The 141,840-nt window shown below is 38.5% G+C and overlaps 1 protein-coding gene across 1 annotated transcript; it reads left to right on the top strand.

Moving 5' to 3' along the window:
* The first annotated feature begins 68,316 nt into the window (after positions 1-68,316).
* On the top strand, positions 68,317-120,206 carry LOC104976614 (putative uncharacterized protein ENSP00000383407). Its single transcript, XM_059887295.1, has 6 exons — positions 68,317-68,415; positions 74,328-74,459; positions 96,902-96,939; positions 99,806-99,843; positions 106,308-106,394; positions 114,535-120,206. Exons 1-6 carry the CDS (start codon positions 68,392-68,394, stop codon positions 114,621-114,623), a joined length of 408 nt encoding a protein of 135 aa, XP_059743278.1. The 5' UTR covers positions 68,317-68,391; the 3' UTR covers positions 114,624-120,206.
* Positions 120,207-141,840: the final 21,634 nt, after the last annotated feature.

Genomic DNA, 141,840 nt, shown 5'->3' on the forward strand with positions numbered 1-141,840 from the left:
CACTCCGTATAAATTTGAAAATGCTAATATAAGGACCTTTTCCCCCATGGAAATCCAAGTGTTAACTACTTTTCACTGTATTACCAATTATGACTGGCATAAGCCTTTGGAATAATAGTCTAATTTTCTTTTTTTGCAAATCAGCATTCGATAACCTGTTCAAGTTCTCACAGTGAATTAATAGCAGAATTAGTACTATAATCTTGCCCTCTGAATCTTAGGCCAAGAGCTTTTAACTTTAACACTTTGCCTGGGAAATTATCTGCTGCTTGTTTTAAATCCCCAAACTCTTGACCTATGTATCAAGTTCAGGATGAAGCCACAGATGAAAGGATGCCTATCTGATCAATTCTGCCAATATTTACTGTCAAATTAAGCAGGAACTAATCACAATTATCTATTTATACTGGGAAAACTTGCTTTAGATTGGGCTTCCTCCAGGTTTTTCAGATGGTAAAGAATCTGCTTGCAATGTGGGAGACCTGGGTTCAATCCCTGGGTTGGGAAGATCCCCTGGAGAAGGGAATGGCAACCCATTCCAGTATTCTTGCCTGGAGAATTCCATGGACAGAGGAGCCTGACAGGCTCCAGTCCATGGGGTCACAAGGAGTCAGACACGACTGAGAGGTTAACACTTCCTACACTGTATCTGACCCAGGGAATGTGTGATTTCAGAACTCCAGTCCCTTTTCTATTTTCTGCTAATGATTTCTCACAGGATGTTGACTCTGTCTTGTATTTTAAAGAACTGTAATTCTTCCTGCGTGCAGCTGCATCTTAGTTGGGAAAGAATCTCTCTTCTTTCTGATCACCATTATAATCCCTTCCAATCTCTCTAGATGCTACCAGGGATTGTTTTCATGGTTCAGTTGCTAAGTCATGCCTGACTCTTTGCAACCCCAAGGACTGCAACATACTAGGATTCTCGGCTACAGGGATATATATATATATATATATATATATATTTTTTTTTTTTTTTTTTTTTCTTTTCAATCTTTCTATTATTCTCAGTCACAATCCTGGCCAACAAGGGAATTGAATTTCTGGACTCTTCTTCAAGGCTCTGTGATTTGGAGATTTACCTTCTATCAAGTTTCACCATTAAAAGTTGAAGTGTACACAAAAGTAACATTTTTGTTGTTGCTGTTAAGACTCAGTTTTCCAGGCATTTCCCCAGTGCTGATCCGATAGACCTGGCATGGGACCAGGATGACACATTTTGTAAAGCTACCAAGATGGTGTGATCACTCACCTAGAGCCAGACACCCTGAAATGTGAAGTCAAGTGGGCCTTAGGAAGCATCACTATGAACAAAGCTGGTGGAGGTGATGGCATTCCAGTTGAGCTATTGCAAATCCTAAAACAGATGATGCTGTTAAAGTGCTGTACTCAATATGCCAGCAAATTTGGAAAATTCAGCAGTGGCCACAGGACTGGAAAATGTCAGTTTTCATTCCAATCCCAAAGAAAGGCAATGCAAAAGAATGCTCAAACTACCGCACAATTGCACTCATCTCACATGCTAGCAAAGTAATGCTCAAAATTCTCCAAGCCAGGCTTCAACAGTATGTGAACTTCTAGATGTTCAAGCTGGATTTAGAAAAGGCATAGGAACCAGAGATCAAATTGCCAACATCTGTTGGATCATCAAGAAAGCAAGAGGTTCCAGAAAAACATCACTTCTGCTTTATTGACTATGCCAAAGCTTTTGACTATGTGGATCACAACAAACTATGGAAAATTCTCCAAGAGATGGGAATACCAGACCACCTGACCTGCCTCCCGAGAAATCTGTATGCAGGTCAGGAAGCAACAGTTAGAACTGGACGTGAAACAACAGACCTATTCCAAATTGGAAAAGGAGTAGGTCAAGGCTGTATATTGTCACTGTGCATATTTTCACTTATATGCAGAGTACATCATGAGAAACGCTGGGCTGGAAGAAGCACAAGCTGGAATCAAGATTGCTGGGAGAAATATCAATAACCTCAGATATGCAGATGACACCACCCTTATGGCAGAAAGTGAAGAAGAACTAAAGAGCTTCTTGATGAAAGTGAAAGAGGAGAATGAAAAAATTGGCTTAAAACTCAACATTCAGAAAAGTAAGATCATGGCATCCAGTCCCATCACTTCATGGCAAATAGATAGGGAAACAATGGAAACAGAGAGAGACTTTATTTTGGGGGGCTCCAAAATCACTTCAGATAGTGACTGCAGCTGTGAAATTAAAAGACACTTGGTTCTTGGAAGAAAAGCTATGACCAAACTAGACAGCATATTAAAAAGCAGAGGTATTATTTTACCAGCAAAGGACCATCTTGTCAAAGCTATGGATTTTCCAGTAGTCATATATGGATGTGAGAGTTGGACTATAAAGAAAGCTAAGTGCCAAAAAAATCAATGCTTCTGAGCTGTGATGTTGGAGAAGACTCTTGAGAGTCCCTTGGACTGCTAGGAGATCCAACCAGTCCATCCTAAAGGAAATCAGTCCTGAATATTCATTGGAAGGACTGATGTTGAAGCTGAAACTCTAATACTTTGGCCACCTGATGTGAAGAACTGACTCATTGGAAAATACCCTGATGCTGGAAAAGATTGAAGGCAGGAGGAGAAGGGGACGACAGAGGATGAGTTGGTTGGATGGCATCACCAACACAATGGTCATGAGTTTGAACAGGCTCAGGGAGTTGGTGATGGACAGGGAAGCCTGGCATGCTGCAGTCCATGGGGTTGCAGAGAGTTGGACACAACTGAGCAACTGAACTGAACTGAACTGAACTGATCTGAAGCCCTCCAGGTGATTCTGACAAAGGTAGTCAAAGATTTACTCCTTAGGAAACTCTGCCTTTTAGGTGCTCCCCAGTAGATGGTTCCAAGATGGATCAGCAGATAGCTCACACAAATGGGGAAGTCTGAGTCACCATCAAGTGAACCAGATATTTGGACCTCCTATCATTTCACTTTATACCAAGTCTCAGTGTAGAAAGGATGAAGTGTGTACACACACGGAAGTTTGACAGTTCGATCTGTAATGAGGAATTAAGATTTGCATGGTTTTCCAATTCCCAATATATTTAAACTAGAAGTAAAGAAAAAATGACTTGAGAAAAGGAAGTCTTTGAAATAATAAAAAATGACTTTCCTAGTTGTCTTTCATGTTGATTTTCATGTCTATTTCTTATATGTTATTTTATTAGTCTATAATTCTAATCAACTTCTAGAGTTTCAATTAAAATTGAGTGAAAATAAATACTCATTTCAATGAAAACCTAAAGAACAATAGTTTTTTAAGTATTTACTTTTAATGTAAATAATATAGATTTTTTTAATCTTTAGTAATTTAATACACTTCCACTATGCTTTATTTAGCTTAGTTAAGTCAATACTTTTTCACTTTGAATCTAATAAGTACTTGAAGTCTTTAAGTCCTCAGATGACACTATGATAATAATAATATCAATAAGTATTGAATTTTTGTATGAAACACCTGACCTATCTGGTAGATACATGGAAAAAAAGAAATCATAAGCATAAGCTATGCATTGTTGTTGTCTAGTTACTAAGTCGTGTCCGATTCTTTTACAATTCTGGGTACTGTAGCACTCCAGGGTCCTCTGCCCATGGGATTTTCCCAGGCAAGAATGTTGGAATGGGTTGCCATTTCCTTCTCCAGGGTATCTTCCTGACCCAGGGATCAAACCTGCACATCCTGCTTGGCAGGTAGACTCTCTACTTGGTACAAGTGAAGTGATAGAAATTATAAATATCTGGCTCACTTCTGTAGAACACTTCTCTACACTGAGCCACCAGGGAAGCCCAAAGTTATGGATATTCTTCAGCTATTCAAAAGGTGTCAGCCTTTCAAAAGGTATCACACACTTGGTAAAGCTAAATATTCTTATTATTTATCTGAAAAATGAAAATGATTGTTAATGAACCAACAAATCTAAATATTGAACATGATGATGATGAGTTCCGCTCAGTCGTGTCCAACTCTTTGTGACCCCACAGACTGTAGCATACCAGGCTCCTCCATCCATGGGATTCTCCAGGCAAGAATACTGGAGTGGGTTGCCATTTCCTTCTCCAGGGGATCTTCCTGACCCAGGGATCAAACCCAGGCAGAAGCTTTAACCGCTGAGCCACCAGGGAAGCCCAAATATTGAACATATGAAACCAGAAAATAAAGTAAGGTGGTAGATTAAGTCACTCATTTTAAACCTCCCTTTATAGGTGCTTCCCAAGTGGCTCAGTGGTAAAGAATCTCCCTACCAAAGCAGGAGATACAGGGGTTGGGAAGATCTCGATGGGCATGAGTATGAGCAAGCTCCGGGAGTTGGTGATGGGCAGGGAAGCCTGGAGCGCAGCAGTCAATGGGGTGGCAAAGTAGGACACAACTGGACGACTGGACTGAACTGAATACTGTATCTAAGTGCCTCCTACAGGCCGTGGTAGTAACTGCTGCTGTATATATAGTCCCTGGACAACAGTTAGTCAGGGCCTCTCAGCATTTCTCATAGAAAGCTCCTTGAGGACAGGTATTCCTTTTCTAGTATAGTATTGAGCACCTCATCAGAGACCGTCCATAAATATTCAGGAAATAACGAGAAAATATAAAGGGGAGTCAACTATGGCATCCCCCAGGGGGTGCTAAAGGCCCAAGTCTTGTTTACTTATGACTTCAACCAGAGTAAAATTGCTCTGTGTAGTTTCCATTTAAGTAAATTTATTTATTTAAGACATTTATTGAGAGTTTTGGGTTTCCATAGAATTGCAAAGGTAACTAAGACTTGCTCCCTCTCTTGAGGTATTTTACAAGCTGGTGTAGTGACTAATGTAGCAGAAAATTACATCAAGATTATCTACTCAGGGAAAATCCCTGGCCTTCTAGCTGCAGTAAATTAGATGCTGCTGCAGTGGCCACAACATTTACTTCAAGGCTATTTGCACTGTCACCACAGACTATCCCAGATCGTTTGCAACCATACCCGGAATTCTCTCCTCCTTAGGCATTCTACCACAAAGCTTGGGATAATTCCCTACTCCAGAATATCTAGAGTTGGGGAAAACATTCAACACCTTTCTACAAGCAACTTTCTATTCTCCCTAGATGCAGGTTCAGGATTGGCCAGACCTGATTGAAATAAAAGCACTGTTCCTTTTAATCCTTTAAGACAGGTTATATATCATTTGATGGTCGGGAGCTGCACTGGAAAGAATGGCCACATGTATTTGGCTATATGCCCAGAAATTTGGGCACTATCAGAGATGCCTGTTGCAATAATGACCCCTTCCTGGCCATAGATTCTAATCTCAAGTGTCTGTAACATAATCTGAACATAGATCAAAAGACTTCTGGGTGAAGTTTTCATAGGGTAATTTTCTTTTCCCGGCAATGATCAAAACTTTCCAATTGTACCTAACTAGAGAATATGATTTTTGAGTGATCAAGGTTTAAGTAAGTTTTAAGATTATTACTAACAAAACACATATCACCTGTGACCTAAACTGAGTTGAGACCTATAATTCTTTCAGGTAAGAAACGAGTTTGCAAACTTCTTTTAACTGCTAGGAACTTTACAACAAAATTTTTTAATATTAAATTTGGAATTAGATGGGTAGAGTAGTAATTCTTAGTAGGAACTGCTTGGCTAACTCCATGTCTCACAGAAAATTTATACCCTAATATTAGCTTTTGGCTAATGTTTATTCTATGAGTGAGATATAAGTTCTGTTTTTATAAGGGCCCATACTGAGTGGTAGAAACGGCCATGGGAGGGTCCAATTCTTATTGACCCCTTGCATATTTTATGTAAGCTGAAATATAACTTGAGATAAAGTGATAAAATATTAGGAGAGAGTTTAATGTATAATGTTACCTTCTGCAAGAAATAGGATATTTACCCTGTTTTTATAATCATGCAAAGAACCAACAAGACAGGTGTTTCTAAATGATGTTTAGTTCAACAAAGAATGTGTTCCTTTAATAGTGAGAGCCATATTTTTGTCTTACGCTGGCTCACTACACATTTAAAATTGACAGACATTGGAGCACTTCAAATTTATATCTTCATTTCAGCCATTCATTTAGTAGGTCAAATCATCATTATATTTCACCAGTATGGTGGATTTTAATTCATTTAACGTTTTAATCTTTCATCAGTTTTTCATTTAAGAGGATTTCACAGCATATATGGGATTTGTATAAATTTGTGTGCAGTAAATTTATTCTTTTAACAGTTTTATTCTTTCATCAGAAATTCATTTAAATGGATTCCACTATATATCACTTCTACTTCCAGTGCAGCTTTAGGTCAGGCTGTAATTGATGCAAAAGCAATGAGGTATTAAAAGAGATAGGAAATATCTGAAATTGGAAAGAGTTCAAGAAGTGGCCCATTGTAAGGGCATTACGCTCCTCAGATAAAGTGGGGAGGGAGAATAATACAGCATTTTGATCTGAAGCCTTGCATGCTTTATAATTTCAATTCTCAACAAAGTCAAAAAGATCTATTTTATCTAAGCCTGTGTCTTTAAAGCAAAATTAACTGCTCCAGTGCTCTAAAACAGCCCCCATATGGCCATGTGGATGTGTGTGCTTGTCTTTACCATCCATTTGAATTAATGGCACAGCTTCTTTCAGTGAACATTCTATCTCTTCCCTCCCCTCTGCCGACATTCATTAAATGACATCCAAGTGATAAACATTAATATAATAAATACAGTAGCTATGAAAATAACCCAGGGAAGAGGGGCATTCTATCATGTTTTCATATAGAAGTAGATGAAAATCACCAGTAGTGCATTATAGTTGGTGACAGAAAACTGCAGTATGAGAGATGCCTTTACCCAAGAACAGAGGTGCTAGTGTTCGCTTTGTGTGTTTCAGGAAAGTAGAAGGTGACCTTGAGAAAAGTCCTCCTTGCTCTCCAGATCTCTGCAAAGGGAGTGACTGCTTTTATGATGCCTATTGTAAGAGGGCATTGGTGTCGATTGGTGAGTACTAGAGAAGATGCTAGAGAAATGATATTGGTGAAAATCAACATTTGCTTGAATTTGCTAATGTCTCTTTAAGAAGACCATGCCCCAGGAAGAAATGTTCTCACCAAACTCACACACACATAATGGTAGTTTTGAGAGATAGTGTATGTATTTACTAACCCTATTGGGATAATTCTTTCACATATATATGTGTGTGTGTGTTAAGTTGCTCAGTCGTGTCTGACTATTTGGGATCCCATAGACTGTAGCCCGCCAGGCTCCTTTGTCCATGTAATTCTCCAGGCAAGAATACTGGAGTGGGTAGCCTATCCCTTCTCCAAGGGATCTTCCTGACCCAGAGATCAAACCCAGGTCTTGTTCATTAAAGGGAGATTCTTTACCATCTGAGCTACCAGTATCAAATCACACTGTATACCTTAAACTTATACAATGTTATATGTCAATCATATCTCAGTAAAGCTGGGGTGTGTAGAAAAAATGAAAGAAGGAAGAAAGGAAGGAAAGGAAGGAAAAAAGAAAACAAGGAAGAAAGAGGAGAGAGGGATATATCTTGCGATATTGTTGTTTTCAATATCCTCCTTTATGAGACTGACATCTACTTCTGTCTTCTGGTTTATTGACTCTGTGAATTGTCACATCAAATGCCCAATTAATGTTTATAAAACTGAATTGAACTGTACTGAATTGAAAGAAGAAAATTTTAAATACTGGGAAAGATGATCCAACTCCATCATCCTCTCTCTCTCCCATCCCCCCACAAACTCATAGCATAATCCAGAGTTAGAAATATGGAATCAGTTTAGCTTATCACACTGTTCATAGTGCATATCTGTTTACTGCATCTGGTTAGGGAGAGAATATAACTGAGAGAAAAAAGATTGCTCTCAGACTAAGCATCTAAATTAGTTATTTCTAATGAGATTGATGATTGGTCATGAAAGATTGCAGGAGGACTGTGGGAGGGTCATACTTCCACTTTAATGTCATGTCAAGCTTTCTTGTGCCTCCTCTTATAAGATTATGGAAGGCTCAGTCCTGATCCATTTATAGATCTATGGCAGTTTTCATATAGGAGTTTATGAGTGAGTTGGGGGCAATCCCTGGATTTCTCTGTAGGTTCAATGTATCTGTCATAAGTTCTAGATCCCATAGGGCATCCTAGAATGGGCTCAAATATAGAAAGTCTAGAATATTTCCACTTATGCCTAGAGAAAAGCTTCATTTTTCTACAGTGGTCTAGGGGAGAAAAGGAGAAGGTAAGGGACACATTTATTTTTCTCTCCAAGATTTCCAGCACTTTAGTTGATTGCATGCAAGAAAGTTCAGTCAACAGTTTTTGCAGGTCCATTTGGGTGAAGCTTCTTGTCCTCCAAAGGATATCTTATGTGAAGTGAAATTGCTCAGTCATATCCAACTCTGCAATCCCATGAACTGTAGCCTACCAGGCTCCTCCGTCCATGGAATTTTCCAGGCAAGAGTACTGGAGTGGGTCGCCATTTTCTTCTCCAGGGGATCTTCCTGACCCAGGGATCAAACCCAGGTCTCCCGCATTGCAGGCAGATGGTTTACTGTCTGAGCCACCAGAGAAGCCCATCTTATGTACCAGGAAGTTTATTACAGTAATGTGAAAGCCTCTTGCATGTGTGCATGTGGTGCTAAGTTGCTTCAGTCCTGTCCAACTCTTTGCCACCCTATGGACTGTACCCTGCCAGACTCCTCTGTCCATGGGATTCTCCAGGCAAGAACACTGAAGTGGGTTGCCACGCCTTCCTCCAGGGGAACCTTTCCAACCCAGGGATCCAACCCATGTCTCTTAGGTCTCCTGCCTTGGCAGGCGGGCTCTTTACCACTAGCGCCACCTGGGGAGCCTGAAAGCATCTTCCTGAAGGCTAATTTTATCTGGATGTAACTTATCAACCTTGCTGTCAAACTACAAGTGGAAAGGTGAATTTCACTGTGTGGACAATTTTATAGCCTTTCAAATGATAATTTCCTGAATTTTTATGCAGGCATATATTGATGGAAATGAACAGATATTGAAAAGAGTAGAGCCACAAGCCACACCACAGAACTGAGGATGAAAATTATCTTCCTGCTTGTCTCTCCTCTCTTACTATTTTTGTAATGCATCAAAGCTCTCTTTCAAATGCAAAATACGAAGCTGAGCTCTTAATTTATCTAACTGATCTTGCATACGTGTTTCCTTTAGCTTTGGCTGCTCTTTGGACCAGCAACCTCCTGCCAGCAATTTCTTATCAGTATGTTCATCTAGATGATTTTCTAGTTATTACTCTTCTGTTCAATATTGGTAAGATCTGGACTTAATACTTGAGTAATTTGGTTCAGGAAGAACTAAAAGTCTGCAAATCTGTAATCATCAATCAGTTACACAAGGTCTGAGCCCCACAGTATATTAGACTATGTGAGCACTGTTGAGTATGTTAATAAACACATAAAGAACTCTCTCTAAATCTTTATTTTAAACTCATGTCTGCATGGAATATCTTTTCTCATCCCTTTACTTTCAACCTGCCTAGGTTGTTTCAGAAGTGAATTTCTTATAGACAATATATATTTGGGTCACGCTTTTCTCTCTGCTCCGCCAACTCTTTCTTCTAATTGCTGTACTTAGATCAATTATATTACAGATAATTTTTGATATGATAGGGCTTAAGTCTTCCATGGAGAAGGAAATGGCAACCCACTCCAGTGTTCTTGCCTGGAGAATCCCAGGGCCAGGGGAACCTGGTGGGCTGCGGTCTATGGGGTCGCACAGAGTTGGACACGACTGAAGCAACTTAGCAGCAGCAGCAGCAGCAAGTCTTCCATGTTACTTGTTTGCTGTTTTTGTTTCTCTCTGTTTTCCATCTCTCTCTCTTTTCTTGCCTTCTGTGAGTTACTTGACCATTTTTTTAGGATACCACTTTGACTTTTAATGACTTTGAATATATGTCTTTATATTGTTTTCTTAGTGGTCATTCTAGATGTTATAATATACATATGTAAGCTATTAACAGTGTACTAGTCTTCAAGTTTTACTACTTCCAGTGAGGTATAGAAATATTGTTTTCATTTCAGTCTCTTAATCCTCCAACTTTGACTCTATATATTGAATATAGGGTCTTTGCTTTAGTGATCAAACGTTATTTTTAAAAATTATGCTGAGGAAAATAGTCTTACCGTATTTTTGCCCTTTGCTTTTTTTATCTTTCTCTTCTGGAATTCCTAATCTCATCTCGTCATTTTCATTCTATTTAGAAATCTCTTCAGCCATTTTTTAAAGGTACTTCTGCTCATTAATAAATTCTCTTAAATCTCCTCTGTCTGAAAATGACTTTATTTTCTCTTCATACTGAAAGGACATAGTTGAGGTTAACAGTTCTTTTCTTTAAGTGATTGAAAAATGTCATTTAACTTCTTCCCAGCCTCTATGGTTTCAGATGAGAAAAATATCTGTAGTCTCCTCATAAATAATATGTTGTTTGGCTACTTTTTCTGTGTTTGCTTTCAAAGTTTTGTCAAAAATAAATAAAACCTTAATTTTAATATATCTTGGTATAGACCTTTTTGAGTTTATTCTTTTTATATTTGAAATTTGCTCAGCTTCTTGAATCTATAGTTTATTTCTTCCACCAAATTTAGGAGGATTTTAATCATTATTTCTTCAAATATTTCTTCAGATCTATTCGCTTTCTCCTCTTCTTCTGGGACTCTGATGACATAAATATTTGATCTTTTATTATTGTCCCACAATTTTATGAGGATTTATATGTGTGTGTATGTATGTAGTCTGTTTTGTCTGTTGTTCAAATTAGCTTATTCTGTTCTCAAGTTTACTGAATTTTTCCTTTGTCGTACTCATTCTGCTATTGAGCCCCTCCATTGAATTTTTAATTTGTTATTGTATTTTTCATTTCCACAATTTCCATTTGGTCTTTTAAATTTTTGATGAAATTTTACTTCTTTCCTGCTGTTTCGAAGGCATTCATAATTGCTTATAAAGCATTTTTATGATGACTATGGTAAAATCCTTATCAGATAATTCCAGTATCCTATTTATCTTAGTGTTGTCATCTGATGTCTTTTCTCATTCAAGTTGTGATTTTTCTGTTTTTTGTTATGGCAAATGATTTTCAAATGTCTCCTGGAAATTTTCATTGTTATTTTGAGATATTCTGGGTCCTAATGAAGTTTTCTGCTTTATCAGTCATCCTTATCATGTCTGCTGCCATCTGTGGTTTTCTTTATCTTATGTCTTATTCTCAGGTTTATCATGTAGCACAAGACCTACATTTTGTGGGCTATAGTTGCACTGCCAATTTAGTTTTCTGAGTGTTTTTAGTCTATTTAATCTCTTTGGTTTGCTTAGTGCCATTTGGTATCCTCATGATTCTTTTTGATACCAGCTACCATATCAACCACCCAGAGTCTTTAGGGGAGAGAAGGGAGATTCTTGCTCACGGGATTGAGAAATTTCCATGTGTCTCCTATTGTCGGCAGGAATCCCACTCAATCCTTGCTTGAAAAGACTGCCTTGTGACTTTGAGCTTGGGGATAGGGGAGAGTCTTAGCCATAGGGGCAGAGAACAATTCTCCAGGTGAATTGTTTCTGGTGGTACACTTTTTCAATCTGGAGAAGGAATCAACGTACCTGAACCATGTTCATCTCTTAGGTTAGGGATCAGCAGAAGCTAGATCTGGTTTACCTTCTGCTGGAACAGGAAGGGGCAGGAGGATGTGAGAAGATCCAGGCCTCTGTGTTGTCTATTCATCCCTGGGGTCTCTAGCTAGCCTATCTTCTCTTTCCCTTTCAGGGTTCCCTGTTGGATTATTTTCAGAGTTTTAACCTGTATTTAGTAAGAGAGGAAGAAAGAATGATGTCTTACATCATCTTGTTTCCCTTTTGCATTTTTAAGTGAATATATATTTTGAGGACTTCCCTGGGGGCTCAACAGTAAAGAACATGCCCGAAAATGCAGGAGACACAGGCTCAATCCCAGGTTGGGAAGATTCCCTGGAGGAAGAAATGGTAACCCACTCCAGTATTCTTGCCTGGGAAATCCCACAGACATAGGACTCTAGTGGGCTACAGTCCATGGGGTTGCAAAAGAGTCAGACATGACTTAGGGACAACAACAACGTTTTTTGAAAATATATTTTGATAAGTAAGATGTAATCTTCTATGTTGTCATTATAAATCCCTGGGCTTTTACATACTTTTGTGTGATTGTTGTTCAGTCGTGTCCAACTCTTTGAGACCCCATGGACTGGGGCCCACCAAGTTCCTCTATCCATGGAATTCTCCTGGCAAGAACACTGGAGTAGTTTGCCAAATCTTTCTCCAGGGGATCTTCCTGATCCAGGGACCAAACCCAGGTCTCCCATACTGCAGGCAGACTGTTTACCGTTTGAACCTAGGGCTCTTTATGTACTTAGGAACTTTATTAAATATGAAGAATAAATTTATTAGGAAAAAATAAGAAGAAAACCAAAAATGTGTAGTGATTTTCTTTTGGTTGATAAAATTATGAGTCATTCTTACTTTCTTCTCTATTATTTTTTGTATTTTCTACTTTCTTAAATCTATGAATGATATTATTTATTAAGAAACTTATTGATCAAAGAAGAAAAAAGATGCATGAGAACAAGACATGTAATAAGCATGGCTAGACTATAAATCACTAAATAATAGTAGAAATAATAGTATCAACATTTTTTATTTCTAGGAACTGGATTCATGGCTTTCTATGCATCAATACATACTGGATAAAATCATCATAATTCTCATTAACAGTTCAAAAAGATAATAGACCTCTAAAATCGCAATGAAGGTAGTCTTAGAGGGCAGTGGGGAAGGGTGGTTATTTTAATAAATGGTGCTGGGTCAGTTGACTATCCTTCCATAGGAAAATGCACATGTCTCAACTCATATCTCTCACTACACATAAAAGTCAACTCTAAATGAACTACAGATCTGCATGTAAAAGGGAAAACGATAAATCTTTTGGAAGAAGCATTGGAAAATATCTTCATTTTCCTAAAATAGGGAAATATTTCCTAAATATGGCTTCAGAATCAATAACCATAAAAGAAAAATTATTAAACTCTTAAGAATGTCCATCAAACAATACTATTTAGAGAATATCAATCTGTAGATTGGGAGAATATACTTGTGAATCAATAAGAAAAATACAGAAAACCCAAACAAAAAAATAAGCAGGTATCCAGAAAAGAGGATGTCAAAATGACCAATAAATGTATGGTAAAATATTAAGCTTTTTAGTTTTTAGAAAAATGCAAATTAAAATCACAATTAATACAACTGCATGCTCACCAGAATAGCTAAAGTAAAAAACGCAGTATCAAATATTGGTGTGAATATAGAATTAATAAACTCTCGTATATTGCTGGAGGAAGTGTCCATTCATACAACAAATTTGGAAAATATTTGACTATTCTTATTAAAGTTGAATATCGATATATCCTATCCCAACAGTTTTAATCTCATTTATATATTCAAGAGAAATATTTACATATATTCACTGCAAGATATATAAAAAATTTTATTACCACTCTACACAAATAACTTCAAACTGGAAACTAACCAAATATCCATCAATTGTAGAATTAATAAATACACTATAGTTAATCAGACAGTGGAATCCAATACTACAGTGTGAATGAGTAAACTACAATTATAACCACAGTATGGATGTCCTGCATAAATATGGCGTTAAGTGTAAGAAGCCGTACACAAAAATGTATACACTCTCTGATTACATTCAGTAATGTTTGCAAACAGATCAAACTTATCTATAGTGTCAGAAGTCTGGATAGTGATCCTTTGAAGGAGAAAGTACCTAGAAGAGGAAACAAAAGTGGTTGCTCTGAGATGTTATTAATGTTCCATTTATTGACTTAGATTCTGGTTATATAAGTGTACTTAAAAATGTGAAAATCAATTGAGCTTACATTTACATTTTGTGTTCTTTTTTGTATATGTTATTTAATAAAAGTATGACTATATTTTCACATATAATAGAATTTTAATAAAGATAAAACCAAATAAAACACCTGTATGTTAGATAGGATCTGTAATCAATTTTAGTTTTTTATGAAATTCTTGCTTCACGAAGCCACAGAAACAGAGGGGACAATAATGAAGAGGTAGAAACTGGTAACAGATGCTCTTCACTCTCTTAGCCACTACCCTAGGGTGAGACAATCAATGACTTAGGAAACATATCTTATGCTTCTTCTCCTTTACTTTGAATGGTCTCAAAATAAAATCTATCTTGTCTAATATTAGTATAGCTACTCTGACTTTCTTTTACTTGCTGTTCACCTTGTACATCTTTTTCCGTCTTTTCATTTTGGTCTGTTTTTGTCTTTGAACCTAAAGTATACCTCTTGTAGACAGCTGTGCTGTGCATTGTGCGTGCATGCTTAGTTGCTTAGTCATGTCTGACTCTGTGCAACCCCATGGACTGTGGCCCACCAGGCACCTCTGTCCATGAGGATTCTCCGGGCAAGAATACTGCCCTCCTCTGGGGAATCTTCCCAACCCAGGGATTGAACCCAGGTCTCTCACATTGCAAGTGGATTCTCTACTGTCTGAGCCACCAGGGAAGTTCAAGAATATTGGAGTGGGCAGCCTATCCATTCTCCAGGGGATCTTCCCAACCTAGGAATTGAACTGTGGCCTCCTGCATTGCAGGCAGATTTTTTATCAGCTGAGCTACCAGGGAAATCTGTTACGCATTGTAACAAGCTACTAAAGGTTAGAGGCATGAGAATCAACATTGGCATTTGTGGGAATTGTTCTAAGAACACTTTGCCATTTTAATCCAGTTTAATATCTTTATGGTTATTAACAAAAAGGGGAATATATAAAGAACTTCACTCCACAGCCTTCCTATCCCTTTTTATGAGTTTTTAAAATGAGCTTTTATGAGCTTTTTTTTCTTTATTGTTTTACATGGATCAAAGTTACTGTCTAGTATGCTTTAATTTCAGTCTGAAGTATTCCCTGTGGTATTTCTTCCAGCAGTAGTAACTTATCTCAGCTTTTACTTATCTGGGAATGTCTTATTTTTAAAATTATTTGTAACTGGAGGATAATTGCTTTACATGACATACATCAACATGGATCAGTCATAGGTATACATATGTCACCTCCATCTTGAGCCTCCCTCCCACCCCTCAGTTCAGTTGAGTTCAGTTCAGTCACTCAGTCGTGTCCGACTCTTTGCGACCCCATGAATCGCAGAACGCCAGGCCTCCCTGTCCATCACCAACTCCTGGAGTTCACTCAAACTCATGTCCATCGAGTTGGTGATGCCATCCAGCCATCTCATCCTCTATCGTCCCCTTCTCCTCCTGCCCCCCAATCCCTCCCAGCATCAGAGTCTTTTCCAATGAGTCAACTCTTCGCATGAGGTGGCCAAAATACTGGAGTTTCAGCTTTAGCATCATTCTTTCCAAAGAAATCCCAGGGCTGATCTCCTTTAGAATGGACTGGTTGGATCTCCTTGCACTCCAAGGGACTCTCAAGAGTCTTCTCCAACACCACAGTTCAAAAACATCAATTCTTCGGCGCTCAGCCTTCTTCACAGTCCAACTCTCACATCCATACATGACCACAGGAAAAACCATAGCCTTGACTAGACAGACCTTTGTTGGCAAAGTAATGTCTCTGCTTTTCAATATGCTATCTAGGTTGGTCATAACTTTCCTTCCAAAGAGTAAGCATCTTTTAATTTCATGGCTGCAGTCACCATCTGCAGTGATTTTGGAGCCCCCCAAAATAAAGTCTGACACTGTTTCCACTGTTTCCCCATCTATTTCCCATGAAGTGATGGGACCGGATACCATGATCTTTGTTTTCTGAATGTTGAGCTTTAAGCCAAATTTTTCACTCTCCACTTTCACTTTCATCAAGAAGCTTTTTAGTTCCTCTTCACTTTCTGCCATAGGGTGGTGTCATCTGCATATCTGAGGTTATTGATATTTCTCCCGGAAATCTTGTGTTTCTTCCAGTCCAGCATTTCTCATGATGTACTCAGCATATAAGTTAAATAATCAGGGTGACAATATACAGCCTTGACACTCCATCCCATACCTCTAGGTTGGTACAGAGCGCTGGGTTGAGCTCCCTGCATCATACAGAAAGTGGGAATGTCTTATTTTTAAAGGGTAGTTTTGTTGGATATAGAATTCTTGGTTGATAGTATTTTTCTTTTGCACTTTGAATATGTCAATTCATAGCTTTCTGGCCTTAATGGCTTCTGACAAGAAGTTAGCTGCTAATTTAATGAAGATCTCTTATATACATTGAGTTATTTCTTTCTTGTTGCTTCAAAAATCTTTTTGGCTTTCAACAATTTGATTATTCTATATCTTGATGTGTATGTCTAATACTGTCAATGATACTTGTGTTGACTTTACTGATTTTACTGGGGAAATTAAGCCTGTTACCAACAGTCCCAATTCTTTTAATAAGTCTCTCAAATATTAACCTTGTATTCTATTTGACCTATATACATATGTACATTTGAATCTTTCCTAAATGACATCTAACCACAATGGACTGACCACAACTCTTGCCCCTGAATGAAGGTCAATCCCTCTGATTTTTCACCTATCACCTGAGTTACCCTCTTCATAGGGTTAGGACTGATTTTATCTGTTCTTTTTTTTATAATAAGATGTTCTCCAAAGTGTTCTCTGATGGTGATTTAGTCGCTAAGTCATGTCAAACTCTTGTGACCCCATGGACTGTAACATACCTGGTGTCTCAATAGGCTATAATTACATTGTGGAATAGGTGACAATGTACCACAGTAGCAAAGAGATGTGAACTAGGAAGAAGGACAGGGCCATCTGCTTTTGTTCTTCACTGACTGTTCTTCCTTCCCTCTCTTCTTACCGATGACAAAGTTCCTAGAGTCCATATTTTGGTGAACTATCTTTCAAAATAGCTGTATCAAGTGATACATTCAACTTTAACTCTCTCATTTGTAAAAAGATTGAACATAGTAAGATAGGGACATAAGACTTTGAGCTTATCTGGGCATCAAGAGTTGCTATTGGTCTGGAAGAGTGTATGTGTGTTATATGTATTTATACTACAGTAGGTCATCTAATCAGAGAAGGCAATGGCACCCCACTCCAATACTCTTGCCTGGAAAATTCCATGGATGGAGGAGCCTGGTAGGCTGCAGTCCATGGGGTCGCTAGAAGTCGGACACGACTGAGTGACTTCACTTTGACTTTTCACTTTCATGCATTGGAGAAGGAAATGGAAACCCACTCCAGTGTTCTTGCCTGGAGAATCCCAGGGACAGGGGAGCCTGGTGGGCTGCCGTCTATGGGGGCACACAGAGTCAGACACGACTGAAGGGACTTAGCAGCAGCAGCAGCAGGTCATCTAATATGACTGCATATGTCTTCTTACCTTCCTGTGGTTAGTGAAATGTTTTGTTGCCAAAACTATTATCTTGAAACAGTGCTAGTTCATAAGCTTGACACATAAACTAGAGATATTTTAGGTACTATCATAACTGGCTGGAAGGTCTACTCATGATTGCAATAGGTCATTGCAAAAATGACAGATCTGCCTTTATAACATTGGTGTTTGCCCTGAGATTCATGTAACATATAAAAATATAAGCAAAAACAAGCACTTCTTATAGCATCTTCTAATCCTTCATTGGATTGATATTATGGATTATCACATTGATAAAGATGTGGATAAACTGAAAATGAAAATGAAATTGAAAAGAGCAATAAAGGTGATTAAAGATGTGGAAACAGAACTTATGTGTAAATATTAAAGGAATAGGGCATATTTAGTTTAGAGATGAAGAACTCAAGGGGAGTCTTGAGCACTACTTTAAAATTTATTAAAGCTTTTAGGAGGAGCACACCTAACAGTTATGATTTTCTGTTCATGGAGGACAAAACGAGAAAATAGATTTAACTCCTTACTTTTTATTATTATTATTTTACTTTCTGATTAACCACCTAACTAGATATTAATGGAATTCATTTCCCATTACCTAAATCACTCCCTGGCAGTAATTTGGACCCTAAGGGTTGTACATTAATTTTTTTTTCAGAGCCCAGGGACACCATTTAGTACTCTTGAGCAGTGGCTCTATGTACTAAATATAAGGCGACCTGAAGCTGGCTCACTGATCATTTAGTTATAGATCAAAACCTGACTTTAAGAGATCATCTGGCCCAGGATCCTTGGGGGTATAATGCATCATAGACAACATAGGTGTTTTTTTTTTTTTTTCTCTTCTTGAAGCTTTCCAGGAATGCACATTCCATACCCTTTCTCATCAATGAGAAAGAGACACATACACATACTCTAGTTGACACATAAATTCATTACATACATTTACTGTTCATGAGAAAGCAGCATGTTAAATGCTGATGGTGAGAGAATGGAGAGTGGAAGGAGATGAAAAACAATAGAATCCATTATGTCTTTTAAAAAATGAGCACCTTAATAAATAATGAATGCAGAGGACATGATTTATGAAGGTATAAGTCAAATTTGTCCATTTTGAAGGAGATCAGCCCTGGGATTTCTTTGGAAGGAATGATGCTAAAGCTGAAACTCCAGTACTTTGGCCACCTCAAGCGAAGAGTTGACTCATTGGAAAAGACTCTGATGCTGGGAGGGATTGGGGGCAGGAGGAGAAGGGGACAACAGAGGGTGAGATGGCTGGATGGCATCACTGACTCGATGGACGTGAGTTTGAGTGAACTCCGGGAGTTGGTGATGGACAGGGAGGCCGGGCGTTCTGCAATTCATGGGGCCGCAAAGAGTCAGACATGACTGAGTGACTGAACTGAACTAAACTGAACTGAAGTCAAATTTGTAGTTCTTTTCACTGATCCCAATTTACCTAGAAACTTTAATTCATAATTAGTTAAAAATCACAGTTACAAGCTATGCCTACATTACATATCTTTTCAAACTGGCCAAAAGGGCAGATTAAAGTTTAAATAATGAAAATAACTAGGTTATCCTGATTAGAAGTAGAGCTTTAAAGAAACTTGGCAGATTCTCCTGAAGAGTTGAACCATGGTATCTGATTTTATTAAATCCTTAATACTTCTTTTTTTTCCAATAAGGTAAATGTGAAATTAATTTATGGTTCAAGAGGGAAATGAGCCCTAGTGAATTTTGATATCTTTAATCATACATCATTTTTTTTAATTAAAATGATACTTAGGATCGTTTGCACCATGATTTGAAAATTCACTATTCTGTACCGTCATTATTTCTTCTATTTATGATTGAATGTAGGTGGTATCTATAATTCCAAATTTCTGTTTTGGGAGTTTCACCTCCAGGCTGATCTGCCATCTCAGTATGTCAGAGAACTAGTTCCCAGCTTGCCACACTCCATTCCTTTCTGACAGTCAAGAAATTTGATTTTTATAATGAGGTGTAAATCCTAGAAAAGGGTTGTCTATAAAAGACTTCAACAGATATAAGAACAGGTGTATGAGTGTGCCAGTGGTGCTGTAGGCTAAAAAGGAATGTGAGAACTCAGGATACCATCAGAGACTGAGAGAACGTCGGTTTACGTGTGTATCTAATCTCCATGTTCAATATACAGTGACAGTGAAAATTAACAGTGGTATATTTCATGTTTGGATCAATATCTCCTATGATTGTCAATGACAGAGGCATGGCATAATATACATGATAATCTTTGACATCCTCCTGTGACTTTCCACAAAGCATGAAGAAGAAGGTAGGGGAATATTTCCCCTTCATACTGACCCACACTTGAGGATAATTATAGCATGACATCACTGTAAGGACCATAGACACACAAAACAGAAAAGGAGAGTTTGAAATTGTGGCAAAAAGAAAGTAAGCTTTATTGAAATGAAAAATTTGTCTTAACTGACGGAGAAGGGTTTCATTTTAGAATTTAAGTGTAGTATTGATACTCTTGGTATTTAGTCAGCTTCTTATTTTATTACTATCTTTGAACACTTTTTTTCATATTTATATCTCAGATGATTATTAGAAAGAAACTTAACAAATGGCATGTATCCCTATTTAGGGTTCTTGTTCTTCCTTCTTCCCTAGCCCTAGGGAATTGTTATAGGTATTACTGGTCTAGCCAAGGCTATGGTTTTTCCAGTAGTCATGTATGGATGTGAAAGTTGGACTATAAAGAAAGCTGAGCACAGAAGAATTGATGCTTTTGAACTGTGGTGTTGTAGAAGATTCTTGAGAGTCACTTGGACTTCAAGGAGATCCAACCAGTCCATCCTCAAGAAATCAGTCCTGAATGTTCATTGGAAGGACTGATGTTGAAGCTGAAGCTCCAATACTTTGGCTACCTGATGTGAAGAGCTGACTGATTGGAAAAGACCCTGATGCTGGGAAAGATTAACGGCGAGAGGAGAAGGGGACAAGAGAGGATGAGATGGTTGGATGGCATCACTAACTCAATGGACATGAGTTTGAGTAAACTCCAGGAGTTGGTAATGGACAGGGAGGCCTGGCATGTTGCAGTCCATGGGGTCACAAAGATTCGGACATGACTGAGCGACTGAATTGAACTGAACTGAATTACTGGATTAGCATCTATATGTCAGGGTAAACCTGAATGCTCTTATCTTTAATTTACCAATCAAGTAAATTGTCACATTTATTCATAAAATAAAAGTGGCATGATACATAATGTTACAGCTATATAATTTCAAAAACCAGATCAAATTTTGGTCCAAAATACATATTCAGATTTTTGTGAACAAAATATGAAACACTCACATGAAGTCATAAATTCTAGTTAAATAACCAGATGTTTTGCTTATGTGATACCAAACATCCAGTTGCATCATTTCAGAAATATCCAGCTAACTGATTAGGTATTTCTATACTGCATGCAGATATTTGGCAATATTTATTGATGTATTTGCTCATGAAGCAATCACACAGAGGTGTGCAATCCTTTGTCATCTGAGATGAGTTTGGGTAGTTAGAGGGACATAGGCCTTAGAAAATTATATGCATTTTCTTTTTCCATTATATGTCTTATATGTTTGCAATTATTCTTTAACCATGATCAAGTTTTAATATTAATATCTTATTAGTCAAGATTATGGTTGGGTGCAGGAAGTGGGTATGAATCATGAATATACAATGATCTTCTATCAGGCTTATATCACCCCTTGGACAAATTTCAAGTCCATTGGCTCAGATGCTGTATCAATAATTTGACTTTTAAAAAACAATTTGAGAAACTCTAATCTTGCTGACGAGGCTTATAATGATGATTCACAAGGAAGACCTATTTGTTTTTCTATATTTGCTTGTTTGCACATCATTCCTCCTGCTGGATTAGTGAGCAGAAGGAATTGTAAAACCACAGGGGAACAGTTTAAATGGGATAATGCAGACATTACAGAATGATTAACAGTGATTTCACAAAAGTGGAAGGTAAGCTGCTCACTTTTATGGAATGGAACAAATGTGTTTGGAATGATTAACAAAATAAGGCAACAACAACAAAAAAGGAAAAATGTAGCCACTCAATTCTATTTGGGTAACAGACCATATGAAATATAAACGCAAATTCTATCCCAATCCACGTACATTATTAAGTGTTAAACTTCAGTTAGACTGTGGCAGACAAGCCGCACAGAACATAAAAGCCACAGTGCTTAAATGTCAGCCATCCCACTCAGTTAAAAGGCAGTTTATATGGTGTGTGCTTTTCTTGAATTTTCTTATAAGCCAGCATAACACAGTGCTTGTCAATAGCATTTGAATAATGTCTAGACTCTCTTCCGCAGCTAGTAAGTCAATCAAAACACTGCAACCCTGAAAGCTTCCAATTATCTTATAAAATAAAGAAAATTCATTCACTCATTCATTTCACATATCTGTTGTTGTTCACCTGCTAAGTCATGTCCGACTCTTTGTGAACCTGTGGACTGCGGCACGGCGGGCTTCCCCGTCCTCACAGTCTCCCAGAGTTTGCTCAAACTTAGGTCCTTTGAGTCTGTGATGCTATCTAACCATCTCATCCTTTGTTGCCCCCTTTTCTTCCTGACCTGAATCTTTTCCAACACTAGGGTCTTTTCTAAAGAGTCAGCTCTTCACATCAGGTGGCCAAAGTATGTTTAACCTCTATTTTAGGGAGGGCACTATCTTTAGTGCTGAGAGAAATGCAGAAAAATAAATGTAAAATTTTGTCCTGCAGAAGGTGGGCAATGACATGTCTATTTAAAATAAGTTTGTTGCTATCCAGAGGTACTTGTTTTGTCTGTTGCTTAGACTAAGTTGGAACCAGCTTTAATTTCTAGAATGCTGCTCCTGCAACTTTCTGAAGCAACTTTCATTATCATCCAGCTGCCCTTTCTTCTTTGCCTCCTTGCCCCTGCTCAGGGGTGGATGGACCAAAGAACTTTGAAAATACTGTCTCTACATCTCCCTAGCACAGTACCTCACTCAGGTCAGCTTTGTTCCATCTTTACTGCATTCTGATCCATGGATCTGAAGAACACAGGAGAATACTCTGGAGCTTTGGTAATATGAGAAGGGTTCATTCCTAGGAGGGTTCAGGATTGTCTTTAAACCTTAAATCCTTGCTTAAAAAATGTAGTCCATAGACCAGTAGTATGGGCATCACTTGAAAGCTCTTACAAAAGCAGTATCTGAGGTTGCACTGAGATGTAATTAATCAGAATCTTCATTCATACAACTTGAGGTGTGAGCACTGATAAACTACCAAAAGATAAAGGAATTGAAAGAGCTCTCTTTTACATTCTTTTTTAATTTAATTTTTATTGGAATATATTTGATTTACAATGTGTTAGTTTCAAGTGTATAGCAAAGTGATTCAACTATACATATATACACATACTAATATAGTCATTTTCAGAATCTTAGATTATTACAGAGTATTGAGTAGGATTCCCTGTGCTATATGTTCTTAATTTGGGTTCAGATTAATTAGGGCACATTAATCAGAATATGGTTTCATGAAGTCTTATTTTCAAAACAATGCAGGCAATTTAGGATAAGGATTGTATCTCTCCAGAAATTATTATATGTATCTCGGATTATATTTGTTTCCTAAATGCCCAGACCAATGATGACATACACTAAATAGATTTATGTTTAATAAGTTTATGTGGCCTGCACAGCATCAAATACAGAGCTATCTCTATACACAGTATATACTATTGACTACATATAAATGCCTCCTTGCAGTCAATATGTAATATTTATTAAGCTCTACAACTATTCCCTTTGCCAGAAACTGGAACTAAATAATGAAAAGAGATTTTCCTTGCTTTTAGGGTGTTTATAGTCCAGTTTGTGGGCAGTTACAGAAATATGCTGTCATATAAAGATACATAAAGTATAATAGGAAGATAATCTAATATTTCTGGAACATACCAAGAATGGCTTTGCAGAAACAGTATTTGAATTGAAACTTGATGGATGAGTAAGTACTTAAAATCAAAAAAGTTGGAGAGCATTCTAGACAAAGGAATCCAGGTGTAAGATAATTATAAGATAAACTTCTGGTATTTATGCAGAAAGGGTGAGAAGGGACACAAGATTGCACAGAAAGACAGTGGCCTGGACAAGCAAACCCTTGCATGACTTACCATCAGGTCTGATTATAACTGAGCAGACAATGTGAGAGCCATTGAAAAATTTTGGAACAGAATGTGACATGATCAGATGTATATTTTAGAAAGTGTGGGAAGTGAAGAGGATGGCTTGCAATCAGAGTTACAGAAACTATTAGGAGAAAATAGCAGTAGTCTACTTTAGAAAAGATAAGAACATGGACTGTGACAATGAAAAGAGAGAGAGGAAAGGAAAAGAACTTCTCTCAGGCAGCAGAATGGTGAGGACTATAAAGTTGCCTGTATTTATTCAACTTTGACAAAGTCAAAGTGAATTGCTCTTGGCAGAAGTATTTTCAATGCTGGAATGAGTAATTCCTCATCATTTTCAGAAAGTAAAAAGAACTAATGGTCTTCTGAGGATCAAATTTATGTGTGGTCTAGGAATTCAGAGGATAATATCAAGAATTTCAGAATCAACACAAAATGGGGAGACCTAGAGTTGACTCATTGGAAAAGACCCTGATGCTGGGAGGGATTGGGGGCAGGAGGAGAAGGTGACGACAGAGGATGAAATGGCTGGATGGCATCACCGACTTGATGCACATGAGTTTGGGTGAACTCTGGGAATTGATGATGAACAGGGAGGCCTGGCGTGCTGCAATTCATGGGGTTGCAAAGAGTTGGACACCACTGAGCAATTGAACTGAGCTGAACTGAACTGTGGGTACTTTTTATGAAAATCTAGGCAGAGACATTATCTTGGCATGCACTGTCAAGACCAGTCCACAATAGTAGAACATTGGCTGTTATGCCTGATTTATTTCCTTTGCAAAAAATGCAAATATGAAAAAAATTTCCTCAAATGTAGGTAGGTTCCATTATTGCTTATATGATATGATTTAAGGAACAACTTCAAAAGCCTTGCCTGCCTGTTCCCTTACTTTCATCCCAAATTCTCATCATTGTAGAAGAAACAGGTATTTGGAGTAAGAAGTTGTCCATGTCAGGAGAAAACACTTAAAATATTCCCATGCTGTTGAGACACAGTAGAGGATCAGGAAATGTGAACACAGATTTCCTGTGGAATTACAGAACTGTACCTGAGTATCAGAGGTCATTACTCTGTATTTCCAGTTACAGTGTGATTTAAATAGAGGGCAGTGCACATCATGAGAAACGCTGCGCTGGATGAAACACAATCTGGAATCAAGATGGCCAGGAGAAATATCAATAACCTCAGATATGCAGATGACACCATCCTTATGACAGAAAGTGAAGAAGAAATAAAGAGCCTCTTGATGAAAGTGAAAGAGGAGAGTGAAAAAGTTGGCTTAAAGCTCAACATTCAGAAAACTAAGATCATGGCATCTGGTCCCATTACTTCATGGCAAATAGATGGGGAAACAGTAGAAACAGTGGCTGAGTTTATTTTTCTGGGCTTGAAAATCACTGCAGATGGTGACTGCAGCCATGAAATAAAAAGATGCTTACTCCTTGGAAGGAAAGTTATGACCAACCTAGACAGCATATTAAAAAGCAGAGACATTACTTTGCCAACAAAGATCTGTCTAGTCAAGGCCATGATTTTTCCAGTGGTCATGTATGGATGTGAGAGTTGGACTATAAAGAAAGCTGAGCACAGAATTGATGCTTCTAAACTGTGGTGTTGGAGAAGACTCTTGAGAGTCCGTTGGACTTCAAGGAAATCCAACCAGTCCATCCTAAAGGAGATCAGTCCTGGGTGTTCATTGGAAGGACTGATGTTGAAGCTGAAACTCCAATACATTGGCCACCTGATGCAAAGAGCTGACTCATTTGAAAAGACCCTGATTCTGGGAAAGATTGAGGGCAGGAGGAGAAGGGGACGACAGAGGATGAGATTGTTGGATGGCATCACCGACTCAATGGGCATGGGTTTGAGTAGACTCCGGGAGTTGGTGATGGACAGGGAGGTTTGGTATGCTGCAGACATGGGGTCGCAAGAAAGATGGCCTTTTCATTATAGGGGACTGGAATGCAAAAGTAGGAAGTCAAGAAACACCAGGGGTAACAGGCAAAATGGCCTTGGAATACAGAATGAAGCAGAACAAAGGCTAACAGAGTTTTTCCAAGAGAACGCACTGGTCATAGCAAACACCCTCTTCCAGCAACACAAGAGAAGATTCTCCACATGGACATCACCAGATGGTCAACATCGAAATCAGATTGATTATATTCTTTGCAGCCAAAGATGGAAAAGCTCTATACAGTCAGCAAAAACAAGACTGTGGCTCAGATCATGAACTCCTTATTGCCAAATTCAGGCTTAAATTGAAGAAAGTGGGAAAACCACTAGACCATTCAGGTATGACCTAAGTCAAATCCTTTATGATTATACAGTGGAAGTGAGAAATAGATTTAAGGGACTAGATCTGATCAATAGAATGCCTGATGAACTATGGACGGAGATTCGTGACATTGTACAGGAGACAGGGATCAAGACCATCCCCATGGAAAAGAAATGCAAAAAAGCAAAATGACTGTCTGGGGAGGCCTTACAAGCAGCTGTGAAAAGAAGAGAAGTGAAAAGCAAAGGAGAAAAGGAAAATATAAGCATCTGAATGCAGTTCCAAAGAATAGCAAGGAGAGATAAGAAAGCCTTCCTCAGCAATCAATGCAAAGAAATAGAAGAAAACAACAGAATGGTAAAGACTAGAGATTTCAAGAAAATTAGAGATACCAAGGGAACATTTCATGCAAAAATGGGCTTGATAAAGGACAGAAATGGTGTGGACCTAACAGAAGCACAAGATATTAAGAAGAGGTGGGAGGAATACACAGAACTGTACAAAAAAGAGCTTCACGACCCAGATCATCGCGATGCTGTGATCACTGACCTAGAGCCAGACATCCTGGAATGTGAAGTCAAGTGGGCCTTAGAAAGCATCACTAGGAACAAAGCTAGTGGAGGTGATGGAATTCTAGTTGAGCTATTTCAAATCCTGAAAGATGATGCTGTGAAAGTGCTGCACTCAATATACCAGCAAATTTGGAAAACTCAGTAGTGGCCACAGGACAAGAAAAAGTCAGATTTCATGCCAAAGAATACTCAAACTACCACACAATTGCACTCATCTCACACGCTAGTAAAGTAAGGCTCAAAATTCTCCAAGCCAGGCTTCAGCAATATGTGAACCATGAACTTCCAGATGTTCAAGATGGTTTTAGAAAAGACAGAGGAACCAGAGATCAAATTGCCAACATCTGCTGGATCATCAAACAAGCAAGAGAGTTCCAGAAAAACATCTATTTCTGCTTTCTTGACTATGCCAAAGCCTTTGACTGTGTGGATCACCAGAAACTGCGGAAAATTCTGAAAGAGATGGGAATACCAGACCACCTGACCTGCCTCTTGAGAAACCTATATGCAGGTCAGGAAGCAATAGTTAGAGCTGGACACGGAACAATAGACGGGTTCCAAATAGGAAAAGGAGTATGTCAAGGCTGTATATTGTCTCCCTGCTTATTTAACTTATATGCAGAGTACATCATGAGAAACGCTGGGCTGGAGGAAGCACAAGCTGGAATCAAGATTGCCTGGAGAAATATCAATAACCTCAGATATGCAGATGACACCACCCTTACGGCAGAAAGTGAAGAGGAACTAAAAAGCCTCTTGATGAAAGTGAAAGTGGAGAGTGAAAAAATTGGCTTAAATCTCAACATTCAGAAAATGAAGATCATGGCATCTGGTCCCATTACTTAATGGGAAATAGATAGGGAAACAGTGGAAACAGTGTCAGACTTTATTTTCTGGGCTCCAAAATCACTACAGATGGTGACTGCAGCCATGAAATTAAAAGATGCTTACTCCTTGGAAGGAAAGTTATGACCAACCTACATAACATAGTCAAAAGCAGAGACATTACTTTGCCAACAAAGGTCTGTCTAGTCAAGGCTATGGTTTTTCCAGTAGTCATATATGGATGTGAGAGTTGGACTGTGAAGAAAGCTGAGCACCGAAGAGTTGATGCTTTTGAACTGTGGTGTTGGAGAAGACTCTTGAGAGTCCCTTGGACTGCAAGGAGATCCAACCAGTCCATTCTAAAGATCAGTCCTGCGTGTTCTCTGGAAGGAATGATGCTAAAGCTGAAACTCCAGTACTTGGCCACATCATGTGAAGTGTTGACTCATTTGAAAAGACTCTGATGTTGGGAGGGATTGGGGGCAGGAGGAGAAGGGGACGACAGAGGATGAGATGGTTGGATGGCATCACTGACTCAATGGATGTGAATTTGAGTGAAGGCCAGGAGTTGGTGATGGACGGGGAGGCCTGGCGTGCTGCAGTTCATGGGGTTGCAATGAGTCGGACACGACTGAGCGACTGAACTGAACTGAACTGAGCAACTGAACTGAACTGAGTCAGACTATGGCTTAACGAGATCTAACTCAGATTTTCTCAAATATTAATGTCCTTTCAAATATCTGAGAATCTTATTAAAATGCAGACTCTGATTCAGTAAGTTTGAGATAGGATCTATCTCAACAAGAGATGTGTTTTCTGAAAGCTCCCAGTGATGTCATGTTGCAAACACTGGCTTAAAACAAAACGCCAGGAAGTGAGGAGTAAAGGTGACTGGAAGTTAAAAAATCAATTACCTCCCAGAACCCTGAAGGAATGAGACACAGGGTGGGTAATCTGGAATGTGGTGAGGGTCGTGTGGGTAGAAGGAGTTATTTGCCTTCATACTGCCTTCTCATAAAGGATACCTCTGAATACCACTCATTTATATTCCCTGGTGGCTCAGACATAAAGAATCTTCCTTCAATGCAGACTTGGGTTCCATCCCTGGGTTGGGAAGATCCCTGGGGAAGGGAACGTCTACCCACTCCAGTATTCTTGCATGGAGAATTCGTTGGGGTTGCAGAGTCAGACACGACTGAGTGACTAATATTTTCATATGGCAAAGAGAAGCTGGTTCCTTTGAGTGATGCTTTATTTCTATAAATATTGCTAACAAGTTATACAGAGCATCCTTGCCACCAAGCACTCACAGAAGTCTTCACTTTTCTGAGGGTAGGGTCTGAAAACAGATAACCTTGCTATCATTAGTTTATTAGAAAAATGCCTCAAGATTATTTAAAGAGGATCTGCAGCCAGACTGACAAATCCATAAACTGGAAGAAAATAAAAATAGAGAGAAACTATTTATAGAAGTAAGACAGAGAGCTGGGGGTGATTTAATAGAATTCTCACCTCAAATATTCTACACCACTTACTGCATATCTTCAGCTGAACTTGCTTTATTTTTTTGGAAAATCTAAATAATTGCTCACATTTTCCACTTCATATAGACATATCCTGATTGTAATTAGAAGAAGAAATGCATCTGGCGAATATAATCCGAAGCATAAAGCTGAAGTGAAGACATTAGATCTAGGTGACAGAACACTTAAAGGTGCAATTAAAAGATTGTCTCTGGCTATATTTATCATTGTCACTTCTAGCATAAAAAGTACTGGTTATTTTTAATGAAAGATTAGAATTTTCCTAAATGTTGACACTTTGAACAGCCACAATGCTAACAAATGGAAATTTTACCTGGCTTGAATTCAGCCTATAAAAAAACTCCTTTTCATTTTGCGTAACAGTCACTTGATCTGTATCAGCTTATTTAGTTATTTTATATTTTAAATAAATACAAAATATGTGACCAAGTAATATTACCAGGCTTTGAAAATTAGTCCCATGGCTGTTCGTGCTGTATAGCCATTCTCTGAACTTGTTGCAGATAGACAGTCATGGTATAAAAAGGATTAAAACTGTTTTTTGTATCCTCAACTTTATCAGGGATAACACATAAATCTCCATCATTTATACAGCATAGAGAGTTCTAAAGCATTAGTTTATCTGGCTTACACATTATAAAAGCTAGAAAGTATATATATTTTAAACCAATCACCTAATACAACCATAATGCAAAAAGTTGCATTGCAAGTTAGTACAGTTCCTGCTAAATGAATACAATAGAGCATGCTCCCAGAAAAGCTGGTGTCAATAAATAAATAACAATAAAAATAAATAACAATAAAATTTCATCCAAAGGGGTTAAAAATGTTTTGGGGGAAGCATATTGCTTTGCAAGAAAGGTGCTATCTTTGATGTGTAAATATTTTCATTTTTCTTCTTTGTATTGGATGAACTACATAAGGCATTGGCTTTTGCAAGAAAAAAGTTGTTAACAGATGCTTTAGTCATATAGATATAAATAAAACATTGATTACAATGTTCCTGGAGTTATTTCACCATCTCTTATCATTTGTCCAGAAGAACTGCTTTGAAAAGTCGAGCTCAAATGGGGCTTTCAGAGTTGGCCTCAGGCAGATTCAAGAAGGAAGGATTCCTGTTCAATAACTTGCAATGCTTCTCCATGTTTTCTCTCCTCTGTACTGTCTTTTTAGCCCTCACTGTATATCTAGGATAGGGAATCTATTTTTCTTTATTTCTTGTACAAAATCGGAAGTTTTGTGATGCAACAGGAAAAGTGATTTTGACATCCTTATAATAAGCTAGTTAACAGAATACATTTCCTAAAACCAAATAAATACCTAATAAATTTACTACATTTTTCAAATATAATTGATTATCATTTCTGGGCAATTGATTATAATTTATTTTTTATGTATTACTAGTAAATTATTTATTTATTTTTACAGCTTATAACACAACTTTTATTAGAAAAGTTATACATAACATAGCATCAACTATTTTCAAGAACAATATTAGTAATTTTATACTGCTAGTAAATTTATATTGCTAGAAAAACTGTAATTTTAAGGAAGTGTTTTTCAAAGTCTGGTTTAAATGTTTGCAATACAAACACAAAAGTTCAATGTACAAGATGAAAATAAGTCACTATAATTTGTAAAATACAGAACATGTGATAACAGAAAAATAAAATTAGGTAAGATGAATCTCAGTGATTGATGCAAAGAAATAGAGCAAAACAATAGAATAGGAAAGACTAGAGATCTCTTCAAGAAAATTAGAGATACCAAGGGAAATTTTCATGCAAAGGTGGGCACAATAAAGGACAGAAGCAGTGTGGACCTAACAGAAGCAGAAGATATTAAGAAAAGGTGGTAAAAATGCACAGAAGAACTATACAAAAAAGATATTAATGATACAGATAACCACGATGGTGTGATCATTCTCCTATAGCCAAACATCCTGGAATGTGAAGTCAAGTGGGCCTTAGGAAGCCTCACTATGAACAGAGCTAGTGGAGGTGATGGAATTCCAGTTGAGCTATTTCAAATCCTAAAAGCTGATGCTGTTAAAGTTCTGCACTCAATATGCCAGCAATTTTGGAAAATTCAACACTGGCCACAGGACTGGAAAAGGCCAGCTTTCATTCCAATCTCAAAGAAAGGCAATAACAAATAATGTTCAAACTACCACACAACTGCACTCATCTCACACGCTAGCAAGTTAATGCTCACAATTGTTCAAGCAGGGCTTCAAGAGTATGTGAACTGTGAAACTCCAGATGTTCAAGCTGGATTTAGAAAAAGCAGAGGAACCAGAGATCAAATTGCCAACATCCAGTGGATCACCAAAAAAGCAAGAGAGTTTCAGAAAAACGTTGCTTCTGCTTTATTGACTGTGCCAAAGCCTTTGACTGCGTGGATCACAACAAACTGGAAAATTCTTCAAGAGATGGGAATATCAGACCACCTGACCTGCCTCTTGAGAAACCTATATGCAGGTCAAGAAACAACAGGTAGAATTGGACCAGGAGCAGTGGACTGGTTCCTAGTTGGGAAAGGAGTAGGTCAAGGCTGTAGATTGTCACCCTGCTTATTTAACTTATATCCAGACTACATCATGCAAAATGCTGGCCTGGGGATGAAGCACAAGCTGGGATCAAGATTGCTGGGAGAAATATCAGTAATTTCAGATATGCAGATGACACTACCTTAATGGCAGAAAATGAAGAGGAACTCAAGAGCCTCTTGATGAAAGTGAAAGAGAAGAATGAAAAAGCTGGCTTAAAACTCAGCATTTAAAAAATGAAGATTATGGCATCTGGCCCCATCACTTCATGTCAAATAGATGGGGAAACAATGGAAAGTGTGGCAGACTTTAATTTCTTGGGCTCCAAAATCACTGCAGATGGTGACTGCGGCCATGAAATTAAAAGACACTTGCTCCTTGGAAGAAAATCTGTGACAAACCTATACGACATATTAAAAAGCAGAGACATTACTTTGACAACAAAAGTCCATATAGTCAAAGCTATAGTTTTTCCAGTAGTCATGTATGGATGTGAGAGTTGGACCATAAAGAAAGCTCGCCACCGAGAATTGATGCTTTTGAACTATGGTGTTGGACAAGACTCTTGAGAGTCCCTTGGACTGCAAGGAGGTCAAACCAGTCAATCCTAAAGGAAACCAACCCTGAATATTTGTTGGAAGGACTGATGCTAAACCTGAAGCTCCAATTCTTTGGCCACCTGATGCAAAGAACTGACTCATTAGAAAAGACCCTGATGCTGGGAAAGATTGAAGGCAGGAGAAGGGGATGATAGAGGATGAGATGGTTGGAGTCCATCACCGACTCAATGGACATGAGTTTGAGCAGACTCCAGGAGTTGGTGATGGACAGAAAAGCCTGGCGTCCATGGGGTCGCAAAGAGTCGGACACGACTGAATGACTGAATTAAACTGAACTGAAGATGAATCTTTCTCCACCTCTAGTTCTCTCTTTTTGTTTCTGTCTCTCTTTCCCTCCCTTCCTTCTTCCACTGTATTTGAAATCCTTAATGTATCAAAAAGATGAGAAACAAAAAGAAAACCAGATAAATACAAAAATAGTCAAAAGAAAGTTGAATTTTACAAGAAATATCCATTGAGGGAACTGACCAGTGATAGCAATGATTTTAGGTGACTGCATTTTGGATATGACTGTGGATTCTAAGAATTAGGTAAAAATCTTCTTGACTTTGAATCACTTGCCAGCTCATTTGATATGGAGATGTCTGATCCCAGCTGAATAAGCCTTGGAATAAGACCTTTGAATAAGCCTTGGGAATTGGGCTTTCATCAGCATTTTAAACAAGTCCCTCTGATATTTTTATATACATCATGGTCTGAAAACCTCTGCATGATTGGATTCTTGAATCAATTGGACTTGTGTGCTTGATAGTCACAGTATCTAAGGCTGATGGTCTTCTTTTTCTTGTGTTGTAGAAGTGCAAAAATGTCATGTTGCTTTAAAAAGTATCTGTTGAAGTTATTTGTCTTTGAAGAACTAGAAAGGTACAACTCAGCTCTCAACCAAGGGTTCTCAATTTCATGAATGTGTCCCTGTTTTGTGGTAGTCCTTAAATCAACTATCAAGTAATAAATTCTAAAACAAACAAACAAAAAAAACCCCCACCAATATGTTGACAAATGAGGCTAAGTTTATTTACCTACTAGACTGAAGTCTTCCCTGGTGGCTCAGATGGTAAAGAATCCACCTGCAATGCGGGAGACCAGCATTTGATCCCTGGGTTGGGAAGATCTCCTGGAAGAGGGCATGGCAACTCATTCCAGTATTTTTGCCTGGAGAATCCCAATGGACAGAGGAGGCTGGTGGGCTATAGTCCATGGGATCTCAAAGAGTCAGACATGACTGAGTGACTAAGCAGAGCACAGACTAAGGGAGAACAATACCATATTGGGTCTTTGAAGTGTCTTAAGAAGCCAAATGTTAGGACAGGATATTTACAGGGTTTGGAGTCTGAGTCTTAGGGTAGGTGATACATGGTGGGGAACTGTTTGGTCCCTGCTAACATTTATGACATAAAAGTTTAACTTTGGTGGACTTAAAAGGACAGGGCCTTGAAGTGAATCTTGCTAAGTTAATTGAAATTAAGTTAATTTTTTAAAAAACCTGTAAATATTGACCTTTTCTAGTGCAGTAGTCTAATAAACTTAGCTTTGCTTGATCAACACATTTTTCTGGTGATCTTTTGGGAAGCCAAAATTCAACACTACTAAACAATCAATAAATCATGTATTACTTTCTGGATATAATAGAATGCAATTAATTTCTGTTGCCTGAAATTAAAAATTACAAACTGTCTAATGTAGTATAATAAATGCTCATGGAATAAATTTCTGGAGGGCAAAAAAATGTCATATTGGGGGCTAACATTAAATAATGTAGAGTATAAGGAAATAGAATTACTACTTTGTGCCATCTCTTGTCTCTCAGTTTCTAGCATATTGTCTTAATAAAAGTGAATCTCTGATATTTATTTTTTGACAATGGTCATCGTGCTAATTTCATGAGGTCCATAACTTTTAAATAAAATCCTGCAGTTTACGTTATTTCAGTATCACCTATTTGAATCCTCTTTACATTTCAGTAGAAGACAGTCTATGATTCCTGAGTAACGTCTTTAGCATCTTGGTGCGGGTCTGCCCTTGGGAATTTGTTGCAGAGGCAACTCTTAACCAATAACTAATGAACATGGAGGGATTATTGGCCAGGGTGATTCCAAGTTTGTCAAGGTGTTGAATTTTAGTCATCCAATATGGTTACTGGCTTAATAACGCACTCTCACTGTTGCCTTCCCTCTATCTCTTCTCCATCCCCCTCTTGTATGAAGAATGTGTGCATGCATGCATTCTAAGTCACTTCAGTCATGTTTGATTCTGTGACCCCATGGATCATAACCCTCCAGGCTACTCTGTCCATGGGATTCTCCAGGCAAGAATACTAGAGTGGGTTGCCGTTTCCTCCTCCAGAGCATCTTCCCAACCCAGGGATCAAACCCGTGTCTCTTATGTCTCCTGCATGGGCAGGCAGGGTCTTTACCACTGATGCCAGCTGGGAAACCCTGTGTGAGAAAAGTTATGCACAAAAATGATGTTCCTCAAACATGTCTGAAAATGGCCATAATTTAGTTAAAATTTTTTGTTTGCAGGAAATAGAAATTGATTTTGCCCTGCAGTGTCTAACTAAGAGGGTCTACTGCTAGGTTATCAGTTTTGACTCCTCACATTGCCAACAGGTGGTGGTGGTGGTTTAGTCACTAAGTCATGTCCGACTCTTCACGACCCCATTGACTTTAGCCCGCCAAGCTCCTCTCTCCATGGGATTTTCCAGGTAAGAATATTGGAGTGGGTTGCCATTTCCTTCTCCAGGGGGTCTTCCCAACCCAGGGATCGAACCCAGGTCTCCTGCATTGCAGACAGATTCTTTACCATCTGAACAACAGAAGTACCTGTTAATCAAGCAAGCTAAGTTTGTGCATAATCCTTGCCTTAGGATCTGCTCCTGGAGAGAAGCCAAACGAGACATAGACTTCATAGGAAAGCATGTTATCTTCATCCTTTCATGGTAAAACAGTTGCTTGAATTTCAGAGACAACTTTTGGTAAAGAGTCAGTGAGAATGTTCACTCCCTGGCAAGATGATGTCCAATTTGTCTTTCTCTATTTAGTGCCCAGTACAATGCACATCACAGAGTAGGTAATCAATAAATGTCTACTGAATGAATCACCATGGTCTACATAGCCTGGTTGCAGAGTATGATAATTCCAGAAATCTGAAAATCTCAGGAGACTAGAGTTGAACTATTCTGAGGATGAGAAAGGCATGTATTGAAAAAGTGTTTTAGCCAGTCCGTACCACGTAACCAGGACTGATGCTCAGGCAACATGCATGTGGATGGCTGGCCCAGTTGTCCATGGTGGTTGTAAATCATTATTTTCCATTTTAAAGCTTCTTTTGTCAGTACTGATTGGTGCATGCCCATGTTCTCCTCCTTTTAAAATATTTTCACATTATCCATGCTCAAAACTATTTTGTCTAACTCCTTTATTTCATATGTGCTTGGATCTGGCTCCTGAGATCTGAAGAGAATGCTCTTATATTCTTGCATGTTTCTTTTCTTAATGTCTCTTCTCCCCAGCTCATTAGCATTTCAAAGAAAGACACTGTCTTGGCCAAAATCATTGCTTATTTCTAAAGTACATATACCTGATCATGCATCCATACAAATATTTGTCTTCTGCCTCAGGAATTATTTTTCTTATCATCACTGATTGCATTGGTCTAGTGCCAGTCTACTGCATGGCCGGTTAGACAGCATTAAATATTAATTTTGGTTGATACTATAGAACATTAGTTGTGATGGCCTGGACAGTTTTAAGTCAGTACTTAAAACCAATCAATCAGAAAATGATATTTTAGTAGCTACTATAGGTAAAGCACTATGAAAATGGCCAAGGAGATCTACCAAAATTTTGGCAATGATCTCTGCCTTCTAAATATGTAAGATTCCAATCCAAGTGTGAACACAGTACTTATGTAGTTCCACGCAAGTGAGTTAACCCTTGTGTCTCATTTACTCCTATGTAAAGTGAAGATAATAACTACTGTGCAGATTTGATGTAAACTTTCAAATACATTGCTGTGGTTTAGTTGCTAAGTTGTGTCCGACTCTTTGCAGCCCCATGGACTATAGCCCACCAGGCTCCTTTGTGCATGGAATTTTCCAGGCAAGGACACTGGAGTGCTGTTGGGGGCCAGAGTGAGGTACTCCGCCCGTGACAAAGGTCATGAGGAAGGAGGCTCGACATACGCAAAGGCGGGATCGAGCCTCAGGAGTCCCCCTGGAACTCCTCGAGCGTCTACCCCCATAACCAGAGCCTGCCTACTTTACTACTTTGTGCTCTTACCTACACCTCTGACTTTACGGGGGGCTGTCCCCCACCACCTCTTTTGGAGAAGGAGTTAGCCTAGAGCTCCAGTCAATAAAAACTCTTGGGTGTGATAAGACTGTTTTAACCTACAAACTCCTCTGAAGGTTCTCTAGCCTGCCTGACAGGCTTGTCCGGCCACATGTGATTGCTCACAGCCTCCCAACCGTGAGAGGCATGAGATGCTTTAAACCTTCTAAAAACAGGTTCCTTAGAAAAGTTAGAAAACTATTAGTATAAGTATAATGGGCTGATTAGAAATTGTATTGGTGAAGGGTTTTTCATTTGTTGAGCCAATGTTTGTTGCTAAGTCTCCACATCCCCTGCCCTTACACACATTAATGAATATATAGAAGGAATAAGTATTAACTTTTGATATTAATCACTTTAGACCTTAGGCTAAGTAAATTCTTTCCTTAACTAAAACCCACTACACCCTCACCCTGTAGGAATGTAACTTTATTTGGGTGGCGTCTGTTTTGAGAATAATCAGCCCTGGAGAAATAAGTGTCCTGATTGACTGACCACTGTCACAAGGAGAGGGTCGTGAATTGTCAGCAGGCCCCCTGGCCAGAAGATGATGTAACACCCCTAAGACCTCTGTATACATTTGTATGAAGCACCTGACTTTGATAAAAGTCAGGACTGCTGACCCCGCGTGACTTTTGTATAACATCTCAGTGTATAAAAACAGACTCTGGAAAATAAAGAATTGGGATCAGTTTCTCGAAATACTGGTCTCCCCATGTCTCTCTCTCTTTCACTCTGGCTGAGTCTCCATCTGGAGCGCGGAACCCACCATGCTTACTAATTATGCCTGGGCTTCTAAGATCCGACCGGGGAGGCCTCAGTGTCTCCTCTCCTTCGGGAGAATGGAAGGACGCCTGCAGCCTACGTAAGTGGTGCAAACTTCTTGTCTTGAAGTTTTATTGGTCTCCCGCGTAAACCAAGCTACTCAGCCTCTTTTCTCCACTGAATTTTCCTACTGAGCTATCCTTATTCTATTACTCTTTATATCTTTAATTAATATCTAATTGAAGCTATCGTATCCTGATCCTCGCCTATGCCGTCTCTCCTTCGAATACCCTGGATCAGCCGGGGCTGGTCCCTGGCAGAGTGCCATGCCATTTTCTTCTCCATGGGAACTTGCAGACCCAGGGATTGAACTCAGCTCTCCTGTGTTGCAGGTGGTCTCCTGCATTGCAGGTGGATTCCCTACCAACTGAACCACCAAGGAAGCTCAATAAATGACCCTTAACGCTTGGTGGTGGTTTAGTCACTAAGCTGTGTCTGACTCTTCTGACTCCATGGACTGTAGCTGACAAGGTTCCTCTGTCCCTAGAATTTTCACATAATAGACTCAAAAATGGCAAGTGTGATCATCACTGGTCTTATTGCAAAGTTCAGATGTCAAACACAAGTAACACTTTAGAATATCACCTGGTAGGTATCAAAAGGCAGGGTAATTTTCCACATGCACAGCATCTAAGCACTGTTAATTCAGGGGAGGCAGCCATTCTGAATTGGAGAAACCTAGGGAATCATGTTGGCGTTAAATGGAATTAGAATTAAGTCTTGAAAAAGGGGTAGATGTTGACCAAACCTACTCACAGTCTTAAGATTGGACTGTGCAAGGTGGGCCAGGGTGCTTGGGACAGGTGACCTAGCCACTCTATATTAGGCTTCCAGGTTCAATTAGGCTTCCAGGCTGGGGTCAAGGGCAAAATGAGCCTCTGACTCATGTCCTTCACTGTGAAGAGATAAGATTGAGGAAGTTATAATTAGGTTATAACCATAGTGTAATGAAAGTAAAAAAGAAGATTGTAATGGACTCAGTTGTTAGAGGAAATGAACAGGAAATGAACAGGAAATGAACAGGGTGGAGGCAGAGGCTGATGAGGTGAGCAAGCACACCATCTACTGAGTTGGCCAAAGAGTTGGTTCGTGTCTTTATACAGGATATGGAAAAATGTGAACTAACTTTTCAGCCAACCCAATACTTCCTGAGAATCAACATTTCTTTGTACTCATTCTTCCTGGAGTAAGCATGTTTAGGGTGATCAAAAAAATGATAAAATCACTTCTCTTCTTATTTTTTTTTTAATTTTAAAATAAGGTTTTACATCATACTGATTATACAAATGAAGAGTTATTTTCCAATTCTTTTGCCCATTTCATATTGAAGTTTCATTTTTTTCCTACCTTAATTGTAGTTATTAATACAACAGTATTATAAGTTATTCTTTCATGGATTAGAGAAAACGTGAGATATTTTCTGTTTTTTTGTTTGTCTTAAAATTGGCCATATTTTTAGGGAAAATACTCACAGAGTCCACTCCTTAAAAGAAAATTTTAGAAATGAGAGTGATGTAAGACAGCAAATATGTTCTAGAGTTATTCTTAAAATTGTGCTATGCAGAGATGAAGGTGTTAACTTTAGTCCTCAGGTCCATTTTTCTCTTACCAGGCAAAGATGCCTCCACTGAATTATAGGTATGAGAGCCACTATCTACCAGAAGCACCTTGAAAAAGAGATGTCTAATCTCAATAATGTGACTTTTTTGCATTAAATAAATCCTCCATGTTCAGTAATTCTTAGTTCTTAAGGAGAAAATGTCATATCCTTCTCTCATTCACCTCTTCTGAAGAAGAAAAGAATCTCAAATAAATTTGAATTTTACTAGCCAGAATTAATTTTATTTCTTCCTATTTGATATTTCTCATCATATTGTGTGTATGTGTGTGTATGCATGTGTGTGTGTACACATGAGTGTGTGTATGTGTGGAAATCCACTTTGCTTGCCAAATGTTTACCATAAAAACTATTTTCCTTTATATGATTCTTTCTCCATTTCTTATAACTAAGTATATGTGTATTTAAAAAGCAGCTTAATAAGCCTTGTTTAATTAGTACACCTCTGAGGCAATACTTGGACAAAGCTTGAGAAAGTATTTAACTGGGATGCTGCAAGGCCCACGAGGGGGAATTCCCTGGTAGTTCAATGGTAAGGACTGCACACTCTCTCTGTCCTATATGGGAGTTCAGTTGCTGGTCAGGGAACTAAGATCCCCAGGCATAGTGACTAAAAAAAAAAAAAGTTTCAGACCCAGGAGGCTTTTCACTTCTACAGATGAGCTACACTAGAGGGGCATCCTGAAGCGGCTTTATTCTCTCCTAAAAGATATGTTCTCTACACTTTTCAACTACACTAACAATAATGTGCATTTGCAGGAAAATTTCTGGCCAAAACTGTATTTGGTATCAGTGCTGCTTCTTCTACATTATGATTTATGAAATGTGGTTAAATGATTATATAGAATGATCATTTGGGCAATAGGAAGGATAAGGAGAATTCTTTTTTCTGTAAATTTGACTGCAGGTGACTTTCTCTTCATCCAAACCAGTATATCCACACCTCCCCACCCCCAAGCACACAATCTCTTCAATGAAACAGAAACAAATATCAACTAAAAATAGAACAGTAAAATTATATGTTCACATTAGTGCTTCCAACCAGTGTACTACTGAGTGACAGTAAGGTTTTATTTTATCTATTTACATTTTTACTATTAGGGAGAAGCATACAGTTCACCCACGTATATACACAGCAGTAATGTAAAAAGTTAAATATTACTAAATATTTAAAACGCAGGAGTTTTTCAGATCCAAGTCTTATATGAATGGCATACACCTTATCTCATATTCTAAAATTATTTAGTTTGAGAAATCCTAAAACAAGTTTCCCTAGACTCAGAATTTTAGGGTTGGAAGTGATCATTAGTATTATTTAGCCTAACCCTCTGTATAGAATAAAGATCTACAGGAATAACTAGGACTTGGTTCTCATTAAGGATAGAGACAAAACTGGTATCCATGTCTTTCACAAATTTTAAAGTGGTCATTATTTCCCTTTAATTACTGTCAGAAGAATATCCTCTTATAATGCTAACTTTCCTCATGAAAGTGAAAGTAAAGTGAAGTCTCTCAGTCGTGTCCGACTCTTTGCGACCCCATGGACTGTAGCCTATCAGTCTCCTCCGTCCATGGGATTTTCCAGGCAAGAGTGCTGGAGTGGATTGCCATTTCCTTCTCCAGGGGATCTTCCTGACCCAGGAATCGAACCCAGGTCTCCCGAACTTTCCTCATAACACTGTATTATAAAATCTTAAATATTAACACTAAAGGCTTTGACAAATTGACATGGTTGCCCTTGCCTGTACTGTGTGTCATTCTGGTGCTTAGTGGCTGAATATTAGCTCTGCATGGTGACTGTTGATGAAGATTTCTGCATGTTTCCTGCAAGCTATTCGCCTAGTAATACAGCTAAGAATGATGCTTTTTTTACTTATGGTGTTGTGTTATTATGCCAAGTTTCCAGTGGGGTCATCTCTGAATTCGAATGCCTTTCTTAGACCAGTCAGCTCAGCTCTCTCTGGATATTTTCTTGTTCCTTACCTAATTGACATGAGCTGCGCCTTGTTCCTTCATCCTATTAGACCCATGGGCTATTTCAGCTTATAAAAGTCATGTCTTATCGTAACTGGTTTTGGCTAATTTATAGCCATCTGAAAATGAATTAGAGAACAGATTCACCAAAGACCATATCTATACCTTGCTGCTTAGTCACTCAGTCGTGTCTGTGGACGCATGGACTATAGTCTGCCAGGCTCCTCTGGTCATGGGATTTCCCAGGCAAAAACACTGAAGTGGGGTGCCATTTCCTACTCCAGGTGATCTTCCCAAAACAGGACTGAACCTGCATCTCTTGTGTCTCCTGCATTGGCAAGAGTCTATCCTGTGATCAATATTCAATTGATTTAGTGGAATGGGTGAAAAGTCAGTCCAGTCAGTTGTGCAGCTTTTTTGAATGAAGCAACTGATTAATTTATTGTGTCACTTTTCAATAACTGCTGGATTTTTAATAAAATAATATTGTCTAAAGGTCTAATATAGGTTGAATGCTACTAGAATTGTGGCTGCTAGGAAAATCCCATGGATGGAGGAGCCTTGTGGGCTGCAGTCCATGGGGTCACTAAGAGTCGGACACAACTGAACGACTTCACTTTCACTTTTCACTTTCATGCCTTGGAGAAGGAAATGGCAACTTGCTCCAGTGTTCTTGCCTGGAGAATCCCAGGGACGGTGCAGCCTGATGGGCTGCTGTCTATGGGGTTGCACAGAGTCGGACATGACTGAAGCGACTTAGCAGCAGCAGGATCAGAAACACCCACAGTAAAGCTCCTTGGGAATGACCTCTAGGGCTTTTACACTCACCTGCTGATAGTTTGATTTAAATCACATTTCCTCAATCTGTTGGTGAGTACAGTATGCCATTTAGGACTGGAGGAAGAAATGGATTTTCTTCTCATATTGTGTCTATTTCCTCCTCCAGCCTGGCAATTTTGTGAATGTAAAAGAAAAAGAATATTTTTCTAGCTTTTAGAACTTGGTGTTGGAAAGTTTTTCTTAGTAAGGTTTAATAATTTTCAACAGAGGCTACATGGTGGACAGAAAACTGTGACTGGCATGAAAGAAAAGAAGCCGCTCTTTTAAATAATGAATAGCTGCTAAAAGGTCTCATGCATTAGAGTTGGGGGGAAGGGAGAAGACCAGATTTAATCAGAGGATTCAGGAAGGAGGGTTGATGAGGGAGATTAATCAAACGAGTGCATGGTCATAGAAGGGACAGGATCAGATGATTCACTCACAAAAAATGAGGCAAAGCAGAGGAAGAGTGGGGGGAGGGAGACATGGTGAAGAAAGTCACATATGCGGTGGTAGTAAGATGTCAAACCTCATTAAAGAAGTTGTCCAAAACCTCTCTAATGAGCCGGAAGCAATATGCGACTCACCTGGTTAGAGGCTTTTCTGCACAAATTCAAACTCAGGCCAGGTTGCTCAATGGGTCTTCAGAGAAATTATGAACACTGAAGTGAATCCTAGCCAAGGAGAGCTGTGTTAACAGACTCTCCCCAACCACACCACTTTGGCGGTGGAGACAGAGATAGATGGCTTACCTCTCTGAGGTTAATATTGAGTTGGCTTCCCCTTTATGTTACCACTAATAATTGCAACAGTAGATATTGGGGCTGGAAAAAACAAAAAATAAGAACAGCAACAAACAACGCAACACAGTTTGCCTGAAATGTCAAGATCAAGCGAGGCTGGGGGCCAGATATCGGCAAGCAGGGGAAGGATTTGATGGAAATCTGTCTCCCTCTGCCAAAAGACTTAGCTACACTGAGCCACCTAAGCCATCTGTATAAGCAGAATGACCTTGGCAGAAGTGGAACACATTATTTGTTCCCATGGAAGAAGGATGTATGTGTGTGTGTGTGTGTGTGTGTGTGTGTGTGTGTGTGTGTTTTCATCTGGTGTCATGGTCTAGTACAGAGGTGTCCTCACTTTTCCTGCCAAAAACTCTGAGATGAAGGTTGGGAAGTTTTTTCAAGTTTTTTATCTACATTTGTCCTCCATGGAGGCTTTCAAATGAATGAAATTTTAAAGTCATCAGACCTCAATATTCTTTTTCCTTCCTCCAATTATAAGTAGTAGAAACTATCTTCTGCAATCATCCTTTTGGTTATGCCACTTAAAAGAACGCCTAGCTTTCATTTGCATTAAAATACAATGCTCTGTCTGGCTTTCTTCATCCATCCTGTGCTTCACTGTTCTGATTTGGCCTTGTACACTGCTCTCCCCACTTCTCTGCAGCTGAACATAAACTATTTTCCATCCTGCTTCCTTTATTATTTTCTTTCTTGAAGATTTGCCATTGTCCTCACCTAAAACATCACTCCCACCCCTTTCCATGAAACCAGGTCACCTATTTCTGTCCAAATTTAATTTTTAAAACTTTATTCTGTCTTCTCTCATGTGTATATATGTTTCTGATACTTAAAAAAATTCACATTTATGTCATGCTCTTCTCCACCAATGGTTTGTAAGTTCCTTAAGGATAGGAACACAATATTCTTTCTTTCTTTTTTTTTTTATTATCATAGTGCAGGACTTATCAGTGTCATTGACTACCAGTCCCATTTACACCCAGCAAATACCATGTTCCTTGGCTGTCCCCTCAAGCTTGGGTAGACTATATCACTTTGAACTCAGATTAATCTTTTACATTTGCTGTTTCTTCAGGTCTCCATCTCAAGTTTTAACACGTCTCATGTCTTAACAAAAGCATGCTGTGGATGGATTCAGGTAACAAGGGCATGCTTGGAAAACTGAGAAAATGTAAGATAAGAGGCAAATTCACAATTCTCTCATCTCCCATTTACCCAACAGATGCCTGACTCTGCATTTATGTCCAAAATATTAGAGTCTTACTTATTCACATACTCATCAGCAGCAGCTGTGTCTATTATTGTATTTACCGTGTAAGTTTCCAGAAATATCACTTTTCTATTACATTATGTTGTCTAATTTATAATACGATATTATGTCTCCAGTCTCTTAGTTACTTACTGATGACAATTAAACCAAAACCACATTTTTTAACAAATATTTCCAAACCAAAAATAAAGAAAGAGAGAAAAGGCATCATGTAGATGTCATCTTCTACATAAGCCTCACTTAAGTCCTAGCCATGATCTTGTTACTTGCCGTGAGAGCCAGACCAAGTAGTAAAAGAGCTCTGAGAACAGTGCGTGAAGTTCACATAGACCTTTAAATCTGAAGAATTTTGGTCTAAACATGTACTTGTGTTTATGTGCAATATTCACTTCTTTTCAGGATGTCTCAAACTGACCCCAGACAACCTTTCTTGTGGATGCCTGCCCTCCAGGACTCGTATTAGTCATTTAATTGCTCTTCTGTCACTCAGTCTCTCAGGGTGTGAGCCTGACTCTGAGATCATTGTACTAATTTAAAATACTTGGAAACTGGCAAAAAGACAGAGTTGAGGATATATTGACTGCATCCTGGTTTCAGGAGGACTCACGTTTTCCATTGTGCTGAAAATGTCAAGTTTTTCCCTTCAACACTTTTCTAAACAACTCTCTCTCAATCAAAAGTCTCAATAGCAAAATAAAAAATGAAAAAATAATGAATAGTTGAGAGAGTTGAGGCATGAAGAGAATACCGCTCTGAAGTTTTATTGCATTTCCAGCCAGGAAAAGAAAGCACTACTGAGATCTCTGTGTCATGTGAGTGAGACTGCTTGTAGGAGAGCCTTGGGAAGTATTCCTGGGGATGGAAAGTTTGGATAAAATAATGAAGAAAAATGGCAAATTGATCCAGGCTATTATTTGTATTTCTAATTTGAATATTATGTAAAGCTGCTTCCCTCAGACTCAGGAGGAGCTTATTAAAAATGGCCCACAGGCCAGTGGGGCAGCCTCCTCTGGGGACGATACTCAGGGAATCCACCTTCTTAACAAGACATCCTAAATGATTCTCATGCTCAGCAAAGTTTAAGGGCCATATATACATAAAAGTGAAGTGAAAGTCGCTCAGTCATGTCTGACTTATTGCGACCCCATGGACTATACAGTCCATGGACTGTCAGGCCAGAATACTGGACTGGGTAGCCTTTCCCTTCTCCAGGGATCTTAGTAAGGAAAAATATTCATCGAGTGTTATGTGCCATATTAGATATTAAAATAAAAGAGTCAATAAACCAAATCACTTCAAGAATTTCCGAAAGCAAATTATGACACCAAAGAAAGTGAACAGAGTTATGTGCTCCTATAGAGTTTCCAAAATTTAAGGACTGAGTTTTTAAATAGCTTACTTTCAGCTACTTTAAACAGAAACAAATTTTCTTATCAATTGAAATAATCTAAATAATTTATGTAACATGTTCTTAAAATGTTTTAGCTGTTACAATCAGAACATTTGGAAAACTTATTGGTCTAAGCCACTCTAGGATGTTTTGGCAGAACCAGGGGGCAAAGCAAGTTCCTTAACTCTTTGAGTTTCTTTATCTTAAAAATAAATGGTAGAGTTTTAAGAGCTCTAATAGTCTGCCTGGCCCTCTATCTATGATTCATCAAGTTCTCCATGCATCACATTTCAAGAAGGGAACTGAAGTCTTCATTTCGCAGGAAGGGAGGCCACAGAAGGAGGAGTCTTGTATGAGTCACTCACGGATGTTGGAGCAGGGATCTCAGCAGGGCCCCTTAGAACCTGTGAGGAGTCAGAGCGTCCGATTGAGGGTGCCCAGTTCTATCTGTGTCTTGGTGTGTGAGATGGTAACACATCGTCTGGTTTCTCTGTGATTGATTTTCCTCATTTTAGGGGTGGAAATAGTAATGATAACTGTTCTCACTGTATCATTATTACCCAGGGGATGAGCAGACGTGTTTAAGTCACAGGGTGGGTATTCCATAAGGTTTCTTTATGCACTGTGAAGATGTGGCTTATTCACTGCCTTACATTACCTTCTCGAACAAGCACATTCAGGGCTCATGATATTCTAGGAACTGATTGGAGTAACTCTTCATAGTAACTTCATAGTAACTCTTCATCCTTATAATAAGCCTGCAAGGAACTATTACCATCCTATTATACACATAAGGAATCGAAGTTACATAACCTGTCTCCCATGATCACCCAGACAGCAAGCCAGGCTGCAGTCTGGGTGCACAGCCTGTGCTGTCAATCTTTGTTCTGAGAGCCTACATGGAAGGTCAGAGAATAAGACATGGGTGGGGGGGCGGTGGGAACACACAATATTGTTTGTTAAAGACAGCATAAATTTGGTGTGTGTGCTTAGTCTCTCAGGCATGTCTGACTCTGCCCATGTCAGCCGTGTCTGACTCTTACAGCCCATGGACTGTAGCCCGCCAGGCTCCTCTGTTCATGGGATTCTCCAGGCAAGACTACTGGAGTGGGTAGCCATTCCCTCCTCCAGGGGATATTCCCAACCCAGGGATTGAATCCAGATCTCCTGCATTGCAGGTGGATTCTTTACCATCTGAACCACCAGGGAAGCCCAAAATTTGGTGCAGCAAACAGATATTATCATAGCGCAATAGAACATCTAAAATGGTGTGTTAACCTAAAAAACATCCAACTGTTGAGGTGTTCTTTTGAAAAGCCTTTATTCTGGCACTGGGAATGTTCACAAGGCCTTTAAAACCTTCACATCATTCCCTCACAGGCACACCAGTGGGCAAGGGCGTGCTGAATCTTGCAATAAGAGTTGCAACATTTCTTAAACATCCTCTTTCCCACATCTTCCTATCACACATCTCATAGGAATAGTAACTCACGAGGAACGTTTTCCATGATCTATTTAGAACTATCAAAATTCTCCCCAGCTCAGCAGAACCATGTTCCACTGGCAACTTAAGGATGCTGGCTATTCTCTTTGTTATTAAATCATTGCACTTGGCCTCTTTTCCCATGGTGGATTCATGTCAATGTATGGCAAACCCAATACAATATTGTAATTAGCCTCCAAAAAATAAAGAAATAAATAAATTAAAAAAAAATGAAAATCCCCTTTACATGGGCTAAGAGTAAAAGTTTAACATGTTGTGGGGATAAATTTCATTACAGAAATAATCACTACAGAATAATAATCACTAATAATCATTTCCTTCTTACCTGGTTTATTTCACTCTGGTGCCTCCAATCTTGACTGTGTGGTTAGGTTTTCTTTAAACAGGATATTTTATAAAACAACAAAATGATTCATTAAGAATAACAATGGACTGGGAACTAAAACTTAACATATAATAAAATTCAGCATAATTTTTGCAATAAACTGAATGATAGGTATGTATAATATTAATTTCCAATCTTGCCTTGTGAGTAGATTTATTTAGTTAATTAGAAGAAAAGAATTCTGCTCAGGGTTGATTTCAGTGGTTACATTTTTCTACTGCTCAAATTCTGCCAAACTTCTTAGGTAACAGGAGATTTTGCCCTGGGAGGTTTCTTCCATACTTCAAGTTCCTTTTGCTACAAGTAGACAATTCTCTGCCTTTGCTTATATAATTGTTCAGAGTGTACTTTAAGTAGAAGTTCTATCTTTTATGTTTCTAAAGGGGTTCACTCAGCGTCAAGCTCTGCCAAATGCATGCTCTTAATTACTTCTTGCCTGAGGGACAGTTTCCCTTGGTTGAAACATGACCGGGAAGCTTTCTACTTCCCTGAATTCTCCATCTTCTTACTCAGCTGATTTTATGTTCTTTCACTCAGGGAATTTTGACTGAACACCTACTCACACCATACACTGTTGGGCATAGAGGTTACCAACACAAATGTTAATAAAAGACAACTTCTGTTCTCTGGAGGCTCACCCTTTACAGAGGGACAGATGTGTAAACAGACACCTATGATCTTATTTGATCAACGCTATGATAGAGATTTGCTTAGGAACCATGGCAACCTACAAGGAAGATAACAATCATAAAATACTATCAAAGTGAGACAGAGAAGACTTCAGAGAAAAAGTGACCTGTAAATAAGTTTTCAAAAGGAAGCTGAAGTTATGAGTGATGAAAGAGCAGGGTACCCTGAAAGGAAAAGCAGCACATGCAAAGACAAGAGAGATGGTGCATTAAGGAAGCCCAAAAGAAGTTGGCGTGGCAGGGCATGAAGTGTGCAGGAGAGCTGGGGACATTGGGAGAGCAGAGGACATCAGGACTGGGTCATGAGGGGCCTTTCCCTCTATACTAAGGTTCTTGGCTTTGTTCTGAAGATATCCATTACAATGCCTCACTACACAGAAACCATTGATGGTTCATTTTCTAGCAACAAAATTTATCCCAAAAGGTATAAAGAATGCTCTGAGATACATGTGGTGATGGACTTAGTAGTTCTTGGTTTCCTAAGGCAACAAAATCAATCATTTATTTATTTCTAACTTAAAACATATAGTTTTTTTTTAATGTTGATAACCAGGAGCTGGATTATATAATAAGTAAGTGCAAGTAGTATGAGAAAATAACCAAATTCAAATTTGCCACTAATTTGTAGCTCAGTGCCCAACTCTGAGAACAAGTTACCGTATCTGGTTCTAAAGCCTGAGAATAATATTTTATTAAGAAAACTTTTTCTGCCTTCCCTACTTATTTCCCTCCCTCCCTACCTCTAATCTTTCCTCTGTCTCTCTCTCTCTCTGTTAGTCAGTTCAGTTGCTCAGTCATGTCCAGCTCTGTGTGATCCCATGGACTGTAGCATGACAGGCCTCCCTGTCCATCACCAACTCCTGGAGTTTACTCAAACTCATGTCCATTGAGTCAGTGATGCCATCCAACCATCTCATCCTCTGTCGTCCCCTTCTCCTCCTGCCCCCAATCCCTCCCAGCATCAGAGTCTTTTCCAATGAGTCAGCTCTTCACATCAGGTGGCCAAAATATTGGAGTTTCAGCTTCAGCATCATTCCATCCAATGAATATTCAGGACTGATCTCCTCTATAATGGACTGGACAGATCTCCTTGCAGTCCAAGGGACTCTCAAGAGTGTTCTACAACACCACAGTTCAGGAGCATCAATTCTTTGGCGCTCAGCCTTCTTCACAGTCCAACTCTCACATCCATACATGACCACTGGAAAATCCATAGCCCTGACTAGATGAACTTTGTTGGCAAAATGAGGTCTCTGCTTTTTAATATGCTGTCTAGGTTGGTCATACCAAAGGAGCAAGCATCTTTTAATTTCATGGCTGCAGTCACCATCTGCAGTGATTTTTGAGCCCCCCAAAATAAAGTCTTACACTGTTTCCCCATCTATTTGCCAGGAAGTGATAGGACTAGATGCCATGATCTTCATTTTCTGAATGTTGAGGTTTAAGCCAACTTTTTCACTCTCCACTTTCACTTTCATCAAGAGGCTTTTGAGTTCCTCTTCACTTTCTGCCATAAGGGTGGTGTCATCTGCATATCTGAGGTTATTGATGTTTCTCCTGGCAATCTTGATTCCAGCTTGTGTTTCTTCCAGTCCAGCGTTTCTCATGATGTACTCTGCATATAAGTTAAATAAGCAGGGTGACAATATACAGCCTTGACGTACTCCTTTTCCTATTTGGAACCAGTCTGTTGTTCCATGTCCAGTTCTAACTGTTGCTTCCTGACTTGCATACGGATTTCTCAAGAGGCAGGTCAGGTGGTCTGGTCTCTCTCTCTCTCAATTTTGCACTCCCTGAGAGTACAAGCACTGTGTGCAAGAAGCAGGTGAGGTAGGGTGCCACAGGCAATAAGGGAAGAAGATGCGCTATGAAGGAAGCTTAAGACATCTGTAAGTCACTTGTAGCAGGTGGCATCAGAGCCTCACCCACATCCTTTGTACCTCAATCAGTTCATTGTGCTCTAATGCAGATTTTGAGCTGTGACTGAGGCTTGGGTGCATCTATAGAGGGTCATTCTGCTCACTCTAGCGGACTAGAAGTGCCAAGGAAAGTGAGGCTCTCTTCAAGGAGCAGACTGACTGGAGGTGATGTGCACCCACCCCCACAAACCTCACCCTCCAGTGGGATAGCTCTGAGACATGAGTTTTGCTGCATTGCCCCATGTATTCCAACAGGATTAAACTCCATTCCCCCTGCCTTCCTGTCTCTGCTTGAGTTCCCACTCTCTTACTGGTATTCCGTGTATTCCCAAATCAGCTATCATCATGTGAACCCTTATGTCAGGCTCTGCTGCTGGGGAATTTCCACCTAAGGCACATGATGATAAGAAGTGCTAGGAAGGAGTCCAAAGGTTTTAGATAAAAGTAATGTTGAGATATCACACTCACAGCCAGGGATCACAGGAGGTAGAACTGGAAGAAAGTAGGGGCAACAAGACTCTTGATGAGAAGATTGCTAGAGTCTAAGGAAAGATTGTAAAGGCAGAATTAGGGCACCCGAGAGTTGGAGGGTGGAGACCAATGTGGAGACACTGGGCAGGTGTTACAGCAGTAGATGGGGAGAGAATAGAATCAAGGCCTTGGAGGAGACTGATAGGGATTGGTCAGAGGAATAGCAGAAGGCTAGGAGAAAGGGTTGTCCATTCTAGGAGGGAAGAAGCAACCAACTGTGCCAGGAGCTATGCAGAGATGGCATTGCGGTGGTTCCACTGGATTGGGAATTTGAATCATTAATGATCTTCCACAAATCCCTGTTCATAGGATGATGATGAAAGAATACTGTTTGTAGCAGATTAAAGAACAGTGGAGCTGACCAAGTGATTATAAACCAATTTCAGAAGAATTTGGCTATAAAAATAAGGAAAAGAGAGTGGTGGTTAATGAGAAGGGGTTTAAGGTCAGAGAGGGTAGTTTTAAAATTTTTATTGGAATATAGTTGCTTTATAATGTTGTGCTAGTTTTTGCTATACAACAAAGTGAATCAGCTATAGATTTACATATATGCCCTCTTTTTTTGATTTCTTTCCTTTTTAGGTCACCACAGAGCATTAAGTGGAGTTCCCTGTGCTATACAGGAGGTTCTCATTAGTAATCTATTGTATACATAGCAGTGTGTATATGCCAATCTCAGTCTCCCAATTTATCCCACCCCCCCTTTCTTTCCTTGGTATTTGCTCTTTATGTCTGTGTCTCTATTTCTGCCTTGCAAATGGGTTCATCTGTACCATTTTTCTGGATTCCACACATATGCTTTAATATATGATATTTCCTTTTCTCTTTCTGACTTCACTCTGTCTGACCATCTCAAGGTCCATCCTTGTCTCTGCAAATGGCACACTTTCATTCCTTCTATGGCTGAGTAATAATCCATGGTATATAGATACATATAGCAAATCTTCTGTATTCATTCCTCTGTTTTTAAAGGCAGGGGCGGCTTACCCTGATGCATGGACTGCAATGATAGAACAAACACAGGTGAGAGGGCTGAAAGTGTATCAGTTAGCAGTGTAAGGTCTTTGCTCTGGAAGAGATGGTGCGGAGAGGGTGAATCAAGAACATAGAAGGAGATTAACCTCACATTGCCAAGTTAAAGAGAAATTGTTTACATGCCAGACACCTCAGGGGATGAAGGAAGTCAGGAAGCTGTTCTAAGACGGATGTCAGTTGTGAAATCTCCTCTTTTAATTGTTATGATGGATTCCTGAAAGCTCATGCTCATGAAGAAAGTCACAGTGCTTGTTGCCAATGCAACGCTGTGTCTTCATCTGTGTGCTACAGAAACAGAAGGTGAATATAACCAAGGATTGAGAGTGAGGGAAGAAAGGAGTCAATTTGGCAAATGGAACTGTAACGTTTATGGTGCTAGTGATTTTCAAACATTTTCAGAAGCAATGGAGAGAAGAATGAAAAGAAAATGAGTTTATTTTTTTCTAAAATGCATTTTTTTCCTTGCTAACATCATCTAAATTTCTGTATTTTGGAAGTATAAAGACTGCACCATGTGTGTGGATTAGTACTACTCATCACCCTAGCAGTAAACAAGTAGATGAACGCTCTAAGTTTTAATAGTGTAGGTTGCTACTCTACGTCAACTTACTAAGTTCTCTAAATTCTAAGTGTGTACGTGAGCACTTTTAACATCCACTCCTTCCCACCAAAAGAAAAAGAAAAGAGCTCTCGATATATATCCTAAATATAGCTCTGCATGACCTCTGTCTGCCATGTACAGACTTATGGGTTTTAGTTTTTCAGATCTTCTTTTTTGGTGTCTAATTTCCTAAAGTCCAAGACGGCTGTCTGGGGGCCTGAGAGCCAAGACGATGAACATGCAGATATCCAGGAAATGGTTTCCTTACAGCAACAGCTCTATTCAGCTCTGAGCATGTCCTCATTCTTGCCTGATGGTAGAGTTTCATAAACTGCAATTAGTGCTAAATTCAGACATATCGTTTCTTGCTGATGGGGGTGGTTAAGGTTAACTTCTTTAGCCTGCTTTAATTTAAAACAGGCCAGATCTAATTAAAGTCATCTCCAGATTCCAGTCGTTTGACATTTTAACTGTGTATTCTGTAGAAAAACAAAGCGTACAGATATTTTGCATATTACAGCAATGGAAAATATTTAAATCTTTTTGTTAGCATTCAAAGAAGATTTGTTTTTGTTTCTAGACAGTAATACTTTCTATTTTAGTCATTGTTTCCTCATCAGTCTGTGAAAAGAAAGCATTTTGTCTCCTCTTAAAGTTGGGGTTTTTAGCTGCTGCTGCTAAGTCGCTCAGTCGTGTCCGACTCTTCACGAACCCATGGATGCAACCTACCAGGCTCCTCCTCCATGGGATTTTCCAGGCAGGAGTACTGGAGTGGGGTGCCATTGCTACTTTCCTACAAACTAAACCAGAGTGCCCTTGACTGACTGACTTCTTTCTCTTAGTATCTGCTTGGCTAAAGTTTGGGCTTCCTAAACTTGGTTAAATCCCAGTGGTCCAAGTAAGATAGAAGACAAAACAATTAACCACTTAATCTAAACCATGTTAACAGTCAATCTAAGTAAGTCTAACATCCAACACTTTCACCTCCTGAACTATTGATGGAGACAAATCTATAAAGCAGCATATTGATGATGAAACAGTGCTGAGATGAGTCATTTAGGACACAAAGTAGACAGTTCAATTTCTAACAAAAAGTATTTGGAACCACTCTGGATGACTTATATTAGTCTTGTCCAATGGCTAAGATGGTAATTTTTAGTCATATCCAGCTTGCACTTCTGTAATGTTGTTTAATTATATGACATTCTCTTTTGCTTTTATATTCTACATAGTTTTGCACTTTAGTAAATGACTTTCACCAAACACATACAGGCCACTTTGTTTTTAAATTACTTTTCTTCAAGTTAACTAAAAATCCTCTGATTTGCCATAAAGGCAGTTTCGGAAGTCATTGCATTAGAAATAGAGAACTGTAAGAAATCGCAGGGAACTTCTGGTCCTGACTCTTAGAGATAGGAAACCTGAGGCCAAGAGAGGCAAAGTGAACTACCTAAACTCAAACAGCTTGTTACCAGTTGTGGCAGACCAATTGCAACATGGTTGTAATTGTTCTTGCCACTTGGCATCTACATCCATTGCCATGTGATTTCTCAGCTGCTTCCATTAAAAGGAGGCATCTACTTGCCCACACACTAATCTGTGCTTGCGTTGTAACTTCCTTTGGCTAAGGGAAGGCAGGAGAAATAAAGATGCCCATTCTACTGCAATAGATAACTAATACATAGTTTGTTCTAGTTTACTTTAAAAAAGAATGCCCAGAGTGTTCTAGAAAATCAGCAGTAGTCAGATTTTTTTCTGAATTTCCACTTCCAGGTACTTTGCAAATTTTCAAATATTTGATTTCTTTGCTTGTATATTGTGTCATTTCTTTTAGATCTTCTGTCTCACGAGGCTTTCTAAATATGTTCTTCTCTGATTTTCAGTTTTTAGGAACATCTTTGGGTGAGGTGGAATTTTTGATGGTTCTATTGGGCCTTATGCTGTGGCACAACATTTTAATCCACTTACAGCCTCCAGCACATTTATTTTTGGCAGACAGCTGATGCGGTCAGCTATGTCCGTAGTAGCAGGCAACTTGCAGCAAGTGAGTAACTCTTAGTATGAATTAAAAAAAAAAAAAAAAAAAAACTTTAATCAAGGGGGAGGTCAATTTTCTGTGTTTGATAAATTTCAGTTCTTTGTTACCTGGAGCCATGTGTATTAGCATAAGACTTTATCATGTTTGAGGCCCAAATAGAATCATGGTATCTGAAAGCCTCTATCTATTTTGGATGCTGTACTCATTCTTGGGCTTCCCAGGTGGCTCAGTGGTAAAGAACCGCCAGCCAATGCAGGAGATATAAGAGACGCAGATTCAATCCCTGGATCAGGAGGGCATGGCAGAATTACCTGGAGAATCCCATGGACAGAGGAGCCTGGCGGGCTACAGCCCATAGGGTCACAAAGAGTCTAACACAACTGAAACGACTTGGCATGCACACACACACTCATTCTTACGGGAGGGTGGGGGAGAAAGGAGAAGTATGACATAATAGAATTACTATTGAACTTTATGATTAGAAATGTGAGTTCAGATTCTAGACCATCCACCTATTAGATGTGTCACTTAGAACAAATAATTTCGCTTAATAAATTTCTTTATTTTAAATTTCCAATGTACTTAGAGTTTTTTGTTCATTTGTTTTTTGAGGATAAGGTGAAGCATGTAAAGCATTTCTTAAACTGCCAACTCTAATCTCTTCTTCTGAACTCTATGCATTTTCCATTACTTATTGGACATTCTAGGTTGGATGTCCCACAACTAAAATCTCTGTTTCCAGATTGTCTACTGAAGTTTTCATTTTCTCTAGACTTCTCTAGTTCTGTCCAACAAATACTAAGATTTACCAATTGTCCAGGTTTTAAATCTCAAAATAAGTTTTTGATGCCTCTCTCTCATTTATACCTTATAAGGCATTCACTTACATATGAGTTTATGCACCCAGAAGATACTTACTAATCACTCACTCTCTTTCTGTTGCTGCACATCCTCGTCCTTTCAGCCCCATCCCTGTGTTTCAAACCAGTTCTTGTTTCATATAACCGCTCTATTTCAAACTCTGCTCCTCAGGATTTGGCATCCTTCTTGGATCTCTCAGCCTAGACCTTGACCAGATTTGATTGATTTCTCTTAATCCTCTCACCAGTCCCAGGGTCTCTTGTCTCTGGCAAGAAAAACATCCTGTTTCTAGTCTGTGTCCCTTAGGACAACCAATAGTCAACCCCAATAGTCAGCTAATTCGGTTTGTTCCCATCTTAGGTCCTTCAGTCTATTTTTAAGAGCATGAGATTGAGAACCTGGAAAGAAGTTTAAGCTTCATCTTGGACACTATCTAGCTATGACCTTATGAAAGACATTTAACCTCCCTCTCTCTGTCCTTATTTGTAAAAATAGGCTGGTTATTTGTTAAATAACCATTAATTCAATTTGTTCCCATCCTCGAGGATCTCTGCTTTTGGAAGAAGAGAATCAGACACTCACACTGAGCATGTTACCTAATTGTAATAAATCTTTCCTCACTTATAAAATAAGAGGATACTGGCTGCAAACTGCCTCACCAGATCTTGTGAAGTGAGATGCACATATGACTGGTGCAGAAGAAGCACATGCAACCTAAGAGTTCTTCCCAAAGACCTGGGTATAACTGTACAACACTAAATGCAACACTCCCCATCCTGCTGACAATTTAAAATAGAAGTATCTTAGACTCTAATTGGGCTCCTCTGGTGGCTCAGAAGGTGATGAATCTGCCTGCAATGCAGGAAATCTGGTTTCAGTCCCTGGGTTGGGAAGAGCTCCTGGAGGAGGGAATGGCTACCCACTCCAGTATTCCTACCTGTAGAATTCCATGGACAATGGAGCTTGGCAGGCTCCAGACCACAGGGTCACAAAGAGTCACACAACTAAGAGACTAGCATCCTCACTTGTCTTCCCAAGTGGTGCTAGTGGTGGAGGACCACCTGCCAGTGCAGGAGGCATAGGAGCCACGGAAGCAGTAGAGAATGACATGTTTCATACAGTTTGTGTACAAAGTATGGGAGGCAGTGCAGGTAGAGAACAAAGTGAAAAGGTGAAACGCATGAAGTAAGGTTACGCAACGAAGCCAAGCAAGTAGTGACTTGTAAGAAATTAAGAGACATGAACTGTTGAAAACAGGGCAAAAGAATGTTTTAGGTATGAAAAATTACATGGGGAAATGCCTAAGAGCAAAACGAAGTGTGACGTTGGGCCACTGACATGATGAAATGGAGACGATGGCTTGCAGGGTAAGACTGTGGTGCCAGTTTCTGTAGACTTCAATTCTTGCCCTAGTAACAGAGAAATATATGTGATCCAATCTTTCCAACATTATCCAAATTTTATTTCCCCCAAACCCCCATGCCTTTTGTGTTGTTGTTAAAGTATCAGATTAGAAACTTTATGAATTTGTAAATCCTTTGATAATGTATTAAACATGATCTCTAAACCCACTTCCAGATGCATTATTTTAAACATGAAGTAATATTTGTGGAAGAAAAAACTGGCTGCATTTAAGCAATGATCCTTCCAAGGGATGTTTCCTGTGTTTTATTTATGAACATCAATTGCCTTCCTTTTCTGTGTGAATTGGGCTAGAAAATCACAAATGCAAGAAGAGGTTTTGGGTTTGTCAAATTCAGAACCTGCCTATTTTACAAATAAGAAGCAGAGAGAGAGGTTAAATGTCTCTCACAAGGTCATAGCTAGACAGTGCCCAAGATGAAACTTAAACTTCTTTCCAGGTTTTCAATCTCATGCTCTTAAAAATAGATGGAAGGACTTAAGATAGCCAAGATGACATCAGAGACAAAGAGTAAAGCTGGAGTACATCCACTACCAGATAGCAAGACTTGCTCTAAAGCTATAGTAATTAAAAAAGCACAAAATTGGCACAAAGGTCAACCAATGGAATAAGATGGGATTCCAGAAACATATCCACTTGGAAACACCTCTTAATAAGTTGTTGTTTAGTTGCTAAGTGGTGTCCGACTCCTTTTCAACCTCATGGACTATAGATGGACCGGCTTCTCTGTCCATGGGATTTCCCAGGTAAGAATCCTGGAGTGGGTTGCCTTATCCTTCTCCAGGAGATCTTTCTGACCCAGGTATCGAACCCATGTCTCCTGCTTGGCAGCTGGATTCTTTACCACCAGCTGACCTAGGAAGGCCAGCCACCTGGCCACCTAGGAAGGCCACCTAGGAAGGCCTACATTTTTTTTTTTTTTGTATTTTTTTGTATTTGAATTATATATTTGTATTTGAATTACCATCCTCAGTTAAGAATTTGAAGTAAGATTTGAATAAACATTTCTCAGTGTTGAAAAGGCTAAGAAACATGAAAAGGAGTTCAATGTCATTAAAACCACATTTAAAACACATATTCCAGAACAGCTAAAATTAAGAACCTAAATTATAGCTCAATTTTTTAAAGTTGTACATGATGTTATTTCCTGAAACAAATAATTTATCATTAAGAAATCATGTAGAAAAATTTGCCTCATTTCTTGTAGGCTAATAAAGTACTTCAAGCATCTGCTCTTGTCATCTCACCACCATAGCTCCCAACCCTTGTGTCATTATGGCACACACAGATAATGCTGATATTTATGACACCCGACACTCTACATAGCTGGAGGGGACAGGTCTGGGATCGCAAGTCCCTTGAGGCCCTGCCTGGTGGCCTGGAGGCATATCAGTATTTTTGGTTTGGCCAGCTCCAAGAAAATGCACGCTGTTTTAGCATCATTAAACAAAGCATTGGCATAAACGCAGATACAGTCTGAGGTTTTCTGGATAATGGGACATAAAGCCTACATAAGCAAAAGGAGGAATTCATCGAGCACCCTGACAGCCCTTTTGTGGCACATATTTTCCTTGATACTAAATTTGTACCATACCAAAAGCAAAGAGATTAACAGTAAACAACAATGAGTACTTCCTAGAGTCATGAAATCTTATGAAGGAAAAGCATTTCAATTTAGTTGGATAAAAGGCCATATTCCAGAGTCATCAGCATCATGTAGTTCACACGGAGAGCTATTTGGGGCTAGTGACCAAGACCTTCTCTTGAAATCTCTTGGGTAGAAAATACTAGTTATATTTGCTATTACCAATCTATAACTTTGCTACTAAAGTGTTTAAAAAAATTATCAATGGAAAAAAACTGACAATTTTATTTGTATTCATAGAGCATCCTTTTAAATTAAATACATTTTCCCCATTCATTTTAGTGTTGTCAGATATTTTAAAACTCTAATTTATTCCAGTTTGCTCACAAAGTTTAAAGTTATCTTTCATTTCTTGCAGCTTTCTACAAGAGTTTGGAAAAAGATGCAAGAGACTTGAGATTATTCAATTCTATGTCATATGCTTTACTGATGAAATTGAGGGACAGAGATATCATTTATGGATTTTTCTGCCCCTGGAATGTGAAGTCAAATGGGCCTTAGGAAGCATCACTATGAACAATGCTAGTGGAGGTGATGGAATTCCAGTTGAGCTATTTCAAATCCTCAAAGATGATGCTGTGCAAGTGCTGCACTCAATATGTCAGCAAATTTGGAAAACTCAGCAGTGGCCACAGGACTGATATAAGTCAGTTTTCATTCCAATCCCAAAGAAAGGCAATGCCAAAGAGTGCTCAAACTACCGCACAATTGCACTCATCTCACACGCTAGTAAAGTAATGCTCAAAATTCTCCAAGCCAGGCTTCAGCAATACATGAACTGTGAATTTCCAGATGTTCAAGCTGGTTTTAGAAAAGGCAGAGGAACCAGAGATCAAATTGCCAACATTGGCTGGATCATCGAAAAAGCAAGAGAGTTCCAGAAAAACATCTATTTCTGCTTTCTTGACTATGCCAAAGCCTTTGACTGTGTGGATCACCAGAAACTGTGGAAAATTCTGAAAGAGATAGGAGTACCAGACCATCTGACCTGCCTCTTGAGAAATCTGTATGCAGTTCAGGAAGCAACAGTTAGAACTGGACATGGGACAACAGACTGGTTCCAAATAGGAAAAGGAGTACATCAAGGCTGTATATTGTCACCCTACTTATTTAACTTATATGCAGAGTACATCATGAGAAACGCTGGACTGGAAGAAGCACAAGCTGGAATCAAGTTTGCTGGGAGAAATATCAATAACCTCAGATATGCAGATGACACCACCCTTATGGCAGAAAGTGAAGAAGAACTAAAGAGCCTCTTGATGAAAGTGAAAGAGGAGAGTGAAAAAGTTGGCTTAAAGCTCAACATTCAGAAAACTAAGATCATGGCATCTGGTCCCATTACTTCATGGCAAATAGATGGGAAAACAGTGGCTCACTTTTTTGGGGGGGCTCCAAAATCACTGCAGATGGTGATTGCAGCCATGAAATTAAAAGATGTTTACTCCTTGGAAGGAAAGTTATGACCAAACTAGACAGCATATTGAAAAGCAGAGACATTACTTTGTTAACAAAGTTCCATCTGTCTAATCAAGGCTATGGTTTTTCCAGTATTCATGTATGGATGTGAGAGTTGGACTATAAAGAAAGCTGAACACTGAAGAATTGATGCTTTTGAACTATGGTGTTGGAGAAGACTCTTGAGAGTCCCTTGGACTGCAAGGAAATCCAACCAGTCCATCCTAAAGAAAATCAGTCCTGAATATTCATTGGAAGGACTGACGCTGAAGCTGAAACTTCAGTACTTTGGGCACCTTATGAGAAGAGCTGACTCATTTGAAAAGACCCTGATGCTGGGAAAGATTGAGGGCAGGAGGAGAAGGGTCGACAGAGGATGAGATGGTTGGATTGCATCACTGACTCAATGGACATGGATTTGGGTGAACTCTGGGAGTTGGTGATGGATAGGGAGGCCTGGCAGAGAAGGCAATGGCACCCCACTCCAATACTCTTGCCTGGAAAATCCCATGGACGGAGGAGCCTTGTGGGCTGCAGTCCATGGGGTCGCAAAGAGTCGGACATGACTGAGCGACTTCCCTTTCACTTTTCACTTTCCTGCATTGGAGAAGGAAATGGCAACCCACTCCAGTGTTCTTGCCTGGAGAATCCCAGGGACGGGGGAGCCTGGTGGGCTGCTGTCTATGGGGTCACACAGAGTCGGACACGACTGAAGTGACTCAGCAGCAGCAGCAGGGAGACCTGGTGTGCTGCGGTTCATGGAGTCACAAAGAGTTGCACACGACTGAGCAACTGAACTGAACTGAACCCCTGGAATACCTTTTAAGCAACATTTTTCTTCTCTACCATATCTGCAAATAGCTACTTTCTAAAACAAATCTCTTAAACTTCCTAAAGGTTTATTCTTTATAAAATTCTACTTTGGTTGCAGGAAACACTGAAAATCTTTATCAGACAAAGCTAGAAATTTCATAATTTCAAAACCAACATATTCCTGTAAACTCTTATTTAACAAATATGGTGCTCCTTAGCTGTCCCTTAGCTGGGACTCTCAAGGAGGAGAAAAGGACAAACTTTTTTTTCCTACATTTTTTGTCTTAATCAATATAACAATGTACTTACTTGAGGACAGGTTTCTCCTTAACAAGAACCACCTGACTAATCTTGTTATCTTAAGACATATATTGTGGGTGTGGGTCTGGTAAAACATTTCTATTGTTAGTTCTAATCTTGTTAATTTAAGATATATGTTGTGGGAGTGGGTTTGGCTAAAGTATATAAGGCCTGGATAAGACTAGTGAGGGGGGCACCCTCCATCCCCTTTCTGATGTCTAGGTCAGAAGCTTTCTCTGAACCTTTTTCAGTGTAATAAAACTTCTGCCACACAAAAGCTCTGAGTGATCAAGCCTAGTCCCTGATCCCATAGCTAAATGTTTTTCTTCAGAGATCATGGATTCGACATCGTTCACCATAGGCTATCATCTTGGGGGCTCGTCCGGGATCTTCAGGACAAGGTAAGAACAATCAGAGCTCTAGCCTCTCTGCTTTCTCAGTATACACATTTTCTGCTTTATTTTACTAACTCTATGGTGTGCCAGTGTGTGTGTGAGTTATTGATAGCCTATGGGCCAAGTGTGTAGGCTGAACTTCCCTTCTTTGGTGAGCTTTTCCTGGTCTCTTTGACCATTCTGTTAAAGACAAGGGCTTTCCTTGTGGCTCAACTGGTAAAGAATCCACCTGCAATGTGGGAGACCTGGGTTCGATCCCTGGGTTGGGAAGATCTCCTGGAGAAGGGAAAGGCTACCCATTCCAGTATCGTGGCCTGGAGAATTCCAACTATAGTCCATGGGTTCGAAAAGAGTCTGACAGGACAGTGACTTTCACTTTCAACTTTCAACATCTTTGACCATTCCGTAACTGTCTGGGGAATTAGAACTACTAACCTCATCTGTCATATCATAGATTTTGAGGGAATTTTGATCCATACCTTTACTGTGTACTTTTACTTAGACCCCAAGGTTGGGCTTCCCTGGTGACTCAGAGGGTAAAGAAACTGCCTTTAATGCCAGAGACCTGGGTTCAATCCCTGGGTTAGGAAGATCCCCTGGAGGAGGAAATGGCAACCCACTCCACTATTATTTATTGCCTGGAGAATCCCATGGATAAAGGAACCTGGCAGGCTACAGTCCATGAGGTCGCAAATAGTAGGACATGCCTGAGCAATGAACACTATAGCTGTCCTTCAAAATCAGTCCATGAAAGTTAAGATACTTATTGTCCGTCATAAGAATATACGTACTGTAAGAGTACCCACCCCCCCTTTTCTGACTCCCTCTTTTTCCCTCTTCCTTTCCCTTTCTCTTTTCCTCCCTTTTCCTTTGATGGCTTAAAAGTGGGAGAACAATGTTATCTGGGTGAATAAATTAATAGATATGATGGTAATCCTGTCTACAGATAATTTCCAAAATGATACATACTTTATGTTCTACTACTCTAATTATGCTTCTTCAAAATCCATGACTTTATTCCTGTCCTTTGTTTATGAAATGTTAGAAATGGACTTGAAACAATAAATGATTATTTATTGAGTTAAGACATTCCTTTTCAATGAAAAGAGTGGGTAATTTATAATTACTTCAATTTAACTTAAGGAAGTACCACCTGGGGATAAGGTGGGGTCTCAGAATTGTCTGTACTATAGTTTCATGCAGTAAATTTGAATATAAGTATTAGATTTACCTCTATGTAATTTGAAAGGTTTTTCCTCTCCCTCATTCTAACTTTACCATTTTTACTGCTCTGAAATATCCACCATGAGTGTCATGAGCTAGAGGAGTTTTAGATATCTTTCAGACCAGAGTTTCCCAACTGTTGTGTAGTGAGCTGCTGATACATTAAGAATGGTTACATATATGTTAATATAACACCTCCTTGGAACTTGCAGTGATCAATGGAACCTTAAGGAAACACCCATTTTTTGGTGTGTGTTCTTTAATGTGAAAAATGTTGAGAAAGGCTTAGTCTATAGGTTTTGTTTGTAGATTAAGAAGCTAAAAAATCCTCTAAATTTGGGAGACTTTGTCAGGGAGCTCCTTATTTCTAAAGCTAGGTATAAAATTATCCAGATCTTGTGGCTTCTGCTGTGATGTGTTTTGACCATGACACAGCCCTTCTTCCTTCTCTTTTAGTTTGACAGTGGAATTTAGTGGCTGCTCTTGGTACACACTGCAATTCAAAGAGGTGACCAAACTAATTCACAATAGCATTTGCTGAATTCCTCTTGCAATTCACTTTACATACATTGGTATCAATTTATGTGTGCTTCCCTGGTAGCTCAGCAGTAAAGAATTTGCCTGCAATGCAGGAGCTACAGAAGATGTGGGTTTGAGTTCTGGGTTGGGAAAATCCCTTGGAGGAGGGCATAACAACCCACTGCAGTATTCTTGCCTGGAGAATCCAGTGGACAGAGAAGACTGGCTGACTACAGTCCTGCTGCTGCTGCTGCTATGTCGCTTCAGTCGTGTCCAACTCTGTGCGACCCCATAGACGGCAGCCCACCAGGCTCCCCCGTCCCTGGGATTCTCCAGGCAAGAACACTGGAGTGGGTTGCCATTTCCTTCTCCAATGCAGGAAAGTGAAAAGTGAAAGTGAAGTCGCTCAGTCGTGTCCAACTCTTAGTAACCCCATGGACTGCAGCCCACCAGGCTCCTCCATCCATGAGATTTTCCAGGCAAGAGTACTGGAGTGGGGTGCCATTGCAGGGTTGCAAAGAATCAGACACGACTGAAGTGACTTATCACACATGCATCAATTTAAATAAACAGATTTTAAGAAAGATCCTTTCATCACTTTTTTTTAATAGAAGTGGAAATTGACATTCAGAGAAATTAAGTGACTTGTCAAAGATTTAATAGCAAGTTACTGAATTCAAATTCAGGTCTATTTGGTTCCAAAACTTATGTCCTTTGCATACTATCGTGATAACTACCTGTTGGAATGAAAAGTAATTATCAACTTACAGAGTATAGAAATTCTATCTTCAGAGGAAATAGATAAAAAACAGTTTTTTTTTCAGCATTTGAGAAAAGAAGAATGTGAGGGGAGGCAATAGAAGGATTTGCTGTCCCCATCAGGACCTATTCTGCTCTTTGAATTAGCCATGACTTTTGGGTAGTGTCTTCATGTAACATGAACACCTCAGAGACCTTTTTCCAAAAAAAAATAAAAAAGTATATTTTATTGTTTTGATTGCTTCTAAAAGATATAGGTTAGGAGAACTTCAAGTTGAGGGGAAAAGTACAGAAAGAAAAATTTTAAAGCAAAAAGAAAATGTGAATGTGATATATTTTACAGCACCTAATTTTTGCAAAAGTTAATAGCAAGGAAGAAAAAGAGAAATAGAAAAAGATAGAGACAGAGAGAGTCAGACAAACAGAGGAATTAGTAGGGAGATTAAAGAAACTTGCCAGACATGACAACCGAATGTGACATGTGGTCCTTGTTTGCATCTTGACTCAAATGGAGCAAATGAAAATTATCACTGTTTTTTTAAAAAGATCATTGGGGAATTTAATTATGGAAAGTGCTTTGGCTATCTTGTCACATGACAAACCACCCCAGAACTTCGTGGCTTAAAAAAACCCAGTAATTTATTTCCTTACAATTTTGTAATTCGGTCAGCTGTCTTGAGGGACAGCTCTCTGCTCCATCTGGCATAGTTAATGTGGATCGCCAGGGACTTGGGCCTTACTCCCCAGATGGCCTTGGTCACAGGGCTAGCGTATTGGTGCTGCCTGCTAGCTTGAAGAGCAGTTGGGGCTTTCACAGGAGTCTTCAGTGTTGCTTCATGCAGGTCTCTGCATGCATGAAACAGCTGCGTTCAAAGAAGAAGGCAGGGGGAGTTGGCAGCCTCTTAAAGACAAGGCTTAGATCTAGCACAATGATGCCGCTGCCATGTTCTATGTATCAAGTTCCAGCCTCAGCTCATAGTCAAGAGATTGGAGAAGAGACTCTCTCTTTCCAAGGCAGGTGTGACACAAGGAATATCTGACGTTATCGTGGAATAATTTTTAGGTGTAGCAATAGCCCTTAGATTATCTAAGAAAATGTCAAAAAACATTTTAGAGATACAAAGTGAAGGTATGTAGGAGTGAAATGACATTGTGTCTGGGGTTTAAAACACTTTGGCAGGAAAGAAAAATGAGAAGGATAAAACAGGGCATCTTGATGGTTTTTTGCACATAGATGATGGAAATATGAAGGGATTATTGAACTCTACTTTTGAGGATGTGTGAAAATTTCATAATGAAATTTTAAAAATATTGGCACTTGAATTAATGTTATAGCTTCTAAAAGAGACCTTAAAGAAGAGGCTCAAAGTCCTAGTTTCATCTGGTTTTGATTAAATTTTAATATTATATCTTCTCAAAATATACCTTAAATAATACTCCCCAAAAGTACTAACTTAAGAAAGCATGCAGAAATAGTGTAACTTACAGGGATGCCAAGGCTCTAGGGAGGATCATAAAAAAGCAGCCAAACACAGAGGGCTACTTGACATTCATGCCTATGCTGTCTGATGCCTTCATCTAAAAGTGTGAGAGCTTCATGCTTTGAGCTTGTGCATCCAGATTCAGACCTTGATGGGAAGGGCAAGGGAACTGTGGCCTGTGGCCATGACTCTGACCTCACTGATTCTCTGCATCAGTTCAATTCAGTTCAGTTCAGTTGCTCAGTCGTGTCCGACTCTTTGCGACCCCATGAACCGCAGCATGCCAGGCCTCCCTGTCCATCACCAACTCCCAGAGTCCACCCAAACCCATGTTCATTGAGTCAGTGATGCCATCCAACCATCTCATCCTCTGTCATCCCCTTCTCCTTCTGCCCTCAATCTTTCCCAGCATCAGGGTCTTTTCTAATGAGTCAACTCTTCACATGAAGTGGCCAAAATATTGGAGTTTCAGCTTCAACATCAGTCCTTCCAATGAACACCCAGGACTGATCTCCTTTAGAATAGACTGGTTGGATCTCCTTGCAGTCCAAGGGACTCTCAAGAGTCTTCTCCAACACTACAGTTCAAAAGCATCAATTCTTCAGCGCTCAGCTTTCTTTATAGTCCAACTCTCACATCTATATATGCCTACCGGAAAAACCATAGCCTTGACTAGATGGACCTTTGTTAACAAAGTAACGTCTCTGCTTTTTAATATGCTGTTTAGGTTGGTCGTAGCTTTCCTTCCAAGGAATAAATGTCTTTTAATTTCATGGCTGCAATCATCATCTGCAGTGATTTTGGATCCCCCAAAAATAAAGTCAGCCACTGTTTCCACTGTTTCCTCATCTATTTGCCACGAAGTAATGGGACCAGATGCCATGATCTGAATGTCAAGCTTTAAGCCAACTTTTTCACTCTCCTCTTTCACTTTCATCAAGAGGCTTTTTAGTTCCTCTTCACTTTCTGCCATAAGGGTGGTGTCATCTGCATATCTGAGGTTATTGATATTTCTCCCGGCAATCTTGATTCCAGCTTGTGATTCTTCCAGCCCAGCATTTCTCATGATGTACTCTGCATATAAGTTAAATAAGCAGGGTGACAATATACAGCCTTGACATACTCCTTTTCCTATTTGGAACCGGTCTGTGGTTCCATGTCCAGTTCTAACTGTTGCTTCCTGACCTGCACACAGGTTTCTCAAGAGGCAGGTCAGGTGGTCTGGTATTCCCATCTCTTGAAGAATTTTGCCCAGTTTATTGTGATCCACACAGTCAAAGGCAATGCTCTGCATTAGTGCCAACAATTGTGAATCAACAGACCAACACTTATATGAGAAGAACAGCTCTTAGTCATGAGTAAGCAGTCTATCCTGCAGTCTATTACATGGAACTCAAAGTATTCTTAGATAATAACACTCCAAAGTAGAAGTTTACCATGCAACTCTCCAGGTATTTCTAATTAAAGGACAAGGGACAACTGTAGATGCCATTTCTAGTGGGGAACCAGAAATACATATAATTTAAAGGAAAAATAAGTCCAAGGCCAGCTGAAATAAAAGCACATTTGCAAGATCTAAATTTAACTTTGCAAGATTTCTACTTTTGGGTAAACAGTCAAAAGAATTGACATCAGGGATGCATACAGATTCGTGTATGCTCATATTCAAAGCAGCATTGTTTGCAATAGATACAAAGTAAAAGTAACCAAAGTGTCCATCAACATAAATGAATAAACAAATTGTGATACATACATCTTGGGGGGGAGGAGGGATAAATTGGGAGATGGGATTGACATTTACACACATACATAAAATAGATAACTAACAAAGACGTACCATATACCACAGGGAACTCTACTTAATACTCCGTAGTGGCCTATATGGGAAAAGAATCTAAAAAAGTGGATATATGCATATGTATAACTGATTCCTCTTCTGCATACCTGAAACTAAGACAGCAATGTTAGTTGCTCAGTTGTGCCCAACTCTTTGCAACCCATGAACTGTAGCATACCAGGCTCCTCTTTCCATGGGATTTTCCAGGCAAGAATACTTGAGTGGTTTGCCATTTCCTTCTCCAAGGGATCTTCCCACCCCAGGGATTGAACCCGGGTCTCCTGCACTGCAGGCAGATTCTTTACCAACTGAGCTACCAAGGAAGCCCTTGTAAATCAACTATACTCTGATAAAAACGAACGAATGAATAAATAAATGAATTAATCATCTCCATTTCTGTTGAAAAAATGTGGTACATTCATCCAATGAACATTCAGTTTAGTTCAGTTCAGTCACTCAGTCGTGTCCGACTCTTTGCAACCCCATGAATCACAGCACGCCAGGCGTCCCTGTCCATCATCAACTCCCGGAGTTCACTCAAACTCATGTCCATCGAGTCGGTGATGCCATCCAGCCATCTCATCCTCTATCATTCCCTTCTCCTCCTGCTCCCAGTCCTTCTCAGCATCAGGGCCTTTTGCAATGAGTCAACTCTTCGAATGAGGTGGCCAAAGTATTGGGGTTTCAGCTTCAGCATCAGTCCTTTCAATGAACACCCAGGACTGATATCCTTTAGGATGGACCGGTTGGATCTCCTTGCAGTCCAAGGGACTCTCAATTACACTAAAATAAAATTCTGATACATGCATTATGCTAGGTGAAAGAAGCTAATTACAAAAGGTAAATAGTGCATGATTTCACTTAAATGAGGTACCTGCTGCTGCTGCTAAGTCGCTTCAGTCGTGTCCGATTCTGTGCAACGCCATAGACAGCAGCCCACCAGGCTCCCCTGTCCCTGAGATTCTCAAGGCAAGAACACTGGAGTGGGTTGCCATTTCCTTCTCCAATGCATGAAAGTGAAAAGTGAAAGTGAAGTCGTTCAGTCATGTCCGACTTTTAGTGACCCCATGGACTGCAGCCCATCAGGCTCCTCCATCCATGGGATTTTCCAGGCAAGAGTACTGGAGTGGGGTGCCATTGCCCTCTCCGAAATGAGGTACCTAGAATAGTGAAATTCACAGAAACAAAAAGTAGAATGGTGGTTACCAGGGGCTGGGGGGAGGGAGGAATGGAGGAGAGTTAGTGTTTAATGGGTACAGAATTTCAGTTTTATAAGACGGAAATGTTCTGGAGATGGATGGCTGTGATGTTTGCCCAATAACACGAGTATACCCAATGCCACAAAACTGTACACTTAAAAATGGTTAAAATGGGAAACTTTAAATGATGCATAATTTACCATCATAAAAAGAGTAAGGGATCCAACATTATTTTAATCAGTGGAAGAGGAAGAAGACATGGGTGATGGGGCGCACCTGGTACTGAGCTTTGAACCAGTTCTTTCAAGGGAAGGGGCTGCTTTCACGTTGGAGAATGCCATTTTTTCCAGGGTGTGCTTCATATTTTTAACTCAAATAGGCCTATGGTTGTTTCCACTGCATTTTTCTTCCAGATTTTAGGAATATTATTGTCACCATTGAAATCTGTTTACAAAGATCATGGTTAGTCTCATTCTCTCTTTTTATTAGTCAGGGCTCCTCATTAATTTAGAAAATTGTTTGTTCAACAAAGACCTGTTTCATTTGATAATGGTCTGTGAATCCCTGGGATTACGGCAAGGATTTTACTCTGGAGTAATCTCCCGGGAGCACTGTCCAAACAGCTGTGAAGCCAAGAGAGTGCACTGCGACAAGGAGCGGAAACTGACCAAAATGAATCTTTTCTGCTTTTCGCTGGTAAGATTTTTAATACATGTACAATTTATATCCTCATTTTCATTTTATTGTCTGGAACTAGGGTCTACCCTAAACCCCCTAAGTGGTGATATTTTAGGATACATTGTAGGATTTCATAAGAAAGTCTATGTCAGAAAAATAAGGAAACATTTTCATTAAAGAACTTTAGCCAACTGTGTGCCGAGGCAAGTAATTTACAAAAGCAGCATATATTTATCTATAACAATGATTAATTACTTAACAGTTTGATATTGAATTTCTAAGTGTGAGATGTAGATAGTCTTTTTGAGGAACTATTTTCTTCTTTTCATTATTGAGCACAAGAGTTTTTATTTTGCAAAATATGCTGCATTGGGCTTACTGGTTTTGCTTTGGGACATTCTGAGTAATCAAAATTCCTCCTTTATTGTTTGAGTAATGGATTCAGTTCAATGTTGGTTTGGTTAAACCCACCATGGAGGCAGCTTTCTGAGTTATACAGCCCTGTAAATGCAAGATACAATAGATTAATCCAGTCCTGCAGATGCACTCATTCAAGGGAGTAGGCAGCTCTCAAATTCTTTTTTACATTATGGCTTTTTTTTCCTTTTAGCCTGAAGTGGATCAGTGGAAGTTAGCAGGTAGTCATAGATCTGGAAATATTTTATAACTCCAACCTGCAGTTGTGACCATCTGCCAATGCTAAAAATGGATTTCAAAAATAATTTTATTCATTTCTATCTGTGTTTACAGCACGGTATTATGCCTATTCATTGGTTTTTCAAGATGTCAGTGGGAGATCCCTGTCATTTGAGGAAATAAAATGGTTTACTTTGATGTTTGTTTTCTTTCCAAATTGCAAATAAGATTAACATAAGTGCTAGAGATGGTGCTGACATAGTTGTAATACCTAAACAGGAAGCATTTTAAGCCAAGATATGGGATTTAATCTTAGAGCATCTTGAAAAATAAAATGGAATTGTGAGTTGTGGCAGGCTGAATCATCGAGTTCAGCTTGCCTATATACTCCTAATTTACAAAATAACCGCCAGTGCTCAACTTTGCTTTGTGCCATATAAATCTGACTGGAGAAATCCCATTTCAGGTGATTTAAGTGGTATTATGCATTTGCTTCTAGTTGCTCTAAAAGAGCTATATGTGGTTTACAGGAATATACTTCCCATGGAAATAGGCAGTGTAGCGGCAGAGCCGACCCTGTTCTGAAATCAGGCTGAATGGTGCTATAAGCAGTATGCTAATGTTTCTATAACATAGCAGAGCTCAGCATAGCATGGCATATGCTTTGTAATCCTGCTAGTAAAGACATAACCATATAATGAGTGTGATTGTCTTTCTCTGTATTATAGGGAAAGTGGCATGCCCTCAAAAAGGATTGCTTCAAAGACATGCCTCATGTACTCAGTTTAACTGCCAACTCTTTTCCATCTCTTTAAACCAGCCTTGTTCAGAAACGTATTAGCTTAGGTTTAACCATCATTAACACTGACTTATTGTGGGTAAGCATTCCGAAGTTTATATAAGGTTAAAAGTAATTTCTATAATAAGAAAATGTCCACAAGGTACTTGGTTAAAAAAAAATTACAACTATTTTAGATATTTTTATTCCTTCTTGGGGAATAAATAAATAAAGTTATTTAGCATATGGGCTCCCAATCAGGGTGTTGTGACACCCTACCATGCTGTTATGAGCTGTGAAAAAGGGGTGGGGTCACAGTTTTTGCCAGGAATTGGTGCATAATTCAAAACACATTTTATCTGTGCCTATAGGAATGTGAACACATGGGGCACAGCATTTTAAAGAAGAGATTAAAAACTACTGACTTAGTGGAGAGATTGTAGAATTTAAAAATGGAAGTGTAAATAAACATATTGACCTTTAAATCTTTAAGAAATAGGTGATGCTAAATAATAAGCATCGCATAAAGATTAGCATTAGGAAAGTCAATGAATGAGTTAAACATTCTCTTAAGTGTAGGGGGAAATTGTAAATCTTTTAGTAAATGGGGTTTTTAAGAGAAATATAAAGCCAAACTTAATGAACTACCCATTTTTAACCAAGGATACTATAAATAATCCATTAAAGGTGATTGCTATTATTTTGGATCTATAAACTCCAAATGGGGTCTATTTTTCAAAAGGGAGGCAGGATTATCCTTTTATGTGGGCCACTCTGAATCCAGAATTTTTTTTAGAGTTTTACATGGTGATAAGGCTTTTAGAAAACCTGCTCATTAGAAGCAGGATGATTTTTTTGTTGAGCTCATCATAGAGATATTGAGCTTAGCTTGACTTTGTAACCCAGTAAGGTTACAAATCAATTTCCCGTGCACCATTTCTTCAGTGATTTGCAATGCTGCCCCTATCTTTATTTGGTTTATATATTTTATCCCATTGGTATATCTCCATCCTTTTATTTTTGACTGTTCTACATACCTATTAAGGTAATTCTAATGCCCAGCAGATATCTTACTCCTAAGAATGTCCTCTTCTTGTTCATCTTCATAATGTGGACTTTTTAAATCTCTTTGCTTCTATAAATATACTGAATCATCTTATCAAGTTATGTGAAAGATTTTTATGGGATTTTGATTAAAATAAATTTAAATTTTACACCTTTAGAGGAAATTGACTTCATTCTGAGGTTGAGTTCACTCATCCACAAACGTGTATAACTCTCCTCTTATTCTAATCTTTCATGGCCTTTAAAGATGTTTTATAATTTTCTCTAAAAAATTCTTGTACATTTTTGCTAACTTTATTGCTAGTAGTCTAAAGAATTTTGGTTGCTATTGTGATTTTTTTCCTAATTTGTTTTTGCTGATTTGTAGATGTGTCATTGATTTTCAAATATTGATATTGCAAGGAAGTGGTGGTGGTTTAGTTGCTAAGTCATGTCTGACTCTTGCAATCCAATGGACTATAGTCTGCCAAACTCCTCTGTCCATGGATTCTCCAGGCAAAAATACTGGAATGGGTTGCCATTTCCTTCTCCAGAGGATCTTTCCGACCCAGGAATTGAACCTTGGTCTTCCTGCTTCTAACAATCTATGTTTTTTTCTAGTACTTTTTATGTAGATAATCTGTAAATTTTCCTCTTCTGTAGCAATTATATCGTTCTCAGCTTCTCTCTCTCTCTCTCCTATAACATTGACAAATAAAAATACTATATGGCAGGCATCCTAGTCTTGCTTCTAATGTTCATGTAATTACTTCTAATTGAGTCTTCCTGAGGTTTTTGATAAATAACCCTAATGAGGTTGAGGAAGTCCTGTCTTTTCCCAATTTGCTGAGATTTTATCAAAGATGAATAATACATTGTTTAAAGCCTTAAAATATTTATTGAAGTGATAAAAAATTTTTAAGCATGTTACACTATGTTTAACTGTTGAAATATCCTTGTATTCCTGTAATTGACCATGGTGAATTTTTAAATACATTATTAAATTTAATTTTGCTAACATTGCATTTAGGAGTTCTTAAAACTATAAGTAAAACTGGACCCTTGTTTTCTTGATTGGCAAGAAAAATCTCTCACTTTATTTTGCTAGAATTCCTGATAATCTGATGTTGTAATGCCTCAATATGTCCTCCACATATTTACCCGCATGATTCATGGGTTTTCTGTTTACTCTTTTATGTACTTTGGGTGAACTCGTCAGCATTTTCTAATTCTTTTGAGAGGTCTAGAGTTCATCCCAATTTTTGATTACTTAATACAAATGTCTGTGGTTATATTATTTTCAAGACTTCTTGTTTTATTTTTTGTCTCTGCCTGTTTTGGTTTCATCATGGGTTAATTATTTTAATTGTAATATTCCTTTTTTATTTAGCTCATGTGAAGATGATAAATGTTCTCTTTAAATTATTTTTCACCTGTTTTATGATTTTACATTCATGCAATGGAATGGAAATGGAAATGGCTTTATTCTCAGACTGTCAGTTCAGTTGACTTTTTCTCAGCTTTTGATCCCTACATGTGTTCTGGCCGGTGCTGGAGCATAACTCTCATCTCTCTCTCTCTGAGTGTCTCCGAGTGTCTCGGTCTGTCTTTCCCTCTCCTCTGCCTCTCACCTCCATCCTCCTCTCTCTCTTTTCTCTCCTTCCTGGCCTCTTTACCTTTCTCCATCTAGCTGTGAGGCAAAAATCTCCAGTCTTTCTGAAGCCCCAGTTTAGAAACAAGGTTTGCATTGCTGGTCCAGGTATCTCATCCCAGGGTGATTCTTGGTTTATTACTGATCCAGTCACTGAATCAGTTGGCAGCTTGTCTCTGATCCCACTTTGCTGGCTGCATTGAATTTTACTTTTCTGGCCTATGGCTTCCTAGAAGCAACAGCCTCAGCAGCTTTGGGAAGGAGATTTTTCCCGCCTCCTCCTTTCATTTTTCAGCCTCCTGTGGGTGCTGCTACAGCCCCTGGATTTCATCAGGGTGCTTGCTTCATGCGGAGGACCACCATCACACATTATACCACAAGATTCAAGATCCGGCAGTGTTGCCTGTTTATGGGCAGACACTTAATAGGTTCAAAGCTTAACCTCCAATTACCACTTTGTGATTCTGTTAGGCTTTCAACTTTCCTACATGTTTAGGCATTTAGAGCACACATGTCTTAGGACTTAACCTAGGTCTTTTAAATTTTCTCAATAATTCATTTGGAGCTCAAGTTGCTTGAATTATGGAATTGTAGCACAGAGCTTATTGGTTGAAATTTCTAAAGGTAGACAATGTGAATACAATTCAATCTTTATTTTGTTTGAATCTTAACAAAAGGTATTTTTAAAGATGAGAACATTTGTTGTACAATACTATGATTTCTCACTCATTGTTTCAAGCAAGAAAGCTTTTTTTTGTAATCCAGCAGACATTTATATTGATGACATCATTATCAGCATCACCAGTTACTATCACTGGAAATTTTCAGTATATTGAGTGTATACCTCTCTCCCTTAAGACTGTCTCCAGCTGATGCCACACAATACAATTTAATCTTAAAAGGAAAAAAATCATAACAAGTTAATTAGTCAGTAAGTTTGCTTCCCAAATACAAAGAAGCATAGAGTTCACAATAGTGTTACATGTAGAGTCATACATTTTAAAATTCATTATTCCAAAAAGATAAAAACAAGTGAATAATATAACTTATTAATATAAATACTTTAAACATAAATGTTAATGCCTTTATTGTACCTGTGAGATATTTTTGCTATTTCAAAGCATACACTGTATTTAATTTTATTCCGAGTTCTTCTTTTAAGGTGAATGAAACTGCAACTTTACAATTGAGAAAGCTGAAGTACAGATTGTGTTTCTTATACAAGGACATAGTACTAATTGGTATTCCCATCAGAGAGATGCGTATAACTAAAAACTCTGACCTGACAGCCAGTGAAGTTTATTGGTGTCCAAAGAGGTCTTTTCTTACCTAGAACTTTATGTTCTCATCATGCTTCTTGAGAAACTGCCTCATTTGGGGCTTCCTTCATGGCTCAGACAGTAAAGAATCTGCCTGCAATGCAGGAGACCTGTGTTTGGTCCCTGGGCCAGGAAGATTCCCCTGGAGAAGGAAATGGCTACCCACTCCAATATTCTTGCTTGGAGATTTCCATGAATAGAGATGCCTGGCAGACATCTGTGGGGTTGCAAAGAGTCAGGCACAACTGAGCAACTAACCCTTTCATTTTCACCAACACTTAGAGTTTTATTTTAATTCCTGGCTCTCTAGTGAGTGCTGAGAATGCCTCTCTTTGCTGTCTTGCTCATTGTTGAACACTGACATACCATAAAGTATAATCCCAGTGCAAAGGATCATTTAGATAGGGTACTGTATAAAGGTGGGTAGATGGTTAGACAACTTTCCAAATGAAAATTATCATTTCCTTATTCCTTAATTAACTCAGAAATCTCTCTACTGCAGGAAGGCTCTATGGACAGCTTATATGAGCCAGTCCCAGAGCAACAAGCTCACCAAGAGAGGAGCTCGGGTAGAGCTGATTCTTTTTTCTCACGCTCTGAGGAGAGTGGAAGATCACACAGCACTCTCTTCACGGTGAGTGAAACTTGAGTGAATCACCTCCTTTCTATTGTATATGTAGAATCTCTTCCTTAAAGAAGCATGTACATTGGCAAAAGACCCTGTTTTCTGAAACTTCATTTACTTTTAATTTCTACTTTTCATTGTTTTGTCTTACATGATTTTGGCTTATTAGTATGAGCTACCACTTACAAAGTATGTATTAGATGATCATGTAGCTAAAATTATTTAATCAAAAGCAAACTTATGACAAAGAAGTAATTGTATTGCTTTCCAGATGATGAAATTGCAGGAGAGAAGTACAACATAACTTGTTAAAGTCTATAAACCATTTAGTGTTAAAGCTGGCAATTAAATACACATTTATATATGTCCACATCAGAAGTTTACTGGTAAACCAGGTCTTCGGGATGAGTGGGGAGAACCTGAGATTTGTAGCATTTGCCAATTCCCATGGTTTGAATGGTCCTACTATGGTTGACTTCAAGCTGCCAATGGTTTAATAACAGGTTTACAATTCCTGAATATTTAATTATTCATTCTTTCTAGCACCAACTTCAGCACACCACTCACTGCTTTAAAATCTGTGCTACTTCTTTACTAAGCTGCTGCTTAAATTTATGGACACATACCAACTTACAAAATGTTGAGTATTATTAGGATGCAAAGGCAAATAGTTTTGTGAATTATATTTATAATTACCAGAGGCAGAGAGTTCTCCATGCTCTGCAAAATTAGCCCTGTTCCTGTTTTACAGTGCAGGCAGTTTTCTTAGTCAATTGTGCTGTAATTAAATTAATCCCATTCTAATAAACTTATTTCTACTTTGACTTAGGACGATGTAAAAAGTCCTATGTCTGCAGCAAATAACGAAATTTTCTATACTTACAGATGTAGAAGTCACCTCTTACCTTTGTAATCACATATTTCCTCAATAACAGCAACAAAAAATAATATCAACTATTATTTACTCAGTGCTTTCTTTTTGTCAGGGACTATACTGGATGGTGTTTTATATGAAGTTATTTGTGCTGGTCCTCACAAGTTTAGTTTAGTAACATTATAGAAGTTTAGAAATGTTGAGAAAGGCTAAATAACTTTCCCAGTTAAAGAGAGGATGAGAAAAGATTAGATTAAAATACCTTCCAATGTTACACCAACCTGCACAGCTACCTATTTTATTCGTTGGGGACATTGGAAACTTATTTTCCCAGCTTACCGAATGTTTCTGTTTCCCAGAAACCTAGATCAACTAAAGGCTAATAGACTATTATGCATGTGTGCCTAGTTGCTCAGTCCTGTCTGACGCTTTTGTGGCCCCATGGACTGTAGCCCACCAGGCTCTTCTGTCCATGGGATTTTCCAGGCCAGAATACTGAAGTGGTTTGCCATTTCCTCCAATAAACAAGTTCAATAATAAGTCTCAGTAAGTAAATATAATTTTAAAAATTCAGTGCAGTGGAAACACCGCTCTGTATCCTTTTCAATATCCTTAAAATATTGATGTTGACAGATATGCAAGGCTATGGTTTTTCCAGTAGTCACGTATGGATGTGAGAGTTGGACTGTGAAGAAAGCTAAGCGCCAAAGAATTGATGCTTTTGAACTGTGGTGTTGGAGAAGACTCTTGAGAGTCCCTTGGACTGCAAGGAGATCCAACCAGTCCATCCTAAAGGAGATCAGTCCTGGGTGTTCTTTGGAAGGACTAATGCTAAAGCTGAAACTCCAGTACTTTGGCCACCTCATGCAAAGAGTTGACTCATTGGAAAAGACTGTGATACTGGGAGGGATTGGGGGCAGGAGGAGAAGGGGACGATAGAGGATGAGATGGCTGGATGGCATCACCGACTCGATGGACGTGAGTTTGAGTGAACTCTGGGAGTTTGTGATGGACAGGGAGGCCTGGCGTGCTGCAGTTCATGGGGTTGCAAAGAGTCAGACACGACTGAACTGAACTGAACTGAACTGAAGATATGTTTAAGAGGAAGCAGCAGTATTTTTACATCTCAACGTGAGAGAGAGAGACCGTTTACATGGGGCATGTCAATTGACACTGCAAAATGTAAGCATTTTTTTCTCTATAATTAAAAAGAAAAGGTGAATAGGATTAAGAGATTCAAGATATTTCCTTAAATGTATGAATTTAATAAGTATGCAAGAAAAATAAACAAGTTCATGGCCAACTAGTTCACTAGGATTGTTATCGAACTTCATTTACACTGCAAAAGTAGATGAAAATAAAACATGATTTAAATTGTTACAGCTCTCTTTCCGTATATATATGTGAAAGTGGAAGTGAAAGTGAAAGTCACTCAGTTGTGTCCGGCTGTTTGTGATCCCATGCACTATACAGTCCATGGAATTCTCTAGGCCACAATACTGGAATGGGCAGCCTTTCCCTTCTCCAGGGGATCTTCCCAACCCAGGGATTGAACCCAGGTCTCCCACATTGCAGGCAGATTCTTCACTAGCTGAGTCATATATATATATATATATATATATTTATTTATATATATTTCCATATATATATGGAATATATATATGGAATATATATATTACTCAGGTAAATGTATACATTTTATATATGTGTATACAATAAATATATATGTATCACAATTTAACTTTAAAATATATGCATATATATCAACATAAATGTTTATATGTATATAAATATCCACTTGTGATAAATCACTTCCATTGTGTCCAACTCTTGGCAACCCTACGGACTGTAGCCCACCAGGCTCCTCTGTCCATGGGATTCTCCAGGCAAGAACACTGGAGTGGGTTGTCATGCCCTCCTCCAAGGGATCTTTCAGACCCAGAGATTGAACCAGTGTCTCTTATGTTTCTTGGACTGGCAGACAGGTTCTTTACCACTAGCGCCACCTGGGAAGCCAGTATATGAATGTATATATGGAGAAGAAAATGGCAACCCACTCCAGTATTCTTGCCTAGAGAATTCCATGGACAGAGGAGCCTGGTGGGCTACAATCCATGGAGTCACAAAAAGTTGAACACAGCTGAGCAACTAACACATGCTTATGTGTATATATACACACAGTCACACTGAAAAGCAACTGGTTCAATTATTGATTCCAGTATTCAATTGTTGAATTACACCAATTGTGTCAGATTATTATGGACACCTATTTTATTTCTGATGAAAATGATTCCGTAGCTTGGATAAAACAAAATTAGTCTTTTAATCATGAAATTTAGTGATTTTAGAACTTTCCTGACTTTCCATCCAAGTTTCTGAAGAATGGAGCCTTTTTTTCTCCTACTACTCTCCCCCCTTTTTTTTTCTAATTCAAGGGGGAAAATATTTGGACCAGTCATAATAGTATTGAAAATAGATGCTTCTTTATGGATTAATGTTCTGAAAATACTATGAAAAGACGTCTAAACTTAATGGAATTATTCCTCAACTCTGAGAGTCCTCAGCCCAAATGTGTTTGTAATTTTCCTGTAGGGGAGAGGTATTCTCAAACTTAAACACTTTACACCCAACCCAACAGCATACATAGAGTGGAAATTTATAGTTCATACTAAAAATAATGTCATTTGCCACATGAATTGAAAAGAAAAACAAAAGGAGAGAAGAATCCTAGGCCTCTAGGTTTCTCTTAATCTATTTTATTTATGCATACTTATTAGAAGTGAGAAGGGTTGTAAGATGTTCCAGGGCCCCCAAAGAGAAGATCAGGTGTAGACCAACTGCATAATTAGAGAGATGTTTAAGGGAAAAAAAGTAATGTTGGGATTTTAAATGAAAAACGTCAAAAATATCCAGTTTACATTTTAATTGAATTTCTAGGAGGGATTGGTAATGGAGAGCTAAATAGTCTATAAAGAAGAACTTATTTTAAATGAGACTTTACTAAATTTTATAAAGATAATAATAAGTGGTTCATTTATAATATATAGCAAAGCCAGAGAGTTTTGGAGGGCTACTACCAAAAAAAGATTAACAATAATAATAATAGCTAAAAAGTTTGATAGAGTGAATAATCATGCAGCTAAGCAAATATGCTGAAAGAAAATAGACTAACATACTAGCCTAGCTAAAGACTGATTACTTTATTACGTTAATTAAAATGTCGGTTGTTACTGCTTGATTCTGTACCTATTTTAGCACCACTTTATTATGTCTTAAGCTAATAAATGATCTTGAATTAGAAAAAAAGTGAGAACATAAAATGTTTGTACCTCTGCCAGTTTGGGGTTAACAAGATCAAGCCTGAATTATCAAGCTTGCCATCTATATTGATTGGAAAAAGCCAATAATTGTCAGTTTTCCACTTCATTTTGTATCTCATAAATTAAGTCGGTAAGATATTTAAGCCTTTTTAAGTGTTAATGTGTTAGTCGCTCAGTTGTGTTCGACTCTTTGTGATCTCAGGAACTGGGACCCACCAGGCTCCTCTGTCTTGGAATTCTCCAGGGAAGAATACTGGAGTGGGCAGCCATTCCCTTCTCCAGGGGTCTTCCTAACCTGGGGATAGAACCTGGGTCTCCCAAATTGTAGGCAGATTCTTTACTGGCTGAGCCACCAGGGAAGCCCTTCTCAAAAATGAGCTTAAATGTGGAACAGGGGATGTATCTCTATTATTTGTAGAATGAATAAATATTCATTCAATGAATATTGGTAAGCTAAATGAACGAATCAGTGAAAATTTATTAGTCACACTAAAGAAAGTCTTAATTATGGAGAAAGTATGATGCAGTGTCATACATGAGCTTTGGAGGTGGGCATTCTAACTTTGCACTTACTAGCTATTTGACTTGTAAAAGCTGTTAAAATTCCCTAGACCTCAATGTCCTCCTCTGTAGAATGAGGACAACAATCCTCTGTATGGATTCAGCCTAGTTCATTTTCAGAGAAGAGCATCCTGGCTTTCCATTGAGTGCTCAAGTTAGAATGACAGATGTATTACAATAGAGCTGTGACTAGAACTGCTGTCCTGGGTAGCCTGTATGTGTACTGCCCATGAGCTAGGAACAGTTTTTACAGTAAAACAATTAAGTATGCCCATTGTAAAGGGAAAGTGTTAGTCGCTCAGTTGTGTCCAACTCTTTGTGACCCCATGAACTGTAACCCGCCAGGCTCCTCTGTCCATGGGGTTTTCCAGGTAAGGATACTAGAGTGGGTAGCTGTTCCCTTCTCCAGGTGATCTTCCCGACCCAGGGATCAAACCTGGGTCTCCTGCATTGCAGGCAGATTCTTTACTGTCTGGGCTTCTAGGGGAGCCCATAAGTGGGCTACAACTATTTCCCCTTACCCTCAGCCCTGCAGCAATTCTGCTGTCTGATGTCAGATGAGAAGGGCCACTCCTTTAATTTTTAAACACTGATAAATAAATTATCTCAAATATCTATCTAGTAAGAATTCCAAAGAGTTGGGATAATTGTCACTATTGAATTTTATCAGCTAATTGCTTCTAATTAATTTTTTAGCACTTATTTTGTGTGAGGCACTGTTAGAGTCAGTTGGCATATATTAGTGAATAAATTGTCAAAGATTAAAAAAATAAATAAAAACAAAAGTAAAGAAGACCATGCCATAGAAACTGTATGTGGCCCACAGAGCCTAAGCTATTTCCATCTGACAATTCATGGAAAAAGTTTGCTGATCTAGCAAGCAACATTTTTAAAAAGAAAAACAGGTAGAAATTAATTTAATAATATTGTACTTAAGTATATGTAAAAGATTATTGATTTAATCTTTCAACTTGTAATTATTTTGAAAAGTTAATGTGATACTATATATTCACATAGATTTTGAAATAAGATGTGTATCTTATACATCTCAATTTTGATGCTAAAACTTCAGTGGTTAAAGTGAATCCTGCTCCTAATGAAACAATAAAACGTGTATTTTTGAGCCAGCTTCAATTTCAAAATTTAAATTAAATTAAAATTTATTTCCTCAGTCAGACTAGCCATATACCAACTGCTCAGTAGCCACATACAGTCAGAATGGCTACTGAACTGGACAGTGTAGAATTAGAGGCTTGAAATTGCTGGTGATGTTGAGGTATCCAAGTAACCAAATAATATTAACTCCCCACTTTACTTCGGGAAATACAAAGTATAAAAATACTTGATGATAAACAGTTATATACTTTTAAGAGACAAGACTATAGGGAATAAGTGTATTAACCAGCGAGGAGGCTGAGATTAGTGATGTGTCTGAAATGGATGGAGTCAAGACTGCAGTTCTGGCTTCTCAAATACTAATCTTGTTCTTTAACCTCTCTGTCCAAGCATGTGTGTGTGTGTGTGTGTGTGTGTGTGTGTGTGTGTGTGCGTGTGTGTATGTTTTGCATGTCTAGGCAAGAGAGTAGGCTAGAGAGTAGGAGAGGCTGAGTGGGAGAATATGTGTTGGGGAGATGAGAAGTGAAGAGGTGGGGAAGACAGAAAGATAAAGAATCCAACCTTGTTATATACACTGAATATAATCTAATATATATGACATGGCAGAGAGAACTTGAGATGGGCAATGAAGTTAATAAACTTGAGTTTCATTCCTGCTCCCCAGGCAGCTGAAAACTCTGTATCCTTGAAAATGTTATTGAACTTCTCTGACCCTAAGTTTTCTGAGCAATAGAATATGGATAATGATGTCTGTCTCTTGGTTTGTAGTGAGGATCAAATGTTATAACACACGTTAAGCACCTGGCATAATGTATGTTAATGTTCACTTTGCTTCCTTCTACAACCCATCACACCAGGGCAGAGTGATCCTTTAATTTAATATCCTTGATTAAATGACTTTAAGTCAAACTCTCACTTGAGCTTGGATGTCGTTTTAAAATAACTGCTCAAAAAATTTGTAATCAACACTGCTTACCTAAAAGCATTGATTTTTTACCAGGCTGGACAGGAAGAAGCAACAGGATTTATTGTTGATGTGCATTAGAAAACCCAAGATTTTAATCTCCACAAATTGCCTCAAATCATGAACAACTGGTTTGAGTGCAATGTTTGACATTCATTCTGAGATTTCCCTCCATGTGTAAATAATAGTAAACAAGAAAATCTATCACAGTGACTCTTATTATCTTAATTTATATTTCAGGTGTTTCTTTGGTCCATTTTAAGTTAAATATTTTTTAACTGCAAGTTTATTTATTTCTTTATTTTTATGTTCTTACTCATCAACATTCAGCACTGATAAAAAGCACTGGAGAAATCAATTAAATTGCTCCCAGCTACCAGATATTAATGAGAGTGTAATATAGCAGATTCAAACAGAGTTTTAAAGACAAATGATACGATGCATGTCTAACAGTTGGTTAGAGCTCAGCACTAATGAGGCCAAGGTCAAGGTTTAATCCCCTCTTGGCCAGTTGGTTTTGCTCTGTTCCATAGCCACTGGCAGGATCCATGACCCAGCCTGCCATCTTGGCCATGCCTGCCATTGATCATTAAGGAATCTGGGTTAGAGGATGAGGTGGCACCATCACCCACTACACGGAGATCCACTGAAGGGAAGAACAACCCAGCTGACCAATAGTTTATCTGCCCATGAAGGTTTTACTTCCCTATAAACAGTCTTCAGGCCACTAGTGCAATTCTCAGCTTTCAACTTGGCAGAATTTATGGGGCAAGGGTGGGCTTCCCTGATAGTTCAGTTGGTAAAGAATCCACCTGCAATGCAGGAGACCTCCAGTTCGATTCCTGGGTCAGGAAGATCTCCTGGAGAAGGGATAGGCTACACACTCCAGTATTCTGACCTGGAGAATTCCATAGACTGTATAGTCCATGGGGTCACAAGAGTCAGACATGACTGAGCAACTTTCATCATGGGGCAATGGTAAGGGCATTAAAAGAGAAAACTGAGTTCTTGCCTTGGCTTTGTTTTTAAATAGCACTGAATAATCATTACATAATCTGACTCTTCATTGCCACCTCTATAAGATAATAGGATTAGACTAGGTGTTCTCCAAGTCCCCTTGCTGCTGGTTCCATGGGTACGTTTTAATATTTTTTTGGAAGGAACGTTTTTTTTTAAGATAAAACACTAATATTTTCCTTCTGAAACTGAAGGCAGACTTTTAAGATGGCCTTTAATAAACCCTACTGAAAAAATCAGGGTTCTGTAGAGAAACAGAACTAATAGGATGTGGATATATAGAAAGAGAAATTTATTTTAAGGACTTGACCAGTAGGGAGGCTGGCAGGTCTGAAATTTGGAGGGCAAGCCAGCAGGCTTGAGACCCAGGGAAGGGCTGATGTAATAAGGAGTTGAAAGGTAGTCTAGAGGCAAAAACTCTCTTCACTGGGGATTACAGTCTTTTCTTCTTAAGACCTTCAACTGTTGAGATGAGGTCCAGCCACATAATATAATCTGCTTTACTCAAAGTCTATTTCAGTGTTAATTTCATTGGTGTTTGACCAAGTGTCGGGTTCTGTGGCCTAGCCAAATTGACCTACAGAATTCACCTTCGTTTGCTTTCTGGTATTTATGTCTTTATGTAATACTCACCTTTCTTTGTGTGTGACTTGATTCCAGCAGAATTTGGCAAAGGTGATAGAAAGTCACATCAATGATTAAGTTATAAAAGACTATAACGTCTGTCTTACAAGCCGACTCTCTCCATTGCTTTCTTGCTTGCACGTTACCGTGAAGCCAGATCCCATCTAGAAGGGGCCCGTGTGGCCAGGAACCCAGAGCAGCATTCAGCCTACAATCAGCAAGGGCAGAGGCCTTCACTTCAACAATCTATAGAAAACAATGCTGTCAACAATCGCTGAGAGAGCTTGGAGGAGGATTCTCTTCCCAGCTAAGCCTTCAGATGAGACCTCAGACTTTTGGGCCAATAGCTTGAATGCAAACCTGAATCAGAGGATCCCCATAAGCCATGCTCATATTCCTGACACAAAGAACTTGTGAAATGATACATTTGTATTGTTTTAAGGCATTACATTTTGAAGTAATATATTGTATAGTAATAGATAACTGCTGCTAAGTTGCTTCAGTCATGTCCGACTCTGTGCGACCCCATAGACAGCAGCCCACCAGGCTCCCCCACCCCTGGGATTCTCCAGGCAAGAACACTGGAGTGGGTTGCCATTTCCTTCTCCAATGCATGAAAGTGAAAAGTGAAAGTGAAGTCGAACTAATGCAGGTCTAAAATTACCTTGATAAGTTATCAGTCAGAGGTCTTTGCAGATAACCAAAATCCAAGTTAGCTCATTTAAACAGAAAGAAATGGATTGCAGGCTTAAAAATTCTCCAAATTGTTGGGAGGTTGAAGACAGATCCTCTAGCTGAGTTTGAAGAAATGACTGAGAACACACTGCGAAACTTGCCATCCGGAAGAGAGCCGCTGCTTCCAGCATCATCCATCATAAGTGGTGAAATCCAGATGCCACTATTATAGCAGCAGGCTTCATAACTACACTATCTCTGCTGAGATTTGAGATAATAAAAATGGATACCCACCTTGTTTTTTCTCTCATGTTAGTCAGTTTTGAATCAGTGTTTTCAGTTGGTCCATGTGATGGATAGGACTTAAGACACACATCTTACCCTAATAATGAAAGGATTCTTCTCTCTTTCTCTACTTCTTCCCTTCCTTATCTCTTTCCCTCCTTTGCTTCTCCTTCTCTTTCTCTCTCCTCCTCCTCCTTCTCCTGCCTCCTCCTTCTTCTACACATTGATTTTAGGATTAGTGAATGACAGATGTTGGCTACAGCAGGAAATATATATATCAAAAATATCTAGAGATGACATGAAACACCATGTAATTAAATGCTGCATTATAAGTATAAAGCCCAACTTCTACAATAATTCTCAGAAGGAATTTCAAAAAAATAATACAATAGGAGCACAAAATGTGAGAGTCAAACATAAAAGTCCCAGCTTTTAAATTTACCAGCTATGTAATCTCAGACAAGTCCTTTAAACCCAGTTTCTTCTCCTATAAAATAAACTGCTTGTTACTTTCACTCATCATTTGAAAATAAAAGGTGACAACCCAGTTAACATTATTAGCGCAGTGGCAGGCACAAAATAGATGGTCAATAGTAAGCGTTATCACTAAGAACATGATTGTGGTTTGTGGTTTAATGGTACAAGTTCAGTGGAGAAGGTAAAATTTAAGCTGGGCTTGAAAAGGAAGAGCTAGGGTTAAAAAATGGTGAAGGGATAAGTAATAGATTAATGCTGCACCCTGTCTTAACATCTTCCACAAAAGGCCTTAAAAAGCACTTAGAACTGAGTGTCTTATAAATGGATACATGAACACACCGAAATGTGACATGTCATCTTAGAATAGGTGAGTAATGAAGTCAAAATAGGTAACTCCCAGGTTGGTATTCTAACCATTCAACTGCATTTCTTACTTGCCTCCAAACTACTAAAATTGGGAATTTTTTTGTTCTGTCTCCATATTAGCATCAGCATTGACATAGCTATTAATAACATAGATACTAAAGGAAGAAAATGAGATTAACAAAGACATCCTATCAGCCAGGCCTTCATCAAACTATGAACAAGAGGAATCAGTGTCAAAACAATGCATGTAATCCTTTTCTTGATTTCTAGATTGTGAAATGACTCATAACAAGTTGACATATAAAACACAGATCAGCTTCATTAAAAACACTGCACTTTTCTTTCATTTTTATTTTTTATTCATTATATCTAGTCACATATCACTTTTCTTCTGCCACCATTTCGTATGTGAACCATTTCTGGTGGTTTTAAATAGTTTCCTCCTGTAAATAGAGACATATATTAAATTAAAATGAAATCAATAGATTAAGGTTAATTATTCCCTATTCTCTTTTTTATTTCCTAAGCTCAGGATACAATTACTAATTGAATCGAATGAAAGCCATGTTATCTCTTTAATCATGTTTTAAAGAAAAGGCTGTAAAGCAAAAAAGCCCATTCCCATTTTAATTTTCTCTTAAAAGCTTCTGTCATCCCTATTGACTTTGGATTGAAATATTGTAGAAAAGGAAACATGGATTGTTTCTACTGGAAGACTTTTTCAAGTTCTTGTTCACCAACCTTCATGTTATAGGTGTAGAGACTAAAGTTCTGAGAAGGTTCTTGGACCTTACCTAGTTTAGTAGCAGACCTGGGAAATCAGGGCTTCCCAGGCAACTGAGTTAGTAAAGAATCTGCCTGCAATGCAGGAGACTGGGGTTTGGGAAGATCCCCTGGAGGAGGGCAGCCAGCAACCCACTCTAGTATTCTTGCCTGGAGAATTCCAATGGACAGAGGAACCTGGAGGGCTGCAGTCCACGGGATCGCAAAGAATCAGACGTGACTGAGCAACCAAGCACACACACCCACTGGGAAATCAAGCCAGGTTCTGGAGTGCCAGTCCAGTGCTTGTTCATTGTAAGAATGGAGCTTGATAGCTTTACCCATCTATTTCCTATCACACTTTTCACAGGTTTCTTCTTGTTCTATTTGGGGCTGTGAGGAATAAATAAGAATGATATAAGTGGCAGGCAACATGAAATTTAAACATTACTTGTCTTTCTCCTTTCTAAAGCCTTAAGTTCAGACTCAGTTGTGTCCAACTCTTTGCAACCCCATGAACCATAGCACGCCAGGTCTCGCTGTCCATCACCAACTCCCGGAGTCCACCCAAACCCATGTACATTGAGCTGGTGATGCCATCCAGCCATCTCATCATCTGTTGTCCCCTTCTCCTCCTGCCTTCAATCTTTCCCAGCATCAGGGTCTTCTCAAATGAGTCAGCTCTTCGCATCAGGTTGCCAGAGTATTGGAGTTTCAGCTTCAACATCAGTCCTTCAGATGAACACCCAGGACTGATCTCCTTTAGGATGGATTGGTTGGATCTCCTTGCAGTCCAAGGGACTCTCAAGAGTCTTCTCCAACACCACCATTCAAAAGCATCAATTCTTCTGCACTCAGCTTTCTTCACAGTTCAACTCTCACATCCATACATGACTACTGAAAAAACCATAGCCTTTACTAGATGGACCTTAGTTGAAAAAGTAACGTCTTTGCTTTTTAATATGCTGTCTAGGTTGGTCATAACTTTCTTTCCAAGGAGCAAGTGTCTTTTAATTTCATGGCTGCAATCACCATCTGCAGTGATTTTGGGGTCCCTAAATAAAGTGAGCCACTGTTTCCACTGTTTCCAAATCTACCTTTGCCAAGAAGTGATGGGACCGGATGCCATGATCTTAGTTTTCTGAATGTTGAGCTGTAAGCCAACTTTTTCACTCTCCTCTTTCACTTTCATCAAGAGGCTCTTTAGTTCTTCTTCACTTTCTGCCATAAGGGTGGTGTCATCTGCGTATCTGAGGTTATTGATATTTCTCCCGGCAATCTTGATTCCAGCTTGTACTTCCTCCAGCCCAGCATTTCTCATTATGTACTCTGCATATAAGTTAAATAAGTAGGGTGACAATATACAGCCTTGATGTACTCCTTTTCTTATTTGGAGTCAGTCTGTTGTTCCATGCCCAGCTCTAACTCTTGCTTCCTGACCCACATACAAGTTTCTCAAGAGGCAGGTCAGGTGGTCTGGTATTCCCATCTCTTTCAGAATTTTCCACAGTTTATTGTGATCCACACAGTCAAAGGCTTTGGCATAGTCAATAAAGCAGAAATAGATGTTTTTCTGGAACTCTCTTGCTTTTTCGATGATCCAGCCAATGTTGGCAATTTGATCTCTGGTTCCTCTGCCTTTTCTAAAACCAGCTTGAACATCTGGAAATTCACAGTTCATGTATTGCTGAAGCCTGGCTTGGAGAATTTTGAGCATTACTTTACTAGCGTGTGAGATGAGTGCAATTGTGCAGTAGTTTGAGCATTCTTTGGCATTGCCTTTCTTTGGGATTGGAATGAAAACTGACCTTTTCAAGTCCTGTGGCCACTGCTGAGTTTTCCAAATTTGCTGGCATATAGAGTGCAGCACTTTCACAGCATCATCTTTCAGGATTTGAAATAGCTCCACTGGAATTCCATCACCTCCACTAGCTTTGTTCATAGTGATGCTTTCTAAGGCCCACTTGACTTCATGTTTCAGGATGTCTGGCTCTAAGTGAGTGTGAGTGATCACACCATCGTGATTATCTGAGTCATGAAGATGTTTTTTGTACAGTTCTTCTGTATATTCTTGCCACCTCTTGCTTAATATCTTCTGATTCTATTAGGTCCATACCATTTCCGTCCTTTATTGTGCCCATCTTTGCATAAAATGTTCCCTTGGTATCTCTAATTTTCTTGAAGAGATCTCTAGTCTTTCCCATTCTATTGTTTTCCTCTATTTCTTTGCACCAATCACTGAAAAAGGCTTTTTTATCTCTCCTTGCTATTCTTTGGAAGTCTGCATTCAGATGCTTATATCTTTCCTTTTCTCCTTTGCTTTTTGTTTCTCTTCTTTTCACAGCTATTTGTAAGGCCTCTTCAAACAGCCATCTTGCTTTTTTGCATTTCTTTTTCTTGGGGATGGTCTTGATTTCTGTCTCCTGTTCAATGTCACAGACCTCCGTCCATAGTTCATCAGGCACTCTGTCTATCAGAGCTAGTCCCTGAAATCTATTTCTCACTTCCACTGTATTTAGGTCATACCTGAATGGTCTAATGGTTTTCCCTACTTTCTTCAATTTAAGTCTGAATTTTGCAATAAGAAGCTCATGATCTGAACCACAGTCAGCTCCTGGTCTTGTTTTTGCTGACTGCATAGAGCTTCTCCATCTTTGGCTGCAAAGAATATAATCAGTCTGATTTTGGTGTTGACCACCTGGTGATGTCCATATGTAGAGTCTTCTCTTGTGTTGTTGGAAGATGGTGTTTTCTATGACCAGTGCATTCTCTTGGCAGAACTCTATTAGCCCTTGCCCTGCTCTATTCTGTACTCCAAGGCCAAATTTGCCTATTATTCCAGGTGTTTCTTGACTTCCTACTTTTGCATTCCAGTCCCCTATAATGAAAAGGACATCTTTTTTGCATGTTAGTTCTAGAAGGTCTTGTAGGTCTTCATAGAACCATTCAACTTCAGCTTCTCCAGCGTCACTGGTTGGGGCATAGACTTGGATTAACATGATATTGAATGGTTTGCCTTGGAAACGAACAGAGATCATTCTGTCGTTTTTGAGATTTCATCCAAGTACTGCGTTTTGGACTCTTGTTGACTATGAGGGCTGCTCCATTTCTTCTAAGGGATTCCTGCCCACAGTAGTAGATATAATGGTCATCTGAGTTAAATTCACCCATTCCAGTCCATTTTAGATCGCTGATTCCTAGAATGTCGATGTTCACTCTTGCCATTTCCTATTTGACCACTTCCAATTTGCCTTGATTCATGAACCTAACATTCCAGGTTACTATGCAATATTGCTCTTTACAGCATCGGAACTTGTTTCTATCTAAAGACTTGTGTAAATATAATTTCATGAATCACAACACATCTAAGGATACTTAAGCAAGTTACCAGGTGGCTCCCCCAGTGGAGAAGACCCAGGTTAGATCTCTGGGCCAGGAAAATCTCCTAGAGAAGGGAATGGCTACCCACCCTAGTATTCTTGCTGGAAAATTCCACAGACAGAGAAGCCTGGAAGATTGCATTCCATGGGGTTGCAAAGAGTCAGACACAGCTGAGCTACTAACATTTTCACTTCAAGGAAGTTCTAATAATAAACAAAAGCAAGTTCTGAAAAATGGTACAAATGAACTTATTTAGAAAACAGAAACAGACTCACAGACTTAGAGAACCAACTTACGGTTACCAGGGAGAAAGGTGGGTGGGGGAGAAATAGACTGGGAATTTGGGATTGACACATTACGCATAGCTAGCTTTAAAATAAGATGTCTTTCCATGAAAAAAAAATCTGAAAAGAACCTTTTTGAAAAGGAAGAATCTTTTGTAATTCAAATAACCATCTTCTAAGTAACCTGTCTCACCACCCTGGATGTTCATAGCACTGTGAGAGGAGTTTGTTGGTTCAGGATTGATAGAAAGCTCACTTAGCTCACCAGTAGACAAATAGCCAAGTTCTCTGCAGTTTACCAGCCCTGTCCCTGATGGGTTAGACATAGTACTCATGCATTCTCCAGGTGCTGCAAGTTCTAAGATCTACCCTGAGATGATGAGCCTTGTGGGGATACCATACACCACCTGTTTCTCTTGAGGAAATCAGAATTCATTAGCACATAGGATTATTACTCTTTGATAGGAGCTAGACGGGCTGGCAAGAAAGTCTACTTTTCACATCAGAATGAACTGATGTTGCTTCTGTTTCTTCTTCTTGAATGCATTCTCATGGGGGGATAAAATCTGTTTTCCCTGAGAACTATAGGTTTATTATAGTCATATACTGTGGGGGCTCCAATGTGAAGTCTGGTATCTAAATTCAATGATTCCTGAAGTGCCGGTTTTTAATTAAATGTGCCATCATAAATTACTGGGTATTCTTTGATGATTATGATGATGGCATTCACAAAATGATTAGTGCATTTAAAATGCATCAATCTACTATTCATACACTTGTCTTCAAATAAAACTACATATTCATTCTATATAAAATAGATAACCAATAAGGACCTACTGTATAGCACAGGGAACTATCCTTAATATTTCATTATAACCTATAAGGGAAACGAATCTGAAAAAGAGTACATGCTCTGTGTCTAAAATGAAATATAACTGAGTCATTGTGCTGCACACCTAAAACTAACACATTTTAAGTCAACTGTATTTCAATTAAAAAAAGAATCCAACCCAATCAGACAATTGGCAGAAGACCTCAATGGACATTGCGCTAAAGAAGACATAAGGATGGTCAAAAAATACATGAAAAGATGCTCCACATCATAAATTATTAGAGAAATTCAAATCAAAACTACAATGAGATATGACTTCACACTCGTCAGAATACGTGCATGCATGCTCAGTCATGTCCAACTCCTTTGCGATCCCTTGGGCTGTAGCCCACCAGGCTCCTCTGTCCATGGAATTTTCCAGGCAAGAATACTGGAGTGGGTTGCCATTTCCTCCTTCAGGGGATCTTGCCAACCCAGGGATCAAATCTGCATCTTTTGCATCTCCTTCATTGCCAGGCAGATTCTTTACTACTGTGCCACCTGGGAAGCCCCAGTCAGAATGACCATCATCAGAAATATTAAAAAAATAAATGCTAAAGAATGAATAGAGAAAATGGCACCCTCCTACACTGTTGGTAGGACTCTAAATTGGTAGAGTCACTATGGAAAACAGTATGGAGGTTTGTTTAAAAACTAAAAATAGAGCTACCATATAATCCAGCAATCCCACTCCTGACCAAATATCTGGAGAAAACCATAATTTGAAAGGATACACGCACCCTAGTGTTCATTGGAGCACTATTTACAATAGCCAGGACATGGAAGCAACCTAAATATCCATCGACAGATTAATGGGTGAAGAAGATGTGGTATATACATATACATCTTCATATATACATATATGTATACATATATATACAATGGGATATTGCTTGTCCATGAAAAGGAATGAAATAGTGCCATTTGCAGCAACATGGATGGACCTAGAAATTGTTATACAGAGTAAAGTAAGTCATAAAGAGAAACAAAAATACTGTATAATACTGTTTATATGTGGAAGCTAGAAAAACAATACAGATGAACTATTTGCAAAGCAAGAATACAGTAGATATAGATGTAGAAAGTAAACATGTCTACCAAAGGGGATGAGATAAATTGTGAGACTAGGATGCACTACTCTAAAATAGATAACTAATGAAAATCTACTGTACAGTATAGGGAACTCTTCTCTGCTCCATGGTGACCTAAATAGGAAGGAAACGTAAAAAAGAGTGGATATATGTATAACTTTGCTATACAGCAGAAAGTAGCATAACATTGTAAAGCAACTATACTCCACCAAAAATTAATTAAAAGGTTATGTGCAAAAATACTAAATTATTCATAGTATTGCTTTGTTAAGAATATTTTTTCTGAGTTTTCTGTTTAATAGTGGCATATGAAAAGTGAAAGTGAAAGTCACTTAGTTATGTCTGACTCTTTGTGACCCCATGGATTGTAGCCTGCCAGGCTCTCCTGTCCATGGAATTTTCCAGGCAAGAATACAGGTGTGAGCAACCATTCCTTTCTCCAGGGAGTATTTCAAACCCATGGATCAAACGCAGATCTCCTGCATTGCAAGCAGATTCTTTACCATCTGAGCCACCAGGGAAGCCCAGTCGTGGCACATAGCACTATATTTTCTCTTCTTTTTCACATCACTCTCCCTTCTGGCTAACAGCGTTCATTTATGGGATCTCTGATCTAGATGAAGGGTGGATTTTCTATCTGTGTAATCCCAGGTGGCGCTAGTGGCAAAGAATCCACCTGCCAATGCAGTAGACTTAGAGATGTGAGTTTGATCCCTGAGTCAGAAAGATCCCCTGGAGGAGGGCATGGCAACCCACTCCAGCATCTTTGCCTGGAGAATCCCATGGACAGAGGACCCTGGTAGGCTACAGTCCATAGAGTCTCAGAGAATTGGAGATAAGTGAAGTGACTTTGCATGCATGCATGCATAGAAGTAGTATTGTGTACTCATTAAGGCATCAGGCATAAAATCTCAGTTTTACCACTTACTGGTTATGTGACCTTATGCAATTTAACTGCTCTGTTCCTCAGTTTATTCATCTGTACATTGAAGATGATTATAACAATATAAACCTCACAAGATTGTTGAGAGGATTAAATGAATTACTACATATAAAGCATTTGGAACTATGCTTGATAATCCATGAGTATTCTGCCATTGTTATTCTGATACTGTGTTAATCAAGAAATTAGAAAAAACAATAGCAACTTGCTTTAACCTCCTGGGCTCAGACTAGCTATAGTTACTAACATTTTCTTTGTGGTGTTGTCTATTCAATAATTTAGGAGACTTCTTCATGTGATTTTTCTCCACATGTTTGTAATCTGGTAAAGAGACAGCATGGAAGAACTCATGGGTTGCAGGCCTCCTTCACAGGGAGATGGTTTGTTATCCAGCACAAAAAACTCCTCCTTGTTTTCAGAACAGAGCTGAAAGCTGGCTACATATTTTTTCATCTCTCTGGTGACTTTCAATGCACTGCAAAATTAACCTACTTTATAAGCATCATAAGCATCCTCTTTGCTAGATGCCTTTTAGAATTTTCTTAAAGGAACTTCTGTGAATTTCCATGTCTTTTTTTGAACACCTGTGGGACCTTTATTGAAGCCTAAAAGGCTAAGAAATGTCCAGACATAGGCTCATTCAGTTTGGGTGCAGCAATCTTGGAATAATGGCATTTTGATATTAAAATCATTTTAATTATGCAAGTGAATTAGCTTTATTCTTGCAAGAGAATGAGTTGAAATAAAAGAAATTGGGTTAGCTTATTTTAATAAGAAGTTATGGCACCCCACTCCAGTACTCTTGCCTGGAAAATCCCATGGACGGAGGAGCCTGGTAGGCTGCAGTCCATGAGGTCGCTAAGAGTCGGACACGACTGAGCGACTTCACTTTCACTTTTCACTTTCATGCATTGGAGAAGGAAATGGCGACCCATTCCAGTGTTCTTGCCTGGAGAATCCCAGGGACGGGGGAGCCTAGTGAGTCGGACACGACTGAAGTGACTTAGAAGTATATGTATGTATACAACTATGTGTATCATATTTATGTTCGACTCCTGCCTCAATATCGGAATTCTATGTAACCGTTAATGAACAATTAATCTAATGAGAAATAACATCAGTAAGTACCTTCATTGGTTTGGAGATTTTATAAAGGCTAGCTCATTTAATCTTCAAAATTAGAAAAATCATGAAATCCAACAGGACCCTCCTGCTGAGAGCAGTAGTCATTGATTATGGCTTTTGAGAGAAGAACCAGTTGCAATACCTTTTTGACTCTAAAAGAGTGTATGGTACATAATAGATGCTCAATTAATGTTTGTTAAATCAACTGTGGATATATGAATGAATGAATTATATTATTTTAAGGAATACATGGGAGCGATGAAAATGCCTAGCGTTTAACCAAGGTAAACACTGTATGTGTGACCCTAGACAAGTCAGTTTACCATCTGGGACCTCAATTTATTCATCTGCAAATCAAAGGTCAGATCTCATCAACTCTTCAGTCTTAAAAACTCACCATGGGATTTACACCATCATTTACTGTCAATCAATATTCTCTGTACAGAAATACTTTTCACATTTCCATTAGCTTGGCAACAACAAGTCCTGACATATTCACTTCATTTTTCCTTTTGACTTTGTGATTTGAAAGTAAGATTTAAAAACCAATAATGCAAGAAACATGCACATATTAGATTCAACCCCAAAGGACAGTCTCAACCCCACAGTATGAGACTAGATAGATGGCAGTTGGTATCCAAAATTTCTGTATTCTTTTAAAAGGCATCTTCTCTTTTTTCATTTCAAATTGTTTTTAAATTTTCCCTAATTTGATCTAGTTTCATAGTTATGTGAAAGCGCTTTGCTCCTAGAGCCTACCCTCTTCTACTTGAAAAATAACACAGCTTGGACATACTTTTTTAGTTTCTACCAGCCCATTCATAATAATTTGTCTACATTTCATTTTTTTATTTTCCTAAAAATTGCCAGGGGTAAAAATTAAATTAAGCTACAAATTCCCTAATGAATGAAAGATAAGACTAATGATTAGTACTTGACTGAAGGGATAATAAAGGCTAATAGGAGCACGCTTTACCTGGTATTTATGGCAAGTGTCAAATTAATGGAGTAGACAGAATGACTTCATTGACTCTCCGAAGTGATATTTTCCTTTTGTAGTTCAGAGTGTCACACACACACAGACACACACACAGATATAGTTCTGAAATAAAGCTGTGTGTAGGGCCTCTGGACTTGCCCCTCCAGGAATAAAGACCCTAGGGTCTGAACTCCGAAGCATGTGACAGTCTGCTTACGTAAGCAGACTGTTCGGTACAAGCAGTACTAAAAATTGCTTAACCAGTTCAGTAGTCATTTACTACTAAGCAACACCAGGGAACAGACGTCTTCTGCCCTGTTTGAGTAATCCTTTTCCTTCATATCATCACACTTGAAAGCACATTTCATGTGCTTCACTCTCCTACTCTCTTGTAGGACACAGGTTCCCTAAGAAGCACCACATTATCTCTTTCATTTTGATAGAGATTCCAAAGAAATTCTAGCTCAAAATCTTTTTCAAAGTAGTCAGTAAAAGAAAACTCTTTAGTAAAAGATCCCCAAACCTAAGCTGATTCATTACAAGCAAAAATTGGATGACCTGGATTCCAGTAAAACAGAATAAAGTAGACAGTCTCTAGAGAATGTTGTGACAATATTTGTTTTAAAAATTACCAGTATCTGAGTATGGTTACATGAAATTTTTTCAATCTTGGTCCAGATACCTCTAAACCTCATCTCTTAATGTAACTGTGTCCCTTTCACCACATCAGTAGCCATGTATATTTAACCAGCTTTGTGTAGGATTGAAATCTGATTGTATTAACTTAGCCAAGGCTTCACCCAGGTGACGCAGGAGACTCTGCTTGAATAATATGCCCTCTTCCCCAATTCAAACACTTGGAGCTCAGTTTCACACAAGTTTTGTGTCATCTGGAATTAATCTCTTTGGTAGCAAAAAAACAGTGAATTATTGATACAATAAGTGGATTCAAAAAGAATATGTTTCAAGTGATAACAAATACGAAAGATATTTAACATTTCTTATCTTTCTTGTTTCAAATCTGTCTTTGGTATTGGTTAACTAGTTTAGAGTTAACCATTTCTCAACATACTCAAAAGAGACAGAATTATTCTGAAGAGAACAAGATTTGCGATCTGAAGAGATTTATCTACACTCATGTACACAGATTAATGTGACTCTGGGACAATGGATTCAGATTTTTGAGACATTATTGACCCAAACTGCATGCTTATGGGGACGGGAAGTTTGGTCCTTCCTAGCTAAATTCCAAATATGTATGATAGGAATATATCATATATATGATGGCCACACAAAGATAGGTGGCCATCCCCTTTCCTGATGACCCTCACAAAGCTGGTGTGTCTGCTGATTGTGAGGGAAAAGACATAATGAGCTTCTGGGCTGAGGGTCAGAGGCATTTAGACCAAGACTGAATTTCATAAAAAGACCATGAATAGAGATTGATTACTTTTAGGACACATGATAACAAAGCATAGAGAATCGAAGGAGTGATCAATCTGACCACTAACTCCTCAAGGTTCTGTTGCTATTCCAACTCATGTCAGGGCTTGGTTTATGACTCCCTCATCTTTACTTCTGGCCCAGCTCTCTTCTACAAGACTGTCCTCTAGGTGATCCATAGGCATCTTAATTTGGCAAAAGTAGTTCAAGTTTGGGGACTGACTGCTTCAGCAGATGGGTTTTCAGTTCTACTCAACAACTTGAAATAGGTAATTCAAATTGTCCTTGAAGTTAAATCTTGATAAAAACATAATAAGGGTTTGAGGAAGGGCCCCCTCAGTTACTATGTAGGGGAAAGCTTATCTTGGATTTTACAGTACTCAGGCTCTCAAGCACTGCAGTAATAAAACCAACTGTGAGTAAAATCTGCAAAAAACACTATGCTGTATACTTGAAACAAATGCCATACTGTAAATCAAGCACACTTTAATTTTAAAAAAAAGTACTTTCCTTCTTCTGATTTTTGTTCACCACTCCTTTCAGCCTTAGCTTCTATGTTTTTCTCCTTATATGGAATATTGGTCCCCAAATTCTTTACTATAAAAATTCCTACCACACCAAAAAAATTATTCAGAACATGATCTGCTGCCTATCATATAACATGTGTTCAAAAAACACTTTGGACACCAAATACATAAATGGTTTTAGGATGAAGGACTGGATGAATGGTAAAGAGAAAATCTGAAGAAAGTTCTTAAAGGTGCCTAGAAGCAATTTAAGCCCTTTCAAAGATGGATGGTGAAAGACATGTTGACATTGTATTCTTCCAGGGTGTAAGGGATATGACATCAGCTTCTCTGAAGAAAAAGCCTGGATGAATCACAGGTGTATTTCAGCACACTTGGGGTTTTGTGGTAAGCTACTGTCCATCTTTCTCAAAAGAAGAGAATGTAATTAACATACTCGTATATATCTTTCCTTGTGGTCTTGAAGGGTTGATGGAGGATATAAAGTTGAGGTTACAAGGATTTAACTACAGATTTTTGTTTAAAGGATTTGCTTATTAACTGTCAAGGGCTTACACTAAGGTAAACATGTATCAAAGTTACAAATAGAGAAAAAAGTAAAAACCAGAACCATGATTATACTAAATATATTTAAAAATACAGTCATTTTAGTAGGACAAGGCAAAGTGAACTCCATTTGGATTATACTCAAAGATAAACTATACTTGAATTATCTTTATGATTTCTTGGGGTATTATTTTATTTTACTTTTTATTTTATTTTACAGGAAGTTTCTAATTTTGAGAATGGGAAAACAAAAAGAAAGTAAGTCAAATTTACTTTGAAAACTTTATGTTCTCTTAGTTCTGTAATGTTGAATGGAATATTTTAGTGGGTTTCCTGTCAAAGTGCTTTTTAAAAATCGTCACTTACCAATCTAGGCATACTTTACTCTGCTACCATTTATATTTATGCTGATGCATAGGAAACTGGTGTTGTGACATTGCTGTAGACAAGGATGCAAAAATTAAATTTTCAGAAGAAGAAACGTGTCTAAACTAGGTTCAGATTAAAGTGGAAGCCTACTCGAAAACATGTTTCTATTGGTGACCTATTAATCTTCTGGAGTTCTTCTAATCCAAATAAAAATGTGTTTGCAAAGAGATTTGGGTTATTTAGGTCAGGCTTGGCTTTATATTCAGCACATCAAGCTGCCAGAGGATGCGACACACACATGTTGCATAAGGTAATGGGATTTTTAACTAATAAGCAGGAAATACATAGAAGCAGGAAGTTGGTTTATGGGGAAATTTCCAGATTGGTTGCTGATGATACAGAAGAACAACTTCCTTGCACCCCGGAATGGTCTGAGACTGAATTGTCAATATGTGAACTTCTTCTGGATGTAGTCTTTTTTGACAGCTCTTACCAGCCCCCAAACCTCCCTCTGCCCCCACCTCCACCCACAAAGCACTTTGTGCTTTCATAGTCTTTCCTCCCTTTCTTGCTAAAAGCTTTCTCCCAGTAAGGATATAAAATGCATCCATAGTAAGTAGGTAATTGCATGATTAACAGCTTAGAGCACCTGCCAGGGTAGTTGTATTTCAGCCATAGTTAGCTACTTAAACTACATCAGTGGCATTTTAAGCATGAGTAGGAATAAAGAAGGGTTTTTTAATCAGGGCTCTTATCAGTCTTAAAAGTCGCCCCTCCTATGTAACTGTTTATTCTATCCACGGATAAGGAACTCGCTAATCCCAAATCAAATACTTACACAAAATTGCAGCTTTTGGTTTATGACTGATGCTTTTACAGATTAGATGATACCCAAACACGGAGGGGCAGAAGCAGGATAAATGAGAGGGAAAGCACCCGATGATGACTAAACTAGGTTTTTCAAACATAAGCCAAATCAATTAACGTGCTTTGCAAATTCCTACCAGTTAAACTTGAAAACTTTATTCAGTCCCTCAATTCTTTTGCCCATCACTCCCCTAAAAAGAATAATCCCTTTTGTCATTATGCACCTACTTCACTTTATAATATTATAAGTAGCTTTTTTTTGGAACACTTGCTACTTCCCAAGAGATGTCCTGAAGAAGTATTTTGCAGTAAAAAATTAAAACAAAACAAAATAACATGGTTAAGAAAAAAGAAACACTCTATATGGAGGAGTTTGCTTACAAACCTGAGCTTAAAAAAGGTGAATAATGGAAAACACCCCAGTTATAACAAAATTGTTTATACATACACAATATGCTTATGTTCACCGAAGGTGTAAATTGACTAACACAATCAAGTATCAATTTATAGTCAATCTTATTTCATTTCTACCCACCTGACTCACCATTCCCACCACCCACACTGGGATTTTTATAAAGCATTTCTTAGACATACAATTTCATGTTCCACTATATCATTAAAAACACAAGAATTATTTTTAAAAGCATAACTACAACATCACATTTAGAAAAAAACATAACTACTACACTGGAACAAAATAAGAAAAATAATCAAATATCACCAAGTCTAGAGTCAGTGTTAAAATGTGTCTGGTAGCCTCAAGTGCTTTTTTTAATAGTAGCTGGTTTATTTGAATCATGATCCAAAGAAGACTCATGCATTGCATTTTGTTCGTGTTTCTCAATTTATAGGTCTCTCCTCCCATTTATTTGTTGAAAAAACTGAATTGTTCTTTCTGAGGAATTTTTTATAGTTTGAATTTTACTGATTGCATCCTATGTGTGTGTGTGTTTTAAACACATGTTCTCTGTTCTGTTTACTGTAAATTTTTAGTTAGATCTCCAGGCTTGATAAGATTAAAGTTTCATAAGGCTTGATAAGATCCAAGTTATTTCTGTCTTATGTATTTATTTTTAAAGTAGGTCATCAGTGACTTTATACTTCCTGTTGCATTACATGGGAAGCTCATATATCGGCTTGTCTCTATTTTTATGACTGTAAACTTGCGTATTGGGTTCAGATGGTATCAGACTGACCCATCCAGCACACGTTGCCCATCAGCCTTTCAATTAAAAACTTTAATTAGAATTGGCGATTATTGCACACATTTATTGTTTTATTGGGCTTCCCTGGTGTCTCAGAGGGTAAAGGTCTGCCTGCAATGCAGGAGACCTGAGTTCGATCCCTGGGTCAGGAAGGTCCCTGGAGAAGGAAATGGCAACCTGCTCCAGTAATCTTGCTTGGAAAATCCCACGGACAGAGGAGTTTAGTAGGCTACAGTCCATGGGGTCGCAAAGAGTTGGACACGACTGAGGAACTTCATTTTTCATTGTTTTATTAGGGATTATACAGTGGTTGTATTCAAACTGCAGTATTTTTCTGTATTTATTGAATATAGTTATTTTTAGAAGAACTATTTGATTATTTTGAGGTACACTCATATAGAATGGCCTACTGTTTTCTTTTTGCAGGGTTGGGAGTGCTGAGATTTGTGAATGTTTCTTTATATTGCATGAAAATTTCCAATCCAAGATTATACTTTGATTAACTACACTTTGTCATCTAGGCTCAGGAAAATTCAGGTCCAAATGTAAAACTTACTTAGAGGTAGAATTTATTTCTGCTCACCATGGCTTTGCACTCATGTCTAAGTGATCTAATTTCTATTTCACTTAAAACATAATTTATTAAATCTAGACTTAAATATCTGTTTCTTTTATTCTTCTAGGTCAATCCGGAGATCTATGTCTGAAAGTAAAGTATTTGGTTAGTAATTCATAAGATTTCTTATGCACATGATACATTCTATTTCTCTAAGAGTGATTTTCTTCTGTTAATGCCATAAAGTAACCGAAATTGATGAATGAAAACAAATTGATTTGTCTTCGAATTATATAGAAGAGATTTAAAAAAGAAATGTGGTTTTATTCTAATTTTAAATGGCTATGACAAACAACAATAGAATGGGAAAGACTAGAGATCGCTTCAAGAAAAATAGTGATACCAAGGGAACATTTCATGACAAGGTGGGCACAATAAAGGACAAAAACAGTATGGACCTAACAGAAGCAGAAAATAATAAGAAGTGGCAAGACTACAAAGAAGAACTATACAAAAAAAAAAAAATTAATGACCCAGATATTCACGATGGTGTGATCACTCACCCAGAGCCAGACATCCTGGAATGTGAAGGCAAGTGGGCCTTAGGAAGCATCACTATGAACAAAGCTAGTGGAAGGAATGGAATTCTAGTTGAACTATTTCAAATTCTAAAAGATGATGCTGTGAAAGTGCTGCACTCAATATGCCAGCAAATTTGGAAATTCAGCAGTGGCCACAGAACTGGAAAAGGTCAGTTTTCATTACAATCCCAAAAAGGCAATGTCAAAGAATGTTCAAACTACCACACAATTGCACTCATCTCACATGCTAGCAAAGTAATGTTCAAAATTCTCCAAGCTAGGCTTCAACAGTACATGAACCGAGAAATTCCAGATGTTCAAACTGGATTTAGAAAAGGCAGAGGAACCATAGATCAAATTGCCAACATCCGTTGGATCATAGAAAAAGCAAGAAAGTTCAAGAAAACCATCTACTTCTGCTTTATTGAATACACCAAAGCCTTTGACTGTATGGATCACAACAAACTGGAAAATTTTTCAAGAGATAGGAATCAGTTTAGTTCAGTCTCTCAGTCGTGTCCGACTATTTGTGACCCCATGAACTGCAGCAGGCCAGGCCTCCCTGTCCATCACCAACTCCTGGAGTTCACTCAAACTCATGTCCGTCAAGTCAGTGATGTCATCCAGCCATCTCATCCTCTGTCGTTCCCTTATCCTCCTGCCACCAATCCCTCCCAGCATCAGAGTCTTTTCCAATGAGTCAACTCTTCACATGAGGTGGCCAAAGTACTGGAGTTTCAGCTTTAGCATTAGTCCTTCCAAAGAACACCCAGGACTGATCTCCTTTAGAATGGACTGGTTGGATCTCCTTGCAGTCCAAGGGACTCTCAAGAGTCTTCTCCAACACCACAGTTCAAAAGCATCAATTCTTTGGTGCTCAGCCTTCTTCACAGTCCAACTCTCACATCCATACATGACTAATGGGAAAACCATAGCCTTGACTAGATGGACCTTTGTTGGCAAAGTACTGTCTCTGCTTTTGAATATGCTATCTAGGTTGGTCATAACTTTCCTTCCAAGGAGCAAGTGTCTTTTAATTTCATGGCTGCAGTCACCATCTGCAGTGATTTTGGAGCCCCCCCCCCCCCAAAAAAAAAAATCTGACACTGTTTCCACTGTTTCTCCATCTATTTCCCATGGAGTGATGGGACCAGATGCCATGATCTGAGTTTTCTGAATGTTGAGCTGTAAGCCAACTTTTTCACTCTCCTCTTTCACTTTTTACTAAAAAGAGGCTTTTTAATTCCTCTTCACTTTCTGCCATAAGGGTGATGTCATCTGCATGTCTGAGATGATTGATATTTCTCCCGGCAATCTTGATTCCAGCTTGTGCTTCCTCCAGCCCAGAGTTTCTCATGATGTACTCTGCATATAAGTTAAATAAGCAGGGTGACAGTATACAGCCTTGACATACTCCTTGTCCTATTTGGAACCAGTCTGTTGTTCCATGTCCAGTTCTAACTATTGCTTCCTGACCTGCATACAGGTTTCTCAAGAGTCAGGTCAGGTGGTCTGGTAGTCCCATCTCTTTCAGAATTTTCCACAGTTTCTGGTGATCCACACAGTCAAAGGCTTTGGCATAGTCAAGAAAGCAGAACTAGATGTTTTTCTGGAACTCTCTTGCTTTTCCCATGATCCAGCCAATGTTGGCAATTTGATCTCTGGTTCCTCTGTCTTTTCTAAAACAGCTTGAATATCTGGAAGTTCACAGTTCATGTATTGCTGAAGCCTGACTTGGAGCATTTTGAGCATTACTTTACTAGTGTGTGAGATGAGTGCAATTGTGTGGTAGTTTGAGCATTCTTTGGCATTGCCTTTCTTTGGAATTGGAATGAAAACTGACCTTTTCCAGTCCTGTGGCCACTGCTGAGTTTTCCAAATTTGCTGGCATATTGAGTGCAGCACTTTCACAGCATCGATTTGAAATAGCTCAACTGGAATTCCATCACCTCCACTAGCTTTGTTCGTAGTGATGCTTTCTAAGGCTCACTTGACTTCACATTTCAGGATGTCTGGCTCTAGGTGAGTGATCACACCATCATGATTATCTTGGTCATGAAGATCTTTTTTGTACAGTTCTTCTGTGTATTCTTGCCAATTCTTCTTAATATCTTTTGCTTCTGTTAGGTCCATATTATTTCTGTCCTTTATTGAGCCCATCTTTGCATGAAATGTTCCCTTGGTACCTCTAATTTTCCTGAAGAGACCTCTAGTCTTTCCTATTCTATTGTTTTCCTCTATTTCTTTGCATTGATTGCTGAGGAAGGCTTTCTTATCTCTTCTTGCTATTCTTTGGAACTCTGCATTCAGATGCTTATATCTTTCCTTTTCTCCTTTGCTTTCTGCTTCTCTTCTTTTCACAGCTATTTGTAAGACCTCCCCAGACAGCCATTTTGCTTTTTTGCATTTCTTTTCCCTGGGGATGGTCTTGTTCCCTGTCTCCTGTACAATGTCACAAACCTCCATCCATAGTTCATCAGGCACTCTATCTATCAGATCTAGGCCCTTAAATCTATTTCTCACTTCCACTGTATAATCATAAGGGGTTTTATTTAGGTCATACCTGAATGGTCTAGTGGTTTTCCCTACTTTCTTCAATTTAAGTCTTGATTTGGCAATAAGGAGTTCCTGATCCGAGCCACAGTCAGCTCCCGGTCTTGTTTTTGCTGACTGTATAGAGCTTCTCCATCTTACCTGCCTTCTGGAAAATCTCTATGAAGGTCAAAAAGCAAGAGTAAAACCAGACATGGAAGAATGGACTGGTTACAAATTGGGAAAAGAGTATTTCAAGACTGTGTGTTGTCACCCTGCTTATGTAATTTATATGCAGCATACATCATGTGAATGTACGCTGGGCTGGATGAAGCACAGGCTGGAATTAAGATTGCAGGGAGAAATACTAGTAACCTCAGATATGCAGATGACACCACCCTAATGGCAGAAAATGAATAAGAACTGAACAGCCTCTTGATGAAAGTTAAAAAAGAGAGTGAACATGCTGGCTTGAAACCTCATTACTCAAAAAACTAAGATCATGGCATCCAGTCCCATCACTTCATGGCAAATAGATGGGGAAACAATGGCAACAATGAGAGACTTTATTTTCTTGGGCTTCAAAATCACTTCAGATGCTGACTGCAGCCATGAAACTAAAAGACGTTTGTTCCTTGGAAGAAAAGCTATGACCAACCTAGACAGCATATTAAAAAGCAGAGACATTACTTTGCCAACAAAGGCTCATCTAGTCAAATGGTTTTCGTCTATGGTTCTCCCAGTAGTCATATATGGATGAGATATATGATATGAGAGTCGGACCATAAAGAAAGCTGAGCACCAAAGAAATGATGCTTTTGAACTCTGGTGTTGGAGAAGACTCTTGAGAGTCCCTTGGGCTGTAAGGAGATCAAAGCCATTAATCCTAAAGGAAATCTGTCCTGAATATTCATTGGATGGATTGATGCTGAACCTGGAACTCTAATACTTTGGCCACCTGATGCAAAGAACTGACTCATTGGAAAAGTCCCTGATGCTAGGAAAGATTGAAGGCAGGAGAAGGGGATAACAGAGGATGAGATGGTTGGATGGCATCACTGACTTGATGGACATGAATCTGAGAAGGTCTGGGATGATGACGGGAAGCCTGGCGTTCTGCAGTCCATGGGGCTGCAAAGAGTTGGACACAACTGAGCAATTGATCTGAACTGAAGACAAAAAACTATTGGCTTATTCAGAATTATTTCCTTTTATACCAAAAAAAAAAAAAAAAACAAACCTTTTATTGGCTGATTACCTTCCAGTTTCCCAACTTTAGCTTGGAGGGCCCATAGTCAAGATGATCTCTTAGCTATATTTTCATAGCTAGGAATTTAGGAATGAAATAAACAATGGTTGAATTATAAAAGACTTATCATAGCATCTCAAGTACCAGCGATTTTCTTCAGTTTTTGTGGCTATAGTATACATAGTAATAACAGAAGCAATTGGTTTGATGTGTATTTTAATTCTAGTGCATGCTAAGTCGCTTCAGGCTTGTCCAATTCTTTGTGACCCTATGGACTGTAGCCCGCCAGGCTCCTCTGTCCATGGGATTCTCCAGTCAAGAATATTGCAGTGGGTTGCCAGGCCCTCATCCAGGTGATCTTCCCAACCCAGGGATTGAACCTGAGTCTCCTGGGACTCCTGCATTGCAGGCAGATTCTGAAGTAAAAATCTAATTATTTTTAGAAAGTTAATAGATGATGCTTCTCTTTGCCATTTAGATGATAGGGGGTCACTAGTTATAAAGCATTTGTAGTGACAAGACAACTGGATTATTCACTCAATAATTCATTTTTTATGGAGTTTTTCAGAGTGGTGGGCACACTTTCTTCCCAGCAGGGCTTAGGAGTTGGATACTCAAACCCCAGTCTTCCTCTTTTGAAAGCCAGTTTCCTGGATAGGGTATGAAAAGCGCTCAGACCAAAGTGGTGATCATCTATGGATGCACCTACTAAGGACATCTGCATTTTAATAGGGTCTGATCTTCCACCAGTGGTAATATCCACAGGAGCTGAGTTCTGTCTCATTTGTCAAGGCCCTGTGAGCAGTAGCTGCTAAGTATTTTGAATGTCAGCCCTGATTTGAATAGTGTATGGCCTGAAATGAAAGGAAGCAAGCCAACTTCTGTTTTCCATTTATATATGCCATTTTCATAGTGTTTTCAGTTTGTGCTCACAAGACTCTATAACATAGTTTTTGATGATCACCTGCCTTCTCTGTAGTCAAATATCAAAGGAAATAGTGACTTTAAAAACAGCACAGCAAGAGAACTGACTTGTGGACACTTGTGGATGGAGAGAGTGGGAAGAATTGGGAGAGTAGCATTGACCTATCTGTATATACTGCCACATGTAAAATAGATACCTAGTGGGAAACTGCTGTAGAATGCAGAGAGCTTAGATGGGTGGGATGTGGGTGGGGCAGTAGGGCGGTCCAAGAGGGACAGAATATGTGTATACATATAGCTGATTCACTTCATCGTACAGCAGAAACAAGCACAACATTGTATAGCAATTACACTCTAATAAAAACCAGCCCAGCCTGCTGAGTTTGTGTAATACTTTGGTTGCATTATTTAAACTTTGCTTTATCAATGATGTGGTACAACATGTGGGATGATTAGTCTTTGTAAGCAGGTTAGAAGGGCTTCCAGGCTTCCCTGGTAGCTCAGCTGGTAAAGAATCTGCCTGCAATGCAGGAAACCTCAGTTGGACTCCTGGGTTGGGAAGATCCCATGAAGAAAGGTTAGGCTACCCACTCTAGTATTGTTAGGCTTCCCTGGTGGCTCAGATGGTAAAGAATCCTCCTGCAATGCAGAAAATCTGGGTTCAATCCCTGGGTTGGGAAAATCCCATGGAGAAGGGAATGGCTACCCACTCCAGCATTCTGGCTGGAGAATTCCATGGACTGCGGAGTCCATGGGGTCGCAAAGAGTCAGACACGACTGAGCGACATTCACTAGAAGGGCTTCCAGTTCTTCATTCTGGTGCAGTTCAGTTCTTTACAGCATGTTTAGACCCTGCTCCAGGTGTTGGGAGAACAAAGCTAACACTTAGAAGAAATTGATTGTTCTCCCAGTCAAGGGTCTTAGACTTTCTTGAAATAGCTCAATGTTCTCTCGATACACTTCCTTAACCATTTTGTTAAAAAGAAATGAAGAATGTGGAGGATGGAGCTACTTTGATATATAAAAAATAAATGGTTATTAATTCAAGAAAAATACTCCAAGAATAATGTAATCAAAAGTTTTCAAGAGTATTTCAGTAGCAACCTTCTACCATCTACGTGTAGGTCCTTATTTAGTTCATAGGGAAAAAAAAGAGCGGGAGCCCACAGGACGTTGGTTGTATTCATGAGGGACCAGAACTCTCCAGAATGGACCACAATGCTTTCTCAACATATTACTTACCATGCTACCCCTGTGTGCTCAATTTGTTTTGATATCGAATTTCCTACACTTACTGGACAGATGTTACTGTGACTTCTAACCAATCTTCTGCTTTACTTTAGAGGGAAAAACTGTGAATGACACAATTTGGCAGGAACCCAGCAAATCTGAGAATGACTCCCACATCAGAAGATTCTGTCAGCTGAAAGGTAATTGCTAAATTTAGTTCCCGCTGACTTTGCATTTTCCCAAAGTAGTATAAAGGGCAAGTAAGAAAAATTTACATCTTTCTTCATTAAAATAAGCATTGCATTATAGTCTACTTAAGAAGGAAAAACTAAAAGAATAGAATTTGTATATTATTAATAGAATGTATACTTGTGTGTGTAAGTGGACAGACATGCAGAAGGAAAGTAGAATTTAATTAAGTTCCCTGTTGAAGCAAAGAATCAGTTACAAAAAATTTGAAATCCTTTAATGTCTAAAATAATGCAAAAATATATTAAAACTCAGCACATAGAAAAACCTTATAAAAATAACATTAATATATTAACCTTTGTGATTTTTAGATTTTCTTTAAATATTTAAGAGAAATACCCTTGACTATTAATGCAAAACTATGTCATTTTATTTAAAAAAAGTCTTAAGAAGAGCAAATTAGCAGCCAGGTGTAAAAAGCTTTATTAATAATAAATGATTTCATAATTAAAATTACTTAACTTTGGAAAGGTTATGAATAAAACAGAAAGTCTTAAGAGTTCACAAAGATGGACAATAACATAAAAAATTAATATCCTTGGTATTTTCCTTCAGTGTTACTGGAACAATAAAAAATTGCTCATATTAGTTATTGATTATTTAACTATTTGTATTTTTAAATTTAATTTGAATTTTAAATTTAATTTTAAAAGATATTTTAATATTTGGGGACAAATATTTTTAGAGTTAGGAGTTACATAGTATGATTGTTCAAATTTTGCCTTTTGAGTGCTGTGAAGGAGCTCATAGATTTACAAAGTAATCATTTATGAAAATAATCATTTTCCTTTGAACTGTTTCAATTTTATCCAAGATTGAATAATGTTCTACTGAATAGTTTTGAGCTTAATTTCAATACTTACAGATTTCTCCATTATAAATAAATAAACAAGTGAAACATTTGGGGATTATTTTAGACATTTTTTAAAAATTATAAGATAGGCAATGTTTTACTTATATTGTGTTTGATTAAATTCTGTCTTTACCTCATGAATGTTAGTGATATTCATTCACACCTAGGTTAGTTAATTAAACTTTCATCCACCCATCCATTCATTCATCCATCTCTGTAATAAGCATGTTACTTTTAGATTATTCCACATCAACCTATGAATAAAGAAATTATAACTATATTATAGAATATTTTTGTTATAAATTTTTCCATAAACTTCTTCAAATGTTCTATTTTCTTAAACTTCCTTTCTGTAAAATGTTGTGGTGTTTGTTTTAAATTTATAGAACAGTCTTTTGGACTCTGTGGGAGAGGGAGAGGGTGGGATGATTTGGGAGAATGGCATTGAAACATGCATAATATCAAATATGAAATGAGTTGCCAGTCCAGGTTCGATGCAGGATACTGGATGCTTGGGGCTGGTGCACTGGGACCACCCAGAGGGATGGTATGGGGAGGGAGGAGGGAGGAGGGTTCAGGATGGGAAACACATGTATACCTGAGGCATATTCATGTTGATACATGGCAAAACCAATACAATATTGTAAAGTTAAAAAATAAAATTAAATTAAAAAAAATTAGCAGTCATAGGTAAGTAATTCTATTACAGTTATATTGACAAAGCAGCAAAAAATCTTGGCTAAAGGTGAGGTGTTTTCTGATTAGTGATCTTTTTGTTAGAAAACAAAAAGGAATGCTTTTACAGACTTTTCCACTTCGATATTTCTCAGATTCTTAAGTGCTCCTGTGTTCAATCTGTCTGTGCACGCACGCATGCACACACGCATTCACGAATGTGCCTAAGAAGTTCAGTTGACATTTCAGCAGTACCAGCTGAGTCATAGGACATCGCCTACGGATTAATGCTAGGCCTGAGACCAACGCTGTTGGTGCCATTGTAAATTGAAGGGAGAAATTTAGTAGGGAAGGATGAGCCACAAGTGTGGACTTGAATTTTATGGGTGTAGTAGCTTCCTTTGGAAGGCTCAGAATATTTCTAAGCAATTAGTGCCCTACATATCAACCTATAATATTTCTTTCTCATTTTAAACACTATTTTTTGCTGTTAATTGAATAATTACTTAAGAGTGGTTTATTGGGCCTGAGGATAGGCAGTCTGTGAGGTTTACTGAGATGAAGACAGGTAGGTACATCATTGCCAATATCCACAGCCCATGATTTTATTGAACACTAAAGATGAAATTGTAAAAATCATCTTTCAATAAAACAGAAGAAAATATGTAGCGAAATTGTAAGAGTGACATTAACATAAATAATATATTATAAACTCCAAGAACCAAAAAAGTTCCATTTCTCTCAATTTCAATTACAAAATGATGTTTCCACATGACACAAGTTATATTAACAGCAAAAATTTAGTCCTCTGGAGTCCTGACAAAATACACTTCCACTGGTTATATTAATATTAAGCTAAGGATTTGTGCCTGGTATTTTAATCCATAAAGATATTCACATAACCCAAAAATATGACTGTGTTATGTTGGTTAAGACAAAAATTTATCACAATAAGTTAAGAGCTGGAAGCATTTTCCGTTGATGTGATCCATTTCCTTCTTCTAGGAATACTTTTATCTCAATCTGCATACGTGCTACTGAGACAACATCTGTAAAATACATGTGGGTTAAACTGAATGCTCAGGACGTTACAACTGAAAGATTGGCATAACTTGCCAATTAATTAAGGGAAATTAATCTGTAATTTTTTTTTATTTTCAGCACTCTAAACAGGCAGAATATTAGTAATATTCATTTTAGTAAATTAAGATTGATTTTTTAAAAATTTAAATATATTTTGGCCTTAATTTTATGGGGGAAAAAGCCTGAAAAGAATTGACTTTTTGAAATCTATGCATTGGAATTTACCCAAGATCAAATTATGATTTAAGTAAAGACATTTTTTAAGAAGAGGGCTTTCATTATTGTGTACCCGAAAGTACAAAGAACAAAAACAAAGCCAAATTTTTAAAAAAAGATAAAAGAAACAAAACATATTTGCAGATTTAGAGATTTTTTTCAAACAGTGTGATGTGGTAGACTATACCATGAATGAAACAGAAAATATGTTTTAAAAAATGGTATATTTTTGTACAGTTTGTAAGAAGCTGGATATATTCAGGAAATACGGTTAGTAATGCAAGGAGAATTAACTCCACTCATACTACTGCAAAATTATTTTTAAAATGAATCCTTTTTACATATGATTTTGATGAGATTCATTATAAAAATCCCATTGGTAGAGACATTAGGACCTTCCAGTTTAACAGTAGAATTGCCATTTGCTTGAAATATTCTTTCCTGAATTGTAGTCAGTATCATTATTTGGCCAGCCTCTTCTGAGCAAGCATATAAATATTTTGGCTGAACTTCTCTGGATCTTATTAAGTCTTCTTCTTTATTGGCATGTTACCCTCATTTTTAAGATAGTAAATGTATATAGTCACAAGTGTATTTACCATTCTATGTAATTTTCAGGAACCACAATTTGATTGAGATATTATTTCCCAAGAGCATGTGATTTAACTCAGATTAGACTGGACTATGTGAGGAATGATGGAAAGAAGCCTGATTTCACACCTGAATCTCTGTCTGTGTGCTATGTATGAATAAACTTCCAGAGGAAAGGTTTCCTGCCAAATCAGTCTCTTTTAATTTTAAGGACGTCTATCTGAATTCAGTGTGAACATTCTAAGATTTAGTGTTTTGTACAAAAGAATCTTGAAACCCCTTCCATTCTTCAGAGTTACCTATGGTCAGAAATCTAATTTCCGTTAGAATCACCTAGAAGCTGAGTAGCTGCTACTACTAAGTCGCTTCAGTCGTGTCCGACTCTGTGCGACCCCATAGACGGAAGCCCACCAGGCTCCCCCATCCCTGGGATTGTCCAGGCAAGAACACTGGAGTGGGTTGCCATTTCCTTCTCCAATGCATGAAAGTGAAAAGTGAAAGGGAAGTCGCTCAGTCGTGTCTGACTCTTAGCGACCCCATGGACTATAGCCTACTAGGCTCCTCCATCCATGGGATTTTCCAGGCAAGAGTATTGGAGTGGGGTGCCATTGCCTTCTCCAAAGCTGAGTAGAGATATTGCTTTTTTAACCAAATCCCTTTTTTTTCTGCATCTGCATTTGAAGGGCAGTTGGAATGTGAATGTTTATGCTGAAAGATACATTCTTAAGTACACTGCCATTTGTGACCTGCTGATGTAGTCCATGCATGTGCAGATAATCTACTGCTACAAACCAACCAACCCAAACCTTAATGACATAAAGCAAAATTTCATTAGACTCATAGATTTTGCAAGTCAGGGATTCAGTCAAATTAGCACTTCATGGAGAAGGCAATGGCACCCCACTCCAGTACTTTTGCCTAGAAAATCCCATGGACGGAGGAGCCTGGTAGGCTGCAGTCCATGGGGTTGCGAAGAGTTGGACACGACTGAGCGACTTCACTTTCACTTTTCACTTTCATGCATTAGAGAAGGAAATGGCAACCCACTCCAGTGTTCTTGCCTGGAGAATCCTAGGGACGGGAAGCCTGGTGGGCTGCCGTCTATGGGGTCGCACAGAGTCCGACACGACTGAAGTGACGCAGCAGTAGCAGCAGCAGCACTTCCCGACATCTGAGGCTTCTTTTAGGAAGACTTAAATGACTGTCGCTGCTGTTGTTCAGTCCCTCAGTCATGTCTGACTCTTGGTGACCCCATGGACTGCAGCATGCTAGGCTTCCCTGTCCTTCACCATCTCCCAGAGTTTGCTCAAACTCATGTCCATTGAGTTGATGACGCCATCCAACCATCTCATCCTCTGTCACCTCCTTCTTCTCCTGCCCTCAATCCTTCCCAGCATCAGGGTCTTTCTGATGAGTTGGCTCTTCTCATTAGGAGGTCAAAGGATTGGCGTTTCAGTGCCATTCCTTCCAGTGAATATTCAGGGTTGATTTCCTTTAGAATTGACTGGTTTGATCTCCTTGCTGTCCAACGGATTCTTAAGAGTCTTCTCCAGCACTGCAATTGGAAGACATCAATTTTTCAGTGCTCAGCCTTCTTTTTGTTCCATCTCTCACATCCATACATGGCTACTTGAGGAGGACTTACATGTCTGATGGCCGTAATCATCTAGAGGTTCCTTCGCTTACGTGTTGGGTGCCTGTTTGGGATAACTGCAGGTTGGGCTCAGCTGGGACTATCACCTGAGAACCAATATGTGGCCTCTCCATGTAGCTCGAGCTTCTCCCAGGCTAAAGGCTGGGTCTCAGGAGGGAGAGACATCAGAGGGAGCTTCACATATCACACAAGGAAGTGTCTGGAGAGTGAGCATCACAGAAGATCCAGGTAGAAGCTGCCAGCTTCTTCTGACCCAGACTTGGAGGTCTGCATTCTCCTCTGACAAAATACAACTTTGGCTGCATTCTCCTCTGACAAACAGATCATTATGGCCAGTTCAAGTTAATAGGAGAATTAAATTATGTTTCTTGGTGGAGGCATGCCAAGGTCACACTGCAGAACAACATATTGTTGTGGCTGTCTTTGGAAACTGTAACTTGCATATTACCTTATTCAGTTATTGCCTTTGTTGATAGTTAGGACCAAATTGCTCTTATCTTTATAATTTTTTTTTTTTGGTAGGGTAACAGTTGGGAGTTAGGGCTTCCTAGGTGGCACTAGTGGTAAAGAATACACCTGCCAGTGCAGGAGACAAAAGAGATGTCATTTCCTTCCCTGGGGCAGGAAGATCCCCTGGAGAAGGGCATGGCAACCCATTCCCGTATTCTAGCCAGGAAATTCCCAAGAACAGAGGAGCCTGGCGGCCTGCAGTCCATAGGGTCCCAAAGAGTCAGACATGACTGAAGCGACTTAGCATGCACAGATGCAACATACAGGAGATAACAAATACATAAAATGTATAAGATTACAAAACAAATAGCTACCCTTCATAAAATGCCATTGTCCCGGTGTCCCTTTCTTAGTTCAAAACCCTCAAATTCTCCTAATTTTTAAGCTGAGGCTACACATGGCTAGCTTTACAAATAAATACTGGATGCTTGGGGCTAGTGCACTGGGATGACCCAGAGGGATGGTATGGGGAGGGAGGAGGGAGGAGGGTTCAGGATGCGGAACACATGCATACCTGTGGTGGATTCATTTTGATATTTGGCAAAACTAATACAATTATGTAAAGTTTAAAAATAAAATAAAATTAAAAAAAAAAGAAAATGTTGATACAAAAAAAAGAAAAAGTTTGTTTAGGTCAGACAACATTTTCAAAATCAGGAAATTTCACCTTAAAATTCATATGTTTATACTTTCTTGAAAAACATGAGGGACAAATCGTCCATCCTGGGTCCAACATCTGAGGTGATTTCGGTTGAGAGAGCTCAGAACAATGGCTGCCCATTAGCAATGGTGGACTTTCGCCTCACCAGAGATCTCCACGTGTCTCCTTGTCAAAATTCACTTCATTTAGTTAAAGTACTTATTTGCCTTCCGTAGGCATTTATATCTGCAACATTGGTCTAGGGGGTTATGTCCACATTTCTCTGCCTAGCACGCAAGGCCCATTACCATTTGGCCTTCTTCACCCACCCAGCCTCACCTCCTCCCGTACAGTATCCATAATTGCCTTCTGACGTGACCTGTCTCAGTTTCTACTTTTAATTAAGCCTGTTGCTCTTATTCCACACTACAGGTTAGTGCTGACAGCATTGCTGTTGTGTCTGTAACTTGTAATTTTCTTCTGTGTTTCCAGACTACCTCCATTCTTCAAGCCCACTGCAACCCTGCCTCTTCCATGAGTTCAGTGGGGCTTAGTGTTCTCGCCCCACAGCAGTGTCTGAGTCACTCATTTACTGCCTCACACTGTATATAAGGGAGGTAAATCCAGTGTGCACATTTCTCACCCACACGCTTCCAGATTCAAGAGTACAGGAGTCCACCTCACTTTCTTTTCCTGCACCCAGAAGAAAAATTATAGAGGGAGCTCTCCAAAATTCAGGTTAAAGGGATCTGAAAAAGAAAAGCAATGAAAAGAAATAAAGGAATAGAGGAAAGAACATTTTTTTTTCCAACTACAGAAACTTAAAAGGCTGTAAAGACTCTGCTTCTAGCTTCCTGACCCTGTGATGGAAGATCTTGCTTCGAAGAGCCAGATCACAAAAACAGCTCATTTTAAAATTTCAGTGTTTTCTGGAACCCTGTGGTGTGGGAACTTGGATGTAAAATATTAACTTATTGGTGTAAATAACTCTGAGACTGAGCTGTGAATTTACCTTAGCTTGTAACCATAGCTATAACGGGGATTTGGGGAAAAATTTGCTCCTGTTTTCTGCAAAGAGGATAGGCCTTGCCTGTCCCTTCCTCCCCTGGAGAATGCAAGAATGAAAAACAGTAGAAAATTGAAGTAGTGACTGGAAGTAATACAGAGTAAAAGTGATAAAAGAAGTCACTGGACTGATTGCCGGGTGACTTCTGTGGGTCTCAGTATCCCCATCTGTAAACGAGCAGGTTTGGATTAAGTGATCCATGAAGTCCTGTCTTCTTTTAGCACATGGTGTATTTCAAATTTAAATAAATGGACCCCTTGTTCAGGGCCTGAAAGGGAATGCTAGTCTTTTGAAAAGGTTTCATTTAGCTGCAAGCGAATGGATGACACATTCCAAAGCTTTTACCAAAGCAGGCAGAGAACAATTTTAGCATAAATAATTCATGTTGCGAAGACATAAGCTAATGAAGCTCAAAATGCCAGGGATGGAAAGCTGAGTTTAACAGAAACAAGTGAGGTGATAGTTCCATGAAATCATAGCATTTTGGAGTCAGAAGTGGTTTAGTAGCTTGGATGCTACTGTTTTATAAAATAGGATGGGGGGAAACTGAGTTCCAGAAAAATTTCATGACTTGCTCAAGGACACAACTGGTCAGAGACATTCTTCATTTATATTTTGTTTAATTTCTATTTAAGTTTGACTTGTTTCTTATAAGAACAGCATATCTTTAGGAAAGTAAATATTTATGATCTAGTCAATATAATGCCTTAATAGACTAAAGAAAAATATAAGTATTCAATTGTACTTAAACTTCTTAAATTGTGTAATTTCTGGTAATCTTCATATAACACCTCTTTTCATAGATCTAAATGAAGATGATTTTCTTTCGAGTCATAATGCACATACTCTTCAAGGAAAAAAACTACAACATATTTCTTATCAGGTAATGTAAATAATCAACATTTATATAGCATTTTGTGAAAATCATCTTGTTATTGATGTGTACATAGTCTACAATACTTAGTCTTGTAGCTATTTGTATTTAAATACTGCAGGATGTTTTGTAACTGATATGACTATGTCTCTGTGAATTGGACTATAAATGAAAAAAGTAAATGATGATGAGTTAATAAGCCACTTTGATTATGCAAAACACTATGCTCCACAGCCTTTTGATAAGGAACTCTGAACTTGGTAAATTAATATACTGGGACTTTCTCTGACAAGACCTGTGCTAAGTGCTTAGAACTGTCTGGCAACCTTCAGTGAGGGGCATGTTCCTCATGTTCTATGTTTGATATAAAAACATATTCTGTGATTTTTGACATATCCCTTTAAAGCTTGCACTAATTAGCCCCAGGAGTTCAAGCAATTAAGAATGTCTGAACCTTGGGCCTTCCTAATAACAATAATATAACATTAATTACCAGTCAAATAATTATTATTCACCCTGTAAAAAAAAAATCATGTCTGAGTCAATAGGGCCAACTCAGGCATCATGCTGATTTTTGATATTTTTCTGACAGCCACAGAGCTCTCTTTAACCATTCTGATAGTTTTATTAGAAAATTTAGAACTGACCTTCCTCAATGCACTGGATTGATCAATAGGCAGAGGATATGTAGCATATGAATTAGGAGGGGTTGATTTGGTGAGGAAAGAGAACTCGAATTTCTAAAGCCAGCCTGACTTCTGAGGCTGTCAGAAGCCCCTAGACAGTGGATCATAACTTTTGATCAAGTACAGTTTCTGCTGTTTGCTCTGATCCTGCCTGAGTCGTGGAACTGTGCTCCCAAGAGGGCAGCTCTACCCAACTACACTTTACTGCAAAGTCCATCTACCAATGGGTTCTCCTGCCATGTGTGGTTGAGAGCTCCAAAAACAGAGCTCTGCTTGCATCTTAATTTGCCCTCGTAGGTACATGGTGGCACCAGTGGTAAACAATCTGCCTGCCAATGCAGGAGATATAAAAGATATGGGTTTGATCCCTGGGTCAGGAAGATCCCTTGGAGGAGAGAATGGCAATCCACTCCAGTGTTCTTGCCTGGAGAATCCCATGGACAGAGGAGCCTGGTGGGCTATAGTCCATGAAATCGCAGAGTCGGCCACAACTTAAATGACAGTAGCAGCAGTAGCAACATGACCTTGGCAATTTACTTAATCTCTCTCTGCCTCAGTTTTCATCATCTGTAAAGTCAGTCTATAAAGAACCTGTATTTCCTGGCTGTCATGAGGATTACATGAGATATTTTATTAAACCGCTTAGCTTCATGACTGGCATTTCGGAGATGTTTTTAAAAATTCAGTTGTTACCATAGACCTTCCTCTCTTCTTTTATTTTTTTCCTTCCTCCTCCTCTTGCTTTTTGCAGGAACTTAATGACACTGTCACAAGCACAGCTGGCAGATCATTTCTGAAACATGCAGTCTCATCCTCCCAAATTTAGATAAGACCTCAGATATAGTATCTTAGTGAAACATCTGATAGCCAGGAAAAAATAACTGGTTTACAGTAAGAGCTCCCCTGACATGCTTTATGCCCAGAGAAATTCTTCTTTAGGATTTTAGTAAAAAAAAAAAAAAAAAAAAAATAGAACCATCTCTTAAAAATAAGAAAATGATGTAGAATGTCCTTAGAAGAAAGGGTTAAAGATAAATCCTTGCCCTGTAACACCAAACTTCTTGTACATTTAATTGGCCTTCTAGAATGGTAACCATTCAAATGTACCATGTAGTTTATCACTAAAGATTAGTTGAGGAAATTCATACCCAGTAACAGACAGGCAGGAACTAGCTAATCTAGAAATCTTCATTTGAGAGTTGGGGAGTGGTCTTATCTATCTTTAATATCCCCCTTCTTATTCATAACAGGCATTCAGTGGAGCTTAGTTAATTAAGAAACACATTTTCTGTATGACAGCATACTTCAGTGTAATAGAGTATTATTAAATATTAAGCAGTACTATGCAAATTATTAATCTATTAACTCCTTGAGACTGAGGAAAAGTAGAATGAGTTTACTCTTTGAAAAATGAAGGAGAGAGGCAAACATTCTCTGGTGTGAAGGGAAAACTGACCCGTAGGTGGAATGGACTTTGCAGACTGTGACTTCTCATCACGTGAGCACATGACTTAGGAGAGCAATGTTTCTCCAGGTGTGGCCTGAGGACCATCTATATCAGACTCATTTAGGGTATTTGTTAAAAATGCAGATTTCTAAGCCACATCCCATTCCAAGTGAATTATCATGTCCGGGGTCCAGGAATCAGTATTTTTATGTGAATTTTCAGAGGAGGCTCAGGACATGAACCATGAGACTCTGGGAATCAGATGATTGATGACTACTTGTCTGTGGCCTTGATGTCTCATCCATTTTTACTTTTTAAGCCCAAATTTGGCTCAGGTCGGGCCTGGGAAGACAAGACCTTTTGGAAAACCAAAGTTGATATTTGTTTCATATTATAGGAATGATATGCATTTATTACAGAGCTTTTTAGAACTATATAAGAGTAGAAAAGATTAAAATACTGAATACTATCTTAAAAAGGTAAATATTTTCATACCACTGGCCATTTTACTGAGTATCATTAACATGGGATAAAGTTCATAAGATGTAAAACATATTATAGTTATCATTACTGTACTTCATGCTTACAAAATATATTTTGTACAATAAAAAACGTTCAGAATAAAAGACTTAAACATTAACTGAATTTCCAGTCAGAAAACACTCAACCAGACATGCTCCTTTCATGGTCTCAAAATGAGAAGATCTCAGACGTATTAAAAAGAAAGTACAAGGAACCAAGGGGCAGGAGTGGAGGGAAGATGTTTATGGAATGCTTTCCCCAAACTGACTTCACTTCATGAAGCTTTTTGTTGACTTGTCCTGGGATTAATTCTTTGGAGAACCAGGCTTGCAGAAGAAGTGCTAATGGGGGGAGGTTGAAGCAAAACCGACTGTCTGGTGCTTTGATCATTATAATGACCATAAAGAACATCTCCGGGTAACTTGACTCCCAGCATTTATTTTTGTATCCTTGTTCTTGTTTGTTCTTTTCTGGCAGCATTCAGTTGATGGCTCAAACCTTTTGTAGCATATTGAAAAGGGTATAAAATATGCAGTAATACAGACTTTGGGCTAATATATTTTCAAAAATGTTTCATGCCTCATTTCTCACGTAAATTCTTTGGTTGCATTCAACCTTCAGAGCATTATTCATATTCATGATAGAAAAGAAGGATAACATTTATTACTTTCGGTGCTAGTGATATTCAGCACTGTCAAGCACCCCCCACAAAGGAATGCACCAGAACATTTTCTCCCTGAGCAACCTCAGGGAGAAATATTAAATTTAAAATTAATGTTAAAATTAATATACTTTATATAAAATACAGAAATATATTTATTTGTGTTATATAGACTTATAATAAATATATATATTTTCATCAAAATATATGTATTTTCCTTGAAACCCTAGGTTCCCTTCTGTGGCAGTTATTAAAGAATTAAAGGTTAGATCACTCCACATCCTTTCAATTTCTTTCTTGATGTTCTCTTCTATGCAGACTGTAAAGATAAGTATTTGAATTGTCAGCTTTCTCTGTAGTTAGGGGTGGTCATGAAATGCAATTCTGGCCAATGAGATGTAGTCAGAAATGCCTAGGGAGGGCTTTCTTTCTTTTTAAATTTTTAAATGTACTTTTTTATTGAGATAAAAGTCACATTATATAAAACAACTATTTTAACCATATTTAATTGTACAATCTGGTGATACTAAGCACATTCACTTTGTTATGCAACTCTCACAATCATTCATCTCCTGAATTTTTTCATTCCTAAACTGAAACTGTCCCCATTAAACACTAAGTCCCCATTCCCCCTCCTCACCCTCCCACCCTCTACCCCCACCTCTGGCATCTACCATTGTATTTCCTGACTCTATGAATTTGACTGTTCAAAGGACCTTATATATGTGGAATCAAATAGTATTTATCTTCACTTACTGACTTTCTCTGGTAGCTCAGATGGTAAAGCATCTCCCTACAATGCAGGAGACCCGGGTTCAATCCCTGGAAGATCTCCAGAGAAGGAAATAGCAACCTGCTCCAGTACTCTTGCCTGGAAAATCCCATGGACGGAGGAGCCTGGTAGGCTACAGTCCATGGGGTCGCAAAGAGGTGGACATGACTGAGCAACTTCACTTTCACTTTTCACTGTATATTGGAATGTATTTTTAAGGTTAACTTAATATATGTCCTACAAACAGATCTAACTTTCTCCCCCCACACTGTGCAATAGAGTAGGTTCTCATCAGTTATCTACTTTATACATATCAGTATATATATGTCAATCCCAACCTCCATTTATCCCTTCCCCATCCTCTCTTGATATTCCTACATTTTTTTTTCTATATCTTTTTTGAAAAAAATAAAAGCAAAGCTTCATGAGGAGACAGCTTTGTCCTTTGCCCTTCTCCCTCCCTGGAGCTGGGACTTGATTTCTGGTGAGCTAGCAACTGTCTTGCAACTATAAGGGCGAAGGCATGTGTCAACGATGATGAAGCAGGCAAATACATGGACTTTATTCATCAATGACATTCTTGAGTAACAGCATCAACACTGGGCCACCTATATCTGGACTTCTTGTTGTGTGGAAATGTAAGTCCCATACTTGTTTAAGCCACTATTCTTGGTTTTCTATTCCTCAAAGCTGAGTATATTCCTAACTGATATACTTTGTTTTTAAAACTGTTAACTTCTGTTAATGCTGAATCCTAATTGACCTAAGACATTAGACCAAACTGTGCTCATAGAGTTGGATGACATCTAGACTCAGCTCTGATTGTACAATTAGATTAGCCTCCTTCAATTCTCAAGCAGTATAAGCAACACCTAGAGTTGAGTTCCAGAAGGCAATGGCACCCCACTCCAGTACTCCTGCCTGGAAAACCCCATGGATGGAGGAGCCTGGTAGGCTGCAATCCATGGGGTCGCTGAGGGTCGGACACGACTGAGCGACTTCACTTTCACTTTTCACTTTCATGCATTGGAGAAGGAAATGGCAACCCACTCCAGTGTTCTTGCCTGGAGAATCTCAGGGACGGGGGAGCCTGGTGGGCTGCCGTCTATGGGGTCACACAGAGTCGGACACAACTGAAGTGACTTAGCAGTAGCAGCAGTAGAGTTGAGTTAGTCATTTAGTCTGTAAAATGAAAATGAGATTAATAACAAAAAAATCAATTGACTGCATACAGTTCGTTGGCTACATATACAATTAAAACTGCATCCAATACAGCACACCATTGCTGGGAAAGTTATGTAGATTAGATCAAGGTAAAATTACTTTTTGGTGAGTTTTACTGAGGTCATGGCACCAGGTGAGTAGAGAAGAACTTTAAGGTTATGCTATGATCTCGTTAACAAGCAGCAGAGGCAGGTCTCTTATTAGGTTTCATCAGACAAATTTTTTCTGGTTCTAAGCAAAATTGTGAACAAATCATAAGGCGGGGGCGGGGGTGGTGGAAAGAGGCCCAGATAACACTGTTCAAATAGTACCTGAAAGTGTCAGTTAAAAAATAGTCTTTATGTACGATGTGATCATTTAAAGATAATCTACTAATGCTGTACATTGCTCTTATTTTTAAGTACTTTCTTCTCTATACCATTAGCTATTGTATTAGTTATCTGTTGTCCATGCTTTGCATGCTTAGTCGCTCAGTTATGTTTGACTCTTTGGGACCCTATGGACTATAGCCTGCCAGGCTCCTCTGTCCATGGGATTCTCCAAGCAAGAATATTTTCCATTTCCTTCTTCACGGGATCTTCCCAAACCAGGGATTTAAATTTGTAGGTCCTCTGTCTCCTGCACTGCAGGCAGATTTTTTACCCACTGAGCCAGAAAAGAAGGCCAGTTATCTGTTGCTACATAACAAACTACCCCTAAATCAGGGTCTTAAAACAACAAACTTTTATTATATCACAGTTTCTGTGAGTTAGGCATTTGGGAGTGCTCGCGACCGAGCGACTTCACTTTCACTTTTCACTTTCACGCAATGGAGAAGGAAATGGCAACCCACTCCAGTATTCTTGCCTGGAGAATCCCAGGAAAGGCAGAGCCTGGTGGGCTGCTGTCTATGGGGTCGCACAGAGCCGGACATGACTGAAGCGACTTAGCAGCAGCAGCAGCAGCAAGCTGGGTGAATCTATCTCAGGGTCTCTCATGAAGTTGCAATTAAAATGCCGCCTGAAGTCTGCCTATCGCTGAAGAAACTGCTTCCAAACTCCCTCTCATGGCTGCAGTCAGGGGCCTCAGCTCCTTGCAGGGGCTGGGGGCAGGGGTGGTTGGAGGAATCAGACTCTCATCAGGTTAGCCTTTGGGGCTGCTTGAGTGTCTGCAGCATGGAATTTGGCTTCCCCCAGAGTGTTATCCAAGAAACAGAGTAAGAAGGAAACTGAAGTGCCTTCTAAGATCGATTCTCAGAAGTCATACACCATCATGTCCACCTTATTTTATTTGTTGAGAGCAAATTATTAAATCCAACTCAAACTAAAGGGAGGAACATTGTGACCCATCTCTTGAAGAGAGCAGTAAAAACAATTTGTGGGCATATTTTAAAAGCACCAGAGCTACCCTAATAATATTTTGAAGCTATAAGTGGACAGGTGAAGGAGGATTTCTGTATCCCATGAGTGAGATTACAACTCTTTTAGCAAATAGTATATAGAACTCTATTTTGAAGTGAGAATAAAATATAACCTCTTTTTTTTAAAAAATGTAAGACTTTAAAGAGTGACTTTAATTGGTATTCAAAGAACATGGAATGTTATGAAATACACATCTTTGTCACTGGTAAATTAAAATCAGACTAGATATTGTATCAGTATCCAGTTATACTTTATCTGTCTCTAGATCTGTCTATCTATCTATCTATTGTCCCTTTTAAAGCAAGGAAAAGAGCTTAAGTGACTCTCATTTTAACTTTAGTTTATTCACAGAAAAGGAAATAACTAGTAGTAACAAATGGGAGAGGGAGAGGGTGGGATGATTTGGGAGAATGGCATTGAAACATGTATAATATCATGTATGAAACGAGTCGCCAGTCCAGGTTCGATGCACGATACGGATGCTTGGGGCTGATGCACTGGGACCACACAGAGGGATGGTATGGGGAGGGAGGAAGGAGGAGGGTTCAGGATGGGGAACACATGTATACCTGTGGTGGGTTCATATTGATATATGGCAAAACCAATATTATGTTGTAAAGTTAAAAAAAAATATGAACAAGCTATCTTATCTAGCCAAGTTCTAATTCTAAATACCTAAGGGAGTTTTCACTTCTTGATCATTTCAAAAGGTTGATAGGAATTATTTGTGTATTTCTTAGTATTATTTCAATTTTTAAAAGAATTGTATAATTTTTAAAATGGATAGTAAACACATCCTGGTAATTTAAACTGTGCCAAGCTAGTTGATGTCTTTAAAATGAAACACAAACCTGAAAACATGGGCCTAATTCTTTAAAAATCTGTGGGCTTCCCAGGTAGCACTGTAAAGAACCCTCCTGCCAATGAAGGAGACATAAGAAACACTGGTTTGGTCCCTGGGTTGGGAAGAGCCCTTGGAGGAGGGCATGGCAACACACTACAGTATTCTTGCCTGGAGAATTCCATGAACAGAGGAGCCTGGCGGACTACAGTCCATGGGGTTATAAAGAGTTGGATATGACTGAAATGACCTAGCACACACACTCTGCACTCAGTGGCAGAATAAAATCCAGTCCCTCAGCACTGGTTTCAGTCACTTCAGCTACACTGTCGGTTTCCACTTTTTGCCTCTTGGTCCTAGACTAGACCTTGTGGGACTTCTGCCTAGCTTTGAACTGTATAGTAACCAAACTTGCTTTGCCTTTATTTGAGTCATAACTCTTGACTTTGGACTTGTTTAAACTCTCTATGCTTCAGTTCCCTTATGTGTAAAATGATGAAAGAAAAACTTCTTATGATTGTTAAAAATGTTAAATGAAGCAGCATATGTATACTACCCCTAAAAATGTTCAATGAACATTTATGTCCTCTCCCTAAACTCCTCTTAATCTGACAGAAAGACTGAAATTCGTGTCTATTTTCTGTTATAAATTCTATCCAGTGCCTTTTGCTGCAGTCTTGTGGTGTCCCAGACAAAAATTGTTTTTAATGCCAGGGACCAAACCTGTGTTTGGTTGGATGGTGCTAGTGGTAAAGAACCTGCCAGTGTAGGAGACACAGAGACGCAGGTTCGATCCCTGGGTTGGGAAGATCCCCTGGAGGAGGGCATGGCGACCCACTCCATTCTTGCCTGGAGACTCCCATGGACTGGAGCCCACCTGGGTCCTCTGTCCATGGGATTGCAAAGAGTCAAACATGACTGAAGCATGCATGAACATACATATTCATCTTTGTATAATGTATGTGGAGATGAAATTATGGTGAAACAGAAATTAGTGTACTTTGGTAATATGATAATCATGGTTGAGAAAATGAATCCTTTCCCAATTATGCTGATACCTTTGTACAGTTTTTTTTTTTAAAGAACGTCAACATCAATCTTTTCTTTTTTTTAACATTAAAGAGGGTGACCTTTGAATACTGAAGTCTATCTCTCTGTCAAAAACACATTAAGCCTACTGTGTTCTATTTAAGTGGTTTTTCTCTTTCCCCAAAATGTTAATGCCATAAGCACTGTGTTCTATAGTTCTTTGTTACATTGGTTTTCAGCTGCCACATGGAAACGTTTTTAGAGAACATAAAATGACTTGTCCTTATTGAGAAATTTCCTGACCTAAGAGAAACATAAAGCATTTCCTTCAAAGAAGGATGAGTTTTTCATATTAAAAAAGTCCTTAAAATTTAGCAATTTCTCCTAGGGCATGGAAAATATTTTAGTGTTATAAAGTATAACTGGCATCCTTTGTATGCCGGTTCTCTCTTATGACACTGAAATCTTCAGATCACATGAACCACCTTCCTTTCCTGGTTGAGCTATTGCTAAACAAAGGTTCAGGGAAAGAAAATGTTTTATAGCAGGTGTGGAAAATCTCCAGGACACTCATGTACAGCAGCAAGTCTTGAAGTATTACGGGCTTGAGTAGACTGTAAGTCCTTTTTGAAGTTCTTTTTCTAGATTGGGAAGGCTGTAAGATAAATTATACAACTTTATTTAATCATTATTTCTCAGAATGCAATATAAGCTTAAGATTCTATGGAATGTAACCATCTACAAAAAAATCATGTTTCTTTATATAGGTACAAATACAGTGAAAGCGAAAGTTTCTCAGTCATGTCTGACTCTTTGCCAATGACTGTATAGTCCATGGAATTCTCTGGGCCAGAATATTGAGTGTTTTCCAGCATTTTTTTTTTTTTTTTGCCTTTCCTTTCTCTAGGGTATCTTCCCAACCCAGGGAGTGAACCAGGGTCTCCTGCAATGCAGGAGGATTCTTTACCAACTGAGCTATGAGAGAAGCCCAGTTTCAAGATATCTCCATTCATGGCCCTCTCTTCCCAAAGATAATTAACATATTAACATTGAAGTTTCAATAATAATCTTAATAGAGATTCTTGCTTAAGGAATAGTTATGCTAGGTAGGAAGAGGTGATAAAAAAATAACTATTTAAATATTCTGTTCCCTGAAAAAATTACTGTACCTTACCTTTGCTGTTTTCCATGCCTTCTAAGTTTTTAATGACTAGTTAAAATAGCAAAGAGCTGTGGGGAAAAAACAACTGAATCTCAATGAATACTGGAAGGACTTCCCAGATGAAAAGAAGGCTATGTGTTTGGGAGGAGTAAGAAATCATTAGAAACAGAAGCGAAAGAACTAGATCAAAAGACCTGGAGCTACCACTGACTTGGCTCTTAAGCTATTAAATTCATATTTCTGTGCCTCAGTTTCTCACTCTTAATGTATTGGACTAAATAAATACAAAAACTTCTTCTTTTTTGATATTTATTTATTTATTTGGTTGTATTTGGGTCTTAGTTGCAGCATGCAGGACTTTGATTGTGTCATAAAGGATCTTTCTTGCAGTGTGAAGAAGACTCTAGTTGCAGACACGGGCTCGGTGGTACAGTGCACAGGCTTAGTTGCTCTGCAGCATGTGGGATCTTAGTTCCTACACTAGAGATTGAACCCCTATCCCTTGCATTACAAAGTGGATTCTTAACCACTGGACCACCAGAGAAGTCCTCAAACTCTTTTTCAAAAGCTAATCATCCACAATTAATAAGAGCCCAATCCCATTTTTTCCTTATACTCTTCTGAGGTCCACGAGTTTATATAAGGTAACAAAAGGGATACTTCTATAATCTATTTCAGCATCAACAATTTCCTGTGTTCCAGCTCCTCATTTTGTAGATGCATAGGGAAGTGAAGTGGCTTGCTCAAGTGCACGTGGCTGGTCAAAAAGCAGAGCATTGCAACAGAGCAGCCACTTATCTGCAGATCAAGTCTAGTCCTATTAAACTAGGTTTTCCAGACATTTTCATTTATGTGTTGTTTATGTTAAATTATAACTCCTACATACAACAGGTGTATTTTTTCTATGTAATTCCCTATACCCATAAGTCCTTATATTGCTAGGAATTCAACAGGTGCTTAATAAAAATTTATTAATTTATATGCGTGTATGCTATGTCACTTCAGTCATATCCAATTTTTTCAACCCTGTGGATTGTAGTCCACCAGGCTCCTCTGTCCTCAGGATTCTCCAGGCAAGAATACTGGAGTGGGTTGGCCTTTCCTCCTCCAAGGGATCTTCCCGACTCAGGGATTGAACCTGAGTCTCTTATGTCTTCTGCATTGGCAGGTAGGATCTTTACACTCATGCCACCTGGAAGTCCATTAATTTGTATGCTGATTCTTAAATTTCTTCTTTTTTTTAATTTTATTTTATTTTTAAACTTTACATAATTGTATTAGTTTTGCCAAATATCAAAATGAATCCACCACAGGTATACATGTGTTTCCCATCCTGAACCCTCCTCCCTCCTCCTTCCCCATACCATCCCTCTGGGTCGTCCCAGTGCTCTAGCCCCAAGCATCCAGTATCCTGCATCGAACCTGGACTGGCATCTCGTTTCATACATGATATTTTACATGTTTCAATGCCATTCTCCCAAATCTTCCCACCCTCTCCCTCTCCCACAGAGTCCATCATTCACATTTTTTGGTCATTTTGAGGTCAACCCTCAAAAATATTTTTATGATGAGTTTCAGAAACTTCTTCAAAATTTCAAAGCAGAGGATATTATGTGGATGTAAGAAAGATATTGTTTCTGCAGCCTTTCCCCTTAAACCAACACAACCCTATTTGCATCTCTGACTTGTGTAATCCTGGCAGCTTCCAGCTGACTTGGCAGCGCCTCCACAGTAAAAGACTGACCCCAGCCTATGGGTCAATGAGCAAAGAACATTTTTGGCTGTTCATACAGAAATGGGGAGAGATGGCCACGAACTGGTAACTTCTGTGATCCTTGGGAAATAGAGCTTAGCTGGCACATTATTCCAGGATCAGAATTATGCCTCCCCAAATCTGCTTGATTTTAACTTCTATCACAGAAATAATACGTTTTGTAATTGTAAGGAAGAGGAGTCAGAAACCTGTATTAGAACTTCAGTAAGTGATTTATCTTTATTTAGTGGGAAAAGACTGTTACAAAAAGGGATATATTAGACATGGTAAATTACACTGCTTAGCTGTTCAAATGCCTGCATTTCCTTTCCCCATCTTACCCAGTGCAATCTTTCTTTCCTGTGAATAACCATAACATTTTATTTGTATCTTTCATATGACATGCCTTTTCCTCCAGATGTGTTTTTGACCAGCTCTTCAGTTCCCATGTATTGAGCATGTTAAAGACCCTGGTTGAGATGTACAAAATAGCTCTGGAACTCCAAAGATCACACCTTTCAGTGGAGGGGACAGACACAAAAACTTAGATGACTGGTTTTCAAAATCACTCATAGTAAGAAATGAGCACCACAAGACAGACTGTTTTATTCTCTTTTGCATCTCCCACAGGTTAGTGAAAGTGAAAGTTGCTCAGTCATGTCCAATTCTTTGCAACCCCATGATCTATACAGTCCATGGACTTCTGCAGGCCAGAATACTGGAGTGGGTAGCCTTTCCCTTCTCCAGGGGATCTTCCCAACCCAGGGATAGAACCCAGGTCTCCTGCATGGCAGGCAGATTCTTTACCAGCTGAGCCATAAGGGAAGCCCAAGAATACTGGAGTGGTTAGCCTAGCCCTTCTCCAGAGGATCTTCCTGACCCAGGAATTGAACTGGGGTCTCCTGCATTGCAGGTGGATTCTTTACCAACTAACCTATCAGGGAAACCTCTCCCACAGGTTAGATGTTCAGTAAATGTGTGTTGAATGAATAAATAAATACTTTTTAAACCTTCTAGGAGAATATATTCCATTTCATTAATGAATGTATTCAACTGCCTATTCATTCAATGACATTTTTATTGTGCTAAACACTATTTTAAATGCTGATACAGTTAGTGTTCATTTAACTTCTATCACAGAAATAATACTTTTTGTGATTATATAATGGCAACCCACCCCAGTACTCTTGCCTGGAAAATCCCATGGATGGAGGAGCCTGGTAGGCTGCAATCCATGGGGTCGCAAAGAGTCGGACATGACTGAGCGACTTCCCTTTCACTTTTCACTTTCATGCATTGGAGAAGGAAATGGCAACCCACTCCAGTGTTCTTGCCTGGAGAATCCCAGGGACAGCGGAGCCTGGTGGGCTGCCGTCTATGGGGTCGCACAGAGTCAGACACGACTGAAGCGACTTAGCAGCAGCAGCAGCAAGTACTCTAACATCAACTTGGCAATTTTTCCACTAATTATTTCTTCAATCAATATTTCATTTGCATAAATGAATTTTCAAACTGTCTTTTTAGTTAGTTGCAGTTTCAAGGAAGCAGTAAAATAAGCCTCTAAAAGAAAACTTGTTTATTTTCATGTGTTTGGATTGATTGATCCTAGTTCATAATCCTCTTGGTTTTATTGCTCTCCAATGAGTTACTAAATGTTAATTGATCATTGGATCTTACAAATTATCCTTTTAGAGTTTATTTTAGGTCATGCTGCTGCTGCTAAGTCACTTCAGTCGTGTCCGACTCTCATATAAAAGACAATGGGGATCTAGTTTTGGCAGAAATAGATTTAATTTAAAAGAACCTGTATTCTTAAATGATAGAATGTCTCCCAATTATAGAAGTAATATATCTTCATTGTAGAAAACATGGAAAATTCATGGTATATAAAGAATAAAGGAGCCACTTAAGTGGTATTTACACTTTTTATACAAAGTTGCATTCTGATTTTTCCCTTAAGAGTGTTTTGTGAGCATTAAAATAACTCTTCTGCAAAGTCTTAAGAACTTGTAAATCTTGTAACTAAGTGAAGAGTCATAAGACTACAAAACAGAGAAACTGTTTTCTGTTTCATGCAAAATACATGAAAATACTTGAAGTTTCACTTCAGGGTGCTCATTACAGCTTCCTTTTAAAATAAACCAAGGAAATATTTTTTTTAAAAAACCTCTGTTTCCTCTCTTGAAGAAATTTTGTGATATACATATCAGGTGATCTGGCTTTTTCCATTTGAATACTTGCTAAAGAGTTTACCAGAGAGGAAACTTTTTCTAAATCAGAAATTAAGAACAAAAAAAGAACAAAAGGAAATTACTTTTCTTCAAGGTCTATCATGTTACTTTCCAACTTCCTTTTCCTTAGTAGGGAGAGAACATAATTCAAACAGTTAAATGATTTGGATTTATTTAGCCTCCAAAAGCCCAAATTTCTCCTGTGTACAAATAAGGGGATACAATTGGAAGATATTTAAATTCCTTTGGAGCAAAATATACATACAAAAGAGAACATATGTGTGTATGCATATGAAACATTAAATATTCATATATATTATATATAAAGATATATATAAGAAGATACAATATATATGTATGTATATTTGGATAGGCCTATAAATTTAAGTGTGTACCTGATACTTATCCTCTATATTGGAGAACCATATTTAACTTATAAATCAAAAGCTGGAATTTGATTGATCTTAAATTCGATTGTCAACACCAGATAACTAGTAATTATGTTGGCTCCTAAAATTCTTGTGAGATAGAACATTGGATTAGAAGTCAGAATACTTGATTCTCATCCTAGCTCTGTTATTAATGAATTATCTTTCCCTGGATAAGCCACTTAACTTCTCTGGGTTTTCCCATTTTTTAAATAGGCTGGTAGACTAGATGTTCCGTAAGTTCCATCCTGGCCCATAAAATATGATTGTAGGACTAATCTAGTTCAATAATTCACTGATGCTATTTTCTAAAAATTATTCTGTCATACTAATAGTCAAGCAGAGTGTCAGAAAATGAGGTGCATTTAATCTAACACTTGTAACAAAAATTTTACATTATTTAAGGAATGTGAGCCAAGTGAACTAAAAGATATGCACATTTATATATAAAAGATATAGTATGTGTGTGCTCAGTTGCTTCAGCCATGTCCAACTGCTTTCAACCCTATGGACTGTAGCCAGGCTCCTCTGTCCGTGGGAATCTCCAGGCAAGAATACTGGAGTGGATTGCCATGCCCTCCTCCAGGGGGATCTTCCCAACCCAGGGATCGAACCCAACAGCTCCTGTGTCTCCTGCATTGCAGGTGGATTCTTTTCCCATGGAGCCACTTGGGAAGCCCGAAAGATATAGCATATACATATTAAAATACATGTATGAAATATTTAATTTATATTCACATATAATTACTGTAAATTAAATACAATAATTTTAAAATTTCCCCTAATTTCTTGATTCCTCATTCTGTTTTTTGCATTATTCTTTACATTTTAAAGAAATAGGTAGATTTTACCAAATCAAATCTTCATCCATTTACTCATCATGTTATTATTTTAACTACTTCATATGGAGTACTAACTGTCAATATTACGGATACTAAGGATGCTGCATGATACCTGTACAGAAGGATATGGTTCCTGCCGTCCTTCAGTTTAGAGCCTGCTGAAGAAGAAAGACATTTAGCCAATGATGACACAATTACATAATCTTGAAATTGCAGTGAAAAACAAGAAGAAGAAGAATGGGGACCTAATTTGGACTTGGGAGTCAGGATCAATCTCTGGGGAAAAAAAAAATGACATTAGACTGAGGTTCCAGGGATGAGTAGGAAGGAATTAATCAGGTCAAGAGAAGGAGAATGAGCATTCAAGGTAGAAGGAACAGCAGATATAAAATACTTGAGAAAGGAGAATTGTGTAGTTTGGGAACCTAGAGGTCTGCACCGTGTGAGCCAGAGGGGACCCTAAAGACTTGGCCCTCATAGATCCAGTTAAGTATTATAGACCTTATTAAGAGAATATTTGGGATTTCTGAAGTAATTTAAGGTAGTAATATCACCAGATTTACATTTTTCAGAGGGAACTCTAACATTATATTATAAATCAACTGAAGGGGTGTGTGCGTGCATGCTAAGTTGCTTCAGTTGTGGCCAATTCTGTGCGACCCTATCGACTATAGCCCACCAGGCTCCTCTGTACATGGGATTCTCAAGGCAAGAATAATGGAGTGGGTTGCCATGCCCTCCTTCAGGGCATCTTCCTGACCCAGGGATCACACCCATGTCTCCTTCGTTGCAGGTGGTCTCTTTACCAACCAAGCCACCAGGGAAGCCCACAACTAAATGGGGTGGGTACAAAGACTAAAAGAAAACCAGCTGGAATTTAGAAAGATGGTAACAATAACCTGGTGTACGAGACAGCAAAAGAGACACTGATGTATAGAACAGTCTTATGGACTCTGTGGGAGAGGGAGAGGGTGGGAAGATTTGGGAGAATGGCATTGAAACATGTAAAATATCATGTAGGAAACGAGTTGCCAGTCCAGGTTCGATGCACGATGCTGGATGCTTGGGGCTGGTGCACTGGGACGGCCCAGAGGGATGGTATGGGGGAGGGGAGGAGGGGAGGAGGGGTTCGGGATGGGGAACACATGTATACCTGTGATGGATTCATTTTGATATTTGGCAAAACTAATACAATTATGTAAAGTTTAAAAATAAAATAAAATTAGAAAAAAAAAAAGAAAACCAGCTGGAGACTTGCCAATAGTGTCAATAAGAGAAAATTAAACATGGATGAGAACAGTGGAAATGGAAAAAGGAAAGAGATTCAAGATACATTTTTGAGAATAAACCAACCTCAGTAATGGGATAAATACAAGTAAACCGAGGAGAGGTAAATAAGAAAGGTGATAATCTGATTTATGGAATGTGCAAAAGGATGGATGAAGATGGTATTCAGGGAGTTGAAGAAGACCAGATGAGAAACAGGTCTGGAGGAGGCTAGAGGACAGTCATGATCATGCTTATAAATCATTTGAAATGGAAATTTGGATATGTTGAGTGTGAAGCTCTGAAGAAAGTCCTACAAAAATAAATTGGGAATCCTCAGCATATACTTTCTATTAAAAGCCGTGTGTGTGTGTGTGTGTGTGTGTAGTTGAAAAAAAATGATGCAATATTATATGAAAATCCAGAGCTAGTTCTAAAGGAATTTAATTTTGAGAGAAAAAGAGGTGTCAGCATATAAGAGAACAGCCAAAAAAGGTGCAAGGAAATCCAGGAACATGATGTCACAGAAGCCAAGCAAAAACAATGTTGCCTGAAGGTCATCGTGGTCAATATTGCTGAATATCAGATAGTAATGAGTTCGTGGAGTTCATTGGACCACAAAAGCAATTTAAATGCAATAGGAGAGACAAAAGTTGATTGATGAGTACATGAGGTGGGTTGAAAGGATGAGAAATTAAAAAGATTAAAGAAAGCATATAGTTAAATTTTTTGAGAAGCATGCCTAGGAAAGGGAGTAGAGAGTGGTATATAAAAGATGGTGAATTAAAGATGGATGAGATCAGAACACCTGTAAAGGCTATTGGGAAACATCTTTTAAAAAAGAAGATGATCAAAATTCAATAAAGAGGGAAGATGAATGAAAATATAAACCAACTTGTGTCATTCATCTGGTTAGAATAAAATACATATTCCCCAGCCTGCTCTAAAAAAGCCTCCTAGTTAAATCTCTGGCTTTATCTTGTGCCATTCTTCCCTTCCCTCATTTCCTTTCTCATACACTAAGAATTCTCCCATGATTTCCAGTTTACAATCTTTGCACAATCTGCGTCCTCTTCCAGGAATTCTCTTCCCTCTGCTGTTTCCCTGACTCACTCTTTTCCATAATTCAAGTTTCAGCTGAGATGTTGTTCCTGAATATCCACTGAATCCAAAATGATCTCCAAATTTTCACGTCTGGTTCCTTCTTTTCATTCAAACCTCCATTTGTTTCCTCAGTGAAACCCTTCTGATCACCTACTATAAATTAGTAACACCCCTATCCCCAAGCCATCGCCCTGAGAATTCTTGCCACAGCACTTCTTGTGCCACATTTTACTGTTCATGTACTTGTTTATATGTTAATGGCATGTCACTTCTCTCTAGAATATAGGCTCTGTGAAAGCAGGGATCCCATCTTACTTGCTCCATGCCATATCTCCAGAATGTATGATAGTGCTTGGCACACGTAGGTGTGCAATAAAAGTTTGCTGAATGGTAAGTTTAATTTACAGGTCAGTCTTCTTAGAAAACATCTAGAAATTAAAAGCCACATTATTAAAATTTTAATCAAATTCAATACAGATATACAAGTGATTGATTGGAAGATCGTAGTGAATAACATTATTTAAAAATTATAGATAATTTATTTTAATAGATGATCTTAATGATTCCATATCTCTTATAATAATATTAACTCTAACTTTCATCCATTAGGTATATATGCTATCTAATAGCAGGAGAAGGTTTCTCAGAAGTACTTTGCATTTAGAAAGTAGCCAGACTAATATAATAAATTTATTATGGATAATCCATTTCATAGATAAAACACATATATGAAATCAAGAATGTATTTATATTTACAAACATTTATTGCTATGCACAAAAATGAATGAAATGTAATAACTCAAAAATGAGTGAGTGAATAAAGGAACACATGTATACCTGTGGTGGATTCATTTCAATATTTGGCAAAACTAATACAATATTGTAAAGTTTAAAAATAAAATTTTTAAAAAAGTTAACAACACTGTGCTTTTAAAAAGCTATGTTAGAGTATAAACAAAATAATAAGGGGTCTGTTTGGTTGAACACCTCTAGGCCATGGAACTCACTCTTTTGAATTTAGACACTATTCAAATGCTTCCATTTCTCCTAGGCACAATTGTTAACATAGAATTCAGTTACCATGGTATCTTAACATTTTTCCCCAAATCAAGTGTAAGTCTTTTTCACAAAGAAGGAGGAGAGAAAAGTTTATTTCTGATGCCAGTGTTTCAGTGGAGACATTAGGCTTTGTCTGTGGGAGGACGAGGTTGCCGTAAGAAAATAAGTACAACAACAAACCAAAATATCGTGCTCAGTGGTTGTGCCATGCCAGCCCATTACTCCAGTTCATTTCTGGAAGGGACTAAAGATTAGAAAATGCCTCTTCCTGACTTGTAGTAGACCTATAAAACCAAGTGGACTTCCCTGGTGGCTCAGCGCTAAAGAATCTGCCTGCAATGAGGGAGGCAAGAGATGGGGCTTCCAGATGGGGCTTCCATCCCTGGGTCAGGAATATCTCTTGGAGGAGGGCATGGCAACCTACTGCAGTATTCTTGCCTGGAGAATCCCATGGACAAAGGAGTCTGGCAGGCTACAATCCATAGCGTCATAAAGAGTCAGACACGACTGAAGTGACTGAATAGCAGCCGCAGCATAAAACTGAGCAACTCAGAAAGTACTGAAAAGGAATACTAGGGAAAATTATACAAAGAAAAAATAGCAACAGAAATTGTGGTGAGCTGAGCATGACCTTTGGAAAAAGAAGAAAGATTTTGCATATCTAAGAAAATCTCATCACAGTCCTCTCTGAAAGATTAAGAGGATTCAGTATTTTCTTTCATTTACTTGATGCAAATAGGTACGGCTTTCTCTGACAAAACATCACGGTTCTTACTTAGGTATTATCATGCAGAGACAGAACATCAAGTTTATGTTGGTTGTTCAAAGTCATTCTTAAAGATCAAGAATAAGAACTAAATTTAATAATTGGAAATATTTGCATGCCAGAGACCTTTTTCTTCCAAACATTTCTTTGGGCTTATAGTCTGTGTCAAAGGATGGGAAGCACTGTTACAAATGTGTCTCATCCAAACATTAATGAGGAAGCAAATCATTCGCCTTTTGAAAATTGCAGTACCTGTTTGGATGTCATTTATCAGCTGTCCGATGGAAAGAAATGAGGGAGAAGCAGGCAGAGAAATATTTCTGAATCCTGAGTTTTCTGGATGAAAAAGATGTATTCCTCTATGTATTACTTCTTATCTTATTAATACAACAGAATGCAATTATTTTACCCACTAGTATAGCATTTAGCATGTAAAGTATTAATTGCCAAAATATTTTGCAGTCTTTAAGAGAGCAGTATCTTAAAAATAATAAGTAAAATCAGTGTAAATGCAAATTAATCAACATTCAACTAGTGACAAATATTTGTGCATCTTCCAAAACACTTTGTCTTTAAAGCAATGTTAATTCTTTTACACATTTTTTCCCACAATAAGCCAATGACGCTTATTTGCTAAAACATAATATAGAATATGATGCCTGTTTTTTCTTTTCTCATTGTGTATCTTCTAGAAAACAAGAGGCTATTTTTTAAAAAAGTATATTGTTTGAAAATATTTTAGTAGAAGTTAAATGCTGTTTTACCAGAAATTTCTAAGGAAAAATGAAGAAAATTTGAATAACGCTTTTTTTTTTTTTTGAACACCATCAGTCTATTCCAACATACGTAAATAGCACCTTTCAATTTCTGTTTCCATCTATGTTATGCTACAAAAGGCTTGTTTTTTTTCACCATTTCACATTGAGCAGGGGTACCTCCTTTATAGATGGCTCTGGATTCAATCCATTTTGTTACATTTTGATGTAAAAAGAAAAGAAATGGTAAAAAAAATAAAGTTCTGCTTTATTATGATTGGCCAGCTGTAATGCATTTTATAAATTTGAACCTCCAAAATGTGGTGCCATTTCAAGATATCGCTTCAATTGTCTCAGGGTACAGGTTAAGGTCACATTATGAATTTCCCTACATTTATGACCTCGACACGTTTTATATATTTTTTTGGTGGAGATTTTTCTTTACCCTGAGCTATGTTTGTGCTAGTCTGTAAAATCAGGTGATGACCCAGTGGAATCCATAGGGACATTAAAGAGATTGCAGAAACTGGTTTGGACCAAGAAAGCAAGAGTGCCCAGTCTGAATGAGATGAAACCTACATCAATAAACCTCCGTAAGTAAGAACTTAATGATCTCATTATTTACCTCTTTTATATATTGTATCAGTAGTGTATATGTGTCCATCTAATCTCTCAGTTTCTTTCCCTGTGCCCTGCCTTACCCCTTGGTATCCATATATTTATTCTCAACATGTGTCTATTTCTGCTTTTCAGTGAATGGGAAGGAAGTCCAAAAGGGAGAAGATATGTGTATATGTATGTCTGATTCACTTTGCTATACAATAGAAACTAACATACCATTGTAAAGCAACTATATTCCAATAAAAATAATTTAAAAACCTCAATGAGCTGATAAAAAATGTCTTAAGGAAGAATTCAGATAGTATATATTAATGAAGAACATTTTGATAAGGTCTTAAAATTATTAAATATTGAGGGCTTTTTCTTATTGCCAAGGTATTTGTGAAACAAATATCCTCACACTGTTCCTGAATTTCACTTAGTATCTGTGCCACTCCATCTCTCTTCTTCAGAATCAGACTCGGGGTAGAGTAAGAGAAAGCTATAGGTAAAGCTCAGCAAGATGATAAGGACCCGCATTGTCCACTTTTTGCATTCCTTGCCCTCACAAAGCAGCCCAATTCAGTTTTGATGTGAATGCCACTGGCAGGTCATGCAACTTTGACTTTCATTTATTTATTTACAAGAATGCCCTATTAATCATAATCTTGTGTTTACACTCACTAAACATTTGAACTTAAATAGAGTCAATGAATGGTGTAATTTACTAAGGGTTATATATATTTCTATTTCCTATAAATTTTTATACATTACCAAAAATCTCATCACACCTTACAGTACATGTAAAATAGGTCTTACTGATCAACTTTATGGGACCAAAGATATACTGTTCTCTGTTTTCTCAGTCTTGTTCTCTCTTTTCCAAAATATTTCATTATGAGAAACACATCATGCATAAATCTCTTTGCAGATTGATATTAAGTTAGAGAATTTTAGGTTATCAAGAGAACTTCAGAAAATCTCTACTGAGATTTCATTCTTTTAATTAAGACAAAAATCTGATTTGTTTCTTTATATGTCTTATACGTGTGACCTCAAAAAATTAAAAAAAATACTTAAGAATAAAAATACACCATATCATGTTTATAAAATATGAGGATTTTTTTTAACTTGTTATTTTTCTAAAGTATCTTTCAGTACACTATTTCCACATGGATTCCAGTCAAACTGGCTTTCATCTTTATACACAACTTCAAAAAAAAGTTAGGTAAATCCGTTTTTACAAAACAAATCACTTAATATACCAAAGACATACTCTTTAAAGAAATGCTAATTTAAAATTATTTTGTAAAATTATATGACTTCCTGGTTTAACCTGTGATGTTCATTCATTTCTATTATATAAAGGGAATTATAATAGTCATAATTTCTACATGTGCAAAATTATTTGACAGACTTACCTCTTTAACCTATTTTTCTTTATCATTCAGAAGATGAAGATGAAACATTGATTTCCTGTATGAAATTAGCCAAAAGCCAAGAAAAGAAAGTTAATGTTAATGCAAGGGGGAAGGAAGGAATGGAAATTAGACTGGATTCTATTTCTCCATCATTGGCTCGATCCAGTGCTTCAAATGGATGCAGCTGGGCAGAAATGCTATCCCATAATGAAGGGGAATTTCAGATGTGGAACAACTGGAAACCTTTTCCAGAAAACCCGTTGTGGACATACGTTGATTTCCAAATTGACCAGACTGGACTGTGGGACAATTGTTTCCACTGCACTCACCACCCCCGTCTCAAGTCTTCTTGTACAGATATGGATCTCCCACACTCATGGGTAAGTTCGTAAAATGACGGAAATGTATCATCTTATCTGGATGTTTGTACTAGCAGGAAAGAAACAGATAACAAAGGTGCTAATCAGTCAAATTTACCAGTCTCTGGAAAGTTGCCAGAGTTAGAGCTGTCTTTCCAGAAAGCAATGCAACTCTAGTGACTTCTGTTATCATGTTGCTATTGCATATATTCCTTCGCGTTCAAATAAACTACTGCATAGCTCAAACAGTAAAGAATCTGCCTGCAATGCTGGAGAACCAGATTTATCCCTGGGTCTGGAAGATCCCCCTTTGGAAGGGCATGGCAACTCACTCCAGTATTCTTGCCCGGAGAATTCCATGGACAGAGAGGTCTGGCAAATTACAGTCCATGAGGTCTCAAAGAGTTGGACATGACTGAGTGACTAACACAATGTTTTCCAGAGATTTCTTTTTAACTAAAAGAAAATAAAGGATGTTGTTTGCTGAATTATCTAAATTATTGCCGTTGTGTTGAAGTTTCACTGATAGTTAATACATGAAAGAGTCACTCAGTGGCTCAGATGGTAAAGAATCCCACTAATTTAAATGAGCATTTTCTGTGGGCCTGCTATTCTCATAAGTACATCATATGTATTATTTCATTTAAATCTCACAACCTTATAATGTAGGGAGTGATGTTCTAATATTAATTCTTTCCTGTTTTACAATTGAGAAAGATGAGGTATAAAAAAGTAACAGGTATAATATCACAAATCTAACAATTTGTGAAGCCAAAATCTAGAACCTCCACAGTCCTATGCTACAGATCCTGATTTTAGCTAATATATTATAGCATTTCCCACGTACTAAACTAATGGTATATGGCACACAAGAAAGCAATGATCTGGAGTTAGAGAAATCTGGGTTTGAATTCCAGTTCTGCTACTTGGGCAAATTATTGAACCCTTTTAAGCTTACTATTCTCAATTGTAAAATGGAAGGTGCTCAGTAGTTCAGTGATGCCAGACTCTTTGTGATCCCAGAGACTGTAGCCCCCCAGGCTCTTCTGTCTATGGAATGTTCCAGGCAAGAATACTAGAGTGGGTTGCCATGCCCTACTCCAGGGGGTAATAGAGAAACTAAAATTATATAGTATAGATATTCTAAGATTTAAGAGTGTGAATTTTTTTTTTTTACAGATGAGTTACTCATCTGCCTGGTATATTCCTCTTTCCTTTAAAACCATCATCCTAACCCATAATACTTAGATCAAATACTTTGTCCTCTAGAAAACTTGCCTGGGTCATACCAGATAGGAGCAATCTCTTTTTCCTTTGAACTTCCAGATTACTTAAGGGTATTCTTCTTTCATTGTATAGGCATTAAATCTACATTAGCATCACGATATTAGACACTGACGACACAGAGCCAAATAATACATGCATTGGCCCTATCTTCATGGAGCTTATCACACTCCGTCCTGTAGCAGGACGAGCTGGGCATTAGTTTACTTGCTATAAATAATTTATGTTTATATTCTCCCTAGTCTCTAGAATGTTGCTGTTTGCAACTCTTTGAGACCCCATGGACTGTAGCCCGCCAGGCTCCTCTGTCCATGGAATGTTCCAGGAAATAAAACTAGAACGGGTTGCCATTTCCTACTTCAGGGGATAATAGAGAAACTAAAATTGTGTAGTTTCAATCATGTTCAACTCTTTGCGACCCTATGTCTGTACGTGGCCCATCAGGCTCCTCTGACCATGGGATTTCCCAGGCAAGAATACTAGAGTGGGTTGCCATTTCCTTCTTAGGGGATCTGCCTAACTCAGGGATAGAACCTACGTCTCCTGCATTAGCAAGTAATTCTTTACCAATGAGTCACCAGGGAAGCAGAAGTCATGGGCACTCAAATATTTGAGTAACATTTGCTGACTAAATGAATAGAAGTTTTAGAAACCAATAGAATTTGTTACCATAGATCTAGAGAAAAAAATTACTTCTTCGTTGTCTAACTGTTCTATATTAATGCAGTCATTGCTGTTGTTCAGAGCTAAGTTGTGTCTGAAACTTTGCGACTCCAGGGACTGCAACATGCCAGGCTTCCCTATCCTTACTATCTCCCAGAGTTTGCTCAAATGCATGTCTGTTGAGTTGGTGATGCTATCCAGAGGATGGTGGCTCATCCTCTGCCACCCTCTTCTCCTTTTGCCTTCTATCTTTCCCAGCAACAAGTCGTCTCCAGTGAGTCACCTCTTTGCCTCAGGTGGCCAAAGTATTGGAGTTTCAGCTTCAGCATCAGTCTTTTCAATGAATATTCAGGGTTGATTTCCTTTAGGATTGACTGGTTTGATCTTCTTGCAGTCCAGGAGACTCTCAAGAGTCTTCCTCAGCACCACAATTTGAAAGCATCATATATGAACTCTATTACCATGTGTGTATAGTATGAGTGTTTGTGGATGTGTGTTGGTTTCGGTGTGTATGCATAGTAATGTTTTTCTTTTACTTAGGTAATTTTGTCTATTTTAGTACATAGCTAAGGTAAATAAGTTTTATCTATAGAAAGTCAAACATCTGTAGAATGCTCAGAATTTCAGACGGTAATGTTCAGCATTTGTAACAGGAAAACCTCAGTGGACTTGGACAGAGGGTTCAAGAACATGTTAGAGTTAAATTGGTTTGGTAAATTTAATGAGACCACTTGCACTCAGGGATTTGAGACATAGAGTAAAAGAAGTTGAATGAGGGCAAAGTATTATTTTTATATTTTACATATATATTCTATAATAATAGCAAGTAAAACTATCTAGTTTCATTTTAGCATATCTAATATTTTTCTGTAATAATTGCAGGGCTCTTATTTGAGTTATACTCACTTTCATTCTAGGCAAGATACAGAAGGCAGGTAGTGTCAAGGAAAAAGCCTTCTCAAATGAGTGTTACATCAATGACAGGTAGTCAGTAGTGACCAGATTTTTTTTTCTAAATGTACCAACATATGCAGATTCATTGGAGCAAGGCCTAAACCCCACATTTGGGGGGAAATAAAACTAATCCACAAATTAGTTTCTTGATCTCAGAAATCTCAACAATAGTGGATTCCTGTGTCTTTGATCTCATCATTGTATCAGTTTTGAGGCAGCCTGAAATTGGCTTGTCTTCAGACAGTCCTCATTCTTCCAGATACATCTCTGCTAACCAACTTCAGGCTCAAACTCTCAATTCTAGTTCTTCTAGAGCTGGGTGTAAATGCCAACTCTGACATCACTAGCAGAGTGAGATTGGGCAAACTCCTTACCCTCTTTAATGAACAAATTTCAATTCTGTATTGGTTTCAGATCCTACTCATTGCTTTTCCTCTGAGTGACTTTTTGCATACTGAAAGCACTCATTTGTAAAACAAGGTTATCAAGGTCTACTACACAAGGGATGTTGGGATGATTAAATGAAATGGTGTCAGGACTCTGTCAATAGCGGGTGATATTTATGCCCAAATCAAAGAGTCCAGAGCTTGTGCTGGGCTCGGAAAGTAGCAATATTTTACTCAGTTGAAATACCATAAACAAGCTGAATCCAGACAGGGAAATATATTCTTTGTGAAGAGCTCTTCACAAAAGTCAAGAGGGGGAGAATGAGACATACAGATATTTCATGTGTGGTTTAGTTGTTGGTAAGGTCTATGGGATCTGAGGAGTGAGGAGAGAGATGTGATTATAGAATTGCTAGAAAATGAGAAAGACAAAAGATGAGATTTATGAAAGCAAATACCCCACAAGAGAAATGTGAAAGGAAAAGCTATATAAGGATGCCAGTCTTTTCTAATATCCGCGATGAGTGGTGTTGAGAGGGAATTCAGATGCATCTTAAGAAAGATATCAATGAACGCAACCAAAAATAATATTGAAACCAAGTGTTTACAATCAACTTACAAGAAGAGTGATTGAAGAGTACTTACGAAATCCTGCATGCTAAAAACTTGAAACATAACAAAAGAGAAGAATGAGCCATAGGCTTGGTGGGAATAAGGACAAGAAAGAATAAAGTTTGCATGTTCCAAAGGTGATGAGGTCTTCCTTTAATCTTATATTTTAAAAAATAATCAATAGCAGCTAATATATTTTTCCAAATCTGGGATTATTTTCCAGATTTTTAAGAATAAACAGTTTTTCAGATTAAGAAATGGAAATAATCTTGACATGAAAAAGGGGAACAGATATCCATTTTTCACTTTAAGTGTCTAAAACGTTTTGCAATCTATTATATAAAAATAGTGTAATATATTTAAAAATGATAATAACAAATGTTTTCAGGAAGAAGGAAAGTCAAAGGCCTCAAAGAATATAACAGAAACCCACACATAGAAGAATTAAAATGTAGTATAGACGGAAAAATGAGAATGAGAAACAAAAAATTTCATAGAGGTCAAAGAAAAATGAGTGAAGTTTCTATACAAAATCTCAAGGTGAGAAAATAAAAAAAAAAATCTCTACTTAAAGCATCTTTATATGTGTAAGAAGAGAATGAGATGAGTGAAGCTAGAAGGTCTTATTGGAGTGTTACATGAACCCTTCAAAATTGCTCCAAAAGAGAGTGTGGAAAGTGGAAGATTTCTTTACTGAACCATTTTAGTGAGAAGAACGAATGTGTGCTAACGTTAACCTAGAAGTAAAGGAGCAAAGATTTTACATTAATCTTCTAATTCAAATAGGGAATACTGCTGCCGCTAAGTCGCTTCAGTCGTGTCTGACTCTGTGCGACCCCATAGATGGCAGACCATCAGGCTTCCCCGTCCCTGGGATTCTCCAGGCAAGAACACTGGAGTGGGTTGCCATTTCCTTCTCCAGTGCAGGAAAGTGAAAAGTGAAAGTGAAGTTGCTCAGTCGTGTCCGACTCTTGGCGACCCCATGGACTGCAGCCCACCAGGCTCCTC

Source organism: Bos taurus, chromosome 1 (genome assembly GCF_002263795.3).
Source record: "Bos taurus isolate L1 Dominette 01449 registration number 42190680 breed Hereford chromosome 1, ARS-UCD2.0, whole genome shotgun sequence".
In the NCBI taxonomy this organism is placed as follows: domain Eukaryota; kingdom Metazoa; phylum Chordata; class Mammalia; order Artiodactyla; family Bovidae; genus Bos; species Bos taurus.

What these genes read in the sequence shown, in the direction of transcription:
- LOC104976614 (XM_059887295.1), top strand. Translation starts at nt 68,392, where the DNA reads ATGAATCTTTTCTGCTTTTCGCTG. An exon ending in ATCTTTTCTGCTTTTCGCTG is followed by an intron (nt 68,416 to 74,327) that starts GTAAGATTTTTA and finishes TCTCTACTGCAG; the next exon opens with GAAGGCTCTATGGACAGCTT. An exon ending in CACACAGCACTCTCTTCACG is followed by an intron (nt 74,460 to 96,901) that starts GTGAGTGAAACT and finishes TTTATTTTACAG; the next exon opens with GAAGTTTCTAATTTTGAGAA.